Source organism: Pogona vitticeps, chromosome 6 (genome assembly GCF_051106095.1).
Source record: "Pogona vitticeps strain Pit_001003342236 chromosome 6, PviZW2.1, whole genome shotgun sequence".
NCBI lineage: Eukaryota > Metazoa > Chordata > Lepidosauria > Squamata > Agamidae > Pogona > Pogona vitticeps.
This window is the reverse complement of record NC_135788.1, coordinates 79,912,363-80,056,541: the sequence shown is the minus strand read 5'-3', so window position 1 is coordinate 80,056,541 and position 144,179 is coordinate 79,912,363. Positions and strand designations below refer to the sequence as shown.

Genomic DNA, 144,179 nt, shown 5'->3' with positions numbered 1-144,179 from the left:
AGTTGCTGGGAAAGCTTAAGCAAATACAATGAGTGAAGCAATGCTGGAGGGGGGGAAGTGCAAATGGGGATGAGCTGAAGATGAGCTGAATCCCATTTTAAAGCCTAGTCTTTAGCAGTACTGTTGGCAAGAGGCTGCTGTTTTAATTCACCATGTCTGCTCAACTCATATTGTAGAACATTACTAAAATTAATAGATGCTGTTGTTACATAATAATGTGCCAGTAGGTAAACTCTGACTTCTAGTGATCTTTTCTGGGGTTTTCCAGGTATAAAGTACTCAGAAGTGGTTTTCCATTCCCTCCTTCTGGAACTTTCTGGGTCTCTGCAGTATGCCTAAAAGCCCACAGGCTAGCTCAGTGGTGGCAAACCTTTTCGGGCCCGATTGCCCAAACTGAAAACAAACAAACAAACAAACAAACCAGTGGGCGGTGGGCTACTGCGGTGGAACCAGAAATGGTGGCAGAAAGGGGAATCCTGGGCATGGAGATGCCTCAAGACCCCACTCTCAATCCGCCGCCAGCACTAGTTGCTTCGGATCCTGGCCCACCACCTGTCAAAGTGCTAACACAAGGGCTGCAGCCACCTCCTGAGGTTTGGCTGCGGGGGCGGGGGGAGTAGCAGCAATTCAGTGACTTATGGCTCCCGTGCCCACATGTGACACGCATGCACACATGCCATAGGTTTGCCATTGCTGGGCTAGCTCTTCGCCTGGGAGGTACAGGGCATAACCAAACTCTCAAGCTACCTTACCCACTGAGCTATTAAAGACACAGCAACTATGATATTTTATAATCTTCATCAAGACACACACCTGAAAATATTTTCTAACAGTGTGGGATTTTTCATAGAGTAAAACCACTATGATTCCCACCCCCGCAACACTATATCCTCTACCCTTTCTCTCTCTTTTGGTGGTGGTGGAGTGGAGCAATCTTTGTGTTTTCCACAAACAGTGTAATACTCTGGACAAAATATAACATTTTCTCGATAAAATAAAAGGTATTCTGGATAGAATAAAAGCTTTTCTTTTCTTTCTTTCTTTTTTGTTGTTGTTGTTGTTAAAAAAGCCCTAGGATGTGAAAAATGAACAAAACAAATTTTAATCTCACCCAGCAGGGAGAACACTATTTAAATTTTTCATTCTATGAGACTGAAATAAGTGAAGATTACATCCTTATTTGTTTGTTCACCTCCTTCTTCACGTTGCTGTTACTTGCTGGTGAGGGGTTGAGACAGCAAACTGAATTGTGCTGCTTGTTAGTAATGTGTTACATTTGCTAACCTTGGAGGAGGGCTATTACTTTCTCCATATAAGGTCAAAGTGTTTTTGGAGTTTGTTTTTAAACTTCTAAATCGTTCCTATGAAGATACAGTGGACACTCAACTTATGGAATTAATCCATACTGGAACTGTGGCCGCAGGTCGAAAATTCCGTAGGTCAAGGGTCTATTTCCCATAGGACTGCATTGAAAAACATTTAATTTGTTCCAGCCAAAGAAAAAAAAAATCCGGGGTTTCCAAAGCTGTACCCACTGCCCTCTGCCTTCTGTCCCCACTGTCCTCTGCCTCCCATCCCCGCAGGGACAGGCGGCAGAGGGCACCGGGGAAAGGAGGCAAGAGGCCAGTGGGTCCAGCTTTCTATGCCCCGAAAGCCCAAAGCTGACAGCAGGCGCAGAGCAGCTTTTGGCTTGCAGCTTTGGAAGCTGGAAAGCCGAAAGCCGCTCTGCACCTGCTGTCAGCTTTGGGCTTCTGCCCGGTGGGGGAAGTCCAAGAGTCCGAGCATGGCTGGGATCACCTGGCATGGCTCGGCTCCCAGCAGCAGCAGTGACAGCGGGGAGAACCTTCAGATCCCTTCCAGGGCTTCCCCACTGCCATGGGAGGCCTCTCGGAGGTCCCCCTGCCACCGATAGTGCTTCGGAGGCACTATTGGTGGCAGGGGGGACCTCTGAGATGCCTCCCATGGTGGCGGAGAAGCCCTGGAAGGTATCCAGAGGCACAACCTGCAGCCTATGGACAGGAAGGGGGAGGCAGGGAAAGCCCCAAATTTGAATTTGGCGATTTCCCGCCTCCCCCTTCTGGTCTGTAGGTCGATTCTCCAGCCGCAAGTCGAAGTGAAACTTTGCAGCCAGAGAAATACGTAAGTTGAAAAGTTTGTAAGTGGAGCCACACATAAGTCGAGACTCTACTGTATCTATGTTGGTAATTGGCAGGGGATTTGGCTGTAGGCAGGTTCTCATCTGGAACTTTCAGACAAGTCAAAGAAAACAACAACCCCTAGTTACCTCTTCCTGTCTCCTCCCATTTCCAGAAGAAAGTTTTCTATTGAAATATATATATAAGTGATACAACACATCTGTGCTGTCCTAATAGAAACTATATTTTTAATTCCTCTGCCCCACCACAGAGGAACACAGGAATTGTTTAATTTGCCAGTACCCTGAAGTGATTGTCTTCTTAAGCCACTCCATTATATGGCAAATAGACGGCTGAAGGAACCAGTCCAAATACGGTTGCTTGAGGTCTGATATGCCAGACCTCTATGCAACCCCCAACAAGTTTATTCAGCCTGCATTAGTCCCACCACCACCAAAGAGCCAATGTAGCTCTTAAGTTTACATTTAAGGGACTACAATAAAGCCTTATCAGAAAAAAGTAAGAAAACCTCATCTTTTTTTACAGTATTCCCGTTCCCATCCTTATCCTCCTCTTTGGAGAGAGAGAAGAACAGCTGCATGGAAAAATATCATTTTCTACATTCTCTACAAAAACAAACAAACAAAAAACCCTTCCCTTGTTCCAACCCTTTATAATGCCATCTCCTTGTCCTCCCCTTCTTAACTTCCTGTTTCCCAAGTGGATCCTTGCAAGTGAGTCAAAATTCAGTTTGATGGTTCAAATGAAGAGCCTCTACGTGGTGTCCAGAATAGAATGCATGAGGAACACCATCTTGAGGCAAAGAAGAGAGACCATTACCCCCTTCTAAGCTGTCCCTACAACCTGCTGGTTTAAATTCTTTTAACTTCGCATGTTAAGACAAATAGGCTTACCAGTTCGTTCATTCACCTTCTACAAATGCACCTGGCCACCCCTTTCCATGTGCAGTGAGGCTTATTCCCAAAAAGCAAGTCTGCCTTAACACTGCAAACCAATGGAGACTGCCTCAGAAGTCAATCCTACTGTGTGTTCTTACAGAGGAATGTTTAGTTATAAGTTACATCTAGCCTGCTTTCCCCCAAAATGTTTTCGTTTAGAGAATAAATATAATATAAACATACACATTTTTAGTAAAATGCACATTTCTGGAAATATTTTATGAGAAGGAAAGGAGGATATTACTGGAAAACATTTAAATTGCAATCTTACACCCACGTACTGGGAAATAAATCCCATTAGATATAGTTGGATTTACTTTCGCATAGACATACATAGGCTTGCACAGTAAGATGTTTATTAACCATAGAAGCCAAGTCTGTTATGCAAACCTCTGCATTAGGCTTCACAACACTTTGTTATTTTATTTCTCTGGTCTCTGCTATTTGCATTTTGTTTAAAGGCAAGGAAATGTACAGATGTGAAGACTGCAAGTCAATCTTTACTGTATTTTCTGTTTAGTCTATCAACATACTGCTTTTGCTGGAAAATCTCAAATAAAAAATGTTTGATTAGAGCAAGCCTTACTCCTACCTGCTCCTGTCCATCATCCTTTGCAGAAGTAATTTCTTTTTTTTCCCCTCAAGGGGCTTAATTTGAATTACAGGGTGGATTTCAGATTGTAGAACAGAGGGTGAGTCAGTATCATGTTAAGAGATGTTAAGCAAGAGTTCCTGAACTTTTACAGGAACTCTTGGGGTTTAAAAAAAGAAAACACAAGATGTTAAAAAATAATAACAAACTAAATTACAACCAAATAGCCACCAATTTATCATGCCACCCAAGAGGTACCCACTTAAAGGCAAGGTTGACTCTTACATCTCAGAAGATTTGGGATTAGAGTTTTATTATTTATTTTATTTATTAAACTTATATACCGCCCATCTAGAACATGACTACTCTGGGCGGTTTACATAAAACATAAAAAATAAACTAAAGGTAAAATCTGAATTAATCACAGAGCCCAAGATGGAAAAAGAAAAAGGGGGGAAAAGGAAAGAAATAAGCTAGGTAATGGCTGTAGGGAATGCCTGCCTGTATAGCCATGTCTTCAGGTTGGTCTTGAAGGCCCTCAGCAAGGGGGCCAGGCGAATCTCTACAGGTAAGTTATTCCAGAGATGAGGGGCCACTGCCAAGAAGGCCTGATTTTTAGTTTTTTCTCCACTGGACCTCTCTTGGCGTTATGGCCCCTCAGCCACTCAGCCTGACTGGAACAGGTGATACAGGTAGAACTACGCAGAAGGCACTCTTCCAGGTATCGAGGGCCTAAACCATTTAGGGCTTTATATGTAATACTTAACACCTTTAAATCAATGTGGAAGCAGATAGGCAACCAATGTAAGGTGGCCAGGGTGGGGAAAATATAATGAAATCTTTTCACCCCTGTTAATAACCTGGCTGCCATGTTCTGGACCATCTGAAGCTTCTGCATCAGTCTCAAAGGAAACCCCACACAGAGAGCATTATAGTAGTCTATTCTTGAGACTACGAGCGCATGGACCAGCACCCCCATGTATAGATAGGGATGCAGCTGGGCGATCCGCCAAAGATGTAAGTGGGTGGACCGAATCACGGACACTACCTGGGTCTCCATAGTAAGTGCCAGGTCAAGATGGATCCCCAGACTGTGAACTGAATTCTTTGTGGTGATAATCATCCCCCCAAAAGAGAGGGAGCTCCCCAAACCACTGACATCGGGGCTACCCACCCGCAGGACCTCTGTCTTGTCCGAGTTCAACCTCAGTCCATTCAACTGCATCCATTGTAGGACGGCCTCCAGGCAGTGCACAAGGGACGGAATGGCATCCACTGCTGATGGGAAAAAAGAGATGTAGAGCCGGGTGTCATCAGCATATTGGTGACACGAAGCTCCACATCCCTGGATGACCCGCCTCATAGAGATATTAAACAGCATTGGGGAGATGATCAAACCCTGCAGATCCCCACAATTGAGGGACCACAGGGCTGAAACATTCTGCCCAAGCTGGACTCTCCGAGGATGGTTCTCCAAGAAGGACCGGAGCCAAGCGACAGCAAGGCCCCCAGTCCCCAACTCGGAGAGCTTCCCCAGGAGGATACCGTGGTCGATGGTATCAAAGCAGCTGAGATATCAAGTAGGATGAGCAAGGACATTTTGTCCCTGTCAGCCCCCCTAAGTAGGTCATCCAGCAGGGCGACCAATGCTGTTTCCGTGCTGTGGTGTGGCCTGAAGCCCAACTGAAATGGGCATCGGCTTCATCCAAGAAGGCCTGAAGCTGATCGGCCACTACCTTCTCAACTACCTTGCTAAGGAAAGAAACATTGGCAACGGGCCTATAATTGCCAATCTTGTCTGCCGCCAAGCTAAGTTTCTTCTTAATGGGCCTAATGAGCATTTCCTTAAGGGCAAGAGGAATCTTACCCTCAAGAAGAGACCCATTTATTATTTAAGTAGCCCATTCATTTATCACTGGCAGCTTTGATTAGCCAGGCCGGGCAAGGGCCAAGGGTGGTGGTGCGGCACTCATCAATGACCTTGTCCACCTCTATGGATTTCACAGGCTGAAACTGAGTAATTATCAACGGACAAGGCGGTGCACTGGATATCTCAGCTCAATCCACTATTTTCAAATAGGGTGTAAGATCCTGGCAGGTGGCCTCCACTTTTGATTTTAAAAATGCTGCAAATAAGAAATGCTAGATGGACGCCAATCATTGTGGCCAATTCTGGACAGATTGCGTACTATATGGAAAAGTTTCTCCTGCTGATTGGATGCTTGGCTTATCCGGACAGCAAAGTAAGTTTTTCTAGCAGCCTTTACCTTGGCAAGGTAGAGGTGGTTGTTATTATTATTATTATTATTATTATTATTATTATTATTATTATTATTATTATTATTATTATTATTATTATTATTATTATTATTATTATTATTATTATTATTATTATTATTATTATTATCCCGCCTATCTAGTCAATTAAGACCACTCTAGGCGGCTAGATGCAACCTTGAGAGCTTTTTAGTTGTTTTCCATCAGGTTCCGCCTCCAAATGCTCTCTAGCCTTCTCCTATTCCACCTCATAGCCCACAACTGCTGGTTAAACCAAGGTGCTGGTTGGGCTTTGTGGCGGAGAGGGCATTTAGGAGTGATCGTGTCTACAGCCGTGGCAGCAGCGGCATACCAGCCATCCACCAGGGCCTCGACAGGAGTGCCAGCCAGATCAGTCGGAATCCCATGCATCCAATAGCCAACGAGGGTGGACCATGAAAATAGTTCTGTGCTCCCCATGGGGAGGGAGGGCCACTGTGAGGTTGCACTTTATCAGGTGGTGGTCCAACCACAACAAGGGGACCAACCAAAGGCCAGTCACCATCGGGCTACACTCACTCTGCTCAGTAGAGAAAACCAGGTCCAAAGTGTAGCCACCCACATGCGTGGGGCTGTTAACATGCTGGGACAAGTCCAAGGAAGCCATGGTTTCCAAGAACACAAGAGCTGGACTGGTAACCTCCGCCTCTGCATGGATGTTGAAATCGCTCAGGACAATCAGTCTCGGGGATCCCAACAGAGCTGTGGAGATGAAGTCGGTTAGCTCCAGTAGGGAGGTGGCTGGATTGCGGGGAGCACAGTATGCCAGCAAGATCCCAATACCGTCCATGGCCCCAATCGACACCTGGATGGCCTCTAGGCCTGGCAGCCCCACAGCAGAGAGCCTGACAACCTCAAGAGAGTTCTTATAAACAATGGCAACTCCCACTTGACCCTTGACTAGAGGGGGAGTTGCCATTGTTTATAAGGTCCCTGATGCTGTACAGCATAACTGAAGGACAGGGGCACCCCCCCCTTCACTACCCATCCATGTCTCAGTTATGCAAGCCAGATCTGCATCCTTTTCCGTAACAAGATCTTGTATTAGCTGGAATTTATTGGAAACAAACCTGGCATTCAACAGCATCAAAGTTAGAGTGGAGGGATGACTGTGCTGGCTACCTGGAGCCTGGGAGGTTGTGACAATGCCAGAACAATGAACACCTTTCAAGTATTTGTTCACCATTCTTCTGAAACGACTAGCAGCTGTACCAATGCCATATCTTCCTCTACCCATAATCACCTGTATGTTCTTAAAGCCTTCCTCTCCATTCCTAGCACAAGACAGTCTAACAACAGCAACAGAAACTCAAATAAAGATAAGTATGAGTACACAATAATAAACAATAACATAATTAACATGAGCAAAGTAAGTTAAGCACTGTTAATTGAACTAGAATCAATAAAGTAAACAAAGCATTAATGCCATTTAAATAATTATTACAACTTAGGGCAGAGTAAGCTAGTTCGTATAATTGAAGAAAACCCTTTCGCCCGCCCTGCCACTAAGTGCAAGGCTGTAAGCTTGTTTAATAAAATGATAATAAGAACAAAAGAAACAGAGTAAAACGAAATAAAGTAAACTAAAATAGAGTAAAAATAAGATTAGAAGGCAAAAGCCAAGATGTCCCCCCCTCCCCAGGTCTCGTCTCGTCACCATCTGGCTGTAGAACTTCTCTTTTCCAGTGGAGGCTGATAGAGTTAAATTAATGAGCATGGTGATTGCAGGCGAAGCTTGCTCCTTTGGTAAAAAGGTGGAGTAATAGTAAAAGTAAAAGGAGAGTTGATAGTAAAAAGGCACCACTGTTGTCATTCTCTGCAGTGGGAAGTTAGATGAAAAAAAACCCCACAAAGCATACCAGGTGGAGAGGTGAGGGAGAATGGCTTCTGTGACTACTTTCAATGATGGGACAACAGAGTTCACGAAGCAAAAACAATCCAGAGACTATTAAGGAGTTAACAACAGTGCCACCACCTCAAGTCACTCTGCCTCCACCATTGCCAACACTACTTAGGATCACAAACAACACAGCCGGCAAAGCCTTACAATGCCGAGCTCCGACGAGCCTCTCAATCATCTTCAGCACTCCCCACAATTTTCTGCATCTGCTGGGTAGCTGCTCTACATCAAGAAGAATGGAACGTCAAATAAAGTCAATTATTCTTTCAGTCTCCTTTTTAATACCAGGATTTATAAATGATCAACTTGTGCTTGAAAAATTCGTAGCATTCAGATTCAAAACCAAGAGCAGAAGCAAAGATGTTGTTCAGCTGGCACCATGCTTCAAAAAAAGAAAATAAATGCTCCTGATGTAGAGGAGAAGAAAGCAGAAAGATCTCCATCCTCAGTCCTTCCAGAGGACTTGATTCACCAAATCCCCATTAGTTCTGTGAGTCTACTGTGCAAGTTACTACATGGACAACAAGATTTCAGCTGAGTCAGGGATTCCTCCTAACCTTACCATATCCCCATCTTGTAGGATTTCACAAAGATTTAAACCCTGACAGCACGTTTGCTGTTAGTACATAGAATCTGTTAAATCCTTGAGAAATTAGAAATGTCCCTGCCTACCACCATCTATGTAACAATAGCTGAAAGCACATGCTGTACAGCATTCCCAAATACCTTAATTATCATTGGCAGAAGTGTAACAGGTTTTTGACAATAAAACTTCCTTTTTAAACTCTGGCCCACCCTTCTCAGTTAGTGAAGAGCAGTAAATTTGGACCCAATAAATGAAATTTTTCCTGTAAGCTTCCGATAATCAACAGATGGAAAAGTGCCATCACGGAAGGTCATCACACCACATACACTGGCAGGATTTTAAGAGCATTGAGCAATTTAATGACTGCTAAAAATGTTGGTTGCCATGCATACTAGGAGAAATACAAATGCTGCTTTAGTATACAGCAGCTTTTGAGTATACAGCAGCTTTTGAGAAGAAACAATTGTTTCTACATTTTGGAAAGCAAAAACATATGTGCAGTCACATTCAATGTTTTCTGATACAAAATGTTGTACTGATACTTAACTTAGGACTACAGTTTTGACCTTTTGTTAAGACAAAACAGATCAACTTAATTTCACCATTACCATTTTTTTTAAAAAAATATCAAATATTGAATGCAGTTGTAGATCTTGTTCCTGATGTTCTATTGACATTTAGGCCTTTTCTATATTGTGGGTTCTAGTAATCTTTTCTTTTCTTTCTCCTCTAGATAAATACATCATAATAATGAAAAAATAAAATACACAAATAAAAAGAATAAAATAAAAGAATAAAATACTTTGTCATCTTAGACTTGTTGGAGAGTCATCACACAACGTAGAGGATCAACATTAACTTGTGAATTTAGCCCTTTGAAACTTTGGAATGATTGCCTAAGTATAGCTCCCCTTTTGTAAAGAAGTCAAATCCACACTTCTTTCTGACAGAAAAAAAGGAAGCTTCTGATTATTAGAAAAACATATTAGAAAGATGATAGAAGCCCTAGTTCTACCCAAATAAAATGGAGATGTCAGCACCCATGGCTTTCCCTTTCATCTCTAGACAACAGAGGCAAGATGTTTCCTCTTTGGAAGGTCAAGAGAAAAAAATGTGAGAAGGAAATGACATCAGCAACCCTAAAGACAGTGAATGAAGGTTGAAGGGAGGTCAGCATAGGCCAGAGAAGATAAAGGACAGTCTAAGAAACCCAAGGAGGGGATCTCTCTACTCTTCTCTGTGCAAAGACACACATCTTCTTGAGTGTAAGTTGAGTTTATTTCCATCAAGGTTTACTTGCCCAATGTTGGAGTAGAACCACAAGGGAGAGAGAAGTCATGTCCCCAGGAAATCAGGGCAGAGACGGGGTGTTGAACCAACACTTCAATATGGAATGACTTCATCTGAATGCTTTAGAGTAGACTAAACAAATAAACATTTGTTTTTCTACAGATTCCTCACCTCTCCAAATAATGTGATGTAAGTCTCAGCAGTTTCAATGTGTCAATATATCTGTTTCAATCCATACCTTGCAAGAAAATGAACATTTAAATAGATGTACATTTTTTTTTTGCCATCCCTTACACCCCACATTTTCGGATTAATCTGGAGAATTAAAGATGAATTGTGACCTGGCTTGTGCTAACTCAGTAAATGACAAACCATTTGACCCCTCTGCAAGATGGCAAAAAATTTCTTTCTGTTGGTTTTGGAGAAAGAGTGTGCATTTGCATGATTTATTTTCATCATCGTCATTTAGTCGTTAAGTCGTGTCCGACTCTTCGTGACCCCATGGACCAGAGCATGCCAGGCCCTTCTATCTTCCACTGCCTCCCGTAGCTGTGTCAAATTCATGTTGGTCACTTCAATGACACTGTCCAGCCATCTCATCCTCTGTCGTCCCCTTCTCCTCTTGCCGTCACACTTTCCTAACATCAAGGTCTTTTCCAAGGAGTCTTCTCTTCTCATGAGATGGCCAAAGTACTGGAGCCTCAGTACTTTCATACCTTTCTGTAAAATGTATTTGACAGTTTTTGCCTGGTCAGGGCTCCTTCTCTGTAGCTGCTCAGCCACACTGCCCTTCTAATCCAGAGAAGAGTCACTTGTTGGACTATGGAGCCTGACTGGAATCTATCGTCACTCCCAAACACTGCCATCTGCTCTGATCTGACAGTATCTGCAAGGGGTCCCAAAAAGCCCACAAGGCTAAGGACTTAGAACACATGCTAGGCTTGTAAGGCAGCTGCTACCATATCCAAAGAAACGCTAACACTTTCCAGTCAGTTCCTTGAAGGGATTTTTACGTTTTATTAAAAGAAACAAAAAGAAGGGGAAGGGTAAAAAGACAAAAAGTTCCACTTTGGTACAAGATTTCAAAATTACTTGGAGCAAAATACAGAGGCAGTCTAAGGCAACTCCAGAGTTCATACCAGAAAATAGCAAAGGCTAAACTTATTTATCTGCCTAATACAGTGGGCCTTCGACTTACGAACAGCCTAGTTGCGAACGTTTCGGGTTACGAACCCGATCTCATAGGAAACTATAGACCCTACTTGCGAACGCGGAATCGAGTTACGAACAAAAAAAAGGGGGAAAAAGGGTGGGAAAGGGGGAAAAAAGAAAAAAACATTCTGCCCCTAGTGGTAGGAATGGATTAAGCAGCTTTGCATTAGTTCCTATGGGAACTAATGAATCAACTTGCGAACCACCTCTCGACTTAAGAACCAAAAACAGCCAGAACTGAAGGTATGCTTTGATGATACTATCCTCATCCTGGAGGCAAGAATTCTTGTGAGTGTTGTTAGCCCGTCCTCAGCCAAAAGCAAGACACTGGTGAAGTTTCTTCACATCCCTAAGTGCAGAAAGTACAGCAATAAGTGTAAAGATGGCACAGATGAGAAATAGGTCACCCAATCACAACAGAACCAGAATGAACAGCTTTACACTCACCCATACAGGAAGCGTTTTACAGACCATAATGTCTGGGAATGGTAGCAATGAATTACCTGGATGGATAAAACCTAGAGTCTGTGACATATTTACCCGGGATAAATTTCACACCGGTTCTCTATGGTTCGCAATGCAGGGTGGCTACATACGCAGGGCTAGCAGTTCTCAACTCACGGTGGCCAGAAATGATAAAAGCCTAAAAAAATCATAATTTATTCAAATGCCTAAATCAGAATTATTTAGGTTCCAATTGTACTGGCACATCTCCTCCTCCATTCCAGTCCATTTAATTTGTATGCTTAAGGAAAATTGTTTCAAGTGAGGCTGAAGTGCATTGGAAAATCAATACACCACTAATAGTGATATTTGTCAGTGTTTTCCTCTGTCAATTTTATTTATATACAGAAAGAGAGACATAAAGTGCCAGGGGCACTCACAGAATTCTTATGTCCTTGTCACATTTCAGTTTCCTCCTAGAAAAGCACTTTGGTGTGTGGTGGTGGTGGTGGTGGTGTGTGTGTGTGTGTGTGTGTGTGTGTTTCACACATAAGAGTGAAAGAGAAGGCATGAGTTACATTTTGTGCAAAATAATTGTGCTGCCCTTTTGATATTCTGAGGTTAATGTTGGTCAGCATAAAAATCTTTCAAAGACAACTGTAAAAAGTGGACCCTTTTAGAGTGTTGAGGGAAACAAATGTAGCCAATAAATCATCAAAAATGAGACAGATGAAATGATTGCTGTTGCTGTTGTTATACTCCCCAAACCACAGAATCTGATTCCCGGATACATAAACTGAAACCTAAATGTGTTTAGGAAGGGCTTAAGTACACCAGACATCATTGAAAGAATGAAAAGCCTTGGAGTTAATCTGACTTTTTTTGAAGAATAGCAAAATATCTCGAAAGGCTGAATTTTTCTTTGGCAGGTCCGCATGTAAATACATTCTGTTTGATGGCGAGAAGAGAATTAATTGCACTGTTGGGATAATGCCCATTTGGGTGATACAAATATGTATGAACGTTCTGTCTGGCTTTAAATCGTTGACTCATTCATACCTGCATTTCATCATAGGATGACTTGCTACTTGACCATCTTATGAAATTTTAATAAAAGTCCAATAAAAATAAATCTGTTTTTTTTTTCTAATTTACAATTAAAAGCAAAACGGACACTGGCAGCACAGACCACATTAACAAGTCCTTCATGGTCATCTTCAACAGCAGTCAGCAAGCATGCGAAGGCTCATTGCTTCAAATGCTGCAGCCGCTGACAAGTCCTCGGACTTTGGGTAGCGAGGCTGGCTCTTTGCCCTCCCCCCTGGATAACGAGATACTGTTCAGTCTCACGAGACTTGCAAGTAGGAGGGGCCAACCGTCATCAACTAAAGATGGCTTGAGGTCTGGGGGTGTTTATTAGCAGCCGGCCGGGTTCCTGCTGTCTTTAGACCACTGGAACCTGGGACCGGGCACTCACCCATTTGTTGATCAAGGGGTATTTGGACACCCCTGCCATTTACCTGTTTACCTGTTTCTGCACCACAAAGGATGGCAAATTTGAATTTGGATTTATTTCAATAAAGTGTGGCCCGTATTTAACCCATATCACTGTCTCACGTCTTATTCCAGGGTTGGGAGGCCAAAGTGTCTTTTCAAATAGATGGACTGGAATAGAGAAGCACAGCTGGAGCCAATATAGCTCAGAATGAGGCATCTGATGGAAGACATTTATTTTATCATCGCACGTGAAGGAATCACAAGGATGAACGTGTCCCTAAAGCACTTTTATAGGTTCTAAACCTTTGCCTAGTTCCATCTAGTTCCTCAGAGTTCTCCTACTAGAAACTATTATGAAATACCCAAAGCCCATTTGAATGTTGAAAAAGAAAGTGTCTTTGTTATCTGTAGTTTGGCAGCATCCTTTCACTATGCAGATGTAATATTGATATTGAGTAACAGAAGCCCTTGCTTCCCTGGATCATATTTAAAAGGCCTCCTGGCCTTTCACATCCTATTTCTTTTCATTCGTTTATGCAGGCTGGAGAATTTTGTGAGTTATCTTCCTGAAAATGAAAAAAAATCAGCTCCAACTAAGGCAAAGCGAGACAGTGCTATCATGGTGCTCTGTTTTTGGAGCTCCTTTTCCTCAGAGCTTCGCCTACACTTATTTTGTCTCCTAATGCTTGTCTGTTTACCCAGACTTCCAACATCTGCTGATATTTTAGTAACAAGTTTAGTATTCTGCTTTTCTGTAGTTTTTCCTCTTTGCTTTGTTTGTATGTATTTTATTTAAGGTGGCATATATTCCGGACAATGTGACTTGCATTATTGTATCAACCTCCTTCTTAATTATGTTGAAAGTTAATATATATGTTTTAAAAAGATGAGCATTGACCAACAGCTGGCAAAAAGTGCCTTCAAACCCTGCAAAGCATATTGGTTTCTATGAGCTTTCTTCACCTTGAAAGGTTTGTAAATAATCCAAAGGAATGTGTGCAAAAAGCAGGATGGGATTTTGCCTCCTCTTTTCCCTTACCAGAGTCATTAATCAAAAGTTGGATGTGCTACATGTTTGTTAGGTATTTAACATTAATTATTACTTATGAGTAACAGGCAAAATAATAGCTGAAATCCTTTTGCTCAGTGTATGAAAATTCGTAACTTTTGGTCTATTTCCAACCAGAAAATAAAAAGTTCCTGCTGTGGTCATGCGTGCATGGATGTGCATCCCTAGGAATCATGTTTGCTGGGTAGGAACAGCCTGAAAGTTATGCATTTTCTTGCTTTCAGCAATGGGATTTCAGCAGATGTATTATTAGAAGATTATTATTGCAGATAGCTAAAATAATCCTTTAAAATGGCCAAAAAATTGGAAGCTTCTATTTAGCTACTTGGCTTATATCAACGCAAATAAGCCTTAAAATGTGACTACTGTAGTGTACAAAAACATGTTATGGACCTGTCACTTGCATTGTACACATCACTTACCTAGAAGGAAAGATTGGTCAACATCTGTAACCTTTTCCTGCATGGTTGCATAATGGCATTTATTACAGTGGTGCCTCGCTTAACGATTACCTTGTTAAACAACAAATCCGCTTTACAATGGGTTTTTTGTGATCGCTATTGCGATCGCAAAATGATGTTCCTATGGGGAAAATTCACTTCACGATGATCGGTTCCCTGCTTCGGGAACCAATTCTTCACATTACAACGATCTAAAAACAGCTGATTGTCGGGTTTCAAAATGGCTGCCTGCTGTGCAAAATGGCTCCCCACTGTGTTAAGGATGGATTCCTCGCTATACAGGCACCAGAAAATGGCCACCCTATGGAGGATCTTCGCTGCACAATGAGGTATTTTGCCCATTGGAATGCATTGAACAGTTTTCAATGCATTTCAGTGGGTTTTTTAATTTTGCTAGATGATGATTTCACTTAACAGCAATTTTAACAGAACACATTATCATCGTCAAGCGAGGCACCACTGTACTTGCTACAGGTGGTCAAGCAGTAGCTATTTAAAGGCTATTTTATCTGTTTATTAGTAGATATTTTTATTATATGGAAATGAGAAGAAAGGGAAAGGAAGAAAACATGTTATTATTCTCCAGTATTGTTTTTTCTTTCCTCCATTTTTGATGCAATTATACCTCACTAGATAATGCTGGGAAATATAAATCCTTCTTTCTCGTTAAAAAAATGATCTGGGAACACCTCCGTTCCCATATCTTCAAGTAGAGTCACCTTCCTCATCCTGCTGTTTCTCCCCCATCCACCCCATTCCTTGCCTAAAGGGCACTTTTTTGAAAGTTCACTTCAATTGACATTTGACATAACATGATTTTGCAGGGTATTTTCAACTACAGAGTTTTGAAACATTATGGCCTATGAGCATCCTGTTTGGACAATTCCAGTCATCCAAAAGAGTAAGAGTAAGTTTTCCAGGCCTAGGTAAGCAGGCAATGGAATACAAACAGACAATTTGCAATCTGGAAATGGGCACAGTTCTGAGATTTAGAAACTAAACCAATCTCAGCCTGATATTAGCAGTGAAGGGAAAAACATCTTCCCATCTCAGGACAGAGTACTGTAAATGGATTTTTCCTGCACCAATCTTCACCGGTGAAGCTCTCTGAAGAATTATAACTGAGAGGCAATAGTTACTCTTGTACATACTCCAGTGAAGTCAGTTCACACTGTGATGGTATAAAATGACAGGGATTGAAAATAATACCCTTTCCCCCCAAAAAATATGGCCATCCAGCTGTGCTTCCTGAGTCCAGATGCTATTATCATCTGAGCTTGGTTGTTCATATAACCAAACACCCAGAGGTGGGATTCAGCAGGTTCTCACCTATTCTATAGAACCGCTTCCTAAATGTACTATTGGTTCTTAGAACCGTTTGTTGGCCTGAAATGAATGAAGGAGGAGGGGCCAGGTGACCAGCGATGAGCGAAGGGGAGGGGGCACAATTAACTGCCTCCCTTCCCACTCCACACTGAGCCGTCTGAGGTGGGATATGGGTGAGAGAGATAAAGCCCTGGAAAGAGCAGAGGTGTCACTGGGGGAAAAGGGGGGAGGATGAGTCCTTGATGTCACTGGAGGAAAGCTCATGGCCTCGAGGCAGAGGGTGTGTGTGATTGACAAGGCATGAGGGCAGGACACAGAGGGAAAAAGTTTTGGGTTGAGACCACTTCAATCAAACAAACAACCGTCCTCGTTTTACTATGATTTTTTTCAAGGTACCACATAAGACTGTTGCTCTGCCTAGAAACAGTTTTTTTTTAAATCCCAGAGAATATCCAATGCATGAACCAGTGACAGTCTCACTGATCCACGCAAGCAAGGTATGCAATAGAAAAGTCACTCACACCACAAAGAGATGAAACCTCCAAGCCTCATTTAGAGTAACAAAGAACTCTTCCTCCTGCCCCAAAACTGACAATTTCGGGAGACAAATGGCACACAGAGATGGCCCACTCTGTTAGAAGGAGGAAGACAGCTATCAGTATTTTAACACTAGTAAGACTTACTATTCTTGAAGGCCATATATCCAGGGCCAAGAAAGGAAAACACATAAACATATCAATAGATAAGGGGAATTGAAACTCTTCTCTTCAGACATTCAGACGCATCTTGACCACAGGTCAACATGGGGGTGGGGTGGGGGCCGGAGGGACTCCGAGGGGGAGGGACCATCATGAGAAGGCAGCATTCTCCAGAAAAGACATACATGAGAGCATACTAATCAAGCATTTGTTGATATTGGCTGTTGTGGGTTTTTCGGGCTCTTTGGCAATGTTCTGGACCGATTGAGGTGGTGGGGTTGAGGTGGAGTGGCAACAGATTGAAAAGAGACCATACCTTCCAAGCCAGAAGGAAGCGGGGGGGGGAGAGAAGAACTCCTCAACAGGTGTGCAAAGGCACCCTCCAGGTAACAACAAGCAGGGCTATCAGTCATTTCAGGAGCAGGAAAGGGGATGGAAGCAATTTTTACTGGTGAGCTATAGGGCGAAATAGGAGGTAAAGGGAAGGAGAGATGTGTCAGTTCTCTGTCAAACCTGGTCATAAGCACCCACTGTGAGGTGTGTGTTTGTGTGTGTGTGTTTGGCACATGCCCATGGTGAGGTTAACAGCAGCGGCATGCCCAAACAGATACACTTATCCAGATATCTTAATCATGTGAGAAGTAGTTGCGATGATAGGCAGTAGGGAGACCACTGTAGAAGAAACTCTCATTGGATCCCACTGTCCTGGGCATTTATTTATTTATTTATTTATTTATTTATTTATTTATTTATTTATTTATTTATTTATTTATTTATTTATTTATCTATCTATCTATCTATCTATCTATCTATCTATCTATCTATCTATCTATCTATCTATCTATCTATCTATCTATCTATCTATTTATTTATTTATTTATTTATTTATTTATTTATTTATTTATTTATTTATTTATTTATCTATCTATCTATCTATCTATCTATCTATCTATCTATCTATCTATCTATCTATCTATCTATTTATTTATTTATTTATTTATTTATTTATTTATTTATTTATTTGCCATTCGGGCATAGAACCTGTTGTTAATTTATTTGAATCCCACCACTGCAAACACCACTATAAAGCAACATGGTTCTGCTGTAACTTGGCATGTGAGCAACACACTTTGACCTCAGAATATTTATTCCTAGGCAATTCAGAGCACAATTGTTGCTATTCAGGACGCATTCAAAGCTCCTCTTGTGGGAAGTTAAGCCATTGTGCTCCCCAGGCAGAAGCTTGGCAACTGCCCAAAGCACAATTAGGATGTGCCACTCAAACCAAAGTGTTCCTCATATGTAAGTCTGCCATCTACAGGTCTGAAATGGAATAAATAATATTTCATTATTAATCTTTTTTCTGTCAACGAATAAAGATTTAGTAGTATTCATTTTTTTAAAAAACCCACATTGCTACTTAATATATTAGACACATGAAGATCTAAAAAGAAGCCAGCTGTGGGGAGACATGAGGGGGGAAGAGCTCATGTGTACCTCTTTACCCCCACTGAAGTGCTCAAGCAGGATCCCACAAAGAGGATCACATCTAAATTTGGGCTTTCCTGAATATTCATAAGTCTTGGATTTTGAAGGGACAATGAAATGTAAAAGTGTGTCTTAACATACTGACAATATCTCAAGTTGTCCATACAGAAAGAACACCAGGGTAGGGGCAGAGAAGGGAGAGGAAGGGGTGCATTTTTGTATCAACTCTTACCTTCAAAACACAGTTAATAATTTTGCTAGGACTTTCCAATTCCAGGAAAGACATACTGGTATTTAAAAGAAGCAGTCCAGTTTGCTAGTTTTCTCTTCCAAATTAAGCAGTGTTGAAATTCTTATGTTAGCTTCTGTGGAACTTGAGACAATGTAGCAATGTTTCAACATTTCAGCATGTGACACATAGATTGTGGTTGTTGTTTAGTTATTAAGTCGTGTCTGACTCTTCGTCACCCCATGGACCAGAGCATGCCAGACCCTCCTGTCTTCCACTGCCTCCCAGAGTTTGGTCAAATTCATGTTGGTAGCTTTGATGACACTCTCCAACCATCTTGTCCTCTGTCATCCACTTCTCCTCTTGCCTTCACATTTTCCCAATATCAGGGTCTTTTCCAGGGAGTCTTCTCTTCTCATGAGACGGCCAAACTACTGGAGCCTCAGCTTCAGGATCTGTCCTTCCAGTGAGCACTCAAGGTTGATTTCCTTCAAAATGGCTAGGTTGCAGTCCAGGGCACTCTCAAGAGTCTCCTCCAGCACCACTATTCAAAAGCATCAATTCTTTATAGTCCAGCTCTCACTTCCATACATTGCTATTGGAAAAACCATAGCTTTGAGTATGCGGATCTTTGTTGGCAAGGTGATGTCTCTGCTTTTTAAGGTGCTGTCTAGGTTTGTCATCGCTTTCCTCCCAAGAAGCAGGAGTCTTTCAATTGTGTGGCTGATGTCACCATCTCCAGTAATCATGGAGCCCAAGAAAGTAAAATCTGTCACCGCCTCCATATCTTCCCCTTCTATTTGCCAGGAGGTGATGGAACCAGTGGCCATGATCTTAGTTTTTTTATGTTGAGCTTCAGACCATTTTTGGCACTCTCCTCTTTCACCCTCATTAAGAGGTTCTTTAATTCCTCCTCTCTTTCAGCCATCAGCGTGTTATCATCTGCATATCTGAGGTTGTTGATATTTCTTCCAGCAGTCTTAATTCTGGCTTGGGATTCATCCAGTCCTGCCTTTCACATGATGTATTCTACATGTAAGTTAAATAAGCTGGGAGACAATATACAGCTTTGTCATACTCCTTTCCCAATTTTGAGCCAATCAGTTGTTCCATATCTAGTTCTAACTGTTCCTTCCTGTCCCACATATAGATTTCTCAGGAGATAGATAAGGTAGTGAAGCACTCCCATTTCTTTAAGAACTTGCCATAGTTTGTTGTGATCAACACAGTCAAAGGCTTTTGCATATTCACATAGATACCAACCTATAAAACCCTAAAGAATTTTAGTCCAAGCTATCTCAAGGACCCCATCTCCCATTCTGAACCTACTTGGGCATTAAGATAATCAGAAGAGTCTTCGTTTCAGTCCAACCACCTTCACAGGTGTGGGCCTTCTCTGTTGCTGCTCCCAGACTCTGAAACTCCCTCCCAAAAGAGGCCAGACTGGCTCCATCTTTACTGTCCTTCTGCAAGCAGGCAAAGACCTTTCTCTTAAAGCAAGCTTTCCTGTAAATGCTGGCCAGCTGAGTGGGGTCCTTAGATTGATTCTTGTGTACCTACTGCATTTAATGTGTTTCTTCTGTTTACCATCTTTTACTGTGGTGTCGTTTAATCCTTTTAAAAATAATTTCTATATACTTAATTATTTTCTGCTTGAAATATTGTCTTTCGATTATGTAAGCCATGTTGGATCCTTCTTAAAGAGAAGGCTATTTTAAATAAATAAATAAAGTTTGCATGAATCTGTATTTAGAAACATGTCAGTTTTTTTCTCCTTAAAACCTCATGCTTTTTTCCCTTTTCTTTGTTTCCTTCTATGGTGGTATTTCTACTTTGCTTGTATATGTATCTTATTTTTGCACACATTTTTTCAAATTGTGATTTTCTTGCACAATGAAAGATTAAAAGAGAAATGATTAGCTGGAATATTTGAAGGTTTAGACATAAGTAGCAATATAACACTGATCAAGAACAAAAAGCAAAATCTTACCCACTCCACTAGAATTACTTTTAAGAGGGAGAACCAGCAAAGAACAGTGAACAACTTTGATATATTACCTCATTGTTCCTCCAAATAGCACTGTGATTATAGAACCCTGTTAAAATCATTCCCTGTGATTAGAAGACAGAGCTTTAAGTCACAAAATTACATTCCCCGCCTTTCTCTCTTCACCTCAATAGCATTTTCTTTAAAGGAAACTGTATTGATTTTTAAGGACACACGATCCATGTCTCCACAACTCTTTGAATATCCCAGTAAGTCCCAAAGTTTTAAAAAATCCTCTGTTCACTTCAGACCACTTTGAGGGCAACCCACTTCAGATGTCCATGGTATGGCCCACTATGCATTGGGATTTGTCCAAAATAAATACACACCGACCAGATACACCCTCAGCTCCTGATTCTAACAAAATAAGTGCTCAAGAAATAGTTATTTCCAGCATCAGAACTACCATGACTGTTTGATCATAGGCTCTTTTAATTTCAAAGTGCTCATGTGCAACTTTAGCAATTTTTCCTGGCAGGTGGTATTATGCTATTGTTAACTGAAAGAGAGCCAAGTAATATAAATGGAATGTGCAGTCAAGGAGAAAACATATATATTAAAGTATCAATGCTATTCCATTGCAGTCTTTTTTAGATTACAGATCAAAGTTCTTTTCAAAATAAGCAAGTGATGCATATATCAAAGCAACTTTCCTCTAAGATGCATGATTTGCTTTGCTTTGTTGTTTCAAGAAGAGGGGGGAAGCGGAATTATGGTCTGTTCAGTGTGTACATAAAGTGGTCAGGCACTCCCATTTCTTTATGTACCTGACCACTTTATGTACATGCTAACTCTAAAATCTGTGCAAAGCCAACTTAAATTCTGAAAACTACAGAAATTATGACAAGCAAATCTTGTCATAATGACTTCTTATTATAGAGCTACACAAGTGGCCATATGTTACGTTTCGGCTGGGTTATTTGCATTCTGCTGTTAAAACTAGAAATCACTGGAATGGGGAGTAGATCCTGTGCTTATTCTCAGGAAATGGTTCAATACATTGAACTGAAATTTGGTGGCATCTGAGACATACATTCGAGAACAGCCTGCACTGCTTTTGAGATCAAATACTTCCATCAGTTTGACAGGTATTGCCTGCTCTTTTTCTCACAGACTTTATTGAGATTAAATGTTATTGGTCAGGCACAGGACTTTTATATTTCTTGAACGCAAGACCCGGAATTCTCTGGGATTTTCTCCAGCCAGAATTCTAGGAACTGTGTTGCTTCTGTTTTTGTCTGTAATGTAGCACATATTAGGATGGCTAGCTGTGAAGGAGGAGATGTTAGTGTGCCGTCCTCATCAGGACAGACCTCAAAGGAAAACCTGGGATGCGTGGAAGGACTCTTGGTAGAGACAGAAAGAGATGAGAGGGAGGAGAGGAAAACTCTGGAAGTATGCTTGGCTGATGACAGAGGGGAGGAGATATGGGAAGAGGCTATAAAAGGGGAAGAGGAGGCATGTGAATTCAGAATCGTAATGGATGTGTCTGTGAGGGACACAAAGGATAAAGCAGTACAGACAGGAGGTGAAGATGATATAGAGAGGATCAGGAGTCTGATAAAGGAGTTTCCCAACCTGAAGACAGGTGGTGGGTTACTCCCAGATCCTCCTATAGCTAAACCAGGCAGCACACTGCTGGAACTGCTACAATGGACAGTAGTGTTCTACCCCCGCAACCAGTGTGGGGGGTGGAAGGTGATTCACCCCAGTCTCTGTTTCAACCAACCATTGCACGAAGGGGACTGGGCGAGACACCCTTGCTGTGGCATTGTTTGCGTGGTTCGGAGCCCGCCCTTGCGGGTGATGACAGATCGGGAGCGATTTGGACTGGCCCCGATGTGAGGAGCAATATATTTACCCCACACATGAAGGTCCATAGTTATAAGATTTTGCTGGAGTTGAGCACGTTGGATCCATTTGAGTTGGTTGACATTGCGGTTACAGAGAATAAAAAGGATTGTGTTCAAATTTTAAAATCGCCTCCGACTCTTACTCCTGCTCATACAAGGGGACCACCTCCGGCTTTAGGAGAACCTGATCACACCAGCTCTCCTAAAAGTATATTTTTCTTATTGGCTCCTCTTCCCAGCATTTCTTGTGCACACATTTTCAAAGTGATGGTCTGGCCTGGCTCATCAAAGCAGCCAAGCCGGTAACAACAAAATGGGCCATGGCTATAATTAATGGGTCTCTCCAGAAAGGCATGGTTCTCCCTGCCCTCAAGGAGACACTCATTAGGCCCATTAGAAAGAAACCTATTTTTGGTGGCGGACGAAATTGGGAATTATAGGCCCATCGCCAATGTTTCTTTCATGAGTAAAGTGGTCGAGAGGGTGGTGGCCGATCAGCTCTGGGGCCTCCTGGAGGAAACTGATGCCCTTGATCCATTCCAGTTGGGCTTTAGGCCGTGGCATGGTATGTAAACAGCATTGGTCGCCCTGCAGGATGATCTCCTGAGGGAGGGAGGCTGACAAGGGCAATATGTCCTTGTTAGTCCTCCCCGATATCTCAGCAGCCTTTGATACCATCAACCATGGCATCCTTCTGGGGAGGCTCTCTCAGTTGGGAATTGGTGGTCTCGCTTTCGCGTGGCTCTGTTCCTTCTTGGAGGATCATCCCCAGAGAGTGCAGCTTGGCGAGACGACTTCCACCCTGTGGATCCTCAATTTTGGGGTTCCACAGAGGTTGATCATCTTGCCAATGTTATTTAATATCTATATGAGCCCGCTGGGTGAGATCATCTGGAGTTGTGGGATCCAGTGTCATCAGTACACTGATGACACTCAGCTCTACTTCTCCTTTTTTCCTACTGCAGTGGATGCTGTTCTGACCCTTGAACACTGCTTGGGGACCGTTCTGGAGTGGATGAGGGCAAATGGACTGAGGTTGAATCTGGACAAGACGGAAATCTTGCATGTGGGCAGCCCTGGCATCAGTGGGTTGGGAAACTCCCTCTCCTTTGGGGGGGGTGACTCTTCATACAAAGAGTGAGGTACGCAGCTTGGGCATCTGCCTGGACCCGGATCTCACCATGGAAACTCAGGTGGCATCTGTGGTCTGGGCAGCCCATTTCCATCTTTGAAGGATTGCCCAGACTAGATGCGGGTGCACTCACAACACTGACGTATGCCCTCATAATCTCAAGGATAGACTATTGCAGTGTTCTCTATGTGGGGCTACCTTTGAGGTTGATGTGGAGACTTCAACTGGTCCAGAATTCGGCAGCCAGATTAATAACTGGGGTGAAGAAATTCCACCACATCTCCCCTACTCTGGCCGCCCTTCATTGGTTACCAGTTTGTTTCCACATCAAATTCAAGGTTATGATGATAACATTCAAAGCCCTGAACAGTTTAGGACCTAGGTACCTATCAAAATGCCTGCTCCCAGCCAAATCTGTCTGTAATACCCATTCTTCACAGGCAGGGCAGTTGAGGGTCTTGACCCTGAAGGAGTCCTAGAGAGAAAGAACAAGAAACCAGGCCTTCTCGGTGGTTGCCCCCCGCCTATGGAACAACCTACCTATTGTGATCAACCTGACACTATCGTTGGAAGGGTTCAAAAGTGCACTGAAGACCTGGCTCTTCCTCCAGGCTTTCCCAGAGCACTAGGATCTCACCCTCCCTTTTTACCATTCTTTTTGCCATCCTCTCCATCGCCCTTTTTACCACCTTTATTACCATCTGTTTTAATTTCTCTATTTGTTATGTATTAATTTATTTTTATCATGTTTTTAATATTATACCTTATATTGTTGTTAGCTGTCCAGAATGGCCCGGTTGACAGATGGTGTGGGAAACAAACAAACAAATAAATAAATACATAAATAAATCGCTGTTGTATGCATCCACATTCTCCTCGTATACGCGTCCGCAATTAGCAGGTAGACCTAGATCCATACAAGCAAGATCCTGATGCCCTTTGACTGTGTGGGAGAATTTTATGTGGGTAAAGCTTTAAGAGTGCTTTGTGTACAGAGTGACATGTGAAGTTATATCAGAAATGGACAAAGTGGGGCCCTGGCACCTTCAACAATCCTTTTGAGTCACTTAACCATACAATGCTCCTTTCTTTTTCATGTACAAAGGGTGAAATGCAGCTCTTAGAAGCTTTTATATAAGTCACAGGGCCTCTTGGGAATTAATATCTCTAAATCAATTTTTGCGATATAGAAATGGAAATCTAACCACATCTGGCTTCAGTTTTGGGATTCTGATTGTTGGCACGGTTGATAATCTGTACAGTTCCCAAATGACCACAGGATTGGAAGATTGATCCCTGGGCTGTCAAAGTTGCCTAGCCTGTGTTGCATGTATTTTTGTGATGGTGGTTGCAGATCAGAATCCCATTTTATTTCCAACACGAAAAAAGGACAAGTGAACCTATATGGAGATGTTTCATGATTGGTCAATCAATCAGTCAGTCAATCAATATATCAAGTAGAATGCTTCAGAGCAACTGCAGGATGACAGATATTTAGATGTCACTGTTTCAGACTTCTCTGCTAGCCTTTTCATGCTCTACAGAAAGGCCTTGAACAATTGGCATAGTGGATCCATATGTGGCAGATCACTTGCTGAATCTTTATTGGCATGACTCAGAACAGGAATAGAAGGTGGACTTAACAATAATGGATTTCATGCTTTCGACAATTACAAACTAGTTGGAACATTCGCAGCAGTTGCCTCTATTCCTAGAGGGAGAATTTGGAAAAAAAAGAGTATTACCATTGAATTTTTTTCAAATGCATGGCAAATATAAACCATAGATCCAGCCACAGCAGACCAACAATGTATGGTGGCCTTCCAGCTGTTCAATGGTTGTGTTTAAATTTATTGTTTATATTATGATGACAACTGCATTGTTAGTATCTGGTTGGTGTCTTTTTGTTAAGACACTAGAGGATATCCGTAGCCCATCTTGACTGTTGCCATTGGTATCAACAATATTCAGGTTGCCCTTGTGCTAGGTAATGCTTGGCATCCTTTTTCTTCTGGCACCACAATAACAATATTGGGCAGCACTATAGGGCCATTTCTTGACTTTTTGAAACATGAGTACAAAAGTACAATATACCACATTCATAAACTTGAGAAATGAATTATATTTTATAGGCAGAACCTACTAGAAAATACAATATTGCTAGGAAGGTGGGGGGGCAGTATGAAGAGAGAATGACCTAACACAAGACTCAAAAATACAAAGCCTGCTGTTGGTTTGTAAGATCTGAGCAGCGCTGTAAATGATAGGACATTTGGGAGGTCATTAAATTCATACAGTCACCACACATCAGAAGTGACTTGACGTTATATAAACTTTTTGAAAATTACCAAGCAATTATATAGTGACAAGATGTGTGAAATGGCTGAGGTATCCAACTACCAGCTGGAGACTAGGAAATACTATAGGCACAAAATAACAACAAGCAAGATCACTCTGAGCCACAAAGAAAAAGCCAGGCATTTCACAGCTTCAACAAATGAGCTTCTGAATATTGTTCTGTATTTTTTAAATAACTATTGCCTGCATTTTTCATCTAAATCCCCTTGAAAGCATGAATACCAAACAGACTGTTTATCCAGGAAGGAGTTATAAAATTCTACTCCTAAGAATCAGCTAATTGGGTCCTGACTGACAGTTTGAAAAGTTCAGAATGCCCCAGTGATTATGCTGACTTCCCCTTTGGATATTTACCTTTGAAGACTGTTTGGTCTCAAAAATCCTGAGAGAATTTTTACTGAAAGTGAGAGGACAAAACACAACTGTTATGTTCTTTTGTAATATATGGGGAAATGCCTTACAAAACTTTATGCAAATTCCTGAAGATACATAGCAAAATGCCCTCCTTTACTCCATTACTTTCTTTAAAGCAAAGAGAGGAAGGTAATCCATAGAACGAAGGATAGAGTTTGAGGGAGCATGGGATCCTGCAAGTAGGAATAGGATTACTGGTCCTGGAATTGATGGAATTGAGAAGAAGCATATCACTGGCTGTTGTATCCGTTGTATCAGAACAGAGTATCCCAGCTGAAGAAGTGCTACACAAGACAGGTGGGAGAAAAAACTTCCAATACATTCCTTGCAATGCTAAAGGCTACGTGTTCAATGACTATAAACGTCTCTACCTAGGCTTCTTTTCTTTTCTTTTCTTTCTTTTCTTTTCTTTCTTTTTTTGTCTGGGCTGGAGCAGACTAAATAGGATTGCTTGGAGTAAGGTAGAGGTCTGGTATGTCGTTTGATGAGATCCTCACATCCAGATAGCATTCCAGACCTCAAGCAACCCTTTGTAATCTGGCTCCTTCCACTGTCAATTTGCTATACAGTGGTGCCTCGCAAGATGAAAATAATTCGTTCCACAAGACCTGCCATCTTGCGAAATTTTCGTCTTACGAGGCAAGTTTTCCCATAGGAATACATTTAAATTTAATTAATGGATTCCTATGGGCATTTTTTTTTTTAAAAAAAAGTCACTTACTAGGTAGGGAGCTGGGGAGCCTCTGAAGACTTCTCCAGCACCATTTTTGAACTTCTCGCCCTTTTCCCCTGCCTTTTTCCATTCGGAGGCTTGCCGAACACCATTGGAGGCAAGCCTCTGAATGGAAAAAGGCAGGGGGAAAGGGTGGGAAGTTCAAAAATGGTGCTGGGGAAGGCTTGCCCAGAACCATCAGAGGACTGCTGGGGGACCTCTGAAAGCGGCGATTGCGGTTGCAGGGGACCCCCGCCAGTCCTCCGATGGTGCTTCCCCAGCTCCCTATCTGGTAAGTGACTTTAAAAAAAAAAAAAAAAAATTCCCATAAGAATGCATTAATTAAATTTCAATGCATTCCTATGGGAAAACGTACCTCGCAAGATGAAAATATCTTCATCTTGCGGGGCACCAAAAACTCACAAGACACTTTCATTTTACGAGTTTTTCATTGCCCGAGGCATTCGTCTTGCGAGGTACCACTGTATTGTGAAGTAGCTTAAGAACAGAGCCACTTAACGATATTGGCAAATTAAACACTTCCTCTGCCCCACCATGGAGGGGCAGCAAATATGTGCTGCATCAGTTATATATATTTTTTTAAAAAAAGAAAGTTTCCTCCTACAATTGGGAAGAGACAAGAAAGAACGAGGAACATTTTAACCCTTTCTTTGACTTGCCTTAAAGTCCAGTCAAGAACTTGCCTTTGGCTGAATCCACCACCAGCTTTGACAGCAAATGGCTCACTTTGGTTTGTTTCCTGCGTTCACACACAATGGAAATGAATCAAAATGGAGTGATCTTCCCAAAAAGAGTAGAAGCCCCTATCTGGGATTCTGAAAGTTGGGGCTAGGAACACTCCGGGGAGAGGCTGCTTTGTTCCAATTACCACTGGAAAAGGGAGTTAATCATCCCCTCTCCACTGTAGAACAAACTGTGTGCTAAATGCCCATTTAATCATACCCTAAGTGGCTGCAAAGAAAGCAGGTTTGCTATTAGGAAAACTTACTGTTGGTGCCTGTGCTGCTTTCCATTTCTGTAAAAATAATAAGAGGAGCAACAGTTTTACAGGAAGTGAAATGTTAAAGCTCAGTGTAAACAAACTGCCAGTCACAGTGCCTGAAATGCTGTTGTCTACTTTGGTTCTATTTTGCTACACTCTTCTTTTGTTCAAATGCATTAAGTGTACGTCTCTACACTGTGGGAAGAAAGCTGACAGCTATTTGTCAAGTACAAAGTGAAGGAACAAGCACATTTCTTTAAAAAAGATTTTAATCACTTTCAATGCATAGTGTCCAGTCTAATTATAGTCAGTATGGCTTTTTTTAAAAAAATAAGCAACAGTTCAATTTTGACTCAGAGATGCATAGTACAGTAAGAATGGGTGGAAATCAATTTTGCTGGGCACAGTTGCCCTTTGGCTGGTCAATCTCAGACATCAGACAGAACAACAGTCAAGCAGGCTGATATTTGTGCCCGCAGATCTCCTTTTAGATCTTTGTTAACACATCCTACATGTTAGTGGTTTTAATACTTCCTTAATTTGCTTGGCTGGTTTTAGCTGATATTTTACTTATGTCATTGTCTTTCTTTCTTTTCACTTTGATTTTGATATTTGTATCTGCATTTATATTGTGTTTCTTTTCTGCTGTTTTTAGATGTTTTTCATTGTGTTTGCAATTTTGCTTATTTTGTTCTTACGTTGTGTTGTCTTTTTAATTGTATATTGCCTAGGAAGCTTGTTCTATAGGCATAAAAGAAACACAAACAACAAATAAGTAGTCCTCCAAGTACCTATATAACTACTAAATTCTCTCCCACCATCTTGTGCCCTCCAGAGAGCTCCCCATTTCCCTCCTCCCCACTCCATATTCTGCTCATGAAGTATTTGGAACATCCATAAACACACACAGTCTCCAAGCTCAGTTACAATGTGTTGTGAGGAGAAGCAGGTAATATGCCACTTTCACAATTAGATGATAAAACATCATCCTTCCAAAAATGCAGTATTTTCCCAAAATATTTGTCTCTACATACTTATCTTGCAATCAAATATGTGTTTAGCCCCCAATGAGCAATCACCGAACAAAAGCAATCGAATTTACAGCTCGTAAAACTCACTTTTGATTTCAAAGCTGGCATCTCCTTGGTTTCTGGCCACAGATGGGTTGCTTTTAGAGATGGGGGTATTCATATTTGTATACGAGTATAAATACCCCTGCACAGATGGAGATAACGAGGGTCCGGCCCCCTGGGGCTGGACTGTCCACTCACCCTTCTGCTGCTGCTGCAGGCGCCGTGCTCCCTTCGAATCGCTCCAGAGCGCCTGGTCACTGAGCCACCCTTCAACCTGGCAGGGAGGCTTATCATCCCACCTCCCAGGAGTGGCTAGCCGACCACAAGCTCCAGAGCGATAAGAAAGGAGCCCAGAGCAGCAGCAGAAGGGTGAGTGGACAGTCCATCCCCAGGGGGCTGGACCCTTGTTATCTCCACCTGTGCAGGTGGAGATACCCTCATGTCTAGTTGCTTTTTTTTGCATAGGGTTAGATACAGAGCTTTCCTTGCTCAGTATGTACAATGTGAAATTCCCTCCAGAAGGATATTCTCCAATCCCTCTCCCATCAAGTTTGAAAACAAATTTTTGATGTTTCCAGATACTCTTGACAAGGACTGTTTAAAATGGTCAGGCACTGTTTCTAGTACAGTGGTGCCTCACTTAGCGATTGCTCCGTTGAGCGATAAAATCGCTTAGCGATGGGGTTTTGGCCATCGCCAGAGCGATTGCTTAGTGATGGCCCCTATGGGGAAAAATCGCTTTGTGATGATCGCAGGGAAGCGATCATAGCAAAGCGACCCTTTTTGCACATCTGATCGGCGGTTCCAAAATGGCTGCCGGAAAAACAAAATGGCCGCCTGCTGTTTTGCCTCACTTTAGAGGCACTGAAAATGGCTGCCCCTATGGAGGATCTTCGCATAAGGTCAGTTTTTAAGCCCATAGGAACGCATTAAACACATTTTAATGTGTTTCTATGGGCTTTTAAAAATCACTTAGTGATTAAATCGCTTAGCAACGTTTTTCCTGGAACGGATTAACATCACTAAGCGAATCACCACTGTATATGTACAGCAATGTTGTTTTAGATCTTTATAGTCTTATTTTAGATTCTTGTAAGCTGCGTTGAGGGCCTCTGAGTTGAGTTGGAAAGAATACTGGCTACATCCGTTGTTCTTGAATTGCACTGCTTCAGCTGAATGTGACTCCTCAATGAAGACTTTTGAAGTTGTATAGGACTGTTTGCCTCCAACTAAAACTAAGACAAAGGGTCCTCTTTTTTGCCATTTTTCCAGGTAGCCCTGTTTTGCATAAAATAATGGAAATTTCTTTTTGAGAAGCAGAAGAAAGTCACAGAACAGGCACAAAAGGACTGGATGATTATTAAGATGTAAACAATGCACCCAGTGCTTCATATCTGGAAACGAAACAGTGGTGATTCTAGTTCAGTTTCCACATTTAGCAGTTTTGCACAAAATGTTGTTCTCAACAACACCCAGAAGTGCCCAGAAATTCATTGCCATCCTCACTGATGAGGCTAATAATGTTGCCATTCCTTATCCATGCATTCAGGAGCATGAAAACTGATGCTGGGCATCCATATTGCTGAGGCCAAAAAGCCCTGCACATTGAAATATAAAAAACATAAAATTAGTGAGAGAACTGGGCTAAACTCTTTCTCCATATGGACCCTTTTTTTTCTTTCAAAAAGATGCTCTTTCATTTTTGTGTGTTTTGTTTTAACATAAGGAACCATTCAAACATGGAATTGCCCATCTGTACTCAGAAATGGTAGTCTAGTTTAGCATCTCCAAACAACTGTTGTGTGCTTCATACACCTGTTTTTCCCACATCCCAATTGCTCACCAGTGACCTTGTAAATCTCCTTATAAGTAGGTGTGTATTTTCAATGCTTGGAGTCCAGTGGCTCTCACTCAAAGCCCCCACTCCCACTGCATCCTCCTCTTCCATTCTATCTGAATAAAATGAGATTCCGTTATCCTGTGTTTGATTAATTTTCTACATCTGTGAATCAGGTTTGATTCTACTCGGCTGGCAAAAGGGATTAGTAATTTTTATGCAAATATCTGCACCTGTAAATTTGGCAAATGGAACATTTCTCAATGTGACTTTTTAATGAGCCAAATAAACATAAAACATTTTTTTTGTTCTGCCAGGGCTTGAAATAATCCGTGCTGACATATTTGAACCTTGTGCATATATTCAAATTAGTTGCCACTACACTTGAAGACAAGTTAGCAGGAACAAATAAATAGACTGGATTTGTGATTCCAATTTGGTGGTGGGGGCTATGTTACCAGGCATGCTCTTCAGAGCCCATTTGTGCCCTCACACATGCTCAGAGACACACCCATAAGAGATCTTTGAACATTGGCAATAGTGCGTCTTGAAACAGATTGAGCGGAATAGATCTCATTCACGCAGAACTATGCATAAGGGGAATGTTATTAAATAGAAAAGGATTAACGGATAGCACAGATTCAGAATGAAGTATAACTAATATGAGGAAATACAAGCTCAAAAGTAGCAAACTTGCTTGGCTGAGAGGGTTCAAAGGAAAGACCTTTCCCAAAAGCATACATACATGCTCACCCACACAAGAAAGTGGGGACAGATTGGGGAGCCACTGATATGTAGAGAAGGTAATCCCTGAAGACAGATAAGTGAAAAAGATCACCTGTCCTTAGTCTTCTTAGACTGTCTTGGAGTTATGGAGGGTTGGAACTCCAGCTGACAGTAGCTGGAGGGTTCAGAAAGGGATAGATACAGACTCCTGAACATGAACTATTATTAGTAATGGCTATTGTATGTGTTTCTGTAGGGCTTCTTTAATAGGCTGGCTAGCAATCTGTCTCCTTGTTGTCCTGTTCTGTCCTGATAGTAATCTTCTCACCTAACTAACCCCAAAGACAATGAACCTAGAAGGGGCCATTTACTGAACAAAAAAAGGGAATAGGCAGACCACTCTAGGATATTTGCTCTTCCAGACTGCCAGACAATCCTTTTAGCATAGAAGCAAAAGAAGATGATCAAATTTGAGATGACTCTTTGGCTGGGGTATTCATGGATTCCCTACTTTTGATGGGGTGGCTTTTGAGCTGTAGAGCTGTGTTTCCTCTTGAGGTCATGGCTCACCTTTAGACCTTTAAGGCATTTCTTCTCTTTAACCTACAAGTGTCTTTGACACGTTTTCCAGTTAAAAACCGTCTGTAGCATGCACGTTGCAGGCGTGTTTTTCAAATTTTGCTAATCTGGTAACAACTACTGATGATTGGTTAGCAGGAATAACTAAGTAAATTGGATTGGGGCATCCAAGTTGGTGATTGGCACTCACCCCAATAATCATTTCAGGCATCAGCTTGGATTCCTTCCAAATGTGACCTCCATGAGCTGACACTTTCTTTGCAATGCCAATTTGCAAAAGGAAAACATCTGCTAATCTTATTCAGAATTTCTCCGTGATGACAAATGAGCTTTCCTGGAACTATTGATAATTCTATAGATTCTCCATTTACTGTACTCATGGTGTAAAAACAATGTCATCAGGAAACAGCTTATCAAAGTCATCTTGGTGCCAATTGCTATGCAGCAACTTCTTGCTTAGTATCCTCCTGCCCCGTTTCTTGAAAAAGAAATAATCATCCCTGGTGGTGAAACAAAGAAGCTGATTGAGGCCAGAAACAAAATGAGTTACTCAAGAGATATGGCTAGCAATTTTCTCCCTTAGACTGCACATTTTCATCACGAATAGTTACAACAGAAAGTTTAAGCAGTGGAATCATATCGATTTCAATGGGAGAATAAAGCATGAGTGTAACTATGGTTTAGAGTCTGCGTGTTTATATTTAAACATAAATTCCTCATTTCTGGAGCTGCTGCAATCAGTTAAGAAAGCACATGACACACACATTTTATTGCCAAAGCAGAGTGTAATCCTAACTGGCCAAAATGATGCTAAACCACATCTATCTGTGCTGAATCCAAACCTTTCCCAGCAGACGAGTATTGGAGATAACGTATACTTCCCCTCCCACTAACTTAACTTTATGCTGATCCCTGGGTTAAAGAATGTTTGGAACTGGCATGACTCAGGTCACTTCCCATCTGACTCTTGCTCCACCTTTTTTCTGGATCTGTTGCCATCAAATATTATAAATGAGATTGGTTCTGTTGGAATATTCCTTTGATGGCAGATCTCAGACATCAACTAGCAAGAATATTCTGCTAGTAGAAGGCCAGTGCTGTCAACAAATCAGGTTTGTGCCTAGTCCTAACTATACTACACCTTTGAGTTAGGATGACATTATCAATTGATGGCACCTTAAAAGTCTGAATTCTGTCCCTTTTCTGTCCATCAGAGCTCCCAATGCAAAGTATAGCTGGTGCAAAAGGTTTCTGCAATGAGGAGGGCATTTCTGTCCATAGAAAAGGCTTAGGCCCACACCTTACACCCGGCACTTCTTTGAATTAGGAAGGCTTACACTTCAGAAGATAGAAGGGGTTGACATATTGGCATACAGGATTAAAGCTAGCAAAATGAAATGTGATAGAGGTAAGTTCTGTCTGTAGTATGCCCTTCCCAAAATGTCAAAGAAAATATGGGATGGAGATACTGGATTGTCAGTAGTATAACCTGTGGCTTATAATTGATACAGGCTGAACGTGAGCCAGCTCTGTGATTTAGCTGCAAAAAGGAAAGGAAAGGGGCTAATGTAAAAACTGAACGCTTTCAAATAATTCTACTCTTCTGCAAACTGATCTAATCTGGAGTACTCTATTCAGTTCTAAGTACTATAGTTTGACAATGATGTAAACAAATTGAATCAGACTCTAAGAAAGGGAAATAAAAATATATAGTGGTATGGAAACAATTCCAGTGAGGAAAGATCAAATAACATGGTAAGTTTAGTCTGAAGACATTAAAACACCACCTTGGAAATTTTTCCAGGGTGTTCTTCTCCTATGAGCAGGGCCTTTCACCTGCCTTTCCATGTAAATTATGTAACAGTTAGTAGCAGGAAGAGAGTTCCACCACAATAATTCCCCACCTCTCCATAAATGCAACACAGCATCAGAAACAGATAACTAGAGATGGGGAAAAATAAAAAAAAATAGTGATTCATTTTGATTCATTATTTGTCAAAGTTAATGGATCAATGAATACGAATATACGAATATTCTTTGATGACTCGACAGATCTGTCAATTCATCTGCACTTTAAATGACTATAACATTGGTCCCTGGTGGCCTACAGACACCAAATATGCAGGGAAGCTGCCTCAGACACATTTCGACAACTCCTGAAAGTTTGGTGAACATTGGATCATGGATCCATGAGTTATATAGTCACAAAGATGACCCCCCAGGAAATCTCCCCCTAGGAACATAGAGAATTCAGAATCACAGGGGAGGTTCCTATGTCTTTCCCCAACATGCCTGCCAAGTTTGGTGAGGATTGGATATCGGACATCCAAGTTAATCACCCACAAATTGGGTCCCCCCAGGAGAGTTTACCACACGGCACAGAAGCCCATGGCATTGAGGGAGTTATATTTGGCCCCAGCAGAATGAGAGGTCCCTTTGGCAGAGGCATGCGTGAGGCATCAAGCTTGTCTTCAGCTCAGCACAACATTACATTTGTCAGTGAAATAGAGTTTGCCTTCAGGAGGACTGGAGGCAAGGAGGTATTTGGCAGCACAGAAGGCTTTTTGGCCCCATCGGGCACTGAGGCACATGGCAGCAGCAAAGTGGTGTGTGTTGCTGCATCAGGCACTGAGGAAGTTGGCAGCAACTTTTTTGGCCACATCGGGCACTGAAGTAGTTGGCAGCCGGAAAGCAGGCTTTTTGGCCCCATCAGGGCATGGAGGCAAAAGGCAGCAGAACAGATTCTGGCCTTCTTCAGCAACATCAGATTTGCCTGCAAAGGAAAAGGTTTTGCCCCGAGAAGGTAAACTAAGGTTGCTTGCAACTCCCAACAGCACCAGCAGCACCATCAGATGAACAGGGTTGGTGCTACTAACATGGGGCCAGGGGGCTGTCGGAAACAGATGAGCTCTGCAATCTGAAGCCGGGCGATGGGGCGACAAAGGTGCTTGTTTAGAACTTGAAAGCTGGGGATTGCAACTTGGCTGCTGAGACCGCCCAGATATGATAAAGATAGCCCTTGGAGGTTTTGGGGGGCTGAGACAGGCCGGCCCTCTTTCCACGTTCGGGATGCCAGGAGTGGCCTTGGGTTTGCCAACTGCCAAGAGGCCTGCCTGGCCCTCTGGCCACATTCGGGTGTGCTGGGCTTGATGAGACGTCTGAGGGATGTCTGAGGCAGGCATGCTGATCTGGTTTAACCCATCCCAAGAGGGCCAGCTGGGCTCTGCCCCCCCAAAGTCTGTCTGCGCGTCACCCCATCAATGGTGTGCACACGTATGCGCACATGCACACACACGTCACACCGATTTCATTTTAGGGAAAAGGAGAAAAAAGGATTGATCCAGCTACACCCCCACCCACCCACCCACTATGCCTGAGATGCAAGCCTCCCAAGTCCCAAACTAAACTTTTGAAAACTGATTGAATAATGTAATCCTGCCAGCTAAACACTCACAGACACACAAACACACACATGCACACACACACACACACATATCACACCAACAAATCCCCCCACCCACTGTTCCTGAGATGCAAGCCTCCACTTGCCTGAAGACAACAGGACACAAGCCTCTAGAATTTTTTTAAAGCCCTTCCAAGTAGCCTAAGCTATCTGAAAATCCCCTCCCAAATTCCCAGTACAGTTGTTGGTGAATGATAATTTTGAAAAAGAAAAATATAAGCGACACGTTCATTTGCGTTGTTGCCACAAAAGTGAAACCAAACCACCAGAGCAACAGCAAGCCAACAGCAACCGCTCTCACTCCGGAGAGCATGAACAGAAGTGTGCAACACCTGGATCGGAAAAGCTTATATACAGCCTCTCCGCACCTTTCGGCAGCGCTGCTGGCTGCCCAACATGCCAATCCACAATCTCTGCCTTATTTGCCAAAGCTTCTAATTGGCACCAACAAGCTCAGAGGGACCCCCAAAAAGGTAATGAATATATATGAATATATATTAACAGATTAACAAATAAAACCGAGGAAATATTCGTCCAGCCATAGTTGTCTAGATTTATATTTTTATGAATATGGGTCGATGAATATTTATTTATTTATTTATTTATTTATTTATTTATTTATTTATTTATTTATTTATTTATTTATTTCCCGCCCATCTGGTCTGGTCGACCACTCTGGGCGGCTTCCAATAAAAGAGTATACAATAAACCATAAAGATTTTACAAACACACTGTGACACAAGCAGTATTTGATGAATCGGCTATATTCATCAAAAAACTGATCCGTTTTTATATTTGTCCCCATCTCTACGGATATCCCTGCCCTTTAGTCACCACCTCCACCCACATGTGGTGCAAGGAAGATGTCACCTGGTGGCCGAGGTAGGATTCCTGGCTCCCTGTGGAGAGGCAAGACCATATGTGGGGACCAGCGGCAGGGCCCATACTGAGACAGGCAGTGGCCTCCACTAGATCTGTTCACCAGCCAGTGGTGGTGATGTATCTAGTCCTGTTGAGGTGGCAATGTGTGACTTACCTGTCCCTGTTCTGATGGAAGGATAACATTTACATGTTCCCAATCCAGTACTGCTTTATGATTTAATTTTTCATGATCTGACAGTGATTCACAATTATCTTCTTGCTGTTTGGAAGATGACTTGCAATCCTCTGGTCCTGAGATGGTGGCAGTGGGCATTTTCATCATGTGTTGCCCTACTAAGAGATAGCCCTTGTCAGGCAGTCTACTTCTGCTGAAAACACCTGTCAAGAAGGACTCTGTTCTCTCAATTCTTACGTAGAACCAGACTATGAAGTGATAGGGCAGGGGCTACCACACACATAAAACCTATCAATGGTTTTTGGTTTTGTGACAACTTTAAAGTTAGGCAGTCATCTATCCCCATTCCTAGATGGCACAAGGACTCTATGGTGTGTTCTGGTTGCAGAATGTTGATGCACAAAATAAAGGAGCAGGAAGAGGGGTTTAAGGAATGTCCCACTGGTACTTGCCCCATAGGACCATCATGACATTTGGGGGAAGGCAGGAACTGGAGTATTTTGTGCACCCTTTCACAATCAGCTGACCCAGAACATTCCTATCTCCTTCTCCAACTCTTGCTTGCCCTGCTTCTTGTGACATCACAAGTTTTGACCCTGAAATCTGAGAGAGTAGAATGCTGCTGACTTGGCCACCTTAAATGGAACATCTGATGAGGTTCTGCTCAACATGCCTGAAGATGGTAGTTCAAAATGTTGACCTTCAATCATTTCCTTTTCAGATAACATTTAAAAAATATATCATATGTATATTTTTCAAATAGATTTTTCTTATCCTGAAATGTTTCTAATCATCCAAACTTCGGTGGTGGTGGGGAACCAGCAACGGTAATCATTGCTTCGATAAGGGAATGAAGAAATCATTATCTGAATTTCATACACTTTAAATGTTGGCTTCCAAAATAGATTTAATTTACTTTTAATGGGAATACTTTGCATGGTAAATTAATTCCAATTGATTGTTTAAAGCTTTTCTGAAGATTAACCATTTAAAAAATGGATACTGAGTCCAGATTGTTATATATACAGAACCATTAAACATCAAGTGTATTTGCATTTACAGATCAATTTTTATTTGTTTTTATTTGGCACACTGACATTATTTTAATGAAAGCAAAAGGTAGGTTTAACCAAGATAATTATCTGTACTGGGTAAATACACATTCATAAACCCTTTAAAAAACCACACATTCTCATCATTATTAAACATCTTTTAGAATTATTGAAGTATTTAGCTTTCAGTTTTATTTACCTTTATAAAAATGTCCCAGCACATCTGTTCACGGCCTTTGGTGGTCTTGAAGCACAAAATATGGGACTAAGAGCCTTGTTTGCCAGCTGGAAAATTCCATGGAAATGTCTCTGCCTGGACACACCACCTCCCCTCCCCCCCCCAAAAAAAAGATGAGAGGCTCTATGGTTGTTGTGGCAGTAGAGAATTTAGTCCAGTGGTTCCCAACCTTGGGTCCCCAAATGTTCTTGGACTACATCTCCCAGAAATCTTGGCCAGCATGGCTAGTGATGAAGGCTTCTAGAAATGTATTCGCGAAGGCTTTCACGGCCGGGATCTAATGGTTGTTGTGGGTTTTTCAGGCTCTTTGGCCATGTTCTGAAGGTTGTTCTTCCTGATGTTTCTGTCCTCTGAAGATGCCGTTCTGTCCTCTGAAGATGCTGGCCACAGAGACTGGTGAAACGTCAGGAAGAACAACCTTCAGAACATGGCCAAAGAGCCCGAAAAACCCACAACAACCAACTTCTGGAAATTTTAGTCCAAGAATATCTGGGTACCCAAAGTTGGAAATGACTAGTTCAGTCAGTTTAAGACATTCTTCCACATCTATAGCGTACAAATAAATGGAGGGTGAGATAGCAACTGATGCAACCATGTAGTTGTGCTTGGTTCAGTGCCACAGGAATCAGATTGCTATAGACTGAATGCAGGGTGTAGCAAACAGGCCTGCAGCCTTCCCTCCTTACTCTGCCACTCTTGCAGCTAGTCAGTTTCCCTGCGAAACATGGGAGGAGTGTGCTTACATGTGTATGTATGCATGCTTATACAGGCAGTGGTGAATCATTCATGACCAAGGCAGAAGTGGCCTCTGAAATGTTTTCCTAAGATACCCCCCTTCCCAGTCCATGAGCTGCCTCCTTATGTGTGCATTTGTTATGGATATGAGGATGTTGTAAATGTGAATGAATGGCTGACTGATATGAACAAATTAGTGGATCACTCTTTATTCAGCCTGCATTATTTTTATGTATTGTGTGTCCATTGGTCTGCATCTCTCTGCAGATTATTTCTAAACCAAGATTCTCCCACTCTCCATATACAAATTTACTTAGTACATTCATTTATTTGTTTTTGTCAGTGGAAGGACAGTAAGGAGAGAGAAAGCCAGCCTAGCTTCCCTTAGAAGAGAGTTCCATGGTCTAGAGGCATTTACTCAGAGGACCTTTTTAAAATTACATGAGGTTGATGCATCTTGTGCCAGTAGATCAGTTCTGTTTGTGGCATCCATGGAATTGTCTAATTTAGAAAAGATAAGTGGGATTTCTAAAGGCTTGTTCTGATCATGTATTGTAAGATGGGGCTATACGTTTTCCATGGGCATTTTTGTGGACTTCAGAACCCATACTACCCCCCCCCCCCAAATTATTTGTTTTAAATATTTTTGCTCAAAAGATCACTTTTTAGGTGGCATCAGCAACATATTTTAAAGGGCCCTGGCTGCACTAGGGGGCCCTCACTCACCAAACTTTGTTTTATTAATTTTTTATTGACCACTTGAGTACAAAAGTTTAAACAATTTTCAGTTAACAAAAACTTGTTGTTGCAAATGTTACAGTACATCCTCACTGTATTTTTTTAAAAATAAAAATACTGTACTGTAGAAAAAATATTTTAATAATAAATTTATTGTCATTGTAAGTATATACATAGTATACACATACAACAAAATTCACAGTCACCCAGAAACCAGACCCACATGCACACACATAAAAAAAAAATCCCCAAACACTCCCCACCCACTAAAAATTCCCCACTAAGAACACAAATATCTTATATAGGCAAATTAGCCTCTTTGGCTACACCCTTCCTCTTTAACCTGTTCCTATGGCAATGTAACACTAGGGCTGCCCACACGTCTGAAATCTCTCTCTCTCTCTCTCTCTCACACACACACACACACACACACACACACACACACACACACACACAATTATCTGGTCCCTACGTACAGCTGCAGCTTTAAAGAGAAAGAGTAATGTTCCTGCTAGAACTTTATATGGGAACACAAAGTCTGACCTCACATTAATGAAGATGCAGCTGAAAAGAACATGGTTAAGTAACTTTTTTTGATGATGATGATGATGATGATGATGATGATGATGATGATGATGATGATGATGATGATGATGATGATGATAATAATAATAATAATAATAATAATAATAATAATAATAATAATAATAATAATAATAATAATGGTGGTGGTGGTGGTGGTGACAATGATGCTGCTGCTGCTGCTGCTGCTGCTGATGATGATGATGATGATGATGATGATGATGATGATGATAAAGTCATCAAGTGAATTCTGACTTATGGTAACCTTTTTCAGCGTGTTCTAGATATACAGTACTTAAATGAGGTTTACCACTTTCTTCTTTTGAAGGAGTTCTGGGACTGTGCAGTTTGCCCAAGACTACACAAGCTGGCTCTTTTTTCAGGAGTATTTGTAGGGAATCAAACTTCCAACCTCTGGTTATACACCCTAAACTTTATTCACTGAAGCTATCTAGCCAGCTTTTTGAGATTATAACTCCCATAGTGTTCCAGACAGTGTAACCAGCTCGCAGAAACCCCAAACACCATGGACACTATGGCCAAAAGGGAACTTCTCCAAGCCTTGCAAATGACTCAGCGCACTAGGTCCCTATTGCTGAACCAAAATTCTTCCTCTGAAATAAATGCATGTGTTCTTTGTCCTGCTGGATGCCAGCAGGAAAAAAGACTTTGATGAAAGAGAAGATAAAAGTGATATTGACCAGTTCTTTAAAAATCTCCTTCCCTCCAGTCCTAAGAAACATGGCAAAGTTAGAATTTATTTATTTATTATGGTCGGGTGACCAGTTCATAAAACATATTTATGGCTAAAATATATAAAACACAGTTTAAAAATGTACAACCAATTCATAAAACATATTATGTTGCTAAAATATATAAAATGAAGTTTAAAAATGTACAATCGGTTCATAAAACATATTATGTTGTTAAAATATACAAAATACAATTTAAAAAATATACAGCCAGTTCATAAAACATATTATATGGTTTATACAAAATATAATTTTTTAAAAATGTGCAACAAATAATTGTGTACTATGGGGAGAATCAAATACAGCATTTTTATAGCTGTCCTTTGAACCATTGGATCATCTTGGGCAAACTGGTTTAGACAGGGTCTTTGGGTTAAAGGGAGTTCTTCCTACATATTTGTAAGGATCTGTAAATATTTCTTTCAGTTGGGACCACAACATTTCTCTGCACTCGACAATAAACCATCCTCATACTAAAACCAGTCAACCTGTGAACGTAGGAGACTATAAGGGAGTGCTGTGTCATTGCTGCTGCACAAAACTTGGCTGTAGAACATGTAATAAGGGACTCTTGATCGGAAAGAAATACCTTGATGTAAAATTCATCAGGTCTCCCTGGATATCTGAGAATGACTGGGCTCAGGAAGTTGGTGTGTAGATCTCTACAGAAAAGACAGTAGACTAAGATATGACCTACAGTTTCCACCTGTCTATTACATGGATAGCACCAGGTGGTTTACCCGATTTTGTTTGGCAAATTAAAGAGGAGATTTCACCCGGGGATACTGGGGGCCAATTTGGTAAATTTTCGTAAGGTGTAAACAAATCTGAAGCACTCTCAGGATGCATAACATAAATGCTCTGAAAATACTGTTCCCAGAACAATGGAATGATGCAGCAGTCAGGTTTGGGAGAGTAGTCCCACGTACTCCCTGCCACAATCCTCCAGAAGGAGGCTGAGTCCTTAAGTTCGGATGCTAATATCAGTCATTCCCATTTCTCTCTCTGAGCTTGATATTTTTTCCTCCTAATTAAGGCTTTATAGTTTTTCTTGAGTATAAACCAGTCTGGAGGAATCTTAGCCAGCTTCTGTGTTTCGTACCACCTGTATAGGGCTATTAGATCATGCTTTGCTGTTTTACATTCTGCATCGAACCAGGATCTAGAGTGAACAGCTTGGGAGGGTCTAGGCTTTAATTTTCTATATGTCAGATAAGGTTGCAGATGATTTATAAGCCCTTTATGGGCCTTTAGGGCAACCAAAATTGAGTCAGCTGATACAATGGAATTTCCAAAGCAGGAGAGGGGCCCAGTTAATAGTAACTGCCTTGTAAGGGTAACCATTTCTGTGGACCATTTTACTTGGACAGCTCTTATTTCAGCTGTCCATGGGAGGGAAAATTCACTGTCTGCAAATACTTCAGCAGCTCTGCAGTTGATTGATACAAACAAAGAGACGTGATCACTCTCAGAGCGGCATTCCACCCCAAAGTCACATATTAAGTCTGCCAGATCCTTGGAGACCATAATGTAATCAATGGTTGAGGCTCCCATTGGTGAGATAATGTATACTCCCCTGGTGAGATAATGTATACTCCCCATTCACCCATTTAGTAGGACTAAATCCAGGTTGTTGGCCATCTGCATTAAGCATAGACCTGCATAATTACAACCTAGATCCTTAGACTGTCTTAGGAATAGATGTTGGGAGGGGATACAGTCCGGGGGGGCGGAAATCATATGAAATTGAGCATAGATAGTTTCCATCATTTTCTCTAGTCCTAGTGTTAAAATCCCCTAGCACTATTATGGAAGCTGTTGGATATAATAAAACCAGGCTATTATTCTGTTAATTTTGCCCAGTGGTCTTTGAACTGGGTATGAGCTGGCTGCAGGGGGGATACAGACATTGATAAGCAACAAGGGCTGTGTAGTAAAATTCAAAATGGCCACCAGTGCTAGGTTACAGCTGGGCTGGAGGTTCACAACTGATATCTGCAGCTTCATTGTTGTAAGGATGGCCATGCAACCTTTTAACCGGCCACCTTTTCCACCGGGAGCTGCTTTAAGGGTGTGAGTTGCAAAACCATCTAATATTAGTTCCCTTTGGGAACTTGTAGTAATAAAATGTCAAAATTTTATTACTCTACACTATAAAGGCAGTATCCCCAACCTTGGCTTGCCACCCTGCAATATTCCAAGACAATATTTTTACAATAGACTTCCTGTGATGAATTATTCCAAGTTCATGGGTTAAGTGCTGTGGGGTCTCCTTATACACACATTGGAGGTGACTCCTGACCAAGCGCTACGTTATGCGCTACCTGATTGTATAATCCCACTTCATCTGTAGCACTTATATCCATGGCGGTTAAAGGAAGTACCTGCGGAGAGCTATCAACCCTTTATCAAATCATTTTGTTTTGAACATAATTGCCACCACTAAATTGGTACTTCCAGGCCTCATTAAAATTTGGGACTGCTTCAAAGTTTTGTTGATCTATGCTCATCTGATTGGCAGTGGATCTCCTCCTCATCTCATTGTTTCCTCTAAATCTTCTCCTTTTATTTCTTGTATACCTGCATCTCTTCCCTATGAGGACAGGAATAGAGATGCCCACAAAGGACTTAGAATTCAGAGGCCATTGGCTAACAGGTTGTTCTTTGGAGCTCTTGGTGTAAGGGCTCTGAGTGTGCCAGCCAAAAGGGACAGGGTCAGCAGACGTTTGGTGTATGTCGTCCTGGGGTATATACTTGAGCTGGTTGATGTTTCCATCTTGCTGTCTTGTGTCGTTCTTTCCTTCTCATGCTGTGTTGTTGACTCTCTGATCCCTTTTTGGTCGCTTAACATTTGAATGTAAATTATTGATGTCACACTTCTTCTTTGGGCTGGTCGTGGTAGCGTCTAATAATCTGAATAGGGGACTGAATTTCAGGCCCTTGGCTTTCTTGCTTTTCTTCATTGTTGTCCATTTTGAGACTCAAGCTTTAAGCTGATACACTCAGATTCAATTGTGTTGCATGACTCTTTGCTTCTCCAAATCCATAGGTTACTCTGATAAGGCTAAGAAACAAGCCAGTAGCTGAATGACCATCCAATCAAAGTATGAAATATTGAAAAGGTCAAAGGAGTGTAACTCACTACAAAGATTCATTGAATATAAATTAAGCATTAAACTCCTGATACCGCAATCTTAGGACTGACTTGTAATGAGAATGGAAGATGGCAGAAAATTAATCCCTTCTCATTAAAAAGCTTGTAATGAGAATGTGGAAATCGGTTCAAATGTAACCTATTCTCATTATCGTCTTCATGAAGGGTCTTTGTGGTCTTCTTCAGATCTTATTGCAATGAACATTTCTGTGCTAATAAGACACGACAGTGCAGAAAATGTAGTTACACTGAGTCAAATTTACATGCTTATGTCTTAAGTTCTCCAATTAAATCATCTAAAAGCCATGACCTTTTCATTTCACTGCCTAGTGGAACCTCAGCATATTTATATTTTAAGGTGGGTTTTTTTCATTTAGTAGGAATTTGAAGAATACTCACAAAATTACCCATTCCTAGCAAGACAGGCTGTCTTGAAAATCAAGATAGCTTGTCAAGATATTGCTAGCTCTACAAGAGTGTTCATTTCCAGTCTGAAAACAAGACAAGAGCACATTTTCCACCAAGGTTTCCATAATATGTGTAAAATAGCTCTGTACAAAACAGCTTTCTTTCCATTTGTGAAGTAAAGCACTCAAAGGCTGAAATCCTGTTGCTCTGTTATGCATGTGTAAGGCAAATAAACTTAAGTGCCTTCTAGCTGGCAATTAATGAATCCCCACTGGGATTCCCAAGTGCGCACTGAGCCAGCAAGCATATACCCCTCCCACCCAAGAATCCCAGCAATGACTGGTTAATTGCCAGCTTGAAGTGACTGGATGTTACACAATATGCCTCAGTATGTAAACAGGAGAAAAATTGCAAACAAAGCAACAGGATTTCACAGAAGGATTGGCTAATTGCTCAAAACCATTCAGAGAACCCATATGAAGTTTCTAATTTTTTTAAAACTCCACAAAAGGCAACAATTATTGTAGGTATGTGTAATTCACACAAAAGTTCTTCTCACAAATGCAAGAATTGAGAGGACAAGAAAATATATTGTCATCTTGCAGTCAGGGAGGGGGGATAAGGGCATTTTCTCTTTCTTATGTGCCTTAATGCAATATCCTTCCAATTTTTCTTTGCATGTATTAAATGTTTGTGAGAATTCTTTCCACCATGAAATATGGCAGAAATATACAAAGCTTCCAGCCTCATTAGTAAGTGGCAGTGTATGTTTGAATCACAGACATGACAAAGCTGGCATATAAAATTTTGCCCAAGGTACAATTATAGCATTATGAACAGCAGTACATGTTCAAATTTTTGATAATGACCTCCTTTTCATATCAGTGGAGTTGTTGGCCTGGGTTTCTTCTTTCCACTGTTAACTGCAAAAGTGCTCAAGTGTTTTATGTTGTGTTTGGTACCAAGCTAAGGCTCACGTTTTTCCCCTGTTGAAGTCCCAAGTGGCATGCCATTCATGTAGTAGAGGGCTCTTGCCTATTGTTGTTCCCTATTCATCTAGATTGCTTTTCTGCACAATTGTTATTCTGTATGTTTCCTATTCTGCATGATTGTTGTTCTACTGGTCCATTTCTGGGCATGGAATTCAAAGTGTTGCTTATTATGATGTAGAAAAGCTCTTAGATGGCTTGTGTCTGGCCTATTGAAAGATGGTATCAACCCATAAAAGCATGCCAAAGGTCTTGATATCTTTAACAGGAGCATTTGCCTTATTTCCATGACCCACACAGAAAAATTTGGAGAGGGGCTTTCTTGGTACCTTTTTCCAAGTCATTGAATTATTTCTAGAGAGAGGCTTAATGGCTTTTTAATTCTGTTATAGACCACTTTGGATCCTATACTGGGAATAAGGTTAGCTATTAAATGCATGCATGCAGACAGACAGACAGACAGACATAGCTGTTGCATTTTTCTTATACATATATTTCTGGCCTTAGTGTGTTGATGCAATGGAAAGGATTTGCTTCTGTCACTGGAGGCAGGGAAGGGGAGATGATTATAAGGCACTGAGCCCCTTTAGACTAGCTGGTTAGTCTAGGTGGATAGCTTATACATTCTGGTTTCAGACTATGTGGGCCATATTCAGACAAGCCCAATGGCAGTATGATTCCTCCTCCTGGCTAGACTACATTAGAGTAGAAACAATTCAATTTTGGATTGCTGGAGGGTTTCTTATTTTAATCAGCATCTCACAGTTTACTAGTTCAAAGAGGGTTCAGTCCTGCAAACACACTGATACTCAAGATCATGGACAGAGAATAGGTGACATGGTGACATTTTGTGACCCTTCTGGTCAATGAAGCAGAAAGAGTAAGATATTAACTACAAAGATCAGAGTCGGGTTGTCAGAAAACAGCTAGCCACGGGATACACCAGTGATGGTGAACTTATGGCATGTGTGCCAACTGTGGCATGCGGAGACGTCTCCCTTGGCACGCAAGCAGAGCACTAACCCCCGCACTAACCCCACCCACCCCCACAGCCAAACCTCAAACTGCACCATAGTCAGCCACCTCTTCCTGCTATTTTCCTTGATTCTGGCACTCCTTCTTTAAGAGATTGGAGATAAGCCTGCTTGATTGGTTACAGCTGCCCCCCCCAATCAATCCAGGGTGTGTGAAGGACTGCTTCCACCTGGAGGTGACTGCAAGCAGGAGGAAAAGGCTCCAGGTTAAGGAGGGAAGGAATGTGCAACTTCATCAATTGTGTTTAATGTATGTACAAAATGGAGTGAATGAGGAGTATGTGTGTGGGAGAGAGTGAGTGAGTGTGTGTGACTCAAGACTGAAAAAAAGGGAACTGATTCAAGGAGGGAAGGCTCCAGTTGAGGGAAGGAACATGCAACTTCATCAAGCTTGTTTGCATGCATGTACAAAATGGAGGGAGTGTGTGTGTGTGTGTGTGTGTGTGTGTGTGTGTGTGTGTGTGTGTGTGTGTGTGTGTGTGTGTGTGTGTGTGTGTGTGTGAGAGAGAGAGAGAGAGAGAGAGAGAGAGAGAGAGAGAGAAACTAACTCAAAACTGTTAATCTCCACTGCATTTAGCTCTGCAGTTTCTTCTGAGAACAGCAGAAGTATGAAGTGTGTAGCAATTGTATTTCTCTATTTATCATCCCCAAAGCAGGCAAAAGTATCACATTTTATTCCCAAAATCTGAATCCCAGTCTTTCTGGTCCTGGTCCTGCTTTGACTGCAAAACCAAACAAAAGACTGTGGGTTTCTTTATTGTGTCAATCCATCTCATGTTCAGTCTTTCTCTTTTCCTACTGCTTTGCACTTTTTCTTGCATTGCTGCCTTTTCCAGTGAGATTGTCTTCTTCTGATAGTAGTACAGTACCCTTTGTTTGGTTATTTTAGCTTGTAGTGAAAGTCCACACTTAATTTGCTTTACTTATCTTTCTGACAAGTCATGCTATTTTCCAACACTACATTTCAAAAAAGTGAAATGGTGTATACACTTTATGTATAAAATGTGTATTTAAAGTCTGCACTTCTATATAGAACTGCTTTTCTAATGGTGGGTTAGTTTGGAGGAAACAAGTCCAGAATTTCAATCTACTTAATAAGCTTTATAAATGTCCTCTGAAGATGCCGGCCACAGAGACTGGCGAAACGTTAGGAAGAACAACCTTCAAAACACAGCCAAAGAGCCCAAAAAACCCACAACAACCATTAGATCCTGAAGATGAGGCTTCACGAATACATTTATAAATGTTGTTGTTGTTTAGTCGTTAAGTCGTGTCGGACTCTTTGTGACCCCATGGACCAGACAATGCCACGCCCTCCTGTCTTCCACTGCCTCCCAGAGTTGGGTCAAATTCATGTTGGTAGCTTCGATGACACAGTCCATCCATATCGTCCTCTGACGTCCTCTTCTCCTCTTGCCTTCACTCTTTCCTAACATCAGGGGCTTTTCCAGGGAGTCTTCTCTTCTTATAAGATGGCCAAAGTATTGGAGCCTCATCTTCAGGATCTATCCTTCCAGTGAGCAAGCAGAGCTGATTTCCTTCAAAATGGATACGTTTGATCTCTTTGCAGTCCAGGGGACTCTCAAGAGTCTCCTCCAGCACCACAATTCAAAAGCATCAATTCTTCAGTGGTCAGCTTTCTTTGTAGTCCAGCTCTCACTTCCATACTTCACTACTGGAAAAACCATAGCTTTGACTATGGGGATTTTGTCGGCAAGGTGATGTCTCTGCTTTGTAAGATGTTGTTGAAGTTTGCCATCACTTTCCTCCCAAGAAGCAGGCGTCTTTTAATTTCGTGGCTGCTCTCACCATCTGCAGTGATCATGGAGCCCAAGAAAGTAAAATCTGCCACTACCTCCATATCTTCCCTTTCTATTTGCCAGGAGGTGATAGGACCAGTGGCCATGATCTTAGGGTTTTTTTTTTAATGTTGAGCTTCAGACCATTTTTTGTGCTCTCCTCTTTCACCCTCATTAAGGGGTTCTTTAATTCCTCCTCACTTTCTGCCATCAGAGTGGTATCATCTGCATATCTGAGGTTGTTGATATTTCTTCCAGCAATCTTAATTCCGGCTTGGGATTCCTCCAGTCCGGCCTTTCGCATGATATTTTCTGCATATAAGTTAAATAAGCTGGGGGACAATATACAGCCTTGTCGTACTCCTTTCCCAATTTTGAACCAATCAGTTGTTCCATATCCAGTTCTAACTGTTGCTACCTGTCCCACATATAGCTTTCTCAGGAGATCAATAAGGTGATCAGGCACTCCCATTTCTTTAAGAACTTGCCATAGTTTGTTGTGGTCCGTAGTCAATGAAGCAGAAGTAGATGTTTTTCTGGAACTCTCTGGCTTTCTCCATAATCCAGCTCATGGTAACAATTTGGTCTCGAGTTCCTCTACCCCTTCAAAATCCACCTTGTACTTCTGGGAGTTCTCGGTCCACATACTGCTGAAGCCTACCTTGTAGGATTTTGAGCATAACCTTGCTAGTGTGTGAAATGAGTGCAATTGTACGGCAGTTGGATCATTCTTTGGCACTGCCCTTCTCTGGGATTGGGATTTAGACTGATCTTTTCCAATCCTCTGGCCACTGCTGAGTTTTCCAAACTTGCTGGTATATTGAGTGTAGCATCTTAACAGCGTCATCTTCTAAGATTTTAAATAGTTCAACTGGAATGGCATCAACTCCACTGGCCTTGTTGTTAGCCATGCTTTCTAAGTCCCACTTGACTTCACTCTCCAGGATGTCTGGCTCAAGGTCAGCAACCATACTCTGGGTTGTCTGGGTGTTTTATGTGTTGCTCTCATACTAACAGCATATGGGCCAAGGTAATATCCCGCATAGATTACTGCAATGCACTCTACATGGGGCTGCCTTTGAAGATGGTCCGGCAACTGCAACTGGTCCAGAATCGAGCTGGGTGGCTGGTGAGTGGTGCGGCCGCCAGGGTACATATCAAGCCAATTCTGTATAAGTTACATTGGCTACCAGGTGCTGCCCGGGTCCAATTCAAAGTGCTTGTTTTGACATATAAAGCCCTAAACGGTTTGGGCCCTGGATACCTGAAGGACTGCCTCCTTCCATATGAGCCTACCCGGCAGTTAAGATCTAGCCAGGGGGCCCTTTTGAAAGAGCCATTCCTCAAGGAGGTAAGAGGGACGGCTTGTAGACAAAGGGCCTTTTCAGCAGCTGCCCCCAGACTATGGAATGCCCTCCCGACTGAGATTCGTCTGGTGCCGACACTGATGACATTTTGGCGCCAGGTCAAAAACTTCCTGTTCCAGAAGGCTTTAAATTGAAATAATATTAGCTGTGGGTCCAATGGCAATTTTATATATATATTAATTGTATTTTAATTGTTACAAATTTTTATTTATTTTAAATGTTGTAAACCACCCAGAGACCTTTGGGTAGTGTAAAGGTAAAGCTAAAGGTTCCCCTTGACATTTTTTGTCCAGTCGTGTTCGACTCCAGGGGGCGGTGCTCATCCCCGTTTCCAAGCCATAGAGCCAGCGTCGTGTCCGAAGACAATCTTCCGTGGTCACATGGCCAGTGCGACTTAGACACAGAACGCTGTTACCTTCCCACCGAGGTGGTACCTATTTATCTACTTACATTTGCATGCTTTCGAACCGCTAGGTTGGCGGGAGCTGGGACAAGCAACGGGCGCTCACTCTGTCGTGTGGATTCGATCTTACGACTGCTTGGTCTTCTGACCATGCAGCACAGGCCTCTGCGGTTTAGCCCGGAGCGTGGCGGCATATAAATTTATTTAATTTAATTTAATTTAATTTAAATAAATAAATAAATAAATAAATAAATAAATAAATAAATAAATAAATAAATAAATAAATAAATAAATAAATAAATAAATAAATAAATAAATAAATAAATAAAAATAAAGGTTTGACAAATTATCAGCATGCATACAACATCAAAAATCACATTGTGCAAAAGCATGCCAAGTTGAGTATCCCTTATCAAAAATACATGCATATAATTATTTTTAAAGTTTGTATAAATTACTTGGTTTGTATTACTTTAACATTTGTTTCCATTTACTAGAGTTAGTGGTTTTTTTTTCAATAAAGAAGTGTTTGTATCATTGAAAGTTCTGTTATGTTTTGAAGACAAAAGGTGATGATTAATTCAGACAACGGTATGAGTTGTTTTTTTCTAAACTAAAACAATTAAATTCAGATTTAATTGCAGTGTTGGCACTTTGAAAGAAATAATTTGGTTTTGTGTCACCGTTTGGGCACTTGGGCTCAAAAAGGTTAGCCATCACTGGGATACATCATTTTCACAGGATCAAACTATAGAGGTTGCTAATCATACGATGAGAAGGAGGCAACATATTTTTCCTGCCTAAGGAATCACTTTGCAAAAGTGGTCTATGTCTTAACTTCTGGGGCCCAATCTCCACCCCTCAAAGCAGGTTAATTTTCAAAAATTCAGAGATGATACAATCTGTGTGGGTTTTTTTTAAAAAAATAGGGGGATTATACTTAGAAGGAGCCTTCCCAAAGAGTTGAAAGCATTATGAGTACACTTGGTAATCTCTTGGGTGTGTGCAACCGGTGTACAACCAGCTAATCCTTTACTTCCAAAAATGTTCTGTTGCAACACCCTGATAAAAATAAATAAATAAATAAAGAATCACACTGTCATCTGATTCTCCTCAAAGCTTTGTTTTTAGATTTCCTAGTTTCACTCAGATCATCTGGATATATTACTGCACTTTTACCTATTTTTTAACTGACTGGGGAAGGAACGCCACCATTAAAGACTTAATTTATTTACAGATAGACATGGGTTATCAGAATAATCAATTAGGAATGTTTTGTTTTGTTTTTTGAGGGGAGGGGGAAGTGTTTTATTAGCTGTTGCGTTGCTGCCAAGTTATATGCAGTTCTTATCATTCATTCCATTCAACTTAATTACACAATGCATCAGCAGTGCTACACCTTGTTTTTGTTTGCTTGCTCCTCATAGTATCCATGGTAGCTATACAGTGGTGCCTCGACTTACGACTGTTCCAACTTACAACCATTTCGAGTTACAACCCGCTCCAGCCACAAAATTTTGCTTCGATTTGCGACCGGAGCTTTGAGTTACAACCAGAAAAAAAGGCAGGGGAAAAGGGGGAGAATTCAAATGCTAACCATTGGTAGCGAAGAGGCTGCTTCTTTGTAGCTCTTTCGCCCCAGTGGTTAGAGTGTGTGCATTCGGAGGAGGCTCCGGACTGCCTGGTAATGTGCTGCTTTCTACTTTTCAAAAACTGGCTATTGTGGTGGATTTTGCAGTGTGGGTTTGGGCTGGGTGGTGGGGTTACGTTTCTATGCTGTGATGGGTCTTGCAATATTTGTTTGTTTTTTAGGTTTTTTTCCATTTCTGATGAGTCTTGCAGGGTTTGTTTGCTTTTTGCTTTTTTGTTTTTGTTTTTTTGCATTTCTGATGGGTCTTGCCATCTCTGTTTGCTTTTTGGGTTTTTCTTTTTGCATTTCTGATGGGTCTTGCAGTCTCTGTTTTTTCCCCCATTTCCAATGGGTCTTGCTGGGCTTGTTTGCTTTTCGGTTTGTTTCGGTTTGTTTTTTTTCTTCAACCGGAACGGATCTGTCACATTTCTGATGGGTCTTGCAGGGTTTCTTAGCTTTTCTGGGTTTTTTCTTCCTTCGGCCGAAACGGATTAATCTTGTTTCCAATGGGTCTTCCAGTGGGTGGGTTTTTGTGTTTTTTCCCCTTTGGCCAGAAATGCATTTCAATGCATTTCTAGCGGAAACAGTGCTTCGACTTATGACCATTTTGAGTTACGACCATCATTCCAGAACAAATTAAGTTCGTAAGTTCGTAAGTTGAGGCACCACTGTACAGACGACCTCCACAAAAAAATCATTTAGCAGCTTAGTAAGTTCTGCCTGGGTTGGGTTTCTCCCTAACTGGAAACAGATACACATGCATATGTTGGTGTGTACATGTAAGCATGTCCTCACACAAATAGAACAGAAAAATTTCCATGCAAAGATGCAACTTGTGCAACACACATTGGCAGGATAGGAGAATTGGGCTTATCCTGGCAGCTGATAGTGACTTCCTTCTGACTATATTTATTTTTATTTTATTCTTTTAAAGAATACAAGCTTTGGCAGAAACAGGTTTCTGAAAAAAGCCCCCAAAACAGGGTAGTTGTGTTTACATTAATAACAAACAAACAAGTTGCATGTGTGCAGCCATCATTCTGTTTCTTCCTAAAACAAACTGTAGCTTAATTCTTTGCACTACCCCCCCTTCCACACCCACACATTTGACCCTATTATTTTTGTGTATGTTTGACTTCGATTTCAGTTTCTTGATGAAGATACTTCAAGAGCTACTAAAGATCCCACCATTCTGTCCACAGCAACTGTTCCCCACCACCTCATGGCAGTTATGAGCTGAGTTTTCACCTGAAGAGATTGTAGTATGGGCTTCAGTGCTATACCAACTTGGTTGGGAATAATCCCCACTGAAGTTAATGGAACTTATGTATCAGTAAATACAGACTGTTCAGGTGGTTGTGCCATTCTTCCACAAAATGAAAACATCACTTCTTGTAGCATTCCTGGAGTATCTGTGATGCCACATGCCCACCTATAGCTCTAGGTCAGGAGATACTTACAAATCCCTATTTGAAATGTAGCAGGCATCATTTCATCAAAAGTGACTATTATGCCTGCAAATTCAATTTAGTTGTAGGGGGGGGGGGAAATGAGTAGTTGATTGAACTTCCTGTCAGATTCTCTGGTGGAATCTGAAATTCCTAGTCTACTCATTGAGAGCAAAACCAAACTCTCAGAAAGAAATGATTGATTGAATGAATGATTTGTATGCCACCTTATTAGTGAACACACATTTTTCTGGTCAGTTTACAGAATAAAACATGGAATCCTCAAACCCCTCACCCAGATCCACCTTCATATATCAACACAAAGTGATGATACACCAACTTGAGCATAGACAGTAAAAAACCCCACTAAATTTAAAAATTAATATTAACAATATTTGGGAATACTTTCTTCAAGGCTGCTTTATAGAGTTCTGTCTTAACTAATTTCCTAAATATCAGGAGGGACAGAACCTGGTGTACCTCATCAGGAAGCTTGTTCCACAGAATAGGGACCACCACTGAGCAGGCCCGATTCCTCATTGGCACCTTTCTAATCTCCCACATTGGGTGGCCACTTTTAACAATGTGAATTAGGAGGAGCATGTGAAATGGGTAGTTGTTTTCTGGGAGAGATGTTCCAACAAGTATTGAGGCCCTAAAACATTAAAAGCTTTGTAGGTTATAAACAGGACCTTGAATTGAGCACAGAAACCTACAGGGAGCCAATGCCTGACTGGGGATATATGCTCAACTTTGCTAGTCGCAGCTGCCTTCTGGACCTGCTGAAGTTTTTGTACTTTTTTCCAAGGGTAGCCCTAGTTACAGAACATTGCTGTAGTCTCTTTTTGAGATTACCAATGCATGAACCACTTTTACTAGAAATTTCTTATCCAGATAAGGGCACAACTGGGCAATCAACCAAAGTTGATAAAAGGCACTCCTGGCCATGGTTGATATTTAAGCCACCACAGAGAGTGCCAGATCTTGGAGTATCCCCAAGGATGATCCTCCATCTTAGAACTGAGCCAAAATATGATCTCCCTCAAGGTGCTGAGCTGAACTGCATCTTTGCTGAGCCAAGAAATTACATCTTAAGGTATTGTTTTTTTCCTCTGCTAAAATCTTCATTCCTTTAGGCACCACATTTCACACTCCTCTAATCCTTAAAACAATTCTGTAAGAGAAATTTTATTTTAACTGCATTATCAATGAAATACCAGAACTAAGTTTGTAATTAGCAAATCTCACTCCTGGCTTCAGGAGGCAATAGACGTAAAGCTTCCTTTCTACTCTTCTCTTTGTGCTAGTCAGCTAATGAATGGCACAATTTTAATCTCCCACAAAGCTAGATTAATACTATTCTGGAAACATTATGACTGTAGATTTTCAACTGCACAGCCTTCCAGCCTGAGGCCTGCTTATAAGTAGACAGTGTTAGAGACTAAAAAAAAGTCAGATCAGTTTTATTTCCCCCTCCCCTGCCTCCATTTTCACCATTATTGGTTTTTGGTACATAGTATCATGAGAGTTACATTTTGATCCATTTGGTCATGCTAAATTAACCTTATGGGCAATCCAGATTTGAAAATTGGGAAGAAGCCTTCCTTATGGAAGTTAGAGATTGATAGAAGAATTTTTACTTTGGATCAGTTGACTGACCACAATGATGAATTTCTCCCATTTTCTAGGCTGAGTGTTAGATATATTTGCCATGCTCTGCTGATTGCAATATATCCAGTTACATGATTTGTTGATATCTAAGTATAGCTCTGCAGCTTTCAGACATTGCCATCTCCTCATTTATTTTTTTTTACCCACTCATTGTAATCAGAACAGACGGGAAGCCTACAGAATTTATTTATTTCAAAATATGTGTTAAGTGTGAGATACAAGGTTGGAGAAAAGTAGGGAGAAAACCTGACCATCTTGTTTTATCTAATCAATGAATGATAATTCTGGTTTCTGTAACTACTGTATCTGTGGCCTTAAGGCTCCAGATTATTCAGCAGAAATTTGTATTTTGCAAGTACTGGTCATTGTAAGTGTTATGAAATGGTTGAACTCTAGTAGTAAATCACAACTAGAGTAGGCTCATTCAAACCAATGGAATTTATGGAGCCATTGATTCACCAAATCTCTATGGATTCAGTGGGGTTACTCTAGTGGTGAACAGGATTTTAACCAATAAAGGCTTGTTGAAGTCTGCTAATTGTTGGTAATATAATACAGTATATCCATTGTATTACTTATGCATACAATCTGGTTTAGTCTTAGCTTCTTTCTGGTGGGATATTATGATTTGCATCAACTTTATTTTCAAGCAATGTTTGAATTGTGTAGATAATTACCAGCTTCTTAGGAATTATGCCTTTATGGAGGCTAAATGACAGATATTGCAACATTGCAAGGGACTGAGGACTGAAGGACTATTTCAATATTTATTTATTTATTTATTCCATTTATACCCCACCTATCTGGTCATATTGACCACTCTAGGCGGCTAGATCAAGTGGCACATAGATAGCCATTGTAACTACCTGGATAATTGGTCATCTTTCATTTTAAGTTTACCCTCAGTCTTTTTAAAAACTCTTTCATATTCTTATTGCTGTATTCTTTCACTTTTTCTAGAGTTGGTACATTTCCTTACATGATTTAAGCACAGTAAAAATATATAAAAATGTCTGTACCTGAAGGGAGATTGAGGTAATTTTGCCATAAAGTTATTTATTAATTAATTAATTTAATTCTTTCTGAATTTATAAACTTATGACAGAACTTAATTTGCAACAATAATAACAGTATATGAGGTGATCCACCTCAACAATACATGCTTCAAACTGGAATGACATGTATCCACCTCTGAAGCATATCTCAGAGAGGTTTTATATTCCGTGCAACAGGTACCACAACCATTTATGTTAATTTAGATATCCAAGAACAACTTAAGCATAACTCTGAATGATAACCAACGTTCTTATCTTGATGCAATACTTTCCCCATTACAATCCATTATGCCATTATAACCATGTCCTCCTTAAAGAGATTCACACACACACGCACTACGCTGACTTCCATATTTAATGTAAATATACAGACACACTCACACCCACCCACACAAAATTTAAGACAAGGATGATGAGCTGTTGGCCCAGGAGATACCTTGGACATACATTCTTTTGACTGGTCCTTCAAGACTTCCAGGATATAAGGGAAAAATTGAAGCTCACCCTTCGAGCTGTATGGTGAACTGATTGCATTGCTTTAATGCCTCTGCAGTGATACTATGCATTCTGGGCTGTGTACTCAGTCCCACCCACTACCTAATTTAGGGATGAAGAATAATCAAGTGACTGAGTGCAAAGGCTACCTGGATTCCCGAATGTAATAAGATGCCCTCTTTTCATGGACAGGATAAAAACCAGATATACTTAAAATACAAGTATATACTTGAAATTCCTAGAAAGAAGGAGGAGAAGGAAAAATACGCAAGAGGTGTGTAGTCCATTCAGAAATCCGACGGGATCAACTCATTAAATATACATATGATCTGCATGCTTAGTCATGACCTAACCAAAGAGAGTCTAAATTCATACAAAGTTAGCCAGAGTTTTATGTGTTAGATTATGGCATATTTGATTTTTTTTTTCCCCAGTAGGAAGTAAATGTGGTTGCAGGTTTGTTTTTTTTTTTAGCTTGTTCAGTCTTTGAAAACAACAACAGCATGATTTTAGACACCAGGATCACTGACCTCTATGTACCTGCTGTTATACTCAGGAATATATTTGAAGCATACGGCTCAATGATTAACCCCAAAGGAATAAAAGCAGGATGCCTTCAAAGAATACCACAGTCATATTTTCTTTCCGGTCTGTAAGTGCCACAAAAACATTTTCAGAAAATCACCAGATGAAAGTGTAATATTATTTGCCACTCACGGACACAGAAATGAAGAAAAGATCCTCAAAATAATAATAATGAAAAAGGAACAAAACTTTTCTAATTTAACAAAAGGTCTGCAACAAGCTCACTATTTTTAAATTCTGTTCAAACACCTGTCCTATAAGATTATAAGGGTGAAAAACAGGCTATATGAGCAGCTTCAGCAACAGCTTGAATCTAAAGAGTCTTACAGACTTCCTTGTACAATCTTGCATAGGCCTTTTGGTAATCAACCCTCATTTCTAGATTTATAATTTATTGCTTGTCACAGCAAAGAGTAGATCTGCTGAAGTAACTGCTGAATGATCTCAACACTTCTGTAAATCCCACTGAGTCAGTGGCTGTATTATAGTTGGGACCAGCAGTAGGACACCGGCCATAATAACCATCAGTCCATTGAGTTTTTAAGGGGAGAAAGTCAGCAGGGCTAATTTTTTAAAAAGCACCGTTCACTCAGAATATTGCGTTAGCCCAAATGAAATAAATGGCAGCTGTGTATTATGTCACCTGTTTGCCTCCCTTGACTTTTTGCTGGCTAGAATCCTATTTTGCCAGTGCCAGGGCAAGTCACCACCTATTAAAAGCTTCCCTTGGTGATTGCGGGGTGCACATGACTCATATCCAACAAAGTTGTGTGCACAATACAGCTTTGTAAAAGGTTGATATGATGGCTGGAAGAGGGATTTATATACCACTTAATGACCTCAGTTTAGAGTCTTCCCTGGCACTTCAGTGTTCGGGGGAGATCTTGGGCTTTATTGGGGGGGCTTAGCTGTTGACGCATCCTCTCCTCTGGCATCAGGGACTCAATCAACAGGACTACTTTTGATTCTCTCTTTCCTCAGTTTAAATTGCCAACCATCTTTTTTAACCCTACAAGATGCTAGATGGAATACACAGGATCAGTTTTTGGTGTTGCTTTTTCCTGGAATGAACAGCAGTTACTTTCTCAACTCTGGGTCGCTCTGGAATTGCACTAATACCATTGACTTGGTCCATTTTTGCATATTTGTCTGAATATGGTGCAGATGCCTTCTGTTAAGGAATTATACATTGTGATAGGTCATGCAGAAGGACATTATTAGTCATAGTGGGGATTGCCTGGGAGCAACAGTTGTGTCCCTCCAGTAAAGGTGATTATCAGGAGACCAGACAGGGTATGTGGTATAGAAGATTTCTGTATAGATGTCCAAGCATGAGTGTTGAAATCCTTTCTTGCATTTCTACCTCAGTTTTCTTCTAGCATATATATCTTAGGCAGATTTCATCTATGTGACACGCTAGCATTCTTTAAAGGCTGCCTAGGATTGAAACAAAACAAAATTAAGAACTAGTAAATGATACAAGAAACACATCCCATTAACTGCCAACCATTCTGGAATTATTTGGAACAATAACAAAAAACGTTTGAGAATTCATTAGAAGTGTTGCTAGTGGTCCTCACCAACCAGATAGGCAGGGTATTGATTGATTGATTGATTGATTGATTGATTGATTGATTGATTGATTGATTGATTGATTGATTAATTAATTAATTAATTAATTAATTAATTAAATTTAATGCTGACAGGTCAATCTTCTCATTATAAGAACTTGGAAAAAGAAAAGGGGAGAATGATTCTGAATGTCTTGCTTTTTTCACTGTCTTTTCTGACCTGAGTATAAAATGAAAAGCAACCCCACAAAAAAGAAGAAAAAAATATAACTTTCCACTACACATTGGTGCTCAAAGTGGTTTACAAAATAACAAAATAATAAAAACAAATGAAACAGATTTAAGCATAAAATCATTAAATTCAAATAAAATCAAACCTACCATAAAACTTATCACAATTAATTAAGTGTACAGTAAAACCCAGTAAAGGAATCCACGGTTGTTAGCTTGCAAGACCTGAGCAGATCTTACTGGAAAAAGACACTATTGCTAGGAAGTGGGTGAGTGGGTAGTTGGAAGAGAGGATAGCCTCTATTGTGAATAAATGTGTGGAACAGAGACTATGACAGGAGACTATGAAAAGATATAGGCATCAAACCTCTGCTAAGATCAAGTAAGACATCACCAGCCACAAAACAAATAAACAAAACAAAACAAAACAAAACCCCACAGTAATTTCACAGTATAAACTAGTGAACTTCTGAATACTTGGTCTGTATTCTTTTTAACATGTATTATATATATATACACACAGTATATGTATATACAGTATATACAGTATATATATACACACAACATTTTACAACATAATCACCTGAAAAATTGTAAATAATATCCCTATATTTCAGCCATTTGTCGTGCACAGTTTTTGTGTGTGTTTGTGTTGGGGGCTTGTTTGGTTTGTGGGCTTTTTCTATTTTGGTTTTGATTTTATTAACAACAAACATCTAGGAGAAAGCTGACCCAACACATTTATTACATTTTTGTATTGGGACATTTATTAGTCTCAGCTAACAAAATTGATTAGGTGGAGAAATAATTAAAATCTTATGCTTATTTTGTTTGACAAGGAAGCTGAGAAGAAGAAGTGGTTTGTCAGTAGGTTGGTCCCATCTGGAGATGGGGGTGGGGAGAGGGACACCAGAACTGTAAATGGGCTCAGGAAAAACAAGCCAGACTCTGCCCTATTTACCAAAACATTAGAATTTCCATGGAGCCAGAAAAATACCCCAGAAGCCACTTAATGCAAGATCCCTCCCTCGTTCCCTTGCTTCTCCCCCCCTCTGTGTTTAAATCTGCCTGAGTGAGCATTAAGCCAAGAAGAATCTGGTATTAATATATTTGCCATTAAATAAACCTCTGACAGGATCAGGTACGCGCGGGAAGGGGCGCCATGGCGCCTACGTTACAGCGCGCGTTTTTTGCTTCCCCGGGTCCGGAAGTGCGGACAACAAGGGGCCACGTGGTATAACAGGCGCGAACCGGCGCTATTTAAGGAAGCGCCGGTTCGTTACAGGCGGCTTTTTGCTTCGCGCACGAGGAGGAAGGGGTGCCGAGGAAGCAGAGCTTACGGTTTGGAGGCAGTGGCGGTGGAAGGACCTGGGTTTTTCTTGCTTTGGAGGGAGCGGCGGCGGCGGGTTGGTCGGGCCGCGTCGCGGCTCCGACGATCAGCTGGGCTCCCCCTTTCTTCTCCCTCCTCCCCTCTCTGTTCTCTGGGTTGGTCGGGCCGCGCCTGCGGCTCCGACGATCAGCTGGTGGCTCCTTTTTCTTCTCCTTCCTCCTCCTCTCTGTTATCTTGGTTGGTCGGGCCGCGCCTGCGGCTCCGACGATCAGCTGGTGGCTCCTTTTCTTATCTTTCCTCCTCTTCTCTGTTCTCTCGGTTGGTCGGGCCGCGCCTGCGGCTCCGACGATCAGCTGGTGGCTCCCTTCCTTCCCCCTCCTCCCCTCTCTGTCTCTCACTTCCCATCGATCGGCAGTGCTTGTAAGGCCGGTTAACCCGGCAGTGCCTGGCGTGGGGGATCGGTGGGGGTAGAGATCGGGTTGGGGCGGGTAGGGGGGACGGCGCGGCGCGGGCGGCACCCCCGACGGGTTGTTTAGGGGGGCGCGACATTGCTCCCTTCTGGAGAAGGGTTTGGTATTGCCGTGGGGGGCTGCTTGTGGGTCGTTGGGATCGCAGTGGGTGAGGGGGCTTGCAGCTCAGCCCATAGATAGATAAAAAAAAAAAAAAAAGGCGCGAGTTGGGGCTAGCGGCAGCAGCCGCGCTCTCACCATTTGGTCTGGTCTGCCCTCCTCATTTAAATAAATAAGTAAATAAACAAATAATAACAATTTCAAAATAAATAAGTAAAATAAATAAAGGGTGAGGAAGAGGAGGAAAGGGTGGTGGCTGACCCACGGGTTGGGGCTGAGATTGTTGGTGCGGGGAGACGCCATTTTGTAAAGCTTGGCTCGGCCGCATGGCCTGGCTTTGGCGGCCATTTTGAGGTGGTTTCGCATTTAAAAAAAAAAAAAGGAAAAGGAAAGAAAAAGGAAAAAAACAAAAGGGATTGGATTGATTTCAAACAGGTTGGGTGGAATTATTGGCTATTTTGTGTGCATATCCGACCACCATATATAATAATAAATAAATAAACAATAATAGTAATAATAAAAAATAAATAAATAATAATAATATATATATAGGTATATATATATATATATAAAATACATAAAACACACGGTTTAAGATGCCGCCCAAGAAGGGAGGTGGTAAGAAAAAAGGGAAGGATCCGGTGCGGAGAAAGGTGGCTAGGCAGCAGTCACCCTCACAATCTTCCTCTGAGGAGGAATCTTGGGCCATGCTCAAGGAACTGCAGGCTAAAATGGCGAATATGGAAGCGATGAGACTTGAGAGGCAGGCTTCGGGTGGCAATGAGGTTACACCTCGCAGGTCTTCCAGGAAGTCAAAAGGGAAACGCAAAGCGGAATTAAAGGCTCTCACTTGTGAGTTAACAAGACGATTTGATGTGTTTGAGTCTGAGCAGGGTCAGGAGCAAGGAGACCAAGATGGAGGCGAAGGCACGTCAATGGAGTCTTGGAACACAGGAGGACGCAAGCGTAGAAGGACAGGGGCGGCGAGCTCTGCGGATGCTGGAGAAGGGACGTCATATGGGTACGATCCCTATGATGATACAGCTACATACACACCAGGGGCGGCGGAGGCCATGAGAAAGGACAAGTGGGGTGAGTATGATGGAACACACAACACATCAGTACAAGGGGTATGCTGGCCGTGGGGTAACGGTCAGCAGCAACCTCTAGGCTCTCCCACCATGGGGATGGCATCTCCCATACAATGGCAGGGTGGTTTTTGGCCACAGATGGCCCCACAATGGGGCGGCTGGGGCATGCCATTTACAGGGCCAGACAATACGGGGTCTGTAAGAACCGGTAGGGAGTTAAACATTACACAGCACCCTTCTGTGCCGAATACTGGGTACAATTCAGCTCCATTTTTAGCGGCGCCTTACACGGATTACAGTACGCCACTGGGAGACCATTTGACGCCAGCAATTAAGGAACGGATTTGGAAAGGCGATTATATTGACTTCTATGATCTCTTGAACAGGGAATATGAAGTCAAGGAGCTGGACAAGGATGATGAAAAAATTAAAGAAAAGCATAGGCGGAAGAGACCAGATAGAAACTGGAATAATTGGGTTACGGGTTTCACCATATATGCTGGGGTGTTGGTAAAGATGCAGCCGTGGAAGGCTTCTGCCCTTTTCCAATATTATGACATCTTACGCAGAGCGAAGGCCGAATTTGAGGGGCAGGCCTGGTTGCGGTATGATGAAGCGTTCCGGATGAGGAGCGCCATCAGGCCGGAACTTCGGTGGGACGAGGTACACCCTGGGCTATGGTTACAGCATATGTCGCCTGCCAAAACGAATCTGGGTGACAGATTTGATTGTGGGCACCTTAACATTAAGTTCGCTGGGAATTCAGGTACCCGCCAGGGGGCGGGGCAGACGGTTCAACCCCGGCTGCCTTGCTATGAATACAACAACAGAGGGTCCTGTAACAAGTCCCCTTGCAGGTTCAAGCATGAATGCATCACTTGTGGGGGAAAACACCCGAGAGCCAATTGCTTCCGGGCTGGAGGGCAGCGACAGGGCAAGCAAGGGGGTTCAGTTAGGAAACCAGAAGGGGGTGGTGGCCCTCCTGGCAAGGGGACCAACGCCAATCAAAATTGATATTTTAGAAGAGGGATTATTGCATTATCCTAGGCGGGACGATGCAGCATATTTGCGCTCTGGATTTAGGTTAGGTTTTCGGATACCAGCCTTGGGTATTCGGAGGGCGTTTTTTGCTAGGAACTTGAAGTCAGTTAACGGTATGGAAGAGGTAGTTTTGAGAAAGATTAACAAGGAAGTTAGTGAAGGCAGGGTCCTGGGGCCGTTTTCTAGGCCTCCAATGGATGACCTGAGGGTTTCGCCTTTGGGAATTGTTCCAAAGAAAAACCCGGGGGAATTTAGGTTAATACACCATTTATCTTACCCGGAGGGTGAGTCTGTAAATGATGCCATTCCAGACGAGCTGTGTTCTGTCCGGTATACATCATTTGATGAGGCGGTTAAAATGGTCAGATCTTGCGGCATCAATGCTGAACTGGCCAAGGCTGATGTGAAATCGGCTTTTCGGATTCTACCTGTTCACCCGGCTGATTTTAATTTGCTGGGCTTTCAATTTCAGGGCCATTACTATGTTGATAGGGCCCTCCCTATGGGTTGTTCCATTTCATGTTCGGCCTTTGAGAAGTTCAGCACATTTGTGGAATGGCTGCTTAGGCAAAGGATTGGCTGTGCATTGACAGCCCATTATTTGGATGATTTTTTGTTTTGTGGACAGGCAAACACCGGGAGATGTCTACGGTTTTTGGCAACATTTAGGGAATTGGCAGACGAGCTGGGGCTGCCATTGGCGGAAGAAAAGACGGAAGGGCCGTCAACGACCCTTACCTTCTTAGGGATTGAATTGGACACGACAAAACAGGCGTCAAGATTGCCGCAGGACAAATTAGACAACATCAGGAAGCTAGTTGGTAGTTTTAAGGGTAAAAGGAAGGTAACCTTAAAGGAGTTGCAACAATTGGTTGGACATCTGAATTTTGCATGTAAGGTGGTGGCACCGGGAAGGGCTTTTGTAAGGCGTTTTTCCAGCGCCATGTCGGGACTAAAGCAGCCGTTTCATAGGACGAGGATAACCAAGGGGATGAGAGAGGATCTGCGCATGTGGGAACGGTTTTTGGATCATTTTAATGGGGTTTCGTTTTGGAGGTCAGACATTAACCTGAGGGCTGACGTCCAGGTGAATTCGGATGCTGCTGGGGCTTTTGGGTTTGGAATTTACTTTAAGGGTAGATGGTGTGCCGGGACCTGGCCGGACGAATGGCATCATCAAGGTATTACTAGGGACTTAACGTTTTTGGAATTTTTTCCAATAGTGGGAGCACTGTGGTTATGGGCGGACGAATGGGCTAATTCGGTGGTGCGATTCTGGTGTGACAATCAGGCGGTGGTGCACATTATCAATAACTTAACATCACGTTCAGAGAGGGTTATGGATTTGGTGCGGGCATTCACGTTAAAGACACTGCAGAATAATGTGATGGTGCACGCACGGCACGTGCCTGGCATAGACAACCAGATAGCTGACGCTCTTTCACGCCAACAGATCCAGCGTTTCAGGGAACTGGCACCGGACGCCAGGGATCTACCAGAAGTGCTTCCGGCAGAGGTCTGGCAAATTGGCGTGAGGAAGCGTCGCGAGCGATAGGTATGGCCTTGGCCCCGCGGACGGGCGCAAAATATGGGTCGGTAGTGAGAGAGTTCTCTGAATTTCGGTGTAGGGCCCGATTAGAACAGATATGGCCGGCACCGGTTGAACATGTGCAGCAATTCATTGTGGAGTTGCATAGGAAGGGTTTAGCCCCGGGTACCATCCAGGGTAAGTTGGCAGCGTTGAAGTTTTATGCGAAGGCAAAGGGTCTGAAGGATTGGTCGGGTGATTTTAGGGTTAGGAAGATGATTGAAGGATGGTCTCGTGAGAGGGGACGGTCAAAGGATAACAGGACCCCCATATCGCCAAAGATATTGGAGAGCCTGGTAGACCTGTGGAGTACAATATGTAGGGATGGATACGAAAAAGTGCTTTTTCGGGCAGCTTCTTTGGTAGCATTTTTTGGGGCAATGAGGATTAGTGAGCTAGTAGCCTTAAGCAAAACTGATAGCTCTCGGTCTGCATTGCAGTGGGAAGACGTGTGGATCCAAAATGGTCAGGTTATACTTAGGATTAGGAGATCAAAAACTGACCAACAAGGAAAAGGTGGACAGGTACGGTTGGGGCGTTGTAGCATAGAAAAACTATGCCCAGTTAGAGCTGTAATTCAATTTATTCGGGTTCGGGCTAGCACTGGGGGTTATTTTTTCCAACATGCGGATGGTTCACCCCTTACAAAATATCAATTTTGGAAACTAACCGACTTGGCGCTGGAAAGAGTGGGGGTTCAGGGTATGAAATTTGGTACACATTCATTTAGGATAGGAGCCGCTTCAACGGCGGCAGCTTTAGGATATGATGCTGAACGGATAAAACAGTTGGGACGTTGGTCGTCGGGCTGTTACAGCAAATATGTCAGACAATTGCCTAACGTATAGGTAGGGGTTGTTTTGTCTTTCAGGTGGAGAGATGCCGGAGGCCCGATGGAACGTTTTGATTGTGGGACATAGCTACATCTATTGGGCGGCTCGCTACGCTGCGGCTTCCCATTGGGGAAGTGATTTGGGGCTGGGAGCCCAGGCCTCCATTACATGGAGGGGCATGAGGGGCATGAGATGGATTCAACTTGGACGGCTGACGGCCTTTGGATGTTCGCCTCCCGACATATTGGTAATTCATTTGGGGGGCAATGATTTGCCCCAAGTGCCCGGTAAGGCGCTAATACTGGATATATTGAGGGATTTGGAGAGGCTACATGCCTTGTATCCCAGGATGAGGATCGTTTGGTCGACAATCATTCCGCGCTTACATTGGCGTGGTGCAAAGAATATGGACAGGGTAAATAATGCCCGTCGTTTGGTGAATAAGGAAGTTTGCAGAGGTGTCAGCAAAAGCGGCCTCGGTTCTGTGATTGGCCATCGCAGGATTCTAACATCCAACTTGGGATATTTTCGTGAGGATGGGGTCCACCTGTCTGAGGCAGGACTGGACATTTTGTTGGATGATTTGCGGGGGGGCCTGCTGGAGGAATTTGGTCTTCTTGGTGGGCTCATGGGACATAGCTAATGCTAGTCCTCATGTTTTGGCAGGTAGTGCGGGAATAACAGGTCGTCACGGTGTTTCCCTTTGGTAATATTCTTAAACAAACAGTGCGTTAATGCTGACAGTTCCTGCGGATCGTGCGATTACAGGGCTGAAGGCAACTGATGCGCTGGAACACTTTCGGACCAAAAGTCATTAAAGGAGATGGCTGGAGGTCCGGAGTGTTTTAATTAAGCCTTGCGGGTTCCTCCGGTCGGGAGACAGCTGGAACCTGGGGACTGGGACTCGCCCATTGGCACATAAGGAATTATTTGGTGTTATTTCCCCGCACTACCGCAGGCCCCCCTCAATTTGGATTTGGTGTTATTTGGTTTGAAAAGAATTTGGTCTTTGGTCAATAAAGTGTGGCCCATATTTAATACCAAAATGTTTGTTGTCCGCGTCTTCATTTCGGGGCTTGGGGGAGCAAAATGGAATTGAAAGGGAAAAGAGACAAAGGAGGTAGGAAAACTCAGAAATACTGTTTGGAAGCCAACAGTGGCTTCTCCAGGTGACTATGAAGTGGGGAAATAGGGACTGTTTGTCACTGAAGACTACTTATTTCACCCACCAAAACCTATAATTTGGGGACTTTTTATCTCATCCATCAAACCCTGATAAGATCAGCCTACTAGGATTCAGCGAGGCCTCACACATTGGTTCAGTACAATTTCCATGTAGAGCTTTCTGTCCTTTACATAGGTGGACATGGCTCTCAGGTCTTTTCCCTACATGGGGACGAGCAAGGAGGTTCTCTGCAGAGGTGGTAGCTAGACAAGGAGAAAGAGGAAGAGGGTTGGACAGGCAGGGTACCGGAGTATCAATGTGTGACATGGGATGAACAAAGGCAACAAGTGTGTGAAATAAGAATACAGATTATCTGTCTCCTTCTAATTCATCAAAACAGATAATTAGTATTTCTGAGGCTATTTTCTAGAAAGTGAAGGAAGAAAACAAAATTGAATGTGCTTTTGTATTTGTATTTGTTTGTTGTAACACAAATGTCCCCTCCCTTTCATTGCTGTAGTCCAACAACAAAGCAACAGCAGTGTGGTTCTGAGCCAAAGGCAGATCAAAGTTTGGTTAAAAAGCAGAAGGAAATTGCATCTTTTGCTTCATTTCAGCAGTGTTAATTCCCACACTTGCGAGGCGTGATGAAAGTAGACAGTTAATGCAAAAACACCTCCTTGCAATCCTTTTTAATAATCAATAAAACTGAAGCCTTTATTTAACCTAACTCTGTGCATCTTAGTTCTTTATCCTTGAATCTATCTGTGATTAAGAGGTTGTTCACACTGACATATAGTTATGACATATGGAACTCTTTGACACACAAAAAAGACCTTGCCCACTTGTGTTTCTACTTAGAAAGATCCGCCCATCCCCTATATGAGAGGTTCTGCACAAAACTGGCACAGGACTTGGGCATACAAGCTTTTTGGCATGATTCATTGAGATGCAAGATAGCTCTTGTTTAGCTTTCCCCAAAGACACTAATAAGATAAGCCTGTGATGAATTAGATGAGTTGTGTCATTAAAAAGGAGGGTGGAGAAATCTGCTCCTCAATTTTCATCTTCTTTTATTTTTAATATTTCCCTAACTGACACACTGAAATTCTAAAACCATGCCAGGTTGATGCATTGCCATTTTGATGTGCTATTTACTCTTTTAACAAACAAAAAAAGGAAAATCTTTCCAGCCTTCTAAATGAGGTCTGAGAGAAAAGGCAAAGAAGGGGACTATGTTTATTTATTTTATTTATTTACAATATTTTTTAGCCGCACCATTGCCAGAGGCAGCACAGCCCCAGTAGAGCCCTGGATGAAGAAAAATGATGGGAAAAGGCGGAGGTTACTTCCCTTCTGTCTCCCCGACCTTCACCACAATTTCTCCTATTGCAATGCTGCTACCTCCTTACGTATCAGTAAATTGGGTAAATGTATCCACAAAACTTGGTAAACCTTACTTTGTATGGATTTGCAGCACAGAAGAAGAGGACACGTAGCTTGATCTCCAGTGTGGACAGGATTGCTCAAGTAAGAGTTAAAGATCAACTTAAGAGTAAGTTCAGATGACGACCTTTTATGGGCAGACCAGACCGCACCAAATTTCCTACTGTGTACAGGCCCAAAGTCAATACCGTGTGCAATGCACATCACTGATCCAAACTGTGGGACCGATGAAGGTCCCCCTGTCTGCAAGCATGAGCTCTTCACTACCCTGAGAGTCAAGGCGAGATTCCCAACCCACAGTTCACCTGACGGGTAATGCTGTGGACTGGGAAGTATTTGAAGCCCAGGAGGTACTGCTGCCGCCAGAAAAGTCAACAGCCAGATGGGAAACTGTATGTCGTCACAATCTCAAGATGGGCCACTGGGTTGATTTGCTGGTGTTGCCTGTGGAAGCTGCCCAAATGTGTTGGGACCAAGGCAAGAGACTGGAGACTGAGAGGCTTAAGAACCAGCAGCAGGCATGCAAAGGAAGCAGCAGGGGCAGGCTGTACCATCACAGAGATCTTCCACAGATACACAGACAACCAGCATCCTTCTCATCCTTGTTTCATGCCTTGCTACCCTGGAAAACCCAGACAGTCTGGCTAGAGTTCAGCCATGCCTCTTGAGAGAACTGCCACACCTATGGAGTGGTGGCTACCAGCAGAAACTGGAGAGGTATAGCTTGGGAAGTTGCCTTCACCACCTGCCTCCTAGGACAGCTGACTGCTAACATTTAGCAGGCTTGTTGTATCACCCTGTGCCTGGCACATCTGCACAGTGTCCTAGAACTGGTAGAGCAGTGGTCCCCAACCTTGGGGCTCCAGATGTTATTGGACTTCAACTCCCAGAAATCCTGGCCAGCAGAGGTGGTGGTGAAGGCTTCTGTGAGTTGTAGTCCAAGAACATCTGGAGGCCCAAGGTTGAGGACCACTGTGGTAGAGGACTACGTGGAGCCCTAACATTTTATGTTTTATGTTTTGGTCTGGTTGGCCCTTTAAAAATTCTGTTGCTCCAATAAAGAGCCTGTTCCAGGATGTCATGACTGAAGAGGGAGCAGCACCTGCTCACAAAAATCTTTGCTAAGTTTTCAGCCATTAGTGCCATTTGGCAAGAAGCATTATTTGCAAATACAGATAGTAATAGACATGTGATGTACTAAAACCAGTTCAGACTCACATATGTTTTTACAAGTAATGCCCCATACAAGTAACACAGTTGTGCAGAAAGGAAAAAATAAAAGTGAATATAATGAACTTCAGCACATTCCTTCATGTTCCCTTCTGTCTGCTTATTTATCTGTGTATCTGTCTCATTTATCTGCTGCCTTTTCTGCCCAAAGATTGTCAGTATTAAATGAAATTCATGAGACCCATGCTGGAGTGCCTTTATCATGGTTTTGTTTTGTTTTTCCAGATCTACACAACAAGAAGAAAAATGATAGATTGTAACACAGATGCTTTAGCTCGCTTATCATAAAAAAATATTTAGGTCTTAACAATGTTGAGCAACAAAAATTAGGGGTTACTGTTGGTCAGTATATTATCTTGACGGTCACTTTATGATGCTAGGCTCAATAGCAGGACCTCCTTATCATCATCTTGCTTCTCTGAATGCCTTGATTAGGAGATGTGGTTTTGTGATAGAGTGGGAAGATTCACTGAGGTAGAGTTCATTGCTACCAATTTATTGTGGGAGCTTAACACAGGAGTGCAAAACTCTTCATGAGAAATTTCCATATCTTCCCTGAAATTATTTCTTCACACTTTACATGGAGGACCTTGATTACAGAATTGCTCTAGGCAGAATGCGGTGACAACATGGGGTGGACAAAATTCTCCCTGATACATTTTCCACACCCTTTGGCTTCTCTCAAGTTTCCCCCCTTTTGGCGTTTTCCTTTTCTTTTTTTGGCTTGAGGAGAAATTAAAAACTAATTTTACTGTAATCAAAATTTTGGTGGCAGCTCTGGCTAAAAAGCATCTTCATGTTTCAAGCAGAGCTTGAGAAAGTTATTTTCCCGGACAGCTGGCAGCCATGCTAATGGGGTGAGAGGGTGGGGATCCCAAGGAATACATCTGAGGGAAACACATTTTGCTTGCTTTGCTTCAGAGCTTCAATACCCGTGAGCATTAAACACTAAGAACACTAAACCTCACTTGTGACTTCCCAGAAGGATCTCCTTGACAGCTATTGGAACCAGAAGAATGGGTTTGATAGGCTCTTGACTTATCCTGCAATACTTGCCTCATGTACTTGTTCAGCCTAGTGAGGTGGAGGCAGAACACAGTGACATGGTGTTTGGACAGCATTACCTTTTTACCTACTTCATTTCATCTATTCACCTCCACCTTACAATTTCCCTGGGAAGAAGAGAAATTGGGGCTATATGCCTTAACATGCTTTTATGGAGAAAAATAAGCCAGTATAATACACAGAGATGTGAAACAAAAGCCTAGAGATTAACCCTGGCCATAATGGTGGACGGGAGGATGGATTGAAGCTCTGTGGGAATATTGTGCTGTCTTCATGCCTTATTTGAAGTTTGAAGTGAAACCACCCTAATCATTTCCTCTGCCTGAGCCTTAGAAAGAGAAAGAAATCACTGTCTATTTCTACACCATTGAACTCCTCGAGCTCTGCATTTGATGAGGAACATTTTTTGTAGGCACTAATTCTTCCTAACCACACAGAGAGCTGTGGGAAACCCCCTTTCAACTATAACTTTAAACATTGGGTTCACTGCTGTTTTTCCTTCTTAATGACACTATTTAGCAGCCTAATTGTCTGTCTTAACAGTAGCAATCTTCATGCTCTCCCACTAAAAATAATTGCATTATTGATTAGCGATAGCACTAATCAATATTCAAGAAATAGGAGGGCACAGAAACAGTTACAAACATTCTCTGCCGAAAGCTAGTTTAGAAAAAATTAGCATATCATATGACGCTAAATTTTGCATCATATTGTTTCAAAAGAACCCGAGAAGACAAATTAAAGCATAAAGTCTTTTCCCTCCCCTCCCCTCCCCCTCAGCCCCCACTACTTTCTCCCCTTCTGCCCCATCCCTCACCTAATCTCTTTCCTCACCCCCACCAAATCCTTCATGTTTTCTGTTCCCCTCAGTCACCTGCCATCACCCTCATCCTTTGCCCCTCTTCCCCTTCCCACCCTTTTCATGATTTCATATGATTTTTATATGGGATCCTCACCAAACCAGCATCAAATTATAGATCCCATCTGTGCCCACAAACTACTGATCCAAAGCATGCGTGGGACCCGTGTTTTTATGATTTATATATAAAATTCATGGGGATCTATTGGGACCTATGTTTTTCAGATTTGGGGTAATCCTATATATACAAATCATGGGGACCCATGCCTGGGACCCATGCTTCTCTGGTTTGGGGGTGATCCTACATATAAAATCCATGAGGAGACTTTCTCCAGGAATTGGAGCCCAAAGGGAAGGGTGTTTCCTTCTCCTCCTCTTCCTCTTCTTCTTCCTCCTCCTTTCCTCCCCTGGCTCACTCTCTAGGTGGAAGGTTTGGGTTTCTTACATCTGGGGGTAGAAACCACCCTCCCACATCCCTTGCTGTAACTCTGTCTCTCCTTTCTGTGTGTGCATGTGTGTATTTGCATTTGTATGTGTGCATATGTACCGGGTTTGGGGGGCACTTGCAGTGTTTAAAGTTATGTTAAGTTCCTTTCATATATTTGGGAAGCATTTCACAGAGGAGTCCTCGGGGGGGGGTGAGCATGATTTTTTCCCCTCTAGTATGAATTTTTCTCTGATCTGTCTGTTAACCAGCTGCATTCACTTTTATTCTACCCCATCTATCTTAGCCATTCCCAAACAGTATTCACTGAATATGCAAGAGAACTGTCTATTGAGTGTATTGTACCTTCCTTTTCTTTTCGGGTTTCCTATGGAGAGAAAGGTGACATATAATTAAATAAATTCCATTAAAGTCTATATATAATGTAGTGGGCAAAGTGATGAAAAGGCCTAGGTTTGAATCCCCACTCAGCCATGGAAATTCACTGGAGAGTAGTAATGGTTAAGCTACTCTTAAAATATCTCACTTATCTTGAAAGCCCTATTAGTGTCTCTGTGAATCAGTTGTGACTTGATGGCACATCTCTCACTCACTCACTCACTCACTCACTCACTCACTCACTCACTCACTCACACACACACACACACACACACACACACACACACACACACACACACACACAAAGTCTATGGGGAGCTGGCAGACAGTGCTTGTCAAAACTGCTGGCTGGCAGGACATATACAGGCCCCATGCCTGATTTTGTTGACTTCATGCCTCTTTTGTCTTGGGGTTTTATCTTGTCTTGACCCAAACTCCTCACACACAACTGTACGATGAGTGAAATAGAAGATGTCCTCTCATAGAAGCCTCAAGCAGTGATTCTCCTCTGAAGCAAGATGCATGGTCTTGTTTGTGTCTAGGGGTGGGGAGGAAGAAGTGTGCACTCTTCTAAATTGGATGTGTGTACCATTTCAGAAAAGATACAGGAAAAATGAACTTTTCGAGGATGTGCAACCTGCAGTACATTCCCAGGGGGTAAAAGTGGTCCCTCATTCATCTTTGAGGTGAATGAAGAGTCACATACGAGGCAAAATATGTCTAAATCTTATGAGTAAGAAAACATGTGGGAGTGAAGTTAAAGGTTAGAAAAATGGAAAGTGGAGAAGCAGTTATACCTCTCTCCCAACACCTCTTCTTTACACTTCCCCAGACCTGCTTTTCAGTGAGTAAAAAGAGGTCCACTACCACATGCATTTAATTATAGCATTCCGTTCAGCCCTCCATTAACCTCCTTGCCTATTACCAGACCATAAGAATTCATGAGCCAATTTTCTAAGGATTTTTCTGTGTCTTTTTTCACAAATACATTTTCAGTTACCATCCAGAGCAATATTACTCAACCTAAAGCAACAGTGTGCTATGGAAACATTAGAGCATTCTCTAATGGAGAAGGTAGACAGCAAATTGATGAGATGCTGTCTTCAAAAGTGTCTGACAGAAGGCTGATAATGCTCCCCAGCTCAAGGGGTCTATAGCCTCAGGCAATCACTCTATCATCTGTTGTTTTTAACAGCCAGTTGTTATCAGTGGTGGCTCTTCAAATGCAAATTAACTTGGCTTTGGACAGAAGCAGCAAGACTAGGACATATCCAACCTCTAATTGTTATTCTTATAGCATTACATGATCTGTAATCACAGGTTTCATAGCTTTAATCTTTACATAATGTGCCAATCTCAACCCCATACCCAGTCAGGAGGGAGCGTTAAGACCTTAGAAGTGAACCTTAAAAGATTCCAATATGATGGCTGGCAGAACAGCTGAAGTTGAAGCAGGCCAAAATGCCCCATCACCCAGGTGATAAAGAAATATCAAAGCCTCTGAGATTTATGTTGGAATTATGGACAATTCAACATGCAAAATAAAGCATGGTCACCTGAGGGGAATGTCATTATTATAAAACTAACATGCTGGGTGGCTTGCATGAACCTCCCTCCTCTCTCGACCAATTAACTGACATTCTTTTTCTGGTAGGCAAAGACGACCCTTCCCTTATCCACTATTGTATTACTGCCTTTGTTTAATGAGAGAATATTTTGGGATACTGAAGGGAAGCATGCCTGTTTGAGTTTCTCCTGTCCCTGTGTCTAGCATTTTTCCTCTTAGCCATGTAGCCTTAGAGAACACAATTTTCACTATTTTAACCTTTTTTTCCTTCATACTTTCTATTCACCCCTGAAGCCCTTGCACTTTATTGAAGTCTTCTGTAACCAAGTTCAAGCCTATAACTTGCAGCCCCAGTGAGTAAAGAGCTATTTTTCTTTCATACAAAAGCAATGCTTGAATAATTACTTAAGCTGGTTAAATGGAGTCAGGTGTTTGTGAACTTACTAATTTTAACTTGTAAACTTACATTTTTTTTTTCCATTGTGCTATTAAGGGAATTAAAGATATTCCTCTCTGCTGATATTACAAAACCCATCACTCTCATATTTTACAGGGTTGTTCCCTGATTAAAATGAAGACAAGAAAATTATGTAAGACATTGTTGGTGCGTGACATTTTGTCACACAGAGGATTCATGTGATATGTGTTCCAAAGAGCTCTCAGTTTTTGACATCACTTTTTATTGATGAGGAAAAACCAAAAGCTCCATTAGAATCCCTCAGGAGTCTTACATAAGTGACATACTGCCATCTGATTTTCAAAGGGGGGGCAAGGGAAAGTGAGAGAAAACAGAAAAATGCATGGGAGAAAAACATGGTATTAATTTCTTTGAAGATGCAAATTAACTGTTTTTTACCATAGAAAACACCATCATTTAACTGTGTTTTTTAAATGATTTTTCATCATAATGGCCAAAATTCTATTGCAAATTGTAGTATAAAAAGGGAAATTGCACAGTTTGCAACTTTCTGGCCATCTAGCTTGTGTCTGACTGTGCAACCAAATGCATAACTAAGTGTCTGATTATGTCCGAACAAACGAGAGACAGCTTGAATGAGCGCACACACACCAGCTATGCAACTTTGAATGTATGCTGCGCTAATTCCAATCGGATCATGGCCAGTGGGTGTGTAATCAGTTGATCTATGCTAAGCAATCTGTGCTACCACCCAATTACTGTTTACTGATGACAAAGTTAAAATGATGAAGAAAGAATTTACTGTTTCACATTCAGTTTTGTTCACCCACTAATTCTACCCTTCCACTCAAGCACGTGTACAATAATCTGCCAACTGAGATTGCATGCCATGCATCTGATGGAGTGGAGTCCAGTCCACATAAAGTTATGCAAAATAAGACTTCTTAGAGCTTCAGGTGCTACAAGATGTTCGATGTTTTCACTGAAACAGACTAACATAGCAACTTCTTCTGAAAACATACGCTCCTATATTTCGTCCCTACATTTTCTGAACACAGATTTTTTTTTTCTAAACCCAATCCTGAACCTGGACAAGACAAAGATCCTTCTTCTTGGAGACATTTACTGGTGATCTTAAAGATCAACTACTGTAATGCTCTCTATCTGGGACTGTTCTTGAAGATATCTCTGAAACTACTGTTGGTTAATTTTAATTTGTTTTGTTTAATGTTCTAGTGGTATTGGGTTGGTTGGGATTTGTTCCTTTTTATTGTCAACTGCCCAGAATAGTGTGTGTCACTAAGTCAGGCAGTATGCAAGTATTTGAAATAACTAAATAACCAAATAACTAAACCCCCACTAGCTGCTGTTTTGTGTCACTTCTATGGGCTATATTATAATAAGAGATGAGATTCATAGTGGAAAGCGTACTTTCTGGACTTGGGATCTCATCCAGGAAAATCACTAACCATTTCGGTGGAGGGTTTCTGAAAGTTGTGGTCTGAGATAGTGACTTTTTACATTTCTCTTTCCTAAAATAATAAAAAATACACCAATCCTCATATTCATTGAGAAATTAGATCCATTTCACTTATTAAGAAATATATATTGGAGTAAACAGCTGAAAGGACTATATCAAACTATACTGTACTGACAAGATACATACAATTATTCTTTCCAAATGAGATAATTGTTTGCTTATCATTTTTTGAAAAGGCACTGGACACAGAATCGAAGATTCACATAAATCATATCCTCAATAAGCTTAATTAATTATCGTCATGATCAACATAATAAGCAGACCCTTCTAATTTAGAATCAGCGTCATTTTCTTGCTCTTCATCCTTTCCTCTTATTTTTCACAACTCTTCCTTTCTCAGGATAGTAGCTAACTAAGCTCCCAGTGTACCTCACAGAAGCCTGTAGAAGATAAAATGAAATCTATTTTTCTCAAGAAGCCCAGCAAGATGCATAATGGTTGTTGTGGGTTTTTCGGGCTTCTTGGCCATGTTCTGAAAGTGGTTCTTCCTAACGTTTCGCCAGTCTCTGTGGCTGGCATCTTCAGAGGACAGCAAACTCTGTAAATGAAATTCCATTTTGAGCAGATATATAGAACCAAAGAAGATGAAAGAGCAAAAAGGATGGAGTGACAGAAAGAAAAAAGAAAAAAAAAACAAATCTCATATTTGCAGGGGAAATGTTTACTACAGAAAACTGGCTGACTTCATGCAGCTCATATGTGATAGTCTGACCTGGTAACATTACTAGAGTGGATAGCTGCCAACAAGAAAAAAAATAAGAAAAAAGGTGGCAGGAAGGCTCACTTCATACTGCTGTTACCTTTCTGCAACTGAAGGAAATGATACAGGAATTCAAAGTGGTTTTGAGCAAAGCAAAGATATACCCTTACTTTACCTAAGAGTGGAACAAAGGCATTATAGTTATTTACATATCCAGGTTCACAGAAATAAGCACAGACTAGGCCCTTGGTCTATGGTTATTGGCAACTGGCATAGATTTCTTCAATAAAATACTTTTTTCCTTTGTACTCCATAGCAAGAATTCCACATGAAGTCTGAATTACTTTAGAAGTTATATGGATTAATGTCAGAGACTTTTGTGTGTACACTGCTGCAGTGAGTATGTTTTCCAATGTAGAATTCTACCAGTGGTGTCAAACTGCATGTTTGTCTCCCTTAGAGATGGCAGCACAGTTGGCATGTGTGGAAACATGATGGGCACAAAAGGCACTTGGAAATAAAACCAAATGTTTTTTAATACACAGATTGCATGACTGAAAACTATGATTACTTTCACTGAAAGTAAAAAAATGGAAAGTGTTTCTAAACTATAAATGGCATGGAAATTAAAGTGAAAGGAGATCCTAAGAATGTTTCTTTACTGTCTTGGCAGGGATCTAGCTAGGCAACTAGAGTCCTTAAACCAATGGATCTTAACCTGTGGTACACATGCCACCAGTGGGAGACAGAAGTAATCTAGATGGGACACAAGGTTGTCCTAACAATTACGAAGAACATAGTCTCCAACAGTCCCCATATTTTCTTGAAAGTGCAATATAGCATCTCAATGGACCAGCTAATCACAGAAGGGCCTCTTTGCAAAATGCACAGCTGCTGGGCAAGGTTCCTTTGCCCACCCAGCCAGAAGAGGCCGAAGCAGCAAGAAGCTGTATCATATCGGGTGAGGGGCTGGGTGAGGGAGGAACCTTGAAAAAGGCTGCCCAGCCTTGCCTCACCCTCCCTTACCTTTTCATCGGGGGAAGGAGAAGAGCTGTCGAGGGGGTCCCTGCAGTTTCCCTGGCACAGCCCTTTGGTTTGGAGGACTGGGGAAGGTTTTCTTTGATAGACAGCTTGTGCAGGCTCCAGTGTTTGTTTTAAAAAAAAGAGCAAAATCGGAAAAGAGGCTTGGGCAACGGAGAAGTGGCTCGTGTTATATAGATATATGACAAGTAGGGCAGCTAGAGAAAGGGGGCTGGGGGGCCCTTTCTCTAGCAGTTGGGGGTTTGTCACACACCCCACCTTGGTGTTTGTATAATAATAATAATAATAAAAATTATTATTATTATTATTATTATTATTATTATTATTATTATTATTATTATTATTATTATTATTATTATTATTATTATTATTATTATTATTATTATTATTATTACTACTACTACTACAATAACAATAACAATAACAATAACAATAACAATAACAATAATAATACATAAAATAAATTCAATTAAATACACTAAAATAAAACAAGTGGGGGGTAATTGGCAATAGGTTAACAAAAGGTTTAGGGTTATTGCATATGTTTTATTATTGTACACTGGGTAGTTTGTTGCCTGTATTGGGGGTTAAAAAGCAGCTGCTAAGCAGTAGATTGCAGCTGTGTTTTAAAAAAAGAAACAAAGAAAAAAGTACCAGAAAAAGAAAATAAATAAATAGATAAATAAACAAATAAAATAGTTTACAACAAATAAATAAATAATTAAATAAGCACGGGGGTGAAGGGGTTGACTACCAGCTTTACCAGGCTGCCAGGCCTACCAGTGTGGCTTCTAGAAAAGGGCAAGAGGGACGAAAGGGTAAACAGCCTGCTAAACGTAAAGCCTCACTCCCATTCCCTGCCAGCACTTTCCTCGTCGGATGATGAAGACTGAGCAGATTATAGGTCTTTGTGGGAGAGGTTTAGTGCCCTTGAAAGGGAAAAGGCGCAAGCCAGGGGAGCTGATGGTTCGATAGCAGTGCAGAGGTCCAGTAAGGAATCACAGACCCTTGAGGATGAGAACATGAGAGGAAGTGGTGTCAGCCAACCAGTGATGAGGGAAGAAGACCCTGCCAGAATGTCTTTGGTGGCATCGGCAGGAACACAAGCAGGTTAGAATATTAATGCACCAGGCATGACACAAACAGCAAGTGTTTGGCCATGGGGTACCGGGAGACAGATGGTGCTGGTCCTTTCAGCTTCGCCTTCGTAAGCACCACTGTTGGGAACACCGGTAGCGACTGAGAGCAGGGGGAATGGTGCAACTTTTGTAAGTGTAGCTATTCAAGCTAAGGCAGTGGGAGCAGCTGGGCCTGTATAGAGGATACAACTCTGCGGCATGGCGTGCATTGCCTGAAGGCGATTAATCTCTGCCACTTGGCAATCACCGTTTGCTGGCAACAGTGGGGAAAAAATTGAAGAGAAAAATATGTAGATGTTTTCAAGCTTTTGAAGAGAAAGAGGATAAGAAAAAGGACAAAGATGAAGAGAGGGAGAGGGAAAAGCTGAAATGGTGTAAGCCAGACCGTTGTTGGGTGAACTGGTTGCCCAGCTTCTTTATTTATGCAGGAACAATAGTATGGGCCCAGATGGAAAGGGCCTGTCACTTGGACATGTGTAGACTTCCCAGGGCATATATGGTTGCTCTGTGATGGGGGTTCCATATGCATGCAGCACTGCTCCCCAGCATGTGCTGGGACATTCCCCATGGTGCATTATGGCTGTGGACCATGATACCCGCACGCCTGATATCGGAGGGCAGATTTGACAGTGGATATTTAGTTCAATGGGCACAGACATATGCATCCTGCTCAGTAGCGGGCCAGGTGGTTCAACCCTGCTTCATTTGCTGGGATTACAACTTCTGACGGTCCTGCAGCCAGAAACAGTGTAGATTTAAGCATTACTGTTCCAGTTGTGGTGGACCCCACCCATCTGCAACCTGTTTTAGAGGGAAGCAAGGTGGAACAAAGGGACAGGGACCCGGAAACAGGCACAAGCCTCCTCTCAGCCCTTCAAATACTCAAAAAGGGCCCCAGTACAATTAAAATAGCAGTTTTGGAACAGTGGCTACATGATTACCCTCATTGGACAGCAGCTTGATTTCTGAGTGAGGGATTTAGGAACAAATTTTGTATTCCAGCTGTGGGTGATCAGGTAGCCACATGGTCAGAAAATCTGAGGTCTGTTAGAGGCCAAGAGGACATAGTGAGGTCAAAAATTTCTCGGGAGGTAGCAGAGGGGTGAGCATTAGGTCCTTTTAAGTCCCCACCAGTTGCGCACCTTCGGGTGTCCCCTCTAGGGGTTGTTCCCAAGAAGGCAGCAGGTGACTGGGTAATCAGTAAATGATAAGATCCCCCAGGACCTGTGCACTGTCCATTATACATTGTTTCATGCAGCAGTGCGCATGGTTCGGAAGCAAGGGATTAGGGCCAAGTTGGGGAAATCCGACATAATATCAGTTTATGCACCTCCCAGTGTACCCTGATGACTTTGACCTTTTGGGTTTTGTTTTTGAAGGGAATTATTATATGGATACATCGTTACCTATGGGATACTCAATATCTTGCTCAGCTTTTGAGCAATTAAGCACATTTTTGAAATGGATGCTCAGGTGGTGGACTAGCAGAGCAAGAGTTGTCCATTATTTGGACACTTTATTTTGTGGGAGGCATGGCACAGTCCAATGCACGTGTCTTATGGCGGCATTTCAGAAATTGGTGCAAGAACTAGGTGTACCGTTGACTGAAGAGAAGACTGAGGGTCCTTGCCAAGTTCTAACCTTTCTAGGCATTAAGTTAGATATGGTCTCACAAGCTAGTAGGCTTCCAATAGAGAAATCAGATGATTTGAAAGGGCGGTTCCGTAGTATGCTAGCCCAGAAGAAAGTCATACTGCGGCAATTGCAAGAAGTGGTAGGCCATCTTAACTTTGCTTGCAAAGTAGTGGCACCAGGTAGACCTTTCTTTTGTAGATTGTGTGATGCTATGAAGGGTCTCACAAGACCTCATCACAGGAGGAGATTGTCATTTGAAATGAAGCAGGATTTTCAGGTTTGGGTACAGTTTTTGAAACAGTTCAATGGAACCTCCTTCTGGAGGGAAGAACTTCGCTTAGAGTCTGACCTGCAGGTTCAGACTGATGCAGCAGGGTCACTGGGCTATGGTATATTCTTCAAGGGAAAGTGGTGTGCTGTGACTTGGCCTTTAGAGTGGCACAGAGCAGGCATCACCAAGGACCTTGCTTTTCTGGAGCTGTTTCCAATAGCAGGAGCCTTGTGGCTATGGGCTGATGAATGGGCTAATTCTGTGGTCACTTTCTGGTGCGATAATCAGGCAGTGGTACACATTGTTCTCATTGACATCTAAGTCACAAAGAGTGATGGTGTTAGTTAGAGGGCCCTTGCGTTGAGGTGCTTACAGTACAATATAGTTTTCCAAGCACAGCATGTCCCCGGGATTAATAATGCCATTGCTAATGCCCTGTCCCATCAACAGATGGAACTGTTCAGGGTGTTGGCACCAGGGGCGAGGGCCCATCAGGACATCCTACCGAACGAGGTATGGAATCTTGGAGGGCAGAAGCTAAAAGGGCCATGAGCTTAGCAGTAGCACCAGGCACTCGCCGTGGTTATACAGTGGCGTGCAATGAGTATTTTGCCTTTTGTGAAAGGGAGGGCCTTGGACATGAATGGCCTGCATCATATCATCAGTTGATGCAGTTTGCAGTCTACTTATACAGAAAAGGTTGGCTCCTAGCTCCATTCAAGGTAGGATGGTGGCTTTGGTGTTTTATGCCAAGGCCCAAGGTTGTAAAGGTTCCTCAATTGATTTCCGTATTCAGAAAATGATTGAGGGGTGGAGTAGGGAACGAGTTGTGCCCAGTGATGATCATACACTGATATCACTGGCTATTTTGGCCAAGTTGGGGAGGAATTGGGAATTAGTGTGCAGGGACTGATTTGAAGCTTGTCTTTTTAGAGCTACAACACTTATAGCATTTTTTTGGAGCACTGTGGATAAGTGAGCTTGTGATTGCATCCAAAAATGACACGTCTCTATCCACTTTGCAGAGGAAGGATGTGCTAGTATTAGAGCACCAAGTTGCAATACACTTGCGAAGATAAAAATCTGACCAACTGGGTAAATGAAGGGTGCTACTTTTAGGGCGATGTTCTGAGACAGAGATCTGTCCTGTAAAAGCTACACGGGAGTATATACAATTTACAGGAGAAGAGGTGGGTAGTTTTTTGCACCACCAGGATGCATCACTGCTAATAAAGTACCAATTGTGAAAGATTACTTCACAGGCCTATTGCAAGGCCAGGATACACGTTTGGCGTTTTGGGACTCATTCTTTAAAAATAGGTGCTGCATCTACAGCAGCCGCCCTTGGCTTTGCAGTAGAAGATATTAACAAGGTGGGAAGATGGTCATCTCAGAAATACTGGGCTTATGTTTACCCCTTGCCACAGTTTTAGGTTCTGCTGCATTGTTGTTCTTTTTGGATTGCAGATCCAGAGAAGCCCTTGGCACGAGTTCAAAGTTTGTTGTGTGGGCAAATTTACATTTTTGGGGCAGCCAGGCATGCCAGTTGGACCAGTTGGGGTTGCGATTTCAGCCTTGGTGAGGTGGCTGTTTTGGAATGAAAGAGAAGGAGAGGCATATGCTGGGATGGGTTCATGGAACTGGCATCCCAGTGCACTGCAGATATAGCCACCTGACCTTATGGTGATGTATTTGGGAGGCAATGACTTGGCCCAAAGGTTGGGCAAGTTGCTGGTCCTCCAGGTGATAGCGGACCTCAGGGCATTTGTGGCATACTGCCCCAAGATAAGAATACTTTGGTTGGAGATGATTGCGCGTATGGTGTGGAGAGATGCACATGATCCCAGGAGGATTGATCAGGCCCGAAAGGGTGTAAACAGAGAAGTGGGCAGAGTGGTACAGTGATGCATGAGGTCGGTGGTTGCTTATGCTCTTATTAGAGTTTCCTGGCTTGAGTTATATAGGGTGGATGGTGTGCATCTGTCCAATGAAGGCCTGAACATATTTTTTAAAGGATCTACAAGGGGTCTTAGAGCTGAACTGTTTCAATGTTTCCAGAATTTTATGTGTTAGATTGGGTTTCCATGGGACTAGAAATCCTCCTTTAGAAACAAAATAAATAGAAGCCATATGAGAGCAGATGTGTCTTTTGCTTTCTTCCCTCCATTAGTCTGCTTTATTTGTGATGTTAATTTTTCTGCTAAGGCAATATCCCAGACTCCATTTATTCAGCTTTGTATGCATAGACCATTCAAATCTTTCCACTTCTGAGCAATTTCCAGATGCACAACACCAAGCATTAATGAAATTAAGGTTTTATGCAATTGATTTTGATTTTTTTCCCTAAAAATAGTGTCCATAATACCAATTCCCTTCTTAGCTTAATGTTTTGGCTGATTATTTTAGAGATTATATTAATTATGTATTTCCAACAGAAAAGAGATTTTGGACTACTGTACCACATGCAAAGAGTGTGCTTTAATTGTTACAGACCCTTATATGTTTCCATTGATAAATATAATAACTGTAGAACTGCAGAGCTGGAAAGGACCCAATGGATCAAGTCTAGCCCCTGTCAAGGAGGCACAGTGGGGAATCAAACTCCCAACCTCTGGCTCCACAGCCAGATACCTAAACCACTGTGCCACGTCCTCTGTTTCATGTCATAGCTTAGCCTACCAACCTTTGTTTCCTACCAAACTACTGGCTACACCAGCGTTAGACAGATTCAGCTAATCATTGCTGGGCTTCACATCTGCTATCCCTACAATGGGTGAAGGAGAAGAAACAACACTGTCCCTTTGGCAGGGAGACTTCTTTTGGCTGATTGGGTGATGCCAAGGATAATTCATGAACATTTCAGTTACAGAAAAAGGCTGTGTGAGTATTTCTGAAAAGGGAAATACTTATCAGTCTGGCTGGGACTATAAACTCACACAAGAAAAATGAAGCATTGAGGAATAAGTTTAAGAATGAAGATGATGCTGTCAGGGGAAAAAGAAGCTGCAGTCTGAGTCTCCTTCATTCTATCTAGGTCCAGCTCTAGCTGAGAGGATCCCTCTAAAAATGACTTGACACTGCCAATGCTATCAGAGAAAAAATAAGGAATCCTTCTTTTGTTGTTTGTTAGGGACAAATCATATTGACTTATGGTAACTTTAATAGGGTTTCTAAGGTATGTAAGATATTTAAGGAGTGTTTTTCAAAGTTTCTATAGCCTAAACAGGGATCTGAACTCGTATCTCCTGATCCCTAGTCCAATACTTTTATTCACTAATCCACCTGCAGTCATATTAGTATTGCAGAAACATGATCCATGCAAGCTTTTCATGCCTGAGACAATGAAGAACATGTTTATGTCCTGGAGAGAGAAAAAAAGCAAGTTAATTTTCAAACCAGGTAAGGTGAGAATAGCTCATGCTGTGGCAGCCACACACTTAAAGATTCTACCTCTTTACTGATGGGTCATCTGCCAACAAATAATATGACTGTCAGGTCCACCTCCATAACCTGCTAGATCACTGCATCATGTACAGATGGGAAGAGCTTTCATGAAGGAAACATTGTCAGTCTAAAGATTTTGTGGAAAGGAAGTATGATTTCCGGTTGTGGGAGGCTTAACACAGCCACCCTGGGAAGTCACAAAGGCGTGGGTGAGGGCTCTCTGTATAGGTCAAGTGCATGAAACACTTATTGAGAATGTCACATATGGCTTTCTAAATATGCTGCTACTGTTTTACTCCTCCTGCCTCCAAATCTGTTATTCCTTTGGTATAATGTCTTAGTTTTTAGATTCTCAGCCTAAGGACAAACTGTCTTCCATTCTCTATCATAAGCTGCTCTGGGTTTTGGGGTTTTTTTTGCTGAAAAACAAGGAATAGATACAATTAATAAACAAACAAAACTCTGCTACCTGATATTATTTGATTACTCATTGTAACTGGGCTTGGATATATGAAGACACCAAATGTTGGGATATGAAATCAATTTAAACATAGCAAATAAATAAACAAAGACTAAACTAGAATCATTTCTATGTGGCAGAAAAACTGAGGGAAGAAGCCTAGAGGCACAGGTGAGGGAGGGGTGGTGGTGGAAATGAAGCAATAAGAATGGATGGCAGCTCAATTTTATCTTGGGTATGAACCAATTGGACAATTCTTGGACTATAGGTTTCTGATTTTATTTGCTTCCCGATCTCACCAATCCAAAGTTAGAAACATCTCTGCAACAGCACTTGTGGAGATTTAAAAACAAACAGGAAAAAAGGGGGTAAATTAGAATTAGAGATGTATTTGGGGAGAGGGGAGGTTGGAGTGCATCAATTCAAGCTGTGTAATCAAATACAAAATGTTTATCTTTCATTGTTTAATATTCCTAGCTATATGTGTGGTAATAACATTTAAGATGATGAAAAGCAACACATGGTAGGGAATATAATAAAGCTGGCTGAATAATTATGCCAGCATGCATGCCGAGGCAACATGAGGAAGTGGCAGCCAGATTCGCATAGCATGGTACTTGAAGTAAGTTGTAAGTCACATTGGCCAGGGAGTGGACCACAATGTCAGACCTCAGCATTCAGTAATTTAAGTGTGATGTGACTGGGAAGCAGGGGACTTGTTTTCCCAGTGTGCTATGAATTTCTAGTTTTAGTGGATGTGCTTCGTTGCTTTTTAAAAGCCTTGTTTATTGGTGAATATTTTGCTGGCCTGAAAGGTGAGATCAAAAATCAGAACAGATAATCATTTAATTTCTATCACTTTACTTTAAAAAAAAAAAAATTGAACTTCCATAGTGATCTACCCAAGTACGCTATCTGTGGACTGACATAAAATAAGAAGAGCCTCTCTGAATCACATGAGGTCCCATAAAAGTTCCAGCATCGAAAATGTAATAAGCTGTAAAAACTTAAGTGATGTGCACCTTGTTGGACGTATCTAGCAACTCTTGCTCAATATAGAGAGGCATCCTGACTTCCTAAACACTGAGATTCCTATCCAGCTATCCTAATTAATAACCAATAATAGATACACTATTAATTGGTTTATCCACTCTTTTTCAAATAGAGCCATTAAAAAGACATCACCATATCTTCTAATGAATTCTTAACTGTCTGAAGTATGAAGTACTTTGCTTCATCTGTCCAAACTGCTGTTAATTGCTTAGACCCAATAGTCCTATTCAGTCACTTGTTAATTGGGCATACTTACCATAAGCTGAGGGGAGAACTCTAGTCCTGTTCCCTCTGTTTTCAATTTTGTCATTCTCCCACAAAGGAGAACATTAAAACTGAAGCAGAGAGTTTCCACTGCACATGAGCACTGTCCTCAAACAAAGATGAAAAGGCCGATTGAATCAGGGGTATTTGTGTTATTCTGTGGCAACCAAAGAACGTCTCATCATTCCTGGGCATACCTACAGTATATCAGAGAAGTGAGTACACTCCCTCACATTTCATAAATATTTTATTATATCTTTTCATGTGACAGCACTGAAGAAATGACACTTGGCTACAATGCAAAGCAGTGAGTATACAGCTTGTATAACAGTGTAAATGTGTTGTCCCCTCAAAATAATGCAACACACAGCCATTAATGTCTAAACCACTGGCAGCAAAAGTGAGTACACCCCTAAGTGACAATGTCCAAATTGGGCCCAAGTAGCCATTTTCCCTCCCTGGTGTCATGAGACCTGTTAGTGTCACATGTCTCAGGTGTGAAGGAAGAGCAGATGTTCTCTCTCTCACTCTCTCAGACTGGTCACTGGAAGTCCTACATGGCATCTCATGGTAATGAACTATCTGAGGATCTGAAAAATGAATTGTTCTTATGGCCTAGGCTATAAGAAGATTATAGGGACGTGGTGGCACTGCGGGCTAAACCGCAGAAGCCTGTGCTGCAGGGTCAGAAGACCAAGCAGTCGTAAGATCGAATCCACGCAACGGAGTGAGCTCCCGTCGCTTGTCCCAGCTCCCGCCAACCTAGCGGTTCGAAAGCATGCAAATGCAAGTAGATAAATAGGGACCACTTCGGTGGGAAGGTAACAGCATTCCGTGTCTAAGTCGCACTGGCCATGTGACCACGGAAGATTGTCTTCGGACAAATGCTGGCTCTATGGCTTGGAAACGCGGATGAGCACTGCCCCCTAGAGTCGAACACGACTGGACAAAAATTGTCAAGGGGAACCTTTACCTTTACCTATAAGAAGATTGGCAAAACCCTAAAACTGTGCTGCAGCATGGAGACTAAGACCATTCAGCAGTTTAACAGGACAAGTTCCACTCAGAACAGGCCTCGCCATAGTCGACCAAAGAAGTTGAGTGCCCGTGCTGAATGTCATATCCAGAGGCTGGCTTTGGGAAATAGATGTACGAGTGCTGCCAGCATTGCTGCAGAGGTTGGAACACTGGCAAATCAGTGCTCTAACTCATGTGGAGAGCCTGCCATGGATATAGGCAACCTCTTCTTCAGACTCGTCACTCTCCATGTTTAGGAGAGTTATGAAGGAAAAGAGGATGGAAATACAGTTCTCCCCTATGTCCATTGTAAGTATGCACAATTTGCTGACAGCTGAATAGGACCAAATGTGCTACTAAAGGGGTAATATGAATAACTTCCTTTACAAAAATGAGCAAAGATGGACTAGGAGCATAGTAAGGTCTTTGAAAACAGGCCTACCCACCAAGCCAAACAGAGCAGACTGGTCATGTATTATAGCCTGTGTTTGCAATCCCCCTGTTGCTGTTGTTGATGTTTCTCACAATCTCAGGTTGAAACTACAAGTTAGGGGGTATGTATTCCCAATGATTAGCATTTTTTTGCCCCTTGATAATAGGATTTCCTTGCAGATGCATGCCCCATCAATCAAACAGGCAAATAAGTCCTGTATTTAACTTCCTGTGAGACCATTTTTTTTTTACAAAAATTATGCTGGAATGGAAGAAAGAATATGCAAGACAAACAGATGACTTTCACCTATTAAGAGAGCACCAGTTCTCAATACACACTAAGCATATTGTCTGTTTCAACCCTCAGGTAGACTGCACAGACTGCATATTTGTCAAGCCTTTGGTGAGCCATCATATAGCTGGAAAACTGAGTTCACGTTGATATGTCGCACAAAATCCTTCACCATTCTCTGGTACTGCACAGACAACATCCCAGCCAGCTGCATTTCCTGGAATGGTGCCAATGCAAGAATATCACAACATCACATCCTGCCATGGTCACTTCAGAAAGAATAGGAAACTATGGAGTACCAGAAAGTGGCACATTTTGAAGACTGAGAATGTTCTGCCACTCAGGGTATAAAAGTAGCAGCATGCAAAAAGAGACAAATCCTCTAGATTTTGCCTAACAAAACTCACAAAGTTTCACACAACCTTTCCTTGGGGTGGGGGAGGTGTGTGGAATTGTTTGATTCCACCCCCCTCCCATCCTTCCCCAGTATCCTACAACAGGGCTGGAAGGAATATTCTCAAAATGTTGGTGCATGAATAGTTGATATGCTTTCTTTTGAGTGTACTGTGTGCGGTAGGCTGAAGGTTACCTCCATCTCTGTATCCCACCCATCACAAGCATGGAGAAAATAAAGGGAAAAATAAGAGTTCCTCATGATAGCATAAATGTAGGGTTCTCATTTTAGGGTAGCTATCCAGCTTAGGGGACATACATTAAAAAGGGATGAATGGGAGGGGCCAGACAGGAGGGGGCTCCTAGCTTTCTTTGTTCAGTACTCCTACTCAGCCACCATTTTTCAAGCACTGTCATTGTGTGCGATTGGAATGAGGAAATGAAAGCCAGCATATTAGCATGCTGATAGTGGAGGTGTAGGGAGGGGTTACTTCTCTGAGAGTAATACAAACATCAACTTTAATGCAATCAATAATAATTCTAAAGTTATATATAGCTGAAAATAGTAATAATACAAGTTTTGACAATCATATCTTCCTAGTGGGTGCAAATTAAGTCTAAAGCATAAGAAGCACTGCTGCAGCCTTACAATATAGCATAAATGTGCCCTCTTCCTAAGCTTTAGCGTGCTTCCCACCTGCCCTTTTTTCTTGTCTTTTAGGATGATGAGCATGCAGAAGCAAAACACTGCCAAGGAGGACAACACTGGAAGCAAGATATCCCATAGCCCAGCTTTCATGTTCCTTCTGTGGTGGCAAAAACATCTACATCATCTGCCATTTTGGATTCGTAATGCCTCAGGCTCTGCTCTGAGGCAGGAGTCTTCATCCATTTTCATGTGTCTGCACTACAAATGAACTCTCATATTAAATATTCAGTTTTATCCACCTTGTATCATGCCATCACAATCAGGAAAAAAAAGGAAGGCCATTTTAAACTGAGACAACTTACCTTCGTGGCTGAAATCTTTATTGTCCCAGTGATAAGATGTATCAAAAAAAATGGGCCAAGATGCATAATAACATCTTATGATGATGATGATGATGATGATGATGATGATGATGATGATGATGATGATGATGATGATTCTGATTATGATTATTCTGATTCTGATTCTGATTCTGATTATTGTGATTATTGTGATTATTGTGATTATTATGATTATTAATATTAATATTAATATTAATATTATTAATAATTGTTGCTGTTGTTTCTGTTGCTGTTGTAGTTGCATTTTACCTCACCTTTCTATCATCATCATCACATGTTAAAATGCTCCATGTGATCATCCTCACAACCACTCTGTATTATCATCTCCTTATGAAGAAGAAGGGGGGGGGAGAGGAATCACACATGTCCCTTACTAGGGTTTCTAGTTTGCAGCTCAGGATCTTCATCTTTATGATACATCAGCTTTCAACCAAGCATTACATTAGGAGAGTATAAAGTCTGCCTCTCAAGATGCAGTACTTTTGGAGTGCATTTCCCCCAAGCCTTGGCTGTCCTAAATAATGGTGAAGAAAACTGGAATTTGCAGCCCAATAGCACTTTGCCCACTTTTCTGTTACACAACAAACAAAGAAATGTGTTTCTCCTCCGTTAATCTCTTACAATCCCTTCTCCCATATGCATGGATCCACCAAACCAGAGGAAGTTTTTCACTGGATTACAAGCATGGCAGCTGGCTAAGAATGGAGAAAAAACTCATCAAGTGCTTAGTAATCATTTGTAAATAAAACAACAACAATAACATCCTAATGGGGAGTTTTCCTTCATGATGTAATGAATCAGATATCAATTATGACAGAAGAAATTTTGACTTATCCCCACCCCTTTATAGGCTTTCTGTGGTCAAAGTTAATTTCAACAGCAAGGAGGATGAGACACTTGAAGCCCAACCTTTGCAGGTTTATCAGTGTGGGGAATAAACTAGACCAGGAGATCAAGCCTTCCTAAGGTCCACTGCCACTCCCTATCCAAAGATATAGGAAGAGAGAGCCAAGTTCCCCCTTCATTGTGATGGTCATTATACTCATGACCAGGAACAAGTGAATCATGATTGATCTGCATTGATATTGCTAAGCATAACTCAGAAATTACAAAGGAAAGTACTCATATATGGATTGCTGAACTTCATGTTTGGATTTGCTCCTTCATCCCTATAGTGCTGTAACATAAATTAGAAATAAGAAAATAATTGCTCTTTCCCACCTTGAACCAGATTAGGGGAAAATGTACAAAACTGCATTTAGTGAAGCTTTTTTACATGTTTCAGTCGATTTCTATCCATAATTAGGATAGTGAAGGAATGTCTCTCCACCCCCTCTGATCCTCTTAGTGCATTGTTTGTGTGGTTTTGAAAATGCGAAAAAAGAGAGATGTCACTGCTCAGCTTTCCTACCTCAAAACATATTGGGCTCATTTGAAGTAAGAGACTGTTCAAAATACTTTTAGATTTCTCTCTTTTCTTGCTTCACTTATTGCATGGCTAAAGCCCAGGTATGAAAAACAGTTTGCACAACTGAGAGCTATTAAGCCCCTTTTCAGGTTAAACAATGACATTTGTACAGAGTGAGAGTCTAATCCTGACTGTTGCCTATGTAAAACCACTTGTATGTACAATTCAGAGTCTGTTAATCTAGATATAAAATATGTGATCTTCAGTTAGTATCTGGCAGGGAGGGAATTAGGTGAAACCGGCCTCCCGAATCACAGTGTACAGATTTCAAAGTCCTGATAATTCTCAGGCGAACGAGTGGAGATTCCTAAAATCACATCAAAAAGAAAAAGAAAACGTGCTTAGTCCTTCTTGGTTATTTGCCCTTTGATGTACGTGGGGATGAGAGAAGAGGGGAAGGGGAAACAGGAGAGACTATAATCAATGAAACCACCGCATTGACAGGGCGGGGGGGGGGGGGTGACGGATAAGGTGGCGGCAGAAGATTCCCCACCGGCGCAATGAACGTTGCTGCCCTCCGCAATAATCCTCCTCAGCCGCGTCCCTCTTCAGCACCACGGACAGCAGGCTGGGGGAAGCCGGGCGGGGGGGGGGGGGGAGAGAGCCGGCGCTAAAGGCGTCATCGCAGCCATTCCGAGGGAGAGGGAAAGCGCGGCGGGGCGGGTGAAGCGGCGGCGGGGGGGGGGGGCGAGAGAGAGAGAGCGGACAGAAGAGAGTTGAAATGCTACCAGCGAAGCCAAACTCCCCTCTTCCTTCCCTACTTTTCCCCAAGCTGGCCGAATGTTTAGAGAGGGCGCTCATCACGCAGTTCTAAGCGGCAGGGTCTGGCAGAACTCTCAGGTAACGAGTAAGAGTAGCGAAGGAAAGGTGCTGCGTGAATAACCCACTTCGAAACCCCAGGCAAGGCTGGATCGGGATTCCAGGCGCCCCAGCCCTCGTTTGTCTCTTCCCACCCAATCCACCCGCTGACATCGGAAGCGGATCGTGCCCCCTCCAGCCTTGCCAAGAGAATGCTGGCAGTGGTGCAACTGGGGCTCCAGCGCCCAATCGCCTTGTAAAATTCCTTTGCCCTTCCTTTCCTTGCGGGAACGTGTGTCGTCTTGGCATGAGCCTGATGTGACTTTCCCACCCCCCTCTCGCGCTGGAATGATGGGGATCTTTTGGGCTTATGTTGGATTCTTTTCCTTATCAGTCTTATACATCCAGCAAGGACTTTCTTCTCAAGGTAAGAGCCGTGCTTTCTTCCCCAAAAAAATTGGAGCAAAGGGGTCTTGGGTGGACCCAAGAAGGCTGCCAGAGCGGCGGAAGGGTTGAGGAGGAAAGGTGGACTTCAAGTATCCTCTTGCCATTGCGCCTAAACCTTTTTCTCGACCCATCACGGGTTTGTGTGTGGGGTGGGGGGAGAAGCAAAACAAGGAAGAAGTTCAGCCGAAGGGACTGGGAAACAACCTCTTGCATAGGTTTACATAGCTGGCTGAGAAAATGCAACATTGTTTATTTGTTTGTGAGTCATGTATGAGGAAGAAAGACAGACAGAGACGGGTTTCCAGGAGTGGAGCAGTATATAGCACACTATTCTTGCAAACCTTGCCTTTAGGATTCACGCTCATGCAGTCAACAAAATTTGCTCACCTCTCTTAAATAATGCAGTCTTTTCCACAACACCACTTTCATTCTCTGTCCTCGCAATCCTATCACCCATATTCTCAAACCTTGGTTTTCATTTGTCTTTCTACAAAGAATACCCCCCCCCCCCACGCCGGCTCCTGCCACCCTTTCCAAAGGCGCCTCTTGCATTCCAAGTAGCCCCCGCTCTGCAGACTCCCTTCCCTGCTTTTGAGACTTCGAGGGCTGCAGCGATCACTTCAGCACCCTGGACAGATCGTATCGCGGCTGCCGGCCGACTGTACCTCCGCCTCTCCTTGTTTATTTGTTTAACTCGAGACGGGGGTGGCAGAGGTGGGGAGGGCGAATGACAAGCTCCTGAAATATGACCTCTTTCCTTAGTGATGAGGTGGACAGATCTCTCATGATGGCTGGGGAGGTGGGGGACAGTGCATGAGATGTCTTTGAAATGGAAAGCACAGTCCAATATCCCCGGAAAAGCCTGCCTCAATACTTTCTAAGTAAAGGCTGATCTGCTATTACAATTTTCTTTTCCCTTCTAAATAGCACAGCGGTGAGCCCAGGTTATCCTCTAGTACATATAGATGAAATATTTTTGAGGCTGTTTCACTATCCCCCTTGTCAATCCGTAACGTCACAGTGTTGAAGGAAGCAGTTTACCTGGTAAATTCTTGCCTGGTTCCTTATTCCGTCTGATGACTCTGAAAACTGAAAGAGGAAGAAGAAAATGATGATTACTGCTATTGTTACTTCTATTGTGTGTATTATTATTACAGGGCTGGTTGAACTGAACCTGTTTTGATGAGAGTTCCCTATATGAACAGAACAGGCATAAGTGAGGTTGTGGAAATGATTCGTTGTGTGAAGATATATTGTAGCATGCTGAAATATGCTGTTAAAATTCATACCCCATATTATTAGACTTTGAAGGGGTTAGCCATACTGGAATACTAGGATTTAACTGAGGAAGCAAAATATGTCCAGTTTGTCAATCTCTTGGATTAAAATACATTCAAATCTCTTCTTACTTTGATATTGCCAGCAAAAAAATATTTAAAAATGATAGAAATAAGAGGTCACAGTTGCGTATTCATTATAATAAGCAATTATTATGATCCATTTAAAAAAATATTCAGATAACCAGCAAACAAAACCCTTAGTTCCATCAGCTTCAGTTTATTCACAGGCTACAAACTCATGAATAAAATATAATAAATTCTCCAGATTGGTTTTCCAAATGCCTTTGTGCTGGATTCTCAAACAAGAATACTAAATTATGACCTTTCATCAACTATTTATGTTTAATTTGCTCTAACTTGCAAACTCAAAAAGGTTATCCAGGTGTTCACTTTTTCCAGTTCACTGACTTGGGGAAACAGTGATTTACTGGTCAATGTCTCTAAGAGTGAAAAAGAGTATACATTCTGAGGAGGGATGGGAAGAGGAAAGAGTAGAAGAAAGTAAACTGAAACAAGAGAGTTACAAGAAAGGTGAAAATTGAAATGAATAGAAGGAGTGGCTAATAGTGAACCAGAACAAGAGGGACAAGACTGCAGCTCCATGCACACTTACTTGAGGCGGGGGGTGGGGATGAGCCCTATTTAACTCAGTAAACAGGCATATGCTCACAAGGCAGCTGCCTGATCTTGCACAGATTGAAAGTCTTATGACTCAAAAGAATTTACTCTCAGTCAAGTGTGTATAGAATTGTTATCTGAAGAAATGAACTTAGTGAAGGGAAAGAGATGAGAAAAGAGAATGGGGAGAGGAATTCCAACGAGATCTGCTTTTCTCTTGCAGCCAAATTTACTGAATTTCCTCGAAATGTCACAGCTACTGAGGGACAGAATGTGGAGATGTCTTGTGCATTCCAGAGTGGCTCTGCCTCTGTTTACCTGGAAATCCAGTGGTGGTTTCTGCGGGCAGCTGAGGACCAGGAACCTGGAGCTGAGGTGACAGGCACTCAGGTACCAGTTTGTGGCCTCTGCAATCCTGTGCAAGCCAGCTATTCCCCCAAAGGAGAGAGAAAGGGGATCCAGAGAAGGCAACAAGGGCTGGGTTTCCCCACAGACCTCCTTTTCTTATTGACCGGTAGCTGTTGAGAAGCAGCTACCACAAGGGGACAGAACACTGAGCCCTTCATTTTGTTTTTTGGCAGACTTTGAAAACATGGTCAGTTCACATGCATGGATAAGGTTGTATGTGTTTTTCTTCAGAAATTATTTTTCCACTGTGATGAGGCACAATGCGGATGAAGTCTTGGGAATGGAATCAATTGAATTTGTAACCCCTAGCTGTGCAACCAAAGTCACTGGAAAACAAGATCTCCCATTAGAAAGTCTGCTAGATGTAATTCTTTCCCTTCAGGGAATCTCATTACTTCCTCCATTGTTTCAGACTGATAAACACATGGAACAGAACTTGTCTTACTAACACACTGTGCAATAAACCATTATATATATAATTTCTGGAAACCACGTTGATTTTCCCAGTTGTACCGATTCTTTCTTGCTTCTTACTTGGCAAGAAAAAAATTCCTTATTTCAGAGGATGTTTGTTTTCCCCCTTGCCCTATGGAAGAGAAGCCGACAGAATCTTTATTGCTCTTAGTCTTTCAGCCCTCTTTGCTGATTCCAACATTTTTATGTAACAATTCATTTGGTATCCAGCTGTTTTTACAATTCATAATTTTGCACATGCTAAAAAAAACTCATGAACTGATTGCCCTTTTCGGTGTAGCACTCTGATATTGTAGGATGCCTGCAGTTACTGGCAGCCATTAGATGGAGCAGAATCTGAACTGATTAGCTCTTACCTAACTAATACCACACTGGCTAGCTAGAGCAGGAAAGGTTGTCTTTCTGCCTATAGATGGCAGGCTCAGCATGTGAGTCATCTCTGAGGAAGAATCTATTATAATAATCAGTATTTCCATATCAGATTCTCACCAATAAAGCTTCTGCAAAAGTTCTTCCTTATCTGTTGATTATTATATCAAGAATATTTGTTATGCAATGAACTATGTGCTTCTTTCTTTAAAAAGTGTGTAGTAGGGAGAGGATTGGACCCAGCCTGTGGTTCCTTTAATCCTGTGCAACCATTGTGGTTCTACGCAATGCTTCTTCCCTTGTGGCTGCTATTTACAATTAATTATTACAAGTTTTCCAAGAGGGAGGGTAGCTTAATTCCTTGTAGTACCTTAAAGGCTAAAGAAGGATTTTGCCAGATCAAACCTGTTAATCTTTAAAGTGTCGTGAGATTATCTTACTATTTCACATTGTGAGTTGGTATATGATTCTAAATGAAATCAAAGCATGCTTCATAGACTTAATGTCCTTCCACCCTACACTGTGGTCCTGATCATGCTCCCCACCACATACAGGGAAATACCAGCTATTGGTTACTTGGTTGGTTGGTTGACTGAATAAAAGTCATGCCTGTCAGATCAAACCATATGTTGAACATAAGGTCTAGATTGATTCTCCATCTCTTCTGTGGATTGTCATCTGAGTTTAACATCCTTACTTCCTGAACATCATGTAAGAGAAAGGACATCATGCAAGGGGAAGGATAGCAGGGATAGCCACATTCTCCACACTGAGGCTAATGTAGACCCATTTGACAGGGGCCAAATGCCTGATAGTCTGGAGGGCATATTGTGAAAAATACATGTAAAGAGGTAGGCACACAGACCATGTGTCCATAAACATACCATTCAGAATTATGTATAATATTGGCTGAAATTTTACTGCTTGGTGTAGTAACTCATATAGGAGTAGATCCATTTAATCAGCGTAGACTTGATGAGCCAACTTCTCTTGAAGCCCCATTGATTCTAATGGGCTTACTCTAATTGCAGATTAATTCAGCATAGTAAATCATAACTAGAGTAGGCCTGTTTGAATCCACTGAACTTACAGAAGACTCACCAAATCCCCACTGAGTCAATGGGCCTACTCTAGTATGATGTATCATGCTAAGGAGTCTCCTGACACAGTGGTTAAACTGCAGTAGTGCAGCCAAAACTCTGCTCATGACCAGTTCCAGGCAGATGGCTCAAGCCTGACTCAGTCTTCCATCCCTCCAAAGTCAGCAAACTGAGTACCCAGCTTGCTGGGTGAGGGGCAATATGTAGCCTGCATAATCAAATTGTAAACTGCCCAGAGAGTGCTTTAAGTACACTTTGATTTTTGCTCTAAGCAGTAGGATTTCAGCCTTTGGATAAGATCTCTGTTTTAAATGTATTACTGGTGTGTACTCTAAATGAATTCTGCATTATATGCACACTCATTTTCTCTATCCCAGTGAATTAGTCACACAATTTCAGCAATAGCAAACATGTGATACACTTAGCCCCCTCCAGTGTGCTAAGGATTAGGCAATTATGAAAATTGCCTTTCGTGATATGAGAGAAGGTAGATCTTTGACAGTGATTCACATATTCAGGGATATTCGAGTCATCTCCCCTGTTTTCTAGCTCAATTCTCTCTCTCCTTCCTAAACACTCATGATTTCTTCTTTTCTTACCTCTACTTCCAATGCATGTACCTTTGCAGCAACTTGTTTATGCTGTGTACAGAATATGTTTTTGAGAACAGGATCCTCCTCTGTAGCATTTTAGTCCACATAAACAACAGAATTAGAGTGTTATTTTCTCTTATGGTGCGGCTGCTCTTAACTCCTAAGGGTGTATCAGAAATGCTTTCTGCAGAAGCTAGAGAGTTTTGTAAGAAATCAAGAAAGACCTGAACAAATCACTCATCCTGTTTTTTTCTTGTGCAGCCTCTTTAGTTAGCTGTTTCTCAGGTGGTTAAATGAAGAAATTAAATCAATAATAACATTTTTAACTAGAAGCCATCTTACTTGCTTTTTCACAGTAAGGCCTGGGGGAAATGCTGACAGGCAGGGAAATCACCAATTTCATATTTTTTTAAAAAATGAAAGCCCACTTTGTTTCTCTTGGCAACCACCCAACTGCCCTCAAGACACAATTAATTGCACAACTATTTACTTTTATAGGAACCAAATGTTAAATAGGAGTGTGTGTGTCCACAGGCATGCACACACAGAGATACAAAGACACATTTAGGGTATCAGAAACTGGGAAAAGGACAGTTACAATGGCAATGGTCTTCAGGAGCAAATGGTAATTCCAGATAGGGAAAGAATGAAAGTGAGAACTTTGATGCACCTGGAAAATGATGAGGGATTTCCAAGACTACCAAACAGAGCTGTGGGGAGCCAGGTAAGAATCTCATTTGGAGCTAATCTGTTTTCAGCTATGGGCCTTGAAGGGTAGAGGAAGTGAATCAGGAAAGCTTCCCTCAACACCTGTAAGGAGTGCTCACTGAAAAGAGAGCAAGATTCTGACCACTCTTAATTTAGGAATACCACACAGTGTCAGGCCTTTTGTCCAGCATTACCACACTAAACCTCTTTTTTCATTTAGACCTTTGTTTAAAATCATCCAGGTTAATGAAGGTTGTGATCCTGAGCCATCCAGCCCATATGCCTCTCATCTTCTGATTCTGGGAAATGTCATTTAAAAAAAACTTTTTATTCAGGTTAGTAGACAAAAGCTGGTCAGATTCATATTCTGAGCCAATTGATTATGAACTGCATCAACATCATTAAATTTGTCCGCACACCCAGCACCATGATTCCCACAGCCTTAAATTCACCCTCCAGAATAAACAACCACCTGCCAACATCCTTCACCTCTTGAATCAGGCCATTGCTGGGCTGGTTCAGACCCTGCCATTGGCGGACATAGCCAATTAAGGCTAAGAAGAAATTAGGGTGGAACCAGAGGGAAGCCATGGGAAAATTCAATCTGGAAATGAACAAAGGAAGTTTGTTAACTCTTATACTGCAGCTACCTTACTTTTGTCATACAAAAACAGTTCTCCATTTTCCAACAGGTGGAGTTATTACCAGAGAGAGATTTGGACAACGATGGAACAAAGATAAGCGTAAGTATGTGTCAAATTATAGACTGCTGCTACATTTTAAATGTTTTCCCTTGTTTTATTCCTTTTAATTAAAAGCCATTCAAAACCTACAAGCAACATGCTAATTACTTTCTATTCTTTTACTCATGATTTTATTTATCCCTTAACTTCTAATTTCTCTCCTATTGCAAATTTGATGTCCTCATAGCTTCGAGATAAATTATGATATGAGAGATATATAGATGTGTTGCATTTCTTTGGGGGAAAGTCTGAACTGACTATTCTAGATTCAGCAAATCCATGGGGGTAGATTGCTGGCAGAGAGGTCACTGTGCTTCTTCCAAAGTAATATATAGGCATTCCTTCTGAGGTGAATCATGTGAAGAATGTCAAGGAAGGAAGGAAACTTCCTTAACTCTTTAGGGAATTTTATACAAAGTGTATTTTCAAAAACAGGAATATAGGCTGTCAAACAAAGGCCATTATAATGCCATCTTTCTGTCACTGGAAATGAACATCTTTTTGACATACCTTGCTGAAGTCTCCACACAGTGTTATACCATATAGACACAGGAAATATTACCAAACCCACAAATGCACCAGAAGCCTGAAAAAATCCAGCAAGTCCTAGGACTGCCATGGATGTTTCCCAGCACAGTGATGGATAGCTTTTTGAAGGTGATGAGTATTGTATGACAGCCAGCAACCCTTTAAGGTCATAAGATATGCTAGAACCTATCTTCAGATTCTACTAATAGCTCTGTTCTGGGCTAGTCCTATACCATGCAAAAACAGTTAATTTGGGTGAGATCACATGGGGAAATAGATAACATTGTGGACTATTTGTGAAGTGGTCTGGTGTGATCTGTTTCCCAGTGATCACACAACATAGAGTGCATTGTACTCCAGCCCAAACCCAATCCATTCCCAAGCTGGTCTTTGTTTGGTCCACTATAAGTCTACTACTTTTGGGGCTGGGCTGGAGTGATTCCCTTCAGACCAAAAGGTTGTTTTAAGAAAGATTATTCCCTGTAAAGTGATCCCAGTGTGATTGGGCACATGCCATTTTGCCACCTTTGTTTCAAATGCTTGATGGGATATAATCACCCTTAATTATTTAACTAATGAAAGTCAGGGCAAATACATAAGTGATATGCACATTTTCATGTCTGATAACTAGCACTACATAGTAATCCTTTGGTAACAAAAATTTGTTTTTTTGGAAAAAATCTCTGCCATGATAAACACTTGAAACATGCTGAGGGGAGCTAAAATGCTTTAAGTGAGATCAGCAAACATTCTTCATGGGGTCTAAACAGTCCTAAGCTTGGAACTAGCTTTTACAGTCAACTGAATTTATATTGATTAAAAGATAAACTAAGTACATTTGCATTTGCCTTGTGTGATGGTTGACAGCCAAGCTAACACGTAATATTTGATAATATTTACCAAGATCACGTAATACTTGATAATATTTACCAAGATCACATAGGAATCTGGAATTTCAGTGTAGATTTTTTGTTACTAAAGAATTCAGCTATCACTCACACACGAATCCAAAAGTAAACAAGTTATCAATTTTAATGGTAGTACATGTATTATAAAGGTTTATAGCATCCAGTACACTCCTGATGACATCATGGAGGTTATATTGGGGGGTCAACAGTTGCTTAAATTGCTGTGTTTTTATGGCCACTCTTCTCCCTATTCCCAGTGGTTAAGATAAGATAAGATAATGGTAGTGTATGTGTTACTTTTTCCATGTGATGCAACTCTGCATTTTCATCAAGCATAAGCAGTATGGGTGTCCATTAAGTAATTTTGTATAATATATTTGCTGAAAAACAGAGTTGTTTTTGTTCTTGGATTCACATATCACACTTTCATCAGACACAATAGAATGTTTGCCCAATGTGACAAAAACAAACCCTTCAGAATGCTTAGTAAGTTTTTTGGAAAAAAAAAATCACAAATAGGAAATATACAAGTCCTGGATTCACTTTCAATATTATTTTATTACCTAAATGCTGAGAAGTCAAAGTAATATAAGGTGGGTTATTTTCAAAGAGTTAGAGTGACATTGAGGAACACACAAAATCAAAATAAAGGATAGAAGTGAGAAACTGGATCCTCAGTATTCTTGTTCTAACCAGAGAACACAGCAAAGAAATGAAGCCTGCCAGCCATATCTTGACCATGTCTCAACTATACAGTATGGTCTTCAAATGCATTGTTTTTATTGAATTATTACTATTGTGATTGCTGTAAAAGACAATCAACTCTGTTACAGTGCAGATGTGAAATTTCTCTCCCCCAGTTTCACCTCTCAGGTGCTAAACTGGGATGATGCTTTATGGGAAATGGGGGAGAAAAATGCTACTGGTGGAAATGGTCCTCATAGGTTTGGCAGCCTTCATTTTTTACTCTCTTGGAAAGATACCACATGATGGGAAATGTCCTGTCAAAAGCCATTATTCCAGGGGGAGGGTGAAACTTAGAGTGAGGATGAAATAAAATGAGGTGGGGGTCATCTGAAATTCTCCCCAGCTGAGTGAATGGCTTTTTCACCTTCACTGATTGATTTGTTGGATCCTGGTTCAGTAAAGTCAGGAGAAACTAAAGCTGCAATCCTAGGTACCTGGACCTTGGAGTAAACCCCTTGGAACATGATAGGACTGCCTTCTGATTAACATTCTTGATCTATAGCACTCATTAGAATCTCTGGAAGCAGAGTGCAATCCTATGTAAAGATAAGTAGGAGCAAGTCCCACTGAACTCAGTAGAACCTATATCTGAATAAACACTTATAGGATTACACTGCAAGATTCACTGCTTTCAGAAGGAATTGGGACCAAGCAAGATGTGATAAAAATTGTTCTTAATAATTTTCCAGAGATGGGAAAGTTACATTGAAACTACAATATTTAGAACTCCACAATCAGTCTGGCCAGTGATTGTGGAATTCTGGGAGCTGTAGGCTAGAGAAAAACGTTCCCCATTTTGGCATTTTCCTAGGTTAGCAACCGGAAAGGATAAGTTCAGGGCAGTTTCTGGAGAAAGCTGTTGCTCCTTTCTCCCATGACTCCATTTTGCAATTACACTCCACAATTCTCTCTCTCTCTCTGCCATTAGGGAAATGCAAAGGTGATGCAATAGTACCTGTATAGCATTTAAGAACTCTTGGGGTTAAACATGTGTTCAGGAAAAAAATTATTCTTTTCTTCCATTACTTCTATTCAGACCTCCCCCGTGTGTTATCATAGCTATTATTGTTATTATGATTAATTTAATACAGGAAGTTCTAATTATACAACTCTCACATCATGTGTAGTTGTAGCCTTGATCCTAATAACAAACTTCAGCTGAGTTGGGCATTGCTAATTTAAATTCTCAGTGATCTAATATGGCCCTTTAACTGAAAGTGAGTTTAATTGAAGAAGCTGATTAATTTATGTTATTAAGGAGTTCACTGGGCACAATTTGATTCTGGAGGAATTTATTAGAAGCTTAAGCAAGAATTAGGATGTAACTGAGAGCACAGTGAATACTAGGCTAACAAAATATATAAATAAGACCCTATTCAACCTTTAGTTTTCAAGATCTGAGCAGGGTTGTTAATGACAGAAGCTTCTGGAAGCCACTGATTTATAGCATCTCCATAAGGCAAAAGTGACTTGATGGCATATAACAACAGCAACAACAGTAACAGCCTGTTTTTAAAAGAGTATGTTCTGAATATTCGTATAATCTAAGGAGAAAGTGATGCAGCAGAAATACTTTTGAGTGTCAGTTGTGGAATGAAATGTTAATGCTACATATCTATTCTACCAAGAAAATACAACCATTTGAACAATTACATAGGAGTTATCCTGAGATCAATCTGAATAGGAATGATTGGTAAACTACCACTGTCTGATCAGAAGTAGGTAGCCAGGAAATATATTTTTTTTCATTGCCAGTAGTGGATTTCAAGGATGATGGGTTGTCATGTTAGGCTGCAGGCACAGTGAGCAATGTGAAGGTGCAATAATGCTACAGCGCCCATCCTGCTGCCTGCATTAAACTGATTTCTGATCATCCACGTGCCATTTTGACAAAGTGCTCATGATCTTAGTACTCATTTTGCAGCAGTCCTGTTGCCATTGTATCTGGGTTGATGCCCTTATTGAATAATCATGAACCAACCACCATGACTATGCTCTCTCTCTCTCTCCCTCTCCCTCTCTCTCTGCGTACATCCCACTTGAACATGTCAGTGAGGTACTATACTGTTCAGACCACATGTCATCACAGTAAGACACCGCCACAACCTAAATTACAGACTTAACAAGATAATTAACAAAGATAATAAGTAAAGTTTTTTCAATGTGGAAAATCTTTTTCAGATATTTTTCCCACATAGCAAGCAGAATGCAAATCAACTTAAAAATATCATGCTATGTATTATTCTATTATCAGAATATGTATTTGTTTGCTTTGTACTGCTTTATTTTTCTATAATGGCCCAAGTCCATTTGCTACTCCTGCCAAGATTAGCACAATAAATCAATTGCTGAATAGCAAATCAACTCTTATATTAATTCGCAGGCCTATTCTAGTAAAAAGTCACTTTTGGATTTTAGATTACACTGTAAAGGCAGCTTACATGAAATTGTAACAGAGTTGCCATCACCGCCCCTCTACTCCACAATCCCACACACCTATATATTGCATTAGCCAGTTGGCCATGATTCTCTGGTCTGTGAATGCGGTGACTTGCTTTCTCTTAGTCTGTTCTCCCAAGACAACTGGTTGGTTGTACTCAAATAGTCTCTAATGTGGGAAGAAGGGAAACAAACTCACTACGGTTGCTTCTTGTGTAAATTATGGTTGGGGTGTCGACTGAATGTCATGCCTGATATGGGTTGTTGTTTCTGGAAATTTTGCAGACAGTGAAAGTACAAGGGAATGACATCTCTCACAAGCTGCAGATCTCCAAAGTCAGGAAAAAGGATGAAGGGTTGTACGAGTGCAGGGTGACCGACGCCAATTATGGAGACCTTCAGGAATACAAAGCCCAGGCCTATCTCAAAGTCAATGCAAACAGCCACTCCCGACGAATGCAGGCCTTTGAAGCTTCTCCCATGTGGCTACAGGACAAACCTCGGAAGAACATCTCAGCAGCCATCCCCAGTAGCATCCATAACTCTGCCAGTCAGCGTATACGCCCCACCTCCAGCCCTCCAGCAGATGCCAAAATCCCCAAACAAAGCCCACAATCAGGTATGAGAGAATATTTTGAGCACTTGAAGGGTTTATTGTTAATGACCTTGGGACATGATTCAGACTCAAAATAAAAGAGGGGCAACATTGTTGTTGGAGAGAAATTGATGCTCTATGTCATGTTAGAACCAGCGCACACTTAGGAAAACCAAATCCAATAATTTCCCTATGCTTGGTCCTCCTGGCTGTGCAGAACAAAAACAAAGCCACACAGCCTTTAGCACGGAAAATTCATGCCCTAACTATTCTTAGCTTAAACCAGCCCTGCACAGCTTGTTATCCATCAAGTTGAATGCAGCTTATAATTCCATGTATGGCAGTTCATTAAGTACTTGATAAATCTCCTGCTCTGAAAGACTACAGAAATAAGGCAGAAGGCAGGAGCTGTCAAGTGCCCAGTATTCAAGGCTTGATCTGTTATAATTTATGCAGACTTAATTTGAACCAACTGCAAAATAAGACATCACAAAGCCCGAACTAAAAATATTCATTGAAAACATTAAGTGGAACACCAAGGACCAAAGCAGGAGAATCTGCCAAAGAATGCCTTCCTTCTCCTTCTCCTCTGCAGAGCCAACCATTAACACCTGTTTACCTAGCAAGTTAGCAATAACTAACATAGTTATTTGTAAACAAGTATTTATAGCTGACTTGACAACCTGTGTCTTACCCAGGCTGTCTGATTGACAGCCTCACATGCTTACATCTAATGCACAACAAGGCTGACTGTACAAGGCCAGGGGACTAAAGTGAGTTAGGTTGGAAGATGTGCTAATACGTCTTCACCAATGATCACCTTATCTGTAGTTGGATACCTTTAAAAATGCAGTAATACCCAGTGTGGTATAGTGGACAGGTTGATGGATTAGGATGCAAGAGACCTGGGTTTGAAACCCCACTGAGCCATAAAATCTCATTGGGGAGGATAGAATTAGTAAAGCCATTCCTTAACTATCTCAGTTGCTTTGAAAGCCCTATTTGGATCACTATAGTCAGTTTTGACTTGATGGCACATAGTAACACATGAAGATGCATGACAGTGTGAAGGAAAACCTAATTCTGCTTTGAAACATTTCAAGAGAGCAAGTTAAATGGATAACGTGTTCAGAAAGGTGTTGACCATTGCAGAATATGTATGACTTTTCATACAACTTTGGAATGTTAGTCCTCTTGCCCCAGATATCTTGCCTATTGATTTGAATGTAACCTCTTGGAAACCTGGTCTTACTATTTTATTATTATTCTGCTAAATGGTGAGGAAAATTTCTGATTTGGTGTCAACATGGAGCAGATAAGACAGCTGAGAAGCTGGCTTAAGAATCATGATAAATCTGACCTTAACTCACTGCGTGACCTAAAAGGTCTTTCCTTGCCTCTAGTATGATAATAGTAAATTTGCCAGAAAGCCCACAATAAGAGAAGTACTGGACTTTGAATGCTAAAAGTGTATCGCTATGATAGAGAGATATTTGGCCCCATATGAACTGCCATGGCTCCATCTAAAGGAATCCTGGAATTTGCAGATCCTTGGAATTCACTGCTGCCTAGCAAAAATTCCGAGGACCTTACCAAATTACAAACGCCAAGTCTCCATAAGACTGAGCCATAGCAGGTAAAGTGAGATCAAGCTGCCCTAACTGTGTAGTGTGAATATGTGTCTGGAACTGCTACATAAGTGCAAAGTATTTCACTGCTAGTACTATAACTACTATTACTTCTTCTTAATAACTTTATCTCCTGTGAAAACCTTCAGCTTATTAAATGATTTACATATCTGCCCAAACAAGACACACACACTGCACTATTATTGCATGACAAATGGTATTGTTGTGTTCTCTTCTGTGGTTTAACTACATTAGGTAAAGGTAAAGGTTCCCCTTGACAAATTTTGTCCAGTCGTGTTCGACTCTAGGGGGCGGTGCTCATCCCCGTTTCCAAGCCATAGAGCCAGCGTTTTGTCTGAAGACAATCTTCCGTGGTCACATGGCCAGCGCGACTTAGACACGGAACGCTGTTACCTTCCCACCGAGGTGGTCCCTATTAATCTACTCGCATTTGCATGCTTTCGAACCGCTAGGTTGGCGGGAGCTGGGAAAGGTGACGGGCGCTCACTCCGTCACGTGGATTCGATCTTACGACTGCTTGGTCTTCTGACCCTGCAGCACAGGCTTCTGCGGTTTAGCCCACAGCGCCACCACGTCCCTATTAACTACATTAGTCACTAGCTAATAGCTATTCAAATCTGAATCAGATGCCAATAATGGAAAAATCTGGTGCATTGCCATTGAATTGTAGTTTTTACTTAGAGGTACCCCTTAGTCTTGTATAACTAGCCAAGCCTCCAATTATCGTTATTTTTTGTTTTTTTATAAAATGTGCTGGAATGGGAGGAGTAGAAGACAGGGATGTGCAGACAGTACATATACTGATCCATGCCACTGTAGGGATATTAAGATAAAAGTTGAGAGGTAACCTAGTAACAGAAAGAAAAGAGAAAATTGCTTTGTTAGAGATTGAAAGAAATTTTTACCCAAACTGTAAATCATCTCACCAAGAATATATGATCCAATAAGTTAAATATGTGTTAAAGATAACTGTGGTTATTTTTAAAAAAGCTTGTTAAATTTAGTACAAATTCTAAAGATTAGAGCTTGATGCCTAACTGTAAGCTTCTTTAAATTTGTTCCTTGAAGCTACAATAGAGGGTTTTTTTCTTAAACTACATAAAGTTGCCACAGCATACATGGAAGAGGGGTTTAACCCTTCCCTCCCCTGCTGCCATTCACACCTTAATATGCTGTTGAAAGCATCACTATTTGAGTGGCAGGGTGATATATTTCTGCACTGGGAAAGGTTGGGTTAACCGTTTCTTCATGAAATCCATGAACCCAATCTGAATAGTAGTAATAACATTTCATGTAATAACAAACAAACAAACCTCTTTAACATTACATAAAACAATGCATTTAAAATCTGAACAAGTCTTCAGAGCCATTCTTAAAGGTCATGTATGTTTCTACTAATGCCACAGGGAGGCTTAAAAGCTTTCTCAATTCAAAACGGCATAGCAGATGCAATGCTTCTTATTTATTCATGTATTTTTGAGGTGCCCTGACCCACTTTAAGTGGTAAGAATTTTCATGGGCGATACTGTAATGTTTTATTTCCTTTGATAAAGCTGGAGACTTCTGCTATCTTTGCAGTGCTTGATTTTCAAATATACAAATAGTATGGGAGTCCTATAAAGAGCAACTGAACTCCACAGATGCTTAGTTCAGCTAGCTTATGACTCTCTCTGCCTCTTCAAGCAACTAATTGGTCATTTCACTCTTTCTGCAGAATGCGAGTCCTGTCTTCCCTCCTGTAGATAAATGCTTTGTTCAAGAAAAAAAAATACTCACAGCCACTGAAAACCAATGAGTGCTTTGTCATCCCCCTCCCCTTCCTCCCATCATGTGATAGCTCAGGAAAAATCACAGAGCTAGAAAAAATCAAGACAAAAATATAGCTCTGACTGAAATTGCTTGTTGTGTCATCTTGAAAGTTACGGTAATCAGGAACTTTACAGGACTCTCTCAGCAGTGGCAGCTGATGGCCAGAAGAACTGGGCCAGGGCGGGGGCAGAGCCCTGGTTACCAGAAACATGACCATCTATGGATTATCAGAGGCAGTCATCAGTGCAAATAACCTCAAATTAATAAAGGATTGTTTGCCCAATCAAGATGCAAAAATATAAATAATGAGAGAAAAATCCTTTCCCCAGTCATATTTTGCTGTGGTTTAGGCAGAGCTTGGAATGTGTTCAGTTATTACTTTTCCACAAGCAGACTCCTGTTATTGTTTTTGTTGCCCACATTGTGCAAGTAATTTGATGCATTTCGTGAACATATTGCACTGTCATTATTGGGAGGCCAGTATGATGCAGGGAGATACTGTCTGGTTCCCCCTTGTGGCCAATTCCAATATTTCACCTTGGAAATATTTATAAAAATACAAAAAAGCATAACCAAAGAATACTTCCGCTGCCTCCTAGGATTCATAAATCAATAGCATAAAATGTAGAAGTTTTCTATATAAGTGCCTATTTAAATGCTTATAATGTTCTTTAAAAGTGAGTTTTGGCCTTAACTAGGTATTACTTGTTACACTTAAATAATGTTGATGCTATTTGCTACACTTAAAAAGTAATGTAACTCCTTAGTTACATTGCTTGTCACCAAAAGCAAGGAGTAGCAGGTACTTGTCACTAGTTACTTCTAAGCCTTGAGTTCATGAGAAGATGTTGGATGATGGTGAGCATGTCATTCTACAGAATAACATAGGTACAGTTTGTGGTCAAAACGTTATTGGTTGTGGGTACAAAAGAAAAGAAGAGCAAGAGTGGTTGGCAATAGGAGTGTCTGCCCCTTTAGGAGGGGATGGATTATTTTGATAAATTAATCTTTCCTATCTGATCAATATGAGAGATCAGTTAGGCATTCTCTAACTCCCATTGGCTAGCGACTGGGGGTAGATCAGATTATGTCTCCTTGTAATGTATGGCTTAAAAAGAAAACTGGTGAAGCTGAAGGTGCCCAGTTTCAAAGTAATAAAAAAATTGTGGTCTGGACTGAGTGGCTTGATCTGCAAAAGCCTAACATGCCAATGATGATGCATTGTGACCATTAAAAGAATTTAATTTAGTGATCTTAAGAGTCTTTGCACAAGGTAAGGAGCTCATGATCCAAGCCAAAGGAGGTGTTTAGCCCCCAAAATATGTGTCTGTGTGAGAGAGTCCTGCACTTCTTCGACCAAAGGCCACTCTATTTCCAGTCATACAAATGTGAGATGTATTTCTCGGAGAAAAGAAAAGTCTTAGACAAGGCACTGACATAACTTTTCTTGATATATGATTGCTGTAGCTCAGTTGAAATGTTTATGGGTAAAGGTAGGAAAATAGAAAACTGTACTTCTATTTCATGTCATTTCTTCAATTCCCACCTGCATTTTCTTCCCAATCATGTTTTGTATTAGATTGTGAGGCTTTGTGTTCTCTTTTTGCAATGAAACATATTTGCACATTTTTCCTAACATGTGCATTTATATGCCCATAACTCATCTATCTCCATTGATTCCAATATTTTGTGTGCACATGTTTCATTCATGTGCATTTTTGAGGGTTCATATTTCAAAATGCACTCTTTTTCATTCATGTTAGTTCTCCAAAATGTCCCGTAAAGCTCACAATATATGAATTCTCAAGGCGAAGAATATTTTTTTTCTTGTTACCAATCCTGGGAGGTGTGGAAGTTCTACCCTCACATGAACAAGCAAATCTAATAAATTACTTTCCATCTTTCAGAGAAAGCAATACTCAGCATGATTCGGGAAGGACCCAGGCAATATGATTCCAGAGCAAAATCAGTTACCTAAATCAACAGATGGGCAATAACTTTATTAGATTCAGCGGCAAATGCATGAAATGTGCAAGTTTTAGAATTCCTCATCAGACTAAAAAACCAGGAAAGGGAGAAATGCTATGGAAGTCCAAATGCTGGCTAAATGTGTCAAGTTATGGAGAAGTTAGCCAAACTTACTCCCAAATCAGACAGTGGTGCTTGTTGGATTGGAGTAAGGAAGTAATAAATACTTAACAAATTTCTTGGCCTTTGTGTGTGTGTGTGTGTGTGTGTGTGTGTGTGTGTGTGTGTGTGTGTGAGAGAGAGAGAGAGAGAGAGAGAGAGAAGAAAAATCTAAAGACTGCAAGACCACCTATCATAAAAGCCATGGTCAACCACTGAGACATATTTTTGCTCTTGCCTGAGAATGCAAAGAGCAGGTCTCTTTTCATTACAGCAGCAGTATTAGGAAGGGGCAAAGGAGGTAGTGTTTTTCATTTGTTTGTTTGTTTTGCACTTGTATAACTCTTGTATTTTTATATATTTTCTTTTTTTAAAAACTTACATTTTTTGCAAAACACAAGGGTTTGGTGAAAAATAGAGTTATCCTGCAAAATGTAGTCCTGCAAATTTTTGGCAAAGAAATCTTAATTCAGAGTCATGCATATTCCACCTGGTCTCGGTCTCACTGGAATCCAGAAATTACAGAGATTTACAAAGAAGGGATTTCTCTTGTTGTATCCTTTCCACTGAGGTTCACCAGGGTTTATGTGATACTTGCATGACTCTTGACTCACTAAGAACTACTTTCTAGTCTCAGACTAAATTTGACAGCAATTTCCTATAACTCGAAAAATATTTGGATATCAATGCCTTAAAAAAAAACCCTTGCCATTTTTTCCCCTTTCTACCCAGATAAAGAATTCTGGAGAATCTGAAAGCTTGCATATTTTGTGCCTTTACAGTTGATTGTAGCAAAGGTGTTACACATCTGTGGTTTCTGGATTTGTTTTTACTCCTATCAGTCAATTCAACCTCATTTAAATGAGCAAATAAGCAAACAAAACAATCTTCTTATGTTTCTCTACATTTAAAACTTCAAAGATTATATTCAAAATTACTAATGTAACCCACTATGTAAGCCCAAACAGTGATTTGTTGCCATTAACATAAAAAGAACACATTATGTTACTTATTGTACTGTTATATTTTGTTACCCCTTGCAATGTCAGAAGAAAACACTTTAGCACAAAAAAGGGGGGGCAGGGAAAAGTAAAGAGTAAGTGTAAGAATTCTGCTTCTGTTGGCAGAACTCTTTTCTCTTGGCTGATCTCACAAAAAATGTTGGGAGAGATCCCCTTGAGAGATCCCTCTTCCAGCAAGATCTGCCAAAAAAGAAGGGTGGAGCAAGGGAGGAGACAGGTTATGAGACATCTACACCTTATCCAGCCAGGGACATGGCCACTCTTGATTAGGAGGTGTGATGAGATGAGATGGAGGGGAAAGGATTAATGGCAGGGGAGATGAAAAGAATGAAATGGGAAAAAGGAAGAGATGGGGGGGTTAGATGGGGACAGCAGGTACTTAACGTATCAGGTGAGACAGAGAAGAAAGAAAAGAGTCAGGAGGTAAATGCAGGATGAAGGACAACTGATGTAGAGAAGGAGAGGAGGAGGAGAAAGTAGAAGCTTTGAAGAATGGCTCTTGGTTTGAAATAAGCCAGCAAGCTCTTGCCAAAGAGTGAAAGAGGAGATGGGAAGATAATCAGATTAATCAAAGCATCAAAGATAGAGAAGAGCTACTAAAGATTCCTTCAGGTTCCAGCGCTTCTGTAGAGGCCTTTTAGAAGGTGATGGCCATGCAAGACTTTTTTCACACTTAACAATCTAGTCACTGGTGCTACATCTGCTCTTGTTTTGCTTTCTGGAGAAAATTTATAAGGAGGTGAAAAGCAGGATTAAATTGCAATATTAGTGCTGATGTGGGCACAAAATGAACATGGAAGCATTTCTCCCTTGGCAACAGAACGAAACATTGGAGATATTCCTTGTTTGTTGAGTTCTGGCCATTTCTTTCCTGCTGAAGAGTCATTTCATGGCTAACGATTCAATTCATTCTCCTAAGCAGCGGGGTGGGGGGTATGGGGGATAGGTTCACAAATTCTTACTGTCTTTTTAAAAGGAGGGCATACATGCATTTTGGTGCAAAGCAACTTCAGACTCTCTCCAGGCATTGCAACCACTTAATAATGTGCTTTTTTGCTTCTTCTTTAAGAAGAAGAAGAAAAGCACTTTTAGAACATTATATCCTTAACCCCAGATAGTTAAAATCACTGATTTAATGTTGCCATTTGTTTTGTGTCCTGCTTTCCAATTTCCTTTTTTAAAACAGAAAAACATGTGGATGTAATTCCACTGACACAAAATTGTGCAGCAAGTGTAGGAGAAAAGCAATTATTTGGAGATATCATAGGTGTCTGTGAGGAAAAGGTGTTATCTCCCCTTCAAATACACAAACTTTTCCACTCCTTAGTACTCCTTGCCATAGTAACAGCAAGCAAATCCTAAGAAAAAAAGGAGGAATTGACTGTTTTAAACTGCAGTTATTGGAGCAGGGAGGGGAACATGCAGCACAAAGCACTGAGCTAATTAAGGTAGTCTGGAAGAAGAGACCAGAGCCCATATCCTATTTTGTAGAACTTTTTCTTCTTTTGAAAAAAATGGAAGAGATTCTCTGGAAAGTTTGTGTTAGTAAAAAGAGGCAGAATTGTCATTTTAAAAAAAAAATATGATAGGAAATAAATGCCCATTTGGCAAGGACTTATGAAAAATCTGTCCAATTTCTGATCTGAAGTACCAGTGGTGAAAACACAAGCATGTATTCTGGTTTTCTATCAATTAAGATTAGGCATCCTTCAGTCTCGAGAGGCTATGGTAATGTGCTCTGAATAGAGGGCTTGGAACAGCCTCTAGTGTGACTGAGAAGGTCAATACGGGAGTGCCAATCCCTTCCACACTGAAGATAAATACAATTTGTCCCCTGTCCAGCTCCCTGATTTTGCTGGTTTCAGGACTGCCTCTTTTCTATCGTTAATGAGGAAACCATCAATGTCAATTTTTTGTTGGTGGTGGTTGATTGGTTTCTCTTTTTTTCCGAATTGCATCTAGTAGATTATGATTCAAAAATTCATGTGCTCGAGAAGTGCATACAAATATGGGGAACGTCAGTGAGGCAAAAGTGTTCCATCTCATTGACGTGGGCAGGACATAGAAAATCATACATCCAAATAAACAGATTATTCCTCTAAATACCATATATATGGGAGAAATCTATGAGAACAATTGTGCTTACATCAGAAAAGCAATAATTTGGAGGCATAATGTGCTCTTTATCTGGAAGCACCGTTGGAGTGATATATTAATGCTGTTAGCTAGAGAGCAGCCCAGAAAGCAGGAGAGCATGAATTTCTTAGTGGCTCAGGTCCACCAACTATTTTAAGAAGCTGAAATCAAGTATGCACCTAAATTATTTTGGAATTTTCTTAATGTCTATTTATTACCCCTACAAAGCAATAAGAGCAAAGAAAAGATAGTTATCATAAATAGCAAAACAACATTTATATACATTAAATTATTGAGTTGCATTTGCTCTCATTGATTGGAAAACTCTTTACATGAAGAAAGAAAAGCACAAAAATAATGATAATTTTCAACTTCTGCAGTGAATTGTAGGGCTATGAAGATAGAGTGAACATGTTAAAACTGGAGGTAATTAGCAAAAATTTGGGATATAAAGTTATGTCGGGCAAATATAACCAGATATGATATGAACTGAAGGTGATAACTGCAGAGTCTGCATGGGAAGGACATAAAGAAAAAAGCACCACATCAGGCAAGATGACTGGATCAATGGATTATATATGACAGAAAAAGCAAGAAACCAAGTGTGTATCTGTGTGACTGTATGATGCTGAAAGAGATCAGATGATGATTAGATGAGAGATTATGGCATGGAAAAGGGATCAGTGATGATAGAGCAAGGCTTGGTGAAAACAAGATATAGAGATTACCCAAGGCCTTGTATAGGAGCCAGTCCAGGGACGTAAAGAGAGAGAACTGATATGAGCATCCATGGGTTTATCGAATTTGTGAACATGCATGTTGAAAGCCCTAAAACGTAGTGTGCCATTTTTTCAGAGTAGGAGATAAGATACATAGTGCTTCAGAAAGTGGGAAGTAAGTCATGATGGAGAACAGAACTGTGCTGGGTAAATTTCATTGGAAGTGAGGAGAATTGACATGGGTAGCTTTTCTCACCTTACATAATAGTTCTATTTAAATTGGTTTGTTTTGTGATTGGTCTTCAGGATTTCATCAAAGGTTGCCTTGAAATCTGATTTCTCAAACATGAAAAAAGTCTGTATCACATTGCTCCATCACTAACAGTCTTCCAATTCTAAGCATAGGCTATTTTAAACATCAGTTTGAATGATCAGTGTCTCTGCTTCTTTATGTATACTCCTCCTTCTGAAATCAGTTGGTATGCACCAAAATAGCAGCTTGGGCCAAGGAAACCCCATATTTGTAGTTTTGGAACTTAATCTCAGTCATGAAAGATCAATGGCTTCAAACCTGTCAAGATTAGACTTGTGATTCCGGATCTAGAGCATTAATGTAATTTATTCACAGTAGAAGGGAGCAGTGGAAGGACTGTAACAAGAGTCTGGTTTTTTTTTAATGACTCAGTAGCAGTAAAATCTGTAGAGGGCAACACAGCAATAAAACCCCTCCTCAGATAAACAAAAGCCCTCCTTCCTCATTAAAACTACTTCACATCAGAGTTTGAAAACATATTTTAATTTTAATGTATTAATATTAAATATGTCATTTTTGTTTGGTCTAAACCTCACTAATAAATATAATACTTTAAAAGCAGTATTTTTGAAGTAACACTAATATTATTTTTGATAATAAACAATATGATTTCCTGCTATGCTCACTATGACTTCCAATACAGAGATACAATGGCCTTCTTTAAAATGTAGCTCAAAAACATATAAAAATTCTTTAACACAATCCTGTAGAAGCCACTACACAGAATATAATTCAAATATTAAGAAAAAACTCAGGTCCCTCTCCTGCATGTCTATTGAGGTCACAGCTAGTGATTTCTTAACATACCGTACATATCAATTGCATAGTACTGTCATATAATTAAAAACCACTGGCTTCTAGTCTCCAGAGAGTAATTTAGTTTGAGAAATGTTTTTAGAAATTTGTATTCATATCAAAACCAGCCTCTCACTCAAGTCAGTAGCAAATTGGACTGGGATAATTTGCATGGTCCCTCCTAACCAGAACATTCTTGAAAGAATAGCTCTGGATGTGCATTGTGATCAGCTCTGCTTATCTCTGTATTTCATTACAGTTTAAGAATCTCCTTATTGTGGACTGAAATATGGGGCTTAAGTGCAATTAACACTCTTATAATATCCTCTTCTATTTTACTGTTGGCAAGATTTTGCAGTTTAACTGCTAGTAAGATCTCTTACTTATTTTTAAGAACTTTTAGTTCAGTGCCTTCTTTAATATAAGAACTTATTTTATTATAAACTTTGCACAGGCCAAAGTTTCCCCTCCCCTATCTTGGAAAGTGCTATGATCGTTATAACTGATTTGTACTGGAAAAATCTTCACAGATTTCACACAGGTTTCACTGGGCTGTGGAGAATCTCACTTCTGAAAATAATCACATTGCATGCAGGCTCCTTTGTCCAATTCCAACAGAGATCATGACAGAGTGTGAGTTTAGAAACAATGTATTTTCTTTGACTTTGATATAGAACAGACAAAAATGCTGTTTTTAGCCTAAAGAAGCTTATGTACATTGGGTAGAGGCATTTTTCTTTGCTATGGCAGGAGACAACTACTTGCTTACCACTACAGCAGTGGTCTTCTTAGGAGCTGAGAATTTCAGCTACATAAAAACACAGGGTAGAACTGTCCCCAAAATTCTCTGTTACAAAGTGAGTTGCCAGTTTTTTCCAGAAATCCCCACTAGTAATTTTTCTATTAAACTATCAGCTTGCATGACTAAACTGTCTCTGAATCAAACCAGGTCAAATTCTACACTGATAGTTTATTTATTTATTTATTTATTTATTTATTTATTTATTTATTTATTTATTTATTTATTTATTTATTGGATTTTTACCTCTAGACAATGTCTACTTGGGGCAGCTTACAATTAAAACCCAACAATATGTACATATATAAAAATCATAAAAATTTTCAGTTATTTACAATTATAACTACAATTTGAGTAATTAATTACCTACCAAAGCATTAGTTGAAATCCGAAGATGGCAGAATATATGCCAAGTTGTATGTTTTGGTTTGTTCGCCATGGGTAAATAAACAGCTTCCACTGTTATTCTTGGAGTGTGCGTATGCACATACCCAACCAGCATGTGCAGTTGTCGTGAGTTATTTTTTAGTTATCCACAAGGACCCAACCAAAACATACAACTCTGCTTAGTTTACATAATATGATTTCAGTCAGTAGGTGATCAACTTTCTACCTCAAGGGAATATTTTATACACAGAGAATTCTAGGGTAAATTTTAAGAGAGCTGCTCAATTCCTGTGGAACACAATTTGCCCTCATGTTTACCCACTGTGAGCTAAATATGAATATTTTACAAACATCCCAAGCATTCACTTATGTGCTGCAAACATCAGCAGTCTTGAACAAGGTGTATCTTAAAAAGGCTTCTCCATCATATACTGAATTTCTCATTGAAAACCTCTGAAAAGCTTTCAAGAAACCAGGCTGAAAGAAACCCATCATTGTATCATATTTCACAGTATTTAATATTTGGCTCGTAATGTTAACTTTGATCTGACAGATAAAATGCATTCATAATTAGTATCTGACAGCATCTGTCGGTTGGCAGCTTTTGAGGTTTCACATCAGAAGCCTACAGAAGCCAAAAGTAAAAAAAGTAACAACTCCCCCCTCAAAAAAAAAAGCTGCTCAAAAATTTGTCAAATGAACAACTTTAGATGAAAAAAATATATATTTCAAAAGCAAAATTCATCTTATTCTGGATTTGTTGGTAAATCTGAAAGATCCACCAAATTTCTTCTTTTTTCCAATACATATATATATATATATTCCTGGCATAACAAATCAATTTAAACACCATAGAAAAATCTGTATGAATCTAAAATATGAAAATTGCTCATTTCTGAAGCACCAGCTGCTGTTATATGTAACCTATTCAGAAAAAGCATATTTTCTTTTAAAAAAATAGATTAGTTATATGGCTTCTCACCCATCTCCAGACATCAACTGCTTTTTCATATTTATGATCAGATTTTTGTCATGCTATTAACTTTACTGAGGTACTGTCAGACATACGACATTTTAAATATAGTCTGGGGCATTAGGTTTCCAGTAATCATTCACATTTTCAACTTAGCCAATAGAACAAGAGAAGAACAGAAAGGATTATATAACCTCATACTGTGTTTTTTGAGATGCTATGCCAGAACATGCATAAGATCAGGGAGAGGGGATGCTCCTAGCAATTATCAAGAAGGTTGGAACACTGATTCTTGGGCCATATTGGATTCAATCATAGGACTAGTTGACACATAAGAATAACACCTCTATGAGCACATGAAAGGCAGTTAATGCCTCAGGGTATAGTATGATCCCAAGGCTGTAATTAAAGACCACTGGCTATGCTGGAATTCTGGGACCTGCAGTCTGGATACACAAATGTGCACAAACAATACACAAACTCTAGTTGTAATTATATCAGTCCTTTCTGGGGCCACTGCTATGCTAGAAGCAGCTGCTGCTGCAAGTTTAACACCCCTTTGAAGGTACAACTATATAAGAGTACACCGCAGAATCCACAACTATACTAATGAAATAACATGCCATGTTTCCAAGCAATAATAGTTCCACAGTATTGGCACAAAGGCCTAGTACTCTCCAAGAATACTTTAATGGGTGAGAAATCCTTCTCAGGTCCAAATCTTCTTACCTTGATGAACTTCCCAAAGTTAAGAAATTGCTGTAGACATCAGCAGTCACATATTGTTTTGTATAACTCTGATAAGATCTATGGTGACTTCCTGGAACAATCCACTTCCAAAAGTTATGCCATTTGCATAGCTATGCCTGGAGAATTTGGGCCAGGGTTACTTTTGCAAACAAAAAGTCTACGAGTGTTTTCTTAGGTATGCAAAGACCAGAATGTTTTTAAGGATTTTCAAGTACAACCATATATTGTACCCATTTATTTAAGATAAATTGGTTGGGTCCCACTGAACCCACACTTACTTCTGCTGTGTATAGAATTGCACTAACCCTATGAATAAGCAGGAAGCTAAATTTTGCAGTGGCTGTAGCTTCTGGACTGATTTCGATGCTTAGAAATTGTTTTCAGATGTATAGATTAACAAAAACAATAATAATAATGTGATGGGGATGGTAGCAATGAAGATGATGATGTCAGAGTCTTCTCAAAAAGCAACCACCTAACTTCTTTACTCAGCAACAACAATCTGCCCATAAAAGATCTGGCCTGAAATGCAGAGGACTCTTGGGGGCAATATGTTACCCCCCAGGAAGGCTCAAAATTCTAACGTGCTTTGTTTTAGAAACTAAGTACTAATATATGCAAAACATATATATTTTATAATATATGAGTACCCCTCAGATATTCTAAAGTGTCTAAAACTCCAGAACCCACTCCAACACTGGGTTTGGCACACTTATGGGTTTTATTGAACCCAATGGGACCTCTGTGGTTTTTGTGTTTGTGTTTTGTTTGTTTGTTTGTTTACTATGCTGAAGACAGATCACCAGCCAGACATAAGAACCTGCAAAAGGCTTTAGCCTTTCACCCCCTAATTCTGTAAAGTCAGATGAGGAGCAAAACCAGGAGGCATACTGAATCCTGGAGGGACTAAATGATGTAGAATTCCATTGAGCTTGATGTTGAATTCCACTGGCCCTGACATAATAGCTTCATTTTATTTTATAAACAGCTGCCTGGTAGGCTGTCTCAAATTTCGGGTCAGGCCTAGACCATTTCATGTAGCGAGGTCCTTCCACTGTTTGGGAAGAGGCATAAGAAAGAATTTAAATGTAAAGGACAGTAAAAATTCCAAATTCAACTCAGATTGAAAAAACACAAAGGGCTAACGTGGAGGATCATGCATCCTTGAGGTGAGACACTTTGTGAGGTGAGACCCAAGCCAAATGACCCAACTGGCCCACCCTCTCATATGGCCTGCTGCCTGGTACCAGATCAGACCAGTCATGAAGGTCAACATGTATGCTCTTGCTCATGCTTACTCATTGCAGTCTTATGCAGCTGGAGACATCCCATCATCTTTTAGGTTGTGAAGGCAGGAAATTCTCCTGGGGCCTTCAAAATGCAAGCTTCATGATCTACAATTGAGACAAGCCCCAGCATCATAAAATGGGACTGAGAAGCACTAATTTTCAACTGTACTATATATGTAGTCGTATGGATAAATATACTACAGATATATGTTTCAACATAACTTTTTATTTTCTTGCATTGTATTGTTATTTTACAAATGGAGGCCAGAAGCCTATTAAGATTCTTCTGAGTGGAAAGTCCCGTTAGTGTAATAACATGGGATTTTTGCCACTTATACAGGTGTTGCCATTGTGCAAGCAGTGAGCTACATAAAGAAAATCTGCTCTTCACTTGCCAGTTGCACTACTTTTTCAAATGGTATGATCCTGCATTACGATGCTTATGGGACTTTTGGTTCAGTGGCAACTCAATAGGATACTGGCCAAACAGTTCAGTTCTGGACTTCAAAAGCAAAAGCTACTGCCCAAGGCACTTAAAGCACTCTCTGATCAGTTTACAGTTTAATTATGTAGGCTACACATTGCCTCCCCTGCCCCCACTGAGTTGGGTACTCAATTTACTGACCTCAGAAGGATGGAAAGCTGAGTCAACCTTGAGTTGACTACCTGATCACAAAAGTATTGAACTCAGTTCATGAGCAGAGTCTTCATTGCAGTACAGCAGTTTAGCCACTGTGCCACGATGCTCTACTAAACAACTTGCATTCTGCCTAAACAATGACAGTCCATTATGCATTGGCATATGAAGGGCTGGATAAACCTGGCCTAAACCCAGCTGGTTGTTCCACCTAGAGTAGATTCCTTGAAACAATTGCAGAATTGGGCATCAATAGTCGTGTAGATCTGATTGGTTCAGTGTATCTGTTCTAGCTGGGCTTACCATGAGGAATGTCAAAACTAGGGATAGGTCTCTGAAGGGCACAACAGGCCATAATGGATTGCTACTGTATTAAGTTCAGCTAGATAGGTTGTGCAGTTATATTGGCTGCCTTAATTTATACTGCAATTACAAGAGTATATAAAAAGTCTATGGATCTTGTTTTTTATGTTATTTTATATATGACAATATATATGAACAAATATATATTAGGCTTCTCCACATTGCTAATGTATTTAATTCAGGCACTTGTCCCAACACTGTAGCAGTTGGATGAATAGGCACAAAGGCTTTTCAGTATACTTTTAGCTTTTTCTTTCCCCAAGGGAATGTTGTGTAGTGCTCTTGTCTTTGTGCTGATGTATGGATTCTTTTGTAACAAATGCTTTGAGGTGGAATGCACTTCAGTTTATTCCCTTTGCCATATGATAATTGGACTACATTGACGGGGAAAAGAAAGAGTCATACAAGACACCAAAGCAAAGCACCTCTATGGGACTGAAATACTTTTGTATGTGTTGTTATTTGCAGTGCATGCCAAGACAATCATGGGCCCAAGAGCCAAGCTGGCGAGCTAATTAAATATATAAATGTATATGTTTAAACAGCCTTATAAAGGAGCATTGGAAATCTGCAAGATGAGCGAATATCTTATAACTTCTTCCGCAGGTGCGAGGATAGCTACAAGCCATGGACTTTCTGTCCTGCTTCTTGTTTGTGGCTTTGTGAAGGGTGCTTTGCTTTAATCTAAAAAGTGCTGACTTTTTCCAATATCACTTTCTCTTCTTAAAGCAAAGAGCAAATCGCCTGTAAAACCTACGGAGCGGACAGCAAAGTTGACCCTAACTTCCAACCATCACCCTGCACCCAATGTACTCTAACTCTCTACACAAAGGAGCACCTTCTTCAGGACATAACACACACCAAAAAACAAAACAAAAAAATTAAACAAATTCTTAAACAAAATCTCAAAAAGGAGAGAAGAAGCTAGCACACAGTTTCTTTATTTCTTACTTTCTTGGAATGTATTGCTACTCTTCTCTTCGAAGAGACCGGGAATGGTGTAACAGAACATTCTTCAGCGTGTCAACATTTTCTTTTCTTTTTTCCTTTTTGATTCAGTGAAGGGACATGTTGAATTCCCTTGACAATTCAGAGGTTGGCTGTACATTTTTAATACTACTAGACTGGACATCAGTTCTCCTTATACACAGAAAAAGCACTGCTTTAAGCAGATGTGAAGAAACAATCTCAAACATCTCCCTTTCCTAATCCCAACTCAAAACTTGCTCAACATACAGGATGTACACAACAGCATCACTGCAAGAATGGATGGAAATGGAGTTATGTTTAGAAAGTGTTTCATTTCTAGGTGGAACATCTCACAGAACTTCAAAGCCGCTCATTGTACAAGAAGACAACACTTCCGGAAGATGTGCAAGAAAGGATCGAAGCCTCTCATGGGTATTCTTCTCATTTGATTCCCCTCCTCCCATGATTGTTTCTTGATTTCTTTCCTGGTTGATGGTGGCAGTTGCTGGCCCTGGCCAACAGCTGTGGAGCACTTAAAGGTTTCTATAAATACATATTTTATTTGTGTGTGTTCTCTATTTTGCTGTGTTTTCTCTGATTTTGCAACTCCTGTATATGCAAACCTAACTTAACTCCTGTAAATTGCTTACATGTGTGCTATAACTTCAGAAACGGCATTCTGTGGTCCATCCTGCAAGCCAGTTTTGAATATTATCTCAGTGTGGTGCCACCAACTTGCATCTATTTCCTTTTCAGCAACACATTCATTTTAATTTGTAATTCAGTACTGTGTGGGGTTTTGTAATTCATGCATTCACTTTTTGCTGGTCTGAGCCCTTGCAGATGGCAATGCAACCCTCTGTTTACTCTGTAAAAATGCACATTAAAATTTGTTATGGTCCCTGAGCCGTGAATTATTTGAGTTGTGTATACATATCAAGCTGGAATTGTTTGCTGGACACCCTTTTAATTTATAGTATTTATTGGTGATGGAGGCCTTTTGATTTTATAACTAGAGGAATGTAGCTCTGCAAACATCTCATTGTATGCAAAGAAAAGGCAAAGCAATTTTTTCTTCTTTACTGTTGAACTTCTCAGTTAAGCAAAGAGAATTTGCTATGTTGGCTAAATTAACTAAGACAATATGGAGTTTCCTTCCTTCCCAATCTCTTTCTGAAGCTTTGAATAGAATGCTCGTATTCTAATTTTCTTATCTTCATGGTATAAAATGTAGCATTGTATAGCTTCCTGGAGAGAGGGAAATTTGCCTATGAGAATCGGTAGGCTTTTAAAAATATTTCAGGCCTTTGTACTATCTGGATAAATGAATAGCGTGCTTAGTGATGTGTTGAGTACTTCACTTCTTTGAATCCAGACCTGGAACTGTACCAGCCAGCAAAAAGCTCACATTCCTACGGTGATCAAACTTCTAATATTGTTCCCCTGTGCAGCAAAATTTCTGCTTGGAAAGGATTGGAATTCCTAAAAAAAAAAAAGAGTGCTCAAAATGGGAATGAGAAATGTCCACACCTTTTCATCCCTCCATTCCCTAGCTTAATCTCCTAAAACCTCCCACTACTATTCTATGTGGTTCTAAAAACCTTAGTTCTGGAGCTGGCGGCCATGTTTTATTGTTATACAGTAGAGGGATTTCTAGAAAACAAGGAAAGCAATACATATCCTGTTTTGTTTCCTTTTCCTGAATATCCACATTCACCTTGTGGAGGGTAAGATTTAACCTAATAACACACATCTGAGAGACGAATTAGACACTACAGATAATACACCATTAGAATGTAATTCAGGTCCATGGAACTGTACCTGAGAAATTGGACTTACAAGTACAGTGGGGTCTTGACTTGAGAGCTTAATCCGTATTGGAAGGCGGTTCTCAAGTCAAAAAGTCTGTAAGTCAAGTCTCCATTGACCTACAGTGCATTGGAAACTGATTAATCCCGTAACACGCCGTTTTTGTTCCATTTTGGGGTTTTTTTGGTCTACAAGTCAAACCTAAATTTTGCGGCCAGAGAAGTCTGTAACTTAAAAAATCTGTAAATCAAGCCGTCTGTAAGTCAAGGGTCCACTGTAGAAAAGCCCATGTGCCATTCCCAGTCATCAAACAAGGCACCCAATTGGCAAGTTATGGAGGTGAGAAAGCCTGTATTATGACACAGATTCACCTCTTAAATATTCCAAGAATTATACTTCTTGAGATGCCTCCATTTCATTCCCAAATTGACAGTCATGAAACTACCCCAAGTTTGGCAATAGAAACAAAAAACAAAATATCTCAATTGATAACATTTAAGAATAAAAAATGTCTGTACGGAAACAATACATTCTTGTGTTAAAAATAGGAATAAAATGTGTATGCTCTTGGTGTAAGAAGGCATTAGCAGCAGTATCCCCATCATGATGCAACATTAGACATTATTTCTGTCTGGATTGCCCTAATCACTAGAGTTGACACTAATTCTCACCAAACTGAAATTCTGAGGCAAAATTCACTTATGGAGTGAAGCCTTTAAAGAATGTCAAGAAAAGAATCCAATGGAGTCTGGTGGCATGTCCTGGTGGGGAAGAAAACTGGCTTTCACCAGATGCTGATTTCCTGGAGTGGCTGATCTCTCTGGAACTCTCCTCTTCAATTGCAGGTAAGTAGTTGTGGGTAGAGTATGGGTCTACATGCTTGGCGCTACATCAGCCATCTATTCAAGACCTGATAGCATCATGTTTGTGTGCTGGCAAATATTAAAATGGTGACTTTATGTTGTATATCACTGCAAGAGTATGTGTTTGTTCACACACACACACACACACACAGAGAGAGAGAGAGAGAGAGAGAGAGAGAGAGAGAGATTCTACACAGGATGGCCTGCACATATGTTTCTGACCCAAAACAGAAGTCACAAGTTATTAAAAACAAATTGACTAAAACTAGTATAACTTATAACACTAAAAATCAATTACACGTTGAATTTTATTAAAACAATTACTTAAAGATATTAAAAATCCTTTTAAAATCCCTTAAAAGCACAGATAAAATAATAATAGTGTCCAGAGATCACAGATCACAGAGTTAGTTGTTCAAAGCCTGTCTAAACAAGATTGTCTTCACCTGTTGCTTAAAGGACAAGAGGGAGGGGGCCAACCTTGCTCTTAGGGGGAGGACATTCCACCACCTGGGAGCAGACAATTTCCACCAGGCATGCCTGTGAAGGTAGAAGAACTGAGGAAAGAGCCTCCCCTGAATATATTAACAGCTAGGAAGGTTCATACACAAAATATGTTCCTTCACATATCTTGGATCCAAACCATATACATATGATTTTATAGGTAATATCCAGTATTTTTAACTGGGTCTGGAAACAAACCGGCAAACAGTGAAGCTGATGTAACAAGAAAATTATATGTTCCCTGTAGCTGTTTCCAGTCTGCATTTTGAAACAGAGGAAGTTTTCAAACTGTCTTCAAAGGCAGCTCCATATACAGCCCATTGCAGTAATTCAAACAGGATGTAACTAAGACATGTGTCACCATAGCCAAATCAGGTATCTCCAGAAATGAGCACATCTGGCACACCCATTTCTGCTGTGCAAATGTGCTCCTGACCACCACTGACACCTGAGCATCCAGGCTCAGGGATGAGTCCAGAACTATACCCAAGCTGTGAGGTTGAGTTGTCATGGGGAGTATAACCCCATTCAGTACAGGTTGAATCTCTTTCCCCTGATCTGTCGTTAAATCGACAGGGAGCATCTCTGACTTGTCTGGATTAGGTTTCAATCTATTCACCCTCATTGAATCTATTACTGATGACAGACACTAGTTTAGAGCAGGAACAGCTTCTTTGGAGTTAGGTGGAAAGGAGAGATGGAGTTGGTTGTCATCCACATATGTAGTCAGTATACTAGTGACACTAAGCTACAAAACTCTGGACAACCTCTCCCAGTTGTATGCATTAAAAAGCATAGGGGATAAGACAGAACCTGTGGAACAGCACCAGCCAGTGGCCAGGGCACTGAACTGTAGTCCCCGAGCACCACCTTCTGAGATCTCCCATCCATGAAGGACCAGGGTCATTGTCAAACAATGGCTGCTAGTCCCACTCCAGAGAGATGGCCCAGAAGGATACCGTGGTTGATGGTACAAAGAGTTTCTGAGAGGTGGAATGAGCAGGGACACGCTCTTCCTGTCTACTTCCTGGTGTAGGTCATCCACTAAGGCAACCAAAGCTGTATCTGTCCCATATCTAGCCCTAAAGCTAGACGGAAGTGGATCTAGATAATCAGTTTCATGCGTAAACCCTTGGAGTTGAGCAGCCACCCACCACCTGCTCTTTGTCCCAAAATGAAATATTGGAGAAAAGCTGATTGCTCTGACTGTTGTTCATACTGCTGGGTTTTCCAGGTAGTTTAAGGTCTGCGTTAAAAATGCCATTGGGTGAGTGCAATAATTAATGTGCAACCCCCCCCCCCCATTATACTAGCCAAGATGCAGTATAATGTAGTGGATAAGGAGGCCCAGATACAAATCTCTGCCATGGAAACTGATAGGGGAAGCAATGGTAACACACTCCTTCAATGTTTCACATACCCCAAGAACCATTTTAGGTCTGCCATACTTCAGAAACAACATGATAGCCCATAAGAAATAATAACCACATGGAATTTTCACCTGGCTCAGGAATAAAGGGGTTGGGGTTGGGGTAGAAAGGTTTAATTCCTCCCTTTGCTATGGTCCCAACAGAGATTATCTTTTTGAAGATGGTCTTTACATTTCAGAGGAAGCCCTCATTTGTTCCAGTGTGGGTTACCTTGAAATGCAAATAGTAGCTTCAGGGAGGTGATTTTCATCTGGGCAGTGGCAGGGGAAAAAAGTTAAACACAGTTGTCATTTACATAGAAAGGAAGTCTATATGGCCTGCCAAGTTCTACGGGGGGGGGGGGGGATGATGAGAACCTAAGGGATTTACAAGTGTCCAGAAAGTGCATGGCCTTCCACTCCTAGTGTGAAAAGTCAGTTTGTCTGTGGTTTTGTAGTTCGGAGAGGCTGAGGAACTAGTTTTGTCTTGAGAGCCAAATTGGTCATGGACTGGGAAATCAGTTAAGTCAGCAGGTCGCAGTATGCCAGTTTTAGGGAGCTGCTGTGCTCCTCTGGGCCTCCATATTGGAAGATAAATCTCAAGGGAAGCAGTACCGGAAGAGCAAAAATTTGGATCTTACTGCGTGTAATGGCTTTGATGTCTGGATGCCTATCTCCTCCCCACACCCAGGCCTCATTGCCTCAGCAGGAAAGTGTTTGTATGCGCACTGCATACATATTATTTATTAGGTGGTAGCAAAGGAAGTCCATTTTGTCTATTTTGTATAAATGTTACGAGAATAATGTATACATTATTTGTAGTTTGTTACATAAAGGCCACACATTACAAAGGCCCTTCCTCTTTAGATTTCAACTTTGACATCTCAGAAATGGAAGGTTGCTGACCTGAAGACCATAACTATCAGGAGATACCTTCCTGTGGAGTGGAAGAGGCATTGGAAATTCATAATTTGTGAAAAAGAGTCATGGCTGATGAGGCTGACAACTTTATGTGTTGTAAAGTTATGCAACAGCATTTTGGCCAGTGTATTAACTCCTTGGAGTTCAGATACTATTGGTGACAAATCACAGATCATTAACCATTCAACTGCTCATTAATAGCTAACCCTTTCTTGATGGGTTGTCTCCTTTACTATTAATTCTGAAAGCACCCCTGGCCTTTTTCTAGAATGTTTTCCCTCAGTCTAAGGAAACTCAGAGATTAGCCCACCATCCGAATCCACTTTTATGATTTATGCAGCTTCTCTCATAACCAAACTCTGCTTGCTGATTAAACTGTCGGTATCAACATTTGAAATTTTCCTCACCTTAACTAATTAGATTGCACTTTCCCACAGTGTGATTCACTGTGCATGCCTTTGAGAGCGTTCATTGAAACTGTTCATCGTAGGGAATGAATTCTGATATTCTGCACATTGCATATACACTTCTTCTCCCTTGAGGGCAGGGACAAGGGAAAGGGGGTTGATGAAGGGGGCATAGCACATCCCTTGTATAGAGCTGTTCCCAGACTGAATCTCCAGCGAAGGCTAGGGAAGTATCCTTCTTGAAATCCTTGAGAACAGCTGTCAATTGATGTCAACAATGGTGGGCTATTGCCAGACTCAGGCTCTGGCTCAATATTAGGACGCTTCCATGTGTTTAAGAAGCTTATATAGTAAATTGGGGATCCCCACAAGCCAGAGGTTCCTTATGTTTTCCTTAAAACTATACCAAGGGAATGTACTTCTTCCTTTACTGGTTCCTCCCCACTCGATTAAGTCTGGTACAAGGAGATTTTTGATCTAAGCAATGCCATAGGAGTTTAGGAGAATGTGCCATAGATAGAAAGGCAAGGCTAGATTGTGAGTAGATATGGGGATGAATCGTAAAAATGGTGATTCTTCACAATTCATCATTTATCAAAATTCATGAATGAACAAATTGATGAAGTGCCAAATTTTAGCGAAGAGTCAATGAATATACTTTGATTCAGAACCAAAACACAATGTTAAGTTTTTGACAAGCAGGTTGGCTGAGGGAATGGAAAGTGGGATTTACCTTCCTGAAGCCAGCCTGCTTGTCAATGTCCTGACTCATCAGGGCATTGACAAGCAGGCTGGCAATGGGAATGGAAACCCCATATCCCCTTCCCGCTGCCAGCCTGCATGAAGGGACAAATAAAAATGGGTAAATATTCATCCCTTCATATTCGCTGGGGTCTCTAGATATGATAGATATGAAGGGACAAATGTCCCACAAATAGCAATATTTCATGACTATTGTGATTTGTTTTTTAGTTCATCCCCATGTCCAATTATGAGATAATCTTACAGGGGTAACAAGAGCCCTGCATAGCAAAGAGTCTCAACCCCCTTGAAAAAGTATCTAGATAAATAATTAAGTGGAACAAATGAATTAAGCATGTACATGAGTTATGCTGACTTGATAGCTCGGTGACTTAGGAACTCGGCTGCAGAGTCAGAGTTGGGAGTCTGATTCCCAGCTATGCCTACCATGAGAAGAGCAAGCCTGTGCCACCTTGGGCAAGCTACACAATCCCCAGAGCACCCGCAGAAGAAGGGAACAATGAACTGCTTCTGACTATGTTATAACTAAAAAAAGAAAATCCTGAAAAACTGACCTGATGCCACATTATAAAATTAAATATATTTGAGTTTAGTGACAAGGCAAGTAATCTGGAAAATTGAACTCTAACCCAAACTTTCATAACTGAATTTTCCAAGTAAGCGACTCCAATAAATTCCTTTAAATATATGAAGGGAGAAAGCCAGCAGGAATGTGCATGCTAATACACTGTGTCACAGGTACAAAGAGTGGCTGTGGATGGCAATGAAAGAATCACAGATTTATTGAATACTGAGGGTCTTTGACCTTTGATGAATACATTGCAGGTCATCTTGAGGGGGAAAATGCAATCAGAGGGGCATGCAGACGAGAAAATCTTATGAAAATGTGTTATTTTAATTTCCTTCACGCAGACTGAGTAACATCTATAGATAAAAATGACAAGAGGGGAACTGACTCTAAACTAGTGCTAAATGGCGCCCAGAAGCTGGAGTGAAACATGCTGTTGAACTGATGTAAAAATACCATTACTATGAAAGTCTAGTACAAGTGTGTTTGACCTCAGAAGAGGAAATAAAAGTGGGATATGTTCACAAAGTGGGCAAAATTGATTTTAAAAAAGGGCAGGGGGGAGGATAGTTAAGTGAAGTGGATCATATCTGTCAAAACTTCCTGGTGGTTTCTAAAAATAATAATGAGGAGGGGGGAAAACCCTCAAATAAATGCAGATAAGGAGCACCATCAAGGAATAGTATTTGGCTGCCCCAAGGCCTCATGCTTTCAGAAAATAGAAGTCTTGATCAGAGGGAGAGAACAAAAAGAACATAACATTTCTCTTAAAGAAAAAGCAAGTTGAATGGAAAGGGGATAGGATTTGAGGAGTGTGGAGGAGCTATCTAAAATATAAACATTAAAGGTGGCCTATATGTATGAACTGTATGAACTGGGTTGTATCTTTAAAAGGCTGATTCCTAGCCTCCCTTGCTATTGGAAAACCCTGATTAAATGCAGTTGAGAGAAATATTTGTTCTTGGTCATGCTATCTGTAAATGTCAGCTGTTGTTTACAGAGTCAAAAACATGATGATGAAGGAAATAGATCAATTTACACATTTCAAAGGTTAGTCTACCACATTTAGCCTAGCCAAACAATGCTAAACACATAAGAAATTGTTCAACATGAATCTCTATAATTTGCTTAAGCCATCTGGTCCAACATTTCTTCCATGGCATTTTGCTTTATTTTATTTCCTATTGCTGAGCATTAATCAATTCTCTTTTGTTCATCATTTCTTGAACAGACAGCTTCACACTATTTGGAAGACTGCATCAATGAGATCTTGTGCTTGTTGAGGTAAGGGTGTATACAGCTTGTGTTATGGCCCATCAAAGACATCCACCAAGTCACATGGCAGTTAATGATGTATCTGAATTTTTGTAATTTTTGCAACTTTTTGAAGCTCAGAGATATGTTTGAATGGCAAATTAAGCCAGAGTTTTTACCTTCCCATGACCAATAAGAAAACAAGGCATGGTAATGGTAAAGAACAGAGTTGATGAAAACTAATGCTTTGACAAGCAGATATATTTCAATACCTGAGGGAGCACCTCTGTCCAAAAAGAATATGATAACATACCTGCCTGTGATTGGTAGGTACCGGAGTCTTGCCATGGGTACTGGGAATGTGACTATTATTTGCTTCATTATATACATTTCAGAGTGAAGCATTTTCTCCTTTTCTTTAGTCTGGGTGAGTGATGCATATGTCGTGGACACTGTACAAGAGTAGCAGTGACATACTGTACTGTTATCCCTTAGCATGCCTGGGACTAATCTGTGTGGTTGCATACTCTGTGGTGTTCCAGTTATACAGTGGGGTCTTGACTTGAGAACTTAATCCGTATTGGAAGGCAGTTCTCAAGTCAAAAAGTTCTCAGGTCAAATCTGCATTTCCCATAGGAATGCATTGAAAACCATTTGATCCGTATCTGCTCTTTTCCGTCCATAGAAATTAATGGGAAGCTGCTATTCCTCCTTCAACCACTAGAGGGGGATATTTTGTTTCTTTTTTTCTTAGGTCAAGAAAGGTTCAGGGAAGGCAGGGAAAATACAGTACAGGCAGTACAGTGGACCCTTGACTTACAGAATTAATCCGTATTGGAACGGTGGCTGCAGGTCAAAAAGTCTGTAGGTCAAGTCTCCATTGAGCTACAGTGCATTGAAACCCGATTAATCCCGTAACAGGCCGTTTTTGTTCCATTTTGGTTTTTTTGTGGTCTGTAAGTCAAATCTCAGTCTGCAAGTCAAATCTAAATTTTGCGGCCAGAGAAGTCTGTAACTCAAAAAGTCTGTAAGTCAAGCCGTCTGTAAGTCAAGGGTCCACTGTAAACAAATCTTCCAGGAAGTAGGCCCTATTGAATGTAAATATATACAAGATCAGCTATTTAAAAACAGAAATGTTTTCAACTGATGTGGATTGGATTGAAAAATTTGCAAAAGTTTTTCATTTAGACAAAGAAGATCAGGTTTGGCAGTTTTTGATGCATTTCAGTTCTAATGAGAAAGAAAGAGACAAAGATTTTCTTCAGGCAAGGATTTGCTTTTGTTGGTGATTGATGGACAATCCAGCAGTATGTCAGCACTGAAACAGTTAGTTAATTGCACATAGAGAATTATCCAACATCAGCACTTCTAAGTAGTGATTCCCCCCCCCCCAGAAAAGGACACACAGCAGTATCTATTTATCCAATTCAATCAATATCAGTAGTCAATCTTCAGAGGTGCTTGGTCTGCTTTTTGTGATACTCTTACTTCTTAGTTTGTGGGACAGGAACACTGAAGGCTAAATTGCTGGCAAATGTTTTAGCTTGCTTTTGAGATTTTGGGTATTTGGGTTTTCTTCTGTTTCTCTCTCTTTTTGATAATAGCAGCTTTAGAATTGTACTTAGAGTGAAACTGGTAGTTGTTCTAAGAAAAACACAACTTTAAGAGAGCTTGGTTATGAAAAGAGAAATGACATGTATGGAATTTTAAATTGTAAGTGTTACATTACAGTCAAGCCCACTCACACATCCACACAGACACACACTACATCACATGTCCATTAAAATATATTTCATTAGAGTTTTCTCATTCAAGTACAAGTTTGCAGTTATACACAGTGCTCTGTGATTTTTCACACATTTCTTCTTAAGAAACAATGAAGTAAACCTAGGGAGCAGGTAGAGAAGATTTCCTTTCCCCAGTATTGCAGCAATCAGGCAGAAGAATATGGAGTCACTCAGTCCAGCTTGTTTACATTTTACACACCAGTAATAAAAACTTAAACAAGGCACAGCTGCATATTTCTAACCAGTGTAAATATGTTAAAACAGTGGTCTGGGAACAGGGGTAAATTACCCCAAATGGGGTAAAAATGAAAATCCTGGGGGTAATGAGCAGAGCCTACCTTGCAGGATTTTGAGCATAACCTTGCTAGCGTGTGAAATGAGTGCAATTGTACAGTAGTTGGAGCGTTCTTTGGCACTTCCCTTCTTTGGGATTGGGATGTAGACTGATCTTTTCCAATCCTCTGGCCACTGCTGAGTTTTCCATTGATGATGATTTAAAAAAATAGTGCACTGGTCTTTGATATTGGGCTGTGGCACCACGGTGGGTGACATGACCTTTAGCCTGGTTTGTTCCTTTTTGCACACCACGCACAAAATGTTTAAAGTGGTTGGAACCCCCCCCCAACTCTGTGTTGGCTGTCTCTAGCAAGCATGTCATTGCTAGCACCACTCTGTCAGCCACTGATGATGATTAAATCCTCTGCGAGCTAGCAAAAATTTAATGCAACTTGCTAGGCACGTTGGACACCTTACTACTCCCTATACCACCCCATGGCTGGAGTGCAATGTGTTCCAGCAAAAATAGTGCACATCTTTATCAAATTTGGTGAATCCTGCTAGTTTGGTACACAGCCTGTGTAGATTCAATAATATTTTGAATTCAAATAATGTATGATTTCCTTCCTTTCAAATCAAGGGGGTAATGTTGGCGTAAAGGGGGGGAGGTAAAAGGTAAAAAAGTTTCCTGACCCCTGTGTTAGAAGATGCTGAGAGGATGAACCAGTCAACAGCCTTATAGTTTCTAGCTCACGTCCAAGAGAAACTTCACAAAGAATGCATTGCAATAATCCAGTATTGATGTTATCCGTGCATGGCTTCCTGAGGTCAAGCTGTTGTAAACTAGGAATGGTCATGGTTCCCATAACAAAGGTGGTTAAAAGTGTTCATCTTAACTACTGATTGATGGGTCCCCAACAAGAATGAAAATCTACAAGTATCTCATTCCAGCAGAAGAGAATGTGGAACTGCAACATTTGCTTTCCTACAGGTGAAGATGACGAGGAATTTTCCAGTAATCTCTAAAGAATTCTCATGCTGGCAGGAAGGATGTTTTGCACAAAATGGCTCAATTCATGTAATTCAGCAAGCTGCATGAATTGTACAAATGAAGATGACAGTTGTGTTGTGCAAAAAATCTGAAGCACTGCATCATCTGTTTGCAACTTTCTTAAAAATTATCCAGCCTTTGCTGCATGTTTCTTTGTTTGTTGCTCTTCTTCTCACCAGTGAGAACAGTGAGGAATTTATTGGGACTTTTGACAGAGTTCTTGCATTAGTGGGGATGATGTTTTGTACAAAAAACCAAAAAAGCCATTTTTAGGCACAGTCATCTGTTCAATGTTGTTGGATGACTGCTGTTTTATATAAGAATTTGAAGGATTCATGTGATTTGTGCTGCAGTTCTCAGGAAAACCCAAGACATATCTAAAAAATGTGATAAGCAGTTTAAAGTATCTGAAATAAAATATCTGGATATTTGCATGATTGGGATTCTAGAGCAAAACCTGAAATTAATCATATATAACTATTTCAGTAAATTCAATCAGACTTTAATGTATAATAAAGAGGAAAATTCTATATTCAGCTACAAAGATAGATATTCTCCCAGGAATCATGCATCTTTTAATTAATTACCATCTGAAACTAACAGAATCACAATTAAAACAATGGCAAGGCTTATATACTTAACTTATATGGTTAAATATGCAATCTGCTCTAAGCTATCCTTTTCACAAGGAAAGCATTGGCTTTTCTATACTTCTAAGATTTTATACCATCTAAAGACTGCCCTGTGTGGCCAAGCAAAATTAGTCTCAAAGTAATTAAGAGAAAATGTCTTAGCAGATCTGCAGGATATTGAATGGTACCACCTCTGGGAATCTGAGCCATAACTTTGAAGAATTGTGCTGCATCATTACTCAAAGAGGCAGTAAAATCAAATCAGTGTACTTACAATGTCACTATTGTATGATTCCTCTGGCAAAGACAAAGTTAAACTACTTGCACCACATGAAGGCAAAACTAGTGCAAAACAAAATAGTTTTCCTTTGTGAAGCTCAGCACAGAACACACAGCAATGATAAAAAGACAATCTGATTGATCATAAAGATAGAAACAACCCATCCAGTGCTACTACTTTTACTTGTTCATGCAAAAATGCAAGAGTTGTCACATTATTTCAGTTTGCTTTCCTTGTAAAGGTAAAGGTAAAGGTTCCCCTTGACAATTTTTTTGTCCAGTCGTGTTCGACTTTAGGGGGTGGTGCTCATCCCTGTTTCCAAGCCATAGAGCCAGTGTTTTGTCCGAAGACAATCTTCCATGGTCACATGGCCAGTGCGACTTAGGCACGGAACGCTGTTACCTTCCCACCGTGGTGGTCCCTATTTATCTACTTGCATTTGCATGCTTTCGAACCACTAGGTTGGCGGAAGCTGGGACAAGCGATGGGCGCTCACTCCATCGTGTGGATTTGATCTTACGACTGCTTGGTCTTCTGACTCTGCAGCACAGGCTTCTGTGGTTTAGCCCACAGCGCCACCACATCCCTCTTGCTTTCCTTGTAGAAATGTGCAAAGACCCATCTCTAAATTGTTCAAAATCTCCCCAAACAATTCCCACAACCTCTCACCATCTCAACTGATGACAAACCAAGTTAGGATTTATATCATTAAGAGCCATACATTTTGCTTGTTTTCCTTTGCTAGGAAAAAATTCAGTCTGTGTGTGATGGCGATACCTTGAGTAATCGGGAAATGGGAATTAGATAGCATTGTTAGAATCCAGAGACAAAGAACAACTGATCAAGATTCATCATGCCCTGGGTTGGCACTCTCAGCAACCCAAGACAGCTATGCCTAGCTGAACATTTGAATGGTCCATGCTGTCCAAAACACAACATTTCTTGGGGGCACTGAGATAAATTATAATAGCGGTGAGACACAAGTGTCAAACGCTATCTGGGGTGCTGTTACCTCCTGTAGATAAACCTGCCAGGGCCCACCAGTGAAGCAGAAACTCCAGCAAAGAGCATTTGCCTAGGGCCACCTCAAATTTAGAACCTGCTCTGAACAAGAATTTTTGTAGAGGGCAATAGGAGGAAGAAATATAGAATTAAATTGAACAATTTCACTGCCTAACAGCAGTAAAGCAGGACAATTTCAGAAATGTGAAACATGATACTGTACCTTTAAAATGTTATCACATTGTCATGGGAAACACTTCCCAAGTGTTTACCATATTGCACACCTCATTTTTTCTCACATTCCAATTTTGTATGTACAGAACATTTTGCATGAAAAGTCTCATTCAAGCACGTGAGATGATATCCACACACTAGCTGCTTAAAATGGTGGAGCTAGACAGAGATTTACTTCCTCATCTGCTATTATGAGCACTAAACTAGAGTAATTTGTAAAGGACTGTCCATCCAGATGATTGCTGCACTGGAATGAAAAAAAAAAAATAAGAGCCAGAGCCAATTTTATAGTCTATTATGATCTCTCTAACTAATTACATTTTAACCATGCAAAATCTCTACTTTAGATAGCCAGCATCATTGCCCCTGTGTCAAATTATTATTTGGCAGTAAAGTGGATTGTAGCAAGTTGAGACTGGAAATGAGGGCTGCCATTTTTTAACACTGCTCCATGTAACTTAATTCAGATAACACTAAAGAATGTTATTCCATATCTGCAGTGTGAAGTGGAAAAGCCAATTCAATTTCCTGAGAATTGAACCCTCTCCTTCCCACCACATTCTGATGAATATGTAGAGCAGCTTAGCCTTGGTGCAGATTTGTAGACAAGATCTGTATAATACAAAGATCAAACTAGTACTTTTCCCCCCCAGATTTGCATTTTTTGTGTTTAATTTGCTGATCTGAAATCATCACCCTATGAACCCGATCATCATAATCAAGCCCATTATTGATATTTATTAGTGTTCTGGAGTTCAATAAGCTTTCCATCCATGATGTTCTATGCAATCTGCATCTTGTAATTAGATATCTCAGGATCTTGGCCATTTGGCATGACAAACAGGTGCTTTGTTAGCACAATATCATTATAAGAGCCCTTCACCCTGCCTCCTCCTCGAATTATGAAAAGCTCTTGTGAACTTATTGGGCAATACTGAGGACTGTGAATCAGATGTGAAGAGGAGCAATTATTTATTAAAACTGCCAGCAGTGATTACTGGAGTGGTACATTTTTATATCACCATTTATGCTTGTTTCTTCTCCAAGGATTCTTTTTAGAATTTTTTTCTCTCTGAAGTTTTAAGTAAAAGAGGAGTCTTAGTAAAGGAACATGAAAAACAAGCTTGGTCACCGGCACTAATTTGCTTTCTGTATACTATGTACTTCAGTTTTGTAGTAGGATTGCAACATAGGCCTTTTTTGAAAAATAAAGAATTAAATGATTTGTTTAAGATTATGTTTATTCAAGGTTATTTTGTCATCTTTTAAATTTGTTCTCAAATCTCTTCTAATTTTTTTTAAATAAATATTTGACACACAAATGCATGCAACACATCTCTTCCATGGTCTTTTCTTTAGCTTCATCTTTCTCCTAATTCCAATATAGCAGGAAGAACATCCATAAACTCACTCATCAGCTCATAGACACGTCTTCTGCTTGTTGGATAGGTTTACTTGGTTATCTGCAGCCATCTATCTTAATAAGAAAATGCAGAGCAATGTAGAGTACAGGTTGCTGTCCTCTGAAGATGCCGGCCACAGAGACTGGCCAAACGTCAGGAAAAATAACCTTCAGAACGCGGCCAAAGAGCCCGAAAAACCCAGAACAACCAATGCAGAGTTGTTTCAGCTTTGGGTTTCATATTGTACTTGTTTATGTCTCCCAGCCTGTGCTTGGTAAGATAATAAGAAAGGAGCTAGTTTAGGAGTGGAAGAAAGGAAATTGTAGAGATTTTTTAGTACTTGCAAAATGGCCACCCTTCAAATGTTTCCCTTGGAGTTGCCCTCAAAAAGGCCATAGGTGAATTTAGGCTCCTTCAGAAATTGTCCTTCTCTAAAGCAATCAGGTAATGGTATCATACTATCTTGACTACATCCAGGTATCTTGTACGTCTTTTGACACCACTTAGAAGAGGATGAGTTATGGAAACTACCTTTCCTCAGGAAGCATATTATAAATTCAATATTTTTAATATTCTACTTGGGGACATTGATTTCTGGGCTTCTCTTTTGATATCCATTAGCATATGCACCAGGTAACTTTCCTCAGTTTTTGTGCTTGGTGCTTCTGTGCTTCAATACAATGCTGTAACATGCGCTGGGTGGGTGGACGCTGTCAAAGTATTAGGTACTATGTCTACTGTTCCACTTTGCACAGCCTAGAACTCAAACCAATGTTCAGAGATGATGAGAGAGTTCAGGTGGCTCAAGGTGGCTCTTGGGATACCTTGAGGAGAGAAGATGGATGACCACCACCTCAGAAAACATCAGACAGGCATCTGCAAAATGGCAAGTGGATTTGAAGGAATTTCTGGATGAATTTTGAGTGCTCCACAAAGTCATATTGCATAACATCCAGGAATTAGTATTGTTTGTTTTAATTCTTGTTTTTATTTGGATGTAAGCCACTCAGAGTAGATTTGTTGAATCTAGATGGGCAGGGTAAAACCCAAAAAATAAAAAATAAACAGAAAAATAAATATAACAGAATTTACTATGAATTCTGAAATGCATTGAAAGGAGTGTTCTGGAATATCTGCATCACATGGGAAAGATGAATAACATCCTGGCAGATTAAGATTCTGGTCCAGCTATCATAGCAACTCCATAGGTAGAATTTGCTGACCTGTTCTCTTTTCATCTAGCTCAATGGCCCTGAGCTGCCACTAAAGGCTACCTTTTTTCCTATAGAGATACCTCTATTCTACTGAATTCAATAGAGTGGTTCTTTTGGGATAACAATCATCATGCAGGAGATAAAATACTTGCTTTCAAGCCATTGAGAACCATGGTACAGTAGGACCCTCCATATCTGCTGGGTATTGATTCCAACCCCCTACATATACTGAAAACTGTGGATAATGCCAAACACTATATACATAGCATGGTAAAAGTGGGGGGAGGGAAAGAAATTTCACATTCATTACCAGAACTGGCCACTAGAGTGTGCCAGAGCCCATGCTATGTATTTTTCATTAACCAAGTATTCATAACACGGTCTCTGGCTCCCTCTAGTGACCAGTTCTGATAATACATGTGAAAATATTTTCAGATTGTGGATAAGTGAAACCACGGATACTGATCCCATGGATACAGGGGTCCTACTGTATTTCAGGCTAGGGCTAGCTAGCTAGCTAGCTAGCTAGCTAGCTAGCTAGCTAGCTAGCTAGCTAGCTAGCTAGACAGACAGACAGACAGACAGACAGACAGACAGACAGATAGATAGATAGATAGATAGATAGATAGATAGATAGATAGATAGATAGATAGATAGATAGATAGATAGATAGATAGATAGATAGATAGATAGATGTGGAGAGACAGACCCTTTTTTCCTTGGAACATTTCAGACAGGTGCCACAGAATATGCTGTTGGTTCAGGGAAGTGGCAGTGATGTCTTAATAATCTGCAGCTGTGACATTCTAACATAGTGCTGATAGTGGCTCAGCACATGTAGTTGACATGGTGATGTCCTTCATCTTTTGAAAGCTCTGTGCAGCTATAGATGGGTCATTAGATTAGGCAATTTATAGAAACTATGCACTAATGTGGGCCACAGACTATTTAAAAGCATCATTATAACTCAAAAGTATCCCTGTTCATAGGAATGACTGTACCCATTAAGAAGCCACCCTTGCTAATAAATATGCTACAATTATATATATCCCCTGGGAGATGTTCGGAAGCATCAAACATTCTCATCAAGGGTCTGTTTAAGTGAGCTTAATGATCCTGCTTGGATACAAAGTGACTGATAGTTTAAAAGTCTCAGATTTTCAGATCTATAAATAGACTTCTACATTCTGGCTGTGGTTGTCTAATGAATGGTGCCTCCTTCCCTATTTCTGAAAAGGTATCTCCTCACCATATATGCCTGATTTCTACGCTGTACAGTAGAGAAATTCTGTCTTGGACCCCAAGGATTTCAACAACTATTGCCCTTTCACCCCTTTTCTGTTGCAAGGGGTTTATAACATTATTAAGATGTTTGTATCTGTTTTATGAATTATTTGATGGACATTAAAAAAAAAAACACATTCCTAACATCTGTATGGGGTCTGCCTGCATAACATTGTCCTAAAAAATTATTAAACAAATGCTTATGTTGTTTTACGTATGCGTTTGATGGCAGGTTTCTATGAAGCTGGAAGCCTACATATGTCAACATGATCATATGGTATATCAAATCAGCTTACACTAGGATCACTGCTAAGAGAGGAAAAGTGTAGCAGAATGAATATAAAGAGCTTTATATTAAATACTATGTTGTCACAATTATGGCTGCTTGGCAGTGGTTAGGTGGCTAAGTTTAAATCTATAGTTGTATGGTGTAATTTCTTCTTTGGAGTCTCCGAGATCTGTATATTGAACAGGTACAGAAACCAGGAGATATTTTTTTCAGTTGGCCAGGCAAATACAAAATGTCAGTTTCTAGATATTCGTGAACTGCTGGGTAGCTTAGTAATTTAGGTATCTAGCTGCAGAGCCCGAGGCTGAGAGTTCGATTCTGTGCTGTGCCTCCTTGACAGGGGATGGATTCCATAAGGTCCCTTACAGCTTGGCAGTTTGATTATGATGACGATGATACTTGACATCACCTATGCACTGGCTTCACTTTGCATGCCAGTGTGGCCCATTGCTACACACATCTGTTTCCTTGTCTTCCTGAAGAAGGCTCTGAGATCTGCACATACCTATATTAGGAAAAACTGATGCAGTGGAGGATCTACAATGACAGTAGTGGCAATAAAAGTTTCACATGGATCATATTTACAGTGATGCCTCAACTTACGACCATAATCCATTCCAGAAGATGGACGTAACTCGAAATGGTCATACATCAAAGCACCATTTCCTATAGGAATGCATTGAAATGCAATTAATCTGTTCCGGCCGAAGAAAAAAAATCACCAAAAAACCCCAAAAAAACTTCACTGCAAGACTCATTGGAATCATGATTATTCCCACCTGATCGAAGGGAAAAGGAAAAAAGAAAAGCAATCAAGCATGCAAGACCCATTGGAAATGCACAGAAAACAAATGGAGCAGATCGGAAATGCACAGAGAATAAAAGGGGCAGGTTGGAAAACAAAGAAAAAGGCAAGGAAAGCATGCAGGACCCATCAGAAATGGGGGGAAAACCCCAAAAAAGCAATCAACCCCCCAAGACCCATTGGAAATAGGGGGAGCCAAAAAAAACAAACAAACCTCCAAGACCAATTAGAAACGGGAAAAAACCCAAAAAACCAAACAACCCCCTAAGAACCATTGGAAATGGGAAAAAACACTCCAAAAAGCAACAAAAAAGTCCAAGACCCATCAGAAATGGGGGGAACCCAACAAACAAACAACCCCCCCAAGACCCATCACAGCACAGAAACATAAACTCCCCAGCTCAAAACCACACTGCAAAAACACCCAGAACAGTTTTTAAAAAGCATCTCTGCAAACACACACACGCTCAGAAGCAGAAGCAACACAGTCCCAAGCCTCCTCTGATCGACACTCTCTAACTGCTAGGGCGAAAGAGCTACAAAGAAGCAGCCTCGTCGCCACCTACAGTTAGAAATTTGAATTTCCCGCCTTTTTTCCCCTGCCTTTTTCTGTTTGTAAGTGGAAGCTCCGGTCGCAAGTAGAAGCAAAATTTTGTGGCCGGAGCTGGTCGTAACTCAAAATGGTCGTAAGTAGGGACGTTTGTAAGTCAAGGCACCACTGCATAATGATTAAAACAAGCCTGTTCGGTAGGTCATCTTCTGCAGCATGAACATTAAAATGTCAAATTCTGTACCAAGCAAAGGTCAGTACTCTAATTTTCTGTCTGTCTGCCTATCTGTCTCTCTCTTTCTCTCCCCCCCTTCCTCTCACAGCAGGCTGATGGTTCAGGTGGTGCCATTGATCCCAGGGAAGGTGATGCCCCTCAGGACCTGAGTGGACATGTGCAGATCTAGCAATGAAAAGTCACGAGAAGCCTCTGTCCTCTCCATCAGAGCCTCTCAGCTACCAATTTTGTTCTCCATAGCTGCCATGTTCTATATACAGTATCTCTTAGGTAAATAATTGGAGGTTACCTTTCTCTAGCCTTGTGGCAGACACCTCTAGAGAGAGACAAAGCTCTGCATGGTTCAAGCACTGGAAAACTCATACTTCCCTTTAAAGTAACATTCCCTTAAAAATGTTGCTTGGTTTTTGGACAGGATGGCCTGATAGACATCCTAGCTAAAACCAGGAGGAAAAACCCAAAAATGCTGGCCATATTTATGTTTTGTCCTAGCAAGGTATTGCCAGAAGAAAGGACTTCTGCTCCTTTGAGCCTTCCTGGTGTAGGGTTAAGCTAAATGCAGGTGGCTCCTGTCATTCCCCAATAGCTCCATTTAGGTGAATAGACAGTGGCACTGGGCATTTTGATACCCAGCCCAACTCATGGGAGAGAATCTGCAACACTTCCTTCTGATTTTACATCCAGGTGCCTTCCATTCTTTACTGTGTATGTTTCACCATCTCCAGATTCCTGCCTCTCCAGTGTCTGTGTACATACTTGGATTTTTGAAGGGGGAAAAAAAAAAGACAATAGAGACACTCTGTATGGGTTATAGAGAACCTGACAGGGGAAAGAACACTTTGTCTCACCCTCAGCTGAAACTGAGGTAACTCACAAGGCTTGCAAATTCTTCACTGATAACAAGCCAATTAGCAAGTATTTATTTTTCCGTCCACAGACTGGCTATACAAATCTGAGTTTCTCAGACCATACCCCACCAATGCTCTAAGCTACTTGTGGGACACTTATTTTGCAAAGAAATTACAGCCCATTAAAAATCTTCCAGAATATGCCACCGTACTTCATGGATAAGCTTAGGCTATTTACGCCAACATCTTTCACAAATTTGGGATGACAGCTCATTGGAATACCTAATGGTGCTACAGTAAATTACGGTAAATTCTGCCACTTCATACTTATCCATAAAGACTTCAATTCAGAGAACATGTATCTTCTAAACCATAGCACTCCTGTGGGTACTGTTCAGATGACTCTGCAGTATGCCAGCATTTTCATGACTGATTGGAACCACTGCTTAATTCTTCTCCCCAAAATTCTACTGTCTTCCTGAGGTAGATAAATGGCATCTTTATCCCTGGCCTCTCACACAGGGGACACTTGGGGAATTCCACCAGGGCTTCAATCACTTTCAGAGTAACATCAAACTAATCATATGTCTATGCCTGCACTGGATTTACTTCCTCTTTATTTACATAATGGGTACATAGGCATCCCCTTGTACCGTATCAGAAAAATACTGATAGCTACACACATCCACATGCTTCAAGCTTAGAATATATGTAAGTATCCTCTGTTTTTTGGTTAACCCCTCTTTTACAAACATATACTACCACAGGACACGTACAGGGGTCTTGTGGAGTCCATACCTCGATGCATCAGAATTTCTTTTGACAGCACGCAGGGGACCTACACAATATTATGCAGGTGGTTTTAATGTTGGGACTGTTCAGTGTACGTTTGACAAAGTCTCACAACATAAGGATTTACCAGCATTTCTTAAAATTCAGTTGCCACCTAATGATGTGAAAAAGCAGATCAATAAGGCCAGTGTGGCACCTAGGAATAATCCACTGGATGACCAACTCAAAAGAACACCACCTCTGAGCAGAGGCAGAACTAAAGTTTGACCTATTGCCGTATTTATTGAATCAAACAGGAAGATTTTTGAAAGGGTGACTGTACAAGCAACTAAATACTTATGTTTAGGTAACTAGTTGAGTGGATGGAGATAATGAAGGAGCACATCTTAGTCCTATTGGATACATCTTTACAGTTGCCTATCCCATGGATTTGAAAAATTCTCTCTGTTTTTGAATTACTGCCTCAGAAATCTACAACTGGCCCTACTTGATAAAGAATTCTGGGGAGTGTACTCTCAAATATTTTCCCCCAAAAATGCTCATTCTCACCTCAGGGAGAGTAAGGAAGCCTTTGTTTGTCGTCCTCTCCTGGTGCCCTGTGACTTCAGCAAGGTGAACAAGGCTGGCTCCAAAGGCATAGAGCGATACATCTTGAAAACACTTGATCACCACAAAATGTCCTCAGAGTGCTTGCTAATATTTTACCTTATCTGAATCTCCTGTCCATACCTGACACAGATGACTGGCATGCTTCTGCTTGATCCCCTCACAGTCTCTGTTTCTCATGACATCTACCAGTTCCACCAGTTCCTTTTTTTGAGAAAGAATTCCCATCTGCCTTGTATGGCTTAGCCTGGGAGTGGATAGTGCTCCCTTGCCATCTCAACATAGACAGACAGACAGACAGACAGACAGACAGACAGACAGACAGACAGACAGACAGACAGATAGATAGATAGATAGATAGATAGATAGATAGATAAAACTTTATTACAGTCAAAAGACCAGCCACAAATAAAACATCAAAAAATATAAATATACAGAAGTATACAGAAATATTGGGATTGAATGTAAAGCAGTAATTGGTTCTGAGGTGAACAATAACAGCATCAAAACATCTCCCCGTCAATCTCAACATGCAGGTAACCATGCCTGAATCCAAAGATGAAAATAAGACCAAAAGGAACAGCTGAGAAGAAGATGCTGAGGTCCAGGATTTTCATTACTTTAAAGAGGTGATAGCTATTTGTTGGTTGTTTCATGAAAGGTAATAGGAAGATACTGAGCTTTGAATTCCTTAAAGCAAGCTTCTAAGTCAGAGTTAAAATGAAACAAACATCTTCTGAAGTATCCCGAGCTAAAAATCCAAAGCTGGAACTGAACTGTAGATTGTCTGAGTGCACCCTACGAATATACTAATTACTGATTTAGGATATTTTTTCCTTCTGATAAACTGGATTCATGATCAACTGCAACTGCTTGGTTTTGTCTAAGGTTTACTGGAGACTTTTGATCACCACTAGAGATGGGGACAAATTGGAAAAAAATGGTGATTCATTGCAATTTGTCATTTGTCAAAGTTGATGAATTGATGAATTGACAAAGCACTAAATATTGATGCATTCTGGGGTGACTGTAGAAAGGAAAAAAGAGTCCATAAGCACTCACAGGGCATAGTAGCCACATTTGTGGATCTGCTACAGATCCCAGCATTTGTGGGGTCAAAAATGTTAAAATAAAAAGAATGTGATGGGATTACCTGCAGGAATAGTGGAAAAGAAACTAAGGAAGAGAATTAGTCATACAGAAGACGCCATACCAAATGGTGCATATGATTGCACAATGTTAATTGTGCACAGAGTTATCCCCAGTAGGAGACTGGCTATTGTGTGTAGGAAAAAATTTATTCCCAAAAGAGAAAATAATATCTGATTTCCATGGTGCACAGGGAGACCTATGCTGACTATTGTTTGGTTTTGCTTCCCTTCTTATCAAAAATTAATTTAGAACAAAAAGAGAGAGAGAGAGGGAAGGGTAGGAGATACCTTTACTGAATCACTACAACATCATAAACATACTCATTTTTGAAGTCTTCCAGAACTCTTCATCAGGTTGGGCATTGTAGAGCAAGTATGTGTATTGAGGAGAGAGAAACAGGGGCAGTGAAGCAGGGGGCAAATAATCCTGGCTAGATTCTGATGGCTCAAGATTTGTAAGCAGAAGCTTGGAATAGCATCCGCAAACTTCAAGAATTAGATTCAGGTGTATTGGTGGTATCCCCTCAGTGGATATGGAGTCAATGGGTCTTTCTTCCTTTCTATAAACAAAGAGATGCTTGTCATTGACGGACTCATCCATTGCCTTTCTTGAAGCACACAGCTTCTTCTTTGGCTGGAAGCACCAAGAAACTTGGGAATGCCCATATCCGAAAAGCTAGAGATGAAGGTTAATGGCACATTAGCCAAAAACAGTCTATTAACACCAGGTTCAAAGAAGATAATTTTAGTCATTTACTTTACTCTTTATTAAAGAAGTTCCAATGTGTCCCTGTTCTCCCTTTTTCAAAGTTAACAACCCTGATATGTGTAGTATACCATCAGTGTGAAATTCCAGTGGAATTGATGAGAAATGAAGAATAAGCTATTGTAAAGTCTGACACGCCCTCATGATCCAGAAGAAATCTCCAAATGAATCTATTCCCTGTTCCTTCTTCTGGCATTTTAAAAATCTTTGCTATCTTATTTGCGAAGGTAGTCTCCAAGTTAATTATCCATTTATCAGAAAGTGTTGTGAGTAAACATGTCTTTCTAATGTATAGATTTCTGCACCTGAACACCAGAATCTACACCGGCTGCTGCTTCAATCACTGTCCAAGGTATTGGTTCTAGCCAGTTAATTTCTAGTTAGATGTAAGACGATCCCTGAACTTACTCATTATTAGATCTGCTTTCTCTGAGTTTTCCTGGATACCTCTCAGAAAAGTCTATTGTTTTCTTGTTTCCTTTAAAAATAAAAAAACCACCTAAGAATATAACAAGATAGTCTCCTTCTCTCTCCCCCCTGCAATGCCTTGACACCACCAGAAACTCTGCTCTGGAGATGCTTCTGGCCTGCTTTGAGGATGGTTGGTAATACTAGAGCAATGAAGAAAAGTAGCCCTTCTGTTAGCACAAATTTGTCTGTTTTAACCCCCATTGCTTTTTTAAAAAAAAAAAAAACCTTTCAAGATCTTTCTGTCCCAGAGATGACGACAGTCATAGGTTTTGTCAAATTCTCCTAGAATGAACTGACACTGAATTCTTCCTGCATTTGCCATGGCGACAATCATTTCTCAGCATGGAGGACAGGGTTGTACCTCCCCACCACATTGCTGGTAAAGATGAGGAGCTCTCAGAAAAATGAGGCAACAACCTTACTTTCAGCATGAACATGGTTGAATATAGGCAGATAAGAAGAAGGGCAGGGAAGTGAGATGAAGTGTTCCCAGCATCTAGTCATGACTTCCAGAGATTCTCTTTCGAGCACCAGTTGAGAGGATTTTTCATGACCACTCTACTTGTGAAGGAGGATGATCTTGCGGAACCTGATGTTTAGCAGAAGAGCCAGGGAAAAGAAGTCCATCCGGGTTCATGAACCTGCAACATAGAGGCCTCTCCCCCCCCCCAATTATTTGTCATGTATGTGTGGTTTTTGTGTGTGTTAGTTCTCCTGTTTTTTTCTATTATTGCGCTTAACATTGAATATGGCAGAATAATTTTTAGTTTTTTAAAAAGTCCCTTCGATCCTGAGTATGATTGAAGTGTGTAGATTTTTGTACATTCTTATAAGAAAT

The 144,179-nt window shown here is 41.0% G+C and overlaps 2 protein-coding genes across 4 annotated transcripts; both read left to right on the top strand.

The window, feature by feature from the left end:
• Positions 1-60,201: 60,201 nt before the first annotated feature.
• On the top strand, positions 60,202-65,935 carry LOC140706831 (uncharacterized). The gene is made up of 2 exons (XM_072998513.2): positions 60,202-61,384; positions 64,884-65,935. Exons 1-2 carry the CDS (start codon positions 60,889-60,891, stop codon positions 65,486-65,488), a joined length of 1,101 nt encoding a protein of 366 aa, XP_072854614.2. The 5' UTR covers positions 60,202-60,888; the 3' UTR covers positions 65,489-65,935.
• Positions 65,936-90,231: 24,296 nt separating this feature from the next.
• On the top strand, positions 90,232-120,075 carry VSTM2A (V-set and transmembrane domain containing 2A). Of its 3 annotated transcripts, none has more exons than XM_020810360.3 (5): positions 90,232-90,842; positions 93,044-93,210; positions 97,165-97,215; positions 102,123-102,456; positions 118,930-120,075. In XM_020810360.3, the coding sequence occupies exons 1-5, from the start codon at positions 90,764-90,766 to the stop codon at positions 119,016-119,018; spliced, it is 720 nt and encodes a 239-aa protein (XP_020666019.1). In that variant the 5' UTR covers positions 90,232-90,763; the 3' UTR covers positions 119,019-120,075. The 3 variants fall into 3 exon arrangements, with proteins under 3 accessions (XP_020666019.1, XP_020666020.1, XP_020666021.1); XM_020810361.3 differs by having other exon boundaries at positions 118,807-120,075; XM_020810362.3 differs by having other exon boundaries at positions 118,669-120,075.
• Positions 120,076-144,179: the final 24,104 nt, after the last annotated feature.

Excerpts from the sequence above, each read along its gene's own strand:
- LOC140706831 (XM_072998513.2), top strand. The coding sequence starts at position 60,889 with ATGCCGCCCAAGAAGGGAGGTGGTAAGAAAAAAGGGAAGGATCCGGTG. Across the intron at positions 61,385-64,883 it reads CATGAGAAAGGACAAGTGGG|GTGGAGAGATGCCGGAGGCC; the intron begins GTGAGTATGATG and ends TTTGTCTTTCAG.
- VSTM2A (XM_020810360.3), top strand. The coding sequence starts at position 90,764 with ATGATGGGGATCTTTTGGGCTTATGTTGGATTCTTTTCCTTATCAGTC. Across the intron at positions 90,843-93,043 it reads GCAAGGACTTTCTTCTCAAG|CCAAATTTACTGAATTTCCT; the intron begins GTAAGAGCCGTG and ends TTTCTCTTGCAG. Across the intron at positions 93,211-97,164 it reads CTGAGGTGACAGGCACTCAG|GTGGAGTTATTACCAGAGAG; the intron begins GTACCAGTTTGT and ends ATTTTCCAACAG.